The sequence below is a fragment of the Centruroides vittatus genome, unplaced genomic scaffold, assembly GCF_030686945.1.
Source record: "Centruroides vittatus isolate TY-2023 unplaced genomic scaffold, ASM3068694v2 contig_1049, whole genome shotgun sequence".
Taxonomy (NCBI): domain Eukaryota; kingdom Metazoa; phylum Arthropoda; class Arachnida; order Scorpiones; family Buthidae; genus Centruroides; species Centruroides vittatus.
In genome coordinates, this window is record NW_027120677.1 from 397,833 (window position 1) to 519,728 (window position 121,896).

A 121,896-nucleotide genomic window follows, 5' to 3' on the forward strand; every position below is an offset into this window, starting at 1 on the left:
TTGAAACCTTATTAAAAGGTTATTTATTTTAGGCCAATTCAAATTAACACCTTCTAAATCTAGAAGATCTTATACTCTTCGAAACCATCACTAAGAACGTGATTTGTAACTGTGCGGCATCTTTATTAATCGTCGCGCATTTCTAACTCCTGTAATAATGCTTTAAACTTAAATTATCATATAGTATCGAGGGGATGAACTTAGGAGTTGCTCGGGTATATATTCCACAGGATCCTAGAGACTTACTATCCGGATTTGTTCAAGGATTTAGAATGTATAGGAAACAGATACCAGACAGAGAGACATTCTAACATTTAATATACATAAATATTGTATTTATTTATTCATAAAGGCATTTAAAACTTCAACTTTTAAATATGTAAAAGTATTTTATAATATATTAAGTATAGAATTTTAAAATTTTTAAATTAAACAACAATTTTAATTAATAAAAGTATTTTTAATCTTATTTTTAATAAATAAGAATTACTTTTTCATTTAAAAAAAAAAAGAAGTATTTTTGTTATGAAAATATTTAATTTCCTTTTAAATTTATAATCATATAAAATAAATTTTTATTATTAATATCTTAAAAGTGTTATTATTACTTTTTAAATTAATTTTTGCAGTTATAAATCTTATAAAAGATAACTTTCTCTCTTTTCTTTTCCTTCTGAAAAGTAATTTTCTACTGTTAAAAAGAAAGTTTTAATACATTAACCATTGCCTTACTGCTTTAAAAAAAAAATTATCTTAGAATATTTGAAATTTTAATAAGTTAGAATTTAATATCAGATGCTTTTAGTTATTTTTTCCTTTTTACTTTCCTTAAATTTTACAAAATAAGTAGTTTTAGAAAGCAAAATATTTTTGTAAGCACTTTTTTGCCATTAAATATGCATTACTTTTTAAGTTACATGTATTAAAATAATACATATTGTTTTTATTTAATAATATATCAATAAATTTTTTTTATTTTGTAGAATTAAACAAATTTCTGATGTTCATTTCACACTTTCATAACAAAAGGATTTAATAATATAGGGCTTTAAAGACTTAAAATACCTTATATACATATCTATAGACAATACATTATATAAAGGGTATTCTAGAGAAGCTCTAATATCCATGTAGTGTATACAGTATAAGGTATTCTAAAATCTCCTATACTCTGTATATGTAGGTTATACAGTGTATTGAAACAATATAGTAACAATTACATGGCTTTAGTAAGTGTTTAATAAATTATGCATTTAATGTAAAAAAAGTTGAAAGTTTATATAGTGAATAAGAATGTAAAACAGTCCAGAGCAATATAAACTTACCAGATCCATTGTGAATAATTGGTTTTTCATCCTCCTCATCTCTAGCCACAGCAACGGAGGTCGTAGCCCTTTTACCAACGAAGGAAGATTCAATCCATAATATTTTATTTCTATCAAATTTTCCTCGTCCTCTGCACGAACGTTGCGGTATGCAACTATCACTATTAAATATGCTTTCTATATAAGAATATCTGTCTCTTGGTATGTCTAAACGATCACTTTGAGCTCCGGGTGATTTTTCTTCCTCCAATTCACTCTTGTCTATGACTTCTGTGACGTCCTGTAAACTGGCTACAACTGGTACTTCCTGACCAAGAAACCGTAACACCTTCCTCGACGTAGAATCACAGCTAGGATCAGGAGAGGTTGGAGTCGAACCTATAGACTGGTTGCTACTTGTTGGTGATTGTGTAGACGAAGCTCTCCAACCTAAATAAGGTTGTTTGTTAGAACGATACACGTTCCAACTAAAAACTGGTCCACTGGCAGTTGATAATTTTGTACTACTCCAACGTGATAATGACCCTGTAGATGATGTAGGGCTTTGACCCGCCGATATCATCCCACCCTTAGACGAACGGTGGTTGAGATTAGTCATAGATAAAGTGGAAGTGGCTCTAGACCTTAGACCCTGCCAACCTTTATCCCTCTTTTTCTTTAATAAGAAACCGTCTTTGTTTGTGTGACTCCATTTTGATTGTTTGTACCATTCTGGTACCTGTAAATTTTGGAGTGATTTCTCAAATCGGATTTCGTATTCGGATTTAGTTCGTCCTAAAGGATTTTCGGGTGTTTTGCTTCCACTGCTTACTAAATAATCCACGCTGCGAGTACGATTTTCCGATTCTTCCGGTCTTTTCTTATTTGTTAACATAGTCTGCGTGTGAATGTAATGTAAACTTGTTTCCTGAACGGTTCTGCTTTCTAAAGTGTCGATATCCGTCTCGAGATACCCTACACTCTTACTATAACGTTTGACTAAACATTTCTTCGACAGTTGTGGCCATGCGGGTTGCGTAGGAGGTGCCACTTTGCTTTTCGGTGCCACTTCCACAGGAATTGGTCTCGGAAGTGTCAATCGAATCTTTTCTTCTAACAGTTTCAAATCAGGGGTGCTACATGCCAAACGGTAACGCGCTTCTCTGGCAGATTGCTGAAATCTTCTCAATTTCTGAACACAATCGGGACTTTTGTCGTTGGAAGCGTGGCATAAATTTTCAAAAAACTGCTGTCTAGCCTTAAACAATCGCCTACTCGATTCGGATTTGTTTGGTATTAATAGAGACGATGGAGGAATGGGGGGTTTAACAACGTCGGCTCTCTTAACGTCCTTGTCGACTGATGCTTCAGAATTAGCAGACTGACTACCGGGATGTAGCCTATTAGGACTCATGACAATTTGATGTTTCGGTGTCTCCCGTGCGACCACAACAGACGTGCTAACCGAATTTTCGTCAGTAGATTCCGCGACACAATTTTTGTCATCCGTCGTCTTAGAAGAAAAAGTGTCATCGACCGGCTCCTCGAGCAACAAACAACGATCATCGCCGTTGCCTAGCAACGGGACCTGTCTGCCGCTCTCGGTGTCCTGTCTCACCAGAGTAGAAAATTCTCTGTATTTAGGCTGTTTAAAAGAACTGATAACATTGCCCGAAAATCGTTTAATGGGTTCCTGTACGAAAAAATAGCGGTTTGTGCCGGGAATGACAGGTTTCGTAGTTAGCACCACCTCGTGAGAACGAGCCGACGTTGTAGGAGCTGCAGAATGTGCGCCGGGTGAAGTCGCTGCCACTGACACACCGGCACCGGCGACTGACGTACAGACCTCGACAGCTTTCCTCTCCGGTATGGCTGGCATACGGTCTCTTTCGAACCTAGCATCGTTGTCGATGCAAGCTTCGACGTTGAACTGCTCCCAATCCTTTTCGATGTCTTGCAACCATTTCTGTCTGCCACATTTCATCCTCTCCCTGATTCTATCGCTCTCGTCCGTAGTCAGATGGGCTTTTCGGGCTTGTCGTTCCATATCACGCTCTAACAGGCGTTGCAGACGAGCATGGCTTTCCGTTATGCACCTGTCGGAAGTATACGTGACGTCGTTTCCGTCTTTATCCATATTTTCGCACAAATCGGTCAGGTAACTGTTAACTGCGACAGGTAATACTAAGCGACTCTGCTCGTCGAAAATCGATCGGACAGGCGCGTCGTCATGGTTACGGTCCCCAAACCAGACTGAATCCATCTCAAGGGGTGACTCGACTCCCGTCTGTGTAATCTTATCGTTGGAAGCCGCTGACGGACTTGGTCCCGAAACTATTTTCGTCCCCCGTGTTTGGCAAGAGTCCGTTTCCTCGAACGCCAGGGAGCGCTGTTTATCTACGTCATCTCGAATCTCCCAAATTGAACGTAGTGGGGACCTACTACCGAAGTAGGGTCGCCCGCATTGGAAGGCCCTACCAAATATCCCCCAGGTAGGGGGATAATTCACCTGAGCGTGTTTAGTCTTTATTTGAGTCTGTGAAGTATCCCCCTGATCCTCGTTTGTTTTCCTCACATTATCCACTATAATATAAAACCGCCGCGAGTGCAGCTGCTATCACTGTAACCAGCTGACCGAAAGCACCCCAGTTTCCGATCCCTGCAGCATCCATTATGGCCTTGCTCGATAGCCTAACTACAGCTGACACAGGGGGGAGACAGACAAACAGAGAGAAAGAGGGAGTTTAAAGCAGGTGGGATTATAGACCCCCTACCTTTCTTTTAATGAATACCACCTGTCCTCAATTTGTCGGGGGATGGAACCTCAATAAACAGGGGGCCACGCCGTTTAGGCGATCGACGCCTCCGCCCCTTTACATCCTGTCCGCCATGTTTAACTGCCAATGCGCCATTGCAATGACCAATGTCAGTTTCCATAGCAACCCTAGTAAACTCCCTCTACCCTCTACCGGTCTATTGACAATTCTAGGTGGAGTTGTGTCATCTGAAAAGCAAGAGAAACAATTAACTAAAACCACAATAGTCAAATAAAAATCCTTTTTATATAATTCTATTCGTAAAATATATCACATTTTCTATCAAATTTAATCAAAATCACTTTAAAAAAACAACACGTGTTCTCGGTCTTTCAACCTTCAATTCTCATATTTTCTAAGAATCTTCACTAAAAATATTCTCCTAACCATTCATAATGTTATTTATAAGTATTTGAACGAAAGATAAATTTTTCTAAAAGTACTTTCTGTTACTAATCGCTAACGTTACACGATAATTTGATATTTTTTGAACTTTATACTTTGACATTCCCTCACATCTTTCATAATAATTTTAAATATTAATCAATCAAAATTCCTTCCAGCCATTTTATATTTTCTTAAAAATCATTTTAATATCAAATTTTATAACCAAAAAATTCATATTAAATGAAATTTTAACGTCAGTTTTAATACTTTAAATGTATGAAATTTTATTTAATAATTGACTTTCTTAATTATTAAGTTTACAGGATTATAAAACTTCCAGATCTCTAGATTTTTCCTATAAATTCTCCTATTTAAATACTTTACAAACTTCTAGTTTCATTGAACTTCTATAAATCAATAATAAGCTTATTAATTTCAAAAAAAGGTCTGTAAACTTTCAGATATTTATAATTTTTCTATAAGAAAGCATACTTCAAGCATACTTTTTTTTAATTTGTAATTGCAAAAATAATTGCAAGAAAACCTCCTGTAGCAAGGCTATAAATACTTGAATGTCTACAGTTTTAATACATGTATTAATTCGTGTATTTATAACCATCCTATAGGTGCCTGTACGAGAAACATCTGGATTTTCTCTCTCCTATGAGGGTTAAAATCCATTGTTTTTTTCCAAGAGAGAGTCACTCTTTCCTGTTTTTTTAACTACAGTATGTTAACATTGATAAGGAATAATTCAAGTAAATAAGAATGAGGCATGAAAATATGCCTTGTTAAAGTGTTACATTAAAATTTTTAATTGTGTACTGTACATATATATTTTTAAATGGTGTAGTATGAATGGGACGAGACAGTCAATTCAAACGTCATCCCCACCTGACTATGTTGGGGGCCCGTGTTGAATAAATCGATATATAATCAATTTTAGTCGATGACTATGGCCCGATAATTGTCATAACCGGTTAATCGTGTTTATCGATCTTTAAATAAGTTAATTAACTTATCATAGACTCGATCCATTAAAAATACATGAAGATCGTTGATATGAATTAGGATTCCTCGAAAGAATTTAAGTAAAGACAGAACTTACTCATTTATCTGTGTATAAGTTATTCCTTACCGTCCATTTCAATATAAACTTCTAGATTCTAAGTGATAGATCTTAATAACCTTGAAATGGCTACTATGAATTAATCATGTGAAGGGGAAAAAAGTTATTTTAATCGAGGGAGTGTGAGCTTGTTCCGGGCAAAATTATTATATTTTTAGATTGGAAAGAGCGTCATTTTATGGCGTTTTTAATATAGGCCTAGTAAGAAATGAATCTTTATTGAACTAGACCATATACAAGAACTGAGAAAGGCGAGACGGGAGGTAAATGATTCACGAATGTCGGGCCTCATCTCTCTCGAAAGCCATAAAAATGTATGAATAAAATCAATAATACAAACATTTTTCACGAATTAAAATAATCTATAATTTACTTTCCTATTATGACTTTTTTAACATAAAAATACTAGGCTTTTTGGATACGAACTTTACTGGCCTCCTCATATTTGACTTCATTCAGTAACTGAAAATAATCAGCAAAGTTGTAGGCAATGCAACGGTGCATCATCCTACGGGCGAAAGGGGAATTGCCTAGGGCCCACGGCAACAGGGGACCCCAAACCAACCATAATTATAATTACTGGGTGTAATTATCACCACGAAATTCTTCCATCTTCATTTAGGCTTGAATTCAATTCTTCGTTCTCTAAGGACAGCTTGAATCGAGAATTTTTCTCTACATTTCATCCATATTGGCTTAATTATTTGGTATGGGCTCTACTACAATGAGTAATTTGAAGCTGATTATGTAATCAGCAGATCGGTTATGCTTCCTGAGAAAAATCATACAACAACTCTAGAAAAAAATGATCTTAATAAGGGTTTTTCATGAATTTCTCTTCATCCGATAATCCGATGAATTTTAATATAATAATTAATATTCGTTGAGTTAAATTTATTGAAAAATACGATCTATGACGGGCATTCCTTCAATTCAAATCTTAACGCTCTCATTAGTCACGAGAGAACAATATTTACATCATACAAGATAATGTTCATCTCATAAGACTTATTAATAGGAAAATATATTATGAGGATTTTCATTGCATAATTATTTAGCGGATAAAATAATTCTCGATACATTTTGAATATTGTAGTTGATCGGGGGTTCACGCTCGTCCGACGGGTTGGCGTGGATTCTCGTGCTGTGTAGTGTTTTTCGGGTTTTCTTCACTTCTACAACACCTAAATAGAAGCAAGCTTCTCTCGTAGAAAGTATTCGTACGTGGCATCCCAGTCATTTCTTTTTGTTGCATTGTCTTATCCTAACAACTCAATCCATTGTATCAAAAGTTGTTCTTAATAAATAAGTAAATTATAACTAATTTACGAAGTTTCTGATACAATTCGCCAATGATCTATGACACCAAAGAAATAACACACAATATATCCCGTATTTGCAGAAGTTATTGGCTTACTTAACAACTTTTCAAACTTCATAATTAGCCTATCGTGGGGCCGAGAGACTATTCCTAATCAGCAAGAGTGCAGAATTACTGAGAGTGTACAGGCCTAAAGCATACGTAAAGGTGATGTGAGACAAGGATAAAACGTTATTTAGTGATTACAAGACTAGAGCTAGGAGATTATTATTCTTTTCAGGTGACTACTCCAACAATAAGAATTTCTATTTATATATTAGTAAGAAGATATATTTTTATGTATAAGGATAGATTATTTAAAAATGAAAATAATAGAAAAATCTTTTCCTTCATCATTGAGATCATCTGTAAAATACAAACACCTGAATTTTTCCTTCTTGTTTTAAATTACTTGCATTGAAAATAATAACATTCAATCAGTTTTAACTAGAAAGATCGTAATGATGATGATGATCAAAAATGGAAGATTTTTATGCAATTTCAGGCTTTACTAAACATCTTCGATGCTATGCAGTGAAGTAATAATCAAAGGAAAATAATGTCACAGACGTTGTTTACCCGAAACTTACATAATCAATAGTTATTGCCTATTAAAAATATTTATTAATTTTTTTTTCATTACATTAAAATTTCCTTTTTAAATGTAAAAATATAAACATATTTAAGACTTATTTTTCAAGTTAATAATTAAATATTAGAAAGGTTTACTTTTTATGTTGCATGTTTAAATTTCTTTTTAAAATAATAATTAAACACAACACTCGTTAGGAGAAACAATAAATTTTTAGGTATTAAGGAAGATAAGTTATATTTTTATTAATATTTATCAATTTTATATTTTCATTATGGCAAGTAAACAGTTAAAATAGGAGAGAATGGTTTTGGTATCAAAATTTGCTACATTCATCCCTGTGATTAAATGTATCGATTTTCGGAACCGGATCCATCACCGGAAAAGGAAGTAATTTAATTTTTTATCACAATTTCATTGTGTTGCCATTCATTCTCCACTGACATTAATATCGAGATCTGATGGGGTTTCCTCTATTTCCTCCACAATTAAATTCCAATTTCACAAAGACTAGCGATATAGCGGTTAATAGGCTTTTTTTTTTTATTTAATTAAAATATATTTTACAAGCGCCTGAAAAGCCAAGCCATCGTAAATGTGAAGCCTATACCAAGTAGGCCCGCTGTTATGCCTTGTGAGAAGGCCTGCATAAGTGTGTGCGCGTATAAATGAATTTAAAAAATTCAGTAATACAGTGATTTGTAATTCAGCACCGACCGATATCCATTTTGCTTTAAATTTTAATTATACCACAGGATATTCAGCAATAAAACCGTGCTAAAATGTTTATTGCAAATCATTTAACAAAGACACGCTTATAAAATAATCGCTACAGAAGATTATTTTATGTTTCGAACATATAAACAACATTTATACTTTTTTTTAAAATGTATTTTAATAGTTTCACATACAGAAATAAATACAAATTGCAGCGCATAAAAGTTTAAGACCCACAATCGGTTCGGTACTTCAGTTTTTATTGCTGCAAAAGTAGTTTTGGACTCCTCCCAACAATAAATTTTATCATCAGTTTACTTTAGATTACGTACTTTTGTACGGTGAAATTAATTGTAGAGTAAGACAATAAAGTTGCATTAATTATAAATTCATGAACAACATACTACATAATTGCAGTGTAATTCCTTATATGTAGTATTTTTCAACATTAAATAGTAACATATTTAACACTCTTTCATCCCATTAGAATATAAGGGCAGATAGAATCAAATCTCAAGATATAATTGTTATAATAAATAAAATGTCAAGTGACTGTGGTAGGGACATCATCCCTATTGTTTCTATCCAGATCTGGCCCCGATAGAACAATATAGGCCTACTATTAGGAATATCAACTTGAAAAACTGGTATAATACTATGTTACAATGCTATAGAGGTCCAATGAATTTAAAAATTCTTTAAATTGTGTACAGTAGAGGAATAAAGAACTTTTAAAATGTGTTACTGGTCACTCAGCGTGTTAAACCTTTACGTAAGATAACCTTTGTAGTTATATAAATCAAATACTATAATATAACAAAGGTTAAAACGAAAACCATATAAAGAGTTTGGATTTTAGTCTACCATTGTGACGTTTACCACGATACTCGAGGAAAAAAAAAATGTAGAATTGTCTGTCTGTCTGTCTCTTCTTCCTCAATCTCGAGAAAGGAGTTAGATACATGAAAGTCGAGACCAGATGTAGAAAGCTTAGAGGCAAGAGGCCGAGATTAACTATATAGGAACTTCAGGTTTGGAATTGATGTCACGTTACTTCGATTCAAAATTTTCTCAGAACGAAGATAGATGAGCAGCACGACTCTATTGTTAACAGGAAAAGTATGATGTACAGGGGCAAGACCACAACTAAAAAATTGACCAAAAGTTGCAGGCTGCAATATGACGGTGTCACAATAAATAATCACTAGTTAAAATTAGTTTGGTTTATTTGGTTACTGCAACGTGACACGTCAGCGATCTGCCGGGGATATGCATCCCAGGGAAGCTGGACTCTATTTAGGTGAAGAAAACCTGAAAACCCCACGTGGTCAGTCCTATGGCCATGCCCGAACCCACGACTAACTATCAGAGTTCGGTGGTAACTATCAGGAGTCCAAACTGGAGGGCATTTATTAGAATTAAGAAAGTACCGTTCAGAAATGAAAAAAACCCTTAGTTGTGTCAAATTACTTCCGGTTTCTTCCTCATTTGTTAAACACATCAACGTCATTATAAACAGTATTATGGAAGCTTCACGTTCTGGTAATGGAATACGAGGAAGTTCTCTATTCAGTTAATGAATACTATAATATATTAATATAAATCACGGAAAAGTCGTTCTGCCATCTAGTGAGAGAAAATTTTAAAAAAAAATTTACATATTGCCTGACATATTAAGTGAAAAGTGCTGATATCTTTAGGGAATGTGCTGATTGGTTTAACTGAAGCGACATCACGCATGACGTTGCTCGCAAGTTCATTCTTTCCATAGACAGACTATAAAAACTTTAGATTAAAAAATTTATGTGTTATACTTTCTTGCATAGAATTATTAAAACTGCGTTTAAGAATTCCAAGTAGAATGTCCTTCAGAATTCACAGAACAGGATATTCAAAGCAAAGTACAGTACTCTTGTTCTTCTGTGGAGGGTTTTGATAATGCCGTGGTAATTTTAACATCCATTCTCCTCTTCTTAGTGGAAATGAATTCTCGTTTGAGGCTCACTGTTTTTTTTTTTTTTTTTTTCATTAAAATTCTCTTTGTTAACACTTGCTCGAATTGCTCTAAAGTGGGTTCTGTGGGTTTTAACAGTCTGTCCATACCTTCAGCTTCTACAGATTGTAAACTTTCAACTAGCTTTTTAATTTGATCTATGTGAGTTCCCAATTGGCAAACAAGATGAATGTGTTTACACATATTGTATTTGATAGCTGAATCAATGAATGTGCATGTGTACACACTCGTTACATACCATTTGACATTCATAATTTTCTTTTACCATAGATATCTGATCCATTTATTGAAGGAATTTTCTGTGTTATCCTCTTTTATAACAAGATCTTTGCATAAGCTTAAGCTAGTTCCGTGCCTTTTTCTCAGATCAGGAAGCTTGCTTGTTACTTTTCCTTTATGTGTGACAATGATTCTATCATACATCTTATCTCTTAAAAAGTCATTAAAGCATGAATGGCTTTATCTAGACGCATTATTTTCTTTCTTTGCAAATATAAGTGTTCAATGCACTTGTGTATACTCTCTTTGTGCATATTTCTATTTAGCCCGCAATAAGTTCAATATCTTGCAGTTTTCATATATTTTTCTTTAAAATATTGTCCAAAATCGGTTGTTATAGGATCATTAACCAACCAACTTTATTACTACTGCTTCTGAAATGAATTCGGATGTTTCTTTATCTTTCTTGCATCAGCGATCGTATAATTTTATACACTTTAGTCTATTTCTCTTTAGATTTTTCTTGCGCCATGCACGGTCATTATGCAACGAACAATATAATCTTTGAGCAGATACTGAGTCAGCCATATCTGACAAATATGTTTGGTAACAAGGAGCTTACCCGTTCTTTAATCTTAGAAACGATCTGTAATATCTCCTTGTCAGTTCTACTACTGAACAAAAAAGCACAAGGAAATCCTTGTTACGTGTCATCATTATTATCAGTGATATTAATTCAAAATCATGAGCATTAAGTTCTAGGTCCCATCAACACACACGGCATCATTTTAATATTTTTCTAACATAAAAGCCCGACCTCATTCGCAATAGCTAAAACAAAGCCAGATTGTGCTAAATGAAGATATTCTTCACATTTCTTACCTCGTGGTTTATGAAACAACACACAATCATCACTGCAATCTCTCATTTCATTCACCCAGGTATCTACACTTACTGATGTCTCAGAGTTTGATGCCAAATGGAAACCACTCTTAATATTATATAGATCCTTTCTGGTTACTAAATAAAGTCTCTGTAGTTCTTCTGGTGTTGATAGGCTGTCTCTGACTTCCTCTATTATGGAATTGAAATGTTTCCTCGAAGAAATTTTTGCTGCTAACATACTTCTATCGTTTGATGACAAAACTGTTTGACATAATTTGTTTTGACGGCTTACATGTTGCGGAGTGACGGCAACAATACACTTTTTGTCAGCTTTTATGCTCATTTTCAAGACACCTAGCATCTGGAATCAAGTAATAGTCTAACACTTCACGAAAAATAACACCTGTAAACCATAAAATAAATAGCCACTTAATTGGCTATATTTTATTTAATTACTGTATACTTTAATGTGTGCTGTTCCATGTCCAAATAAAATATTTTTAATTATATAATTAAATGTATTGTTAAACGTATTTAAATTATTTTAAATAGGTTTTCTGAAATAGAGCTAGTGGAAGGAACGACGAAACTAGATCGAGGCGCCTCTAGCGGCGACGCCGAGTAACAGCATCGGGGCTACAAAGCCGGCACCAGTGTTGTTCCACTTAATACTTTAGTACTAATCTAATACGTTTTTACTTGTTTCAGTACCAAGATACCCAATACCATTTTCCTAGCTCTATTCATGAAATCTTAATACCTTTCCTTTCAATTTAGTACCTTTCAAAACATTCGTTTTTATTCTATATTTCTATATTTTTTACTTTACTTTGGCAGTAAATAGATGCTTTTATTGCTTCCTCATTCAGCAGTTAAACGTATTTTTTGCAATTAAATTTAATAAAAACTAAATTACAAAATCGAGTTCTTACCGATTCTTGTGAATCACTGTTATTAGCAAAGGAGCTACTTAAAAACACTAACGATAAAACGTTACACTTGGAAACCATCATCTGCTTCAACCATACAAAAACATTCTAGTGAGGAAGATTCTGATGACGATGATCTTACCAGCGATTTTTCAATGTGATAATTTTAAAGTTTAGTACTTCATGTTCATTACTTTTGTTTCAACATTTTGCTCATTTGACTGTTATTGAGGAATAATAGCATTCTTGCAATATATGAATTTTGTTTGTTACATGTAACACTAAATATATTTTAATAAATAGAAATTTGATAAATTATAAATTTATATATTATTTATAAGTATATATTTAAATAATATATAATATATACGTACAGTGCATTTAGCAGTTTACGGTCAAATTAATGCCTGCATTAGTCAATACATTCACTTCCCGACTTACGACGGGGTTCAGTTCTGCAACTTCGGACGTAAGTCGAGAAGTGACTGTACTTACAACAAAACAGTCAGCCATCTTACACAAGCACACGCGAAGGGTACAACAAAGCTAAAGATGACGCAATCAATCGTCAGAAGCGTGCAAGATATATATGTATATGATATATATTTGACGAAAACTATAAAAAATTGATACATTTTTAAAATTTTTTTATGAAAGTTTTTCGTCAGTGACTGTAGATTATTAGAACTGAGCAGTATTAATATTCTGATATTTATTATACTCTTAATTTTGTACAGTTTAAAGGTTGGCGTGGAAGTAAACCATATATCCATAGCATGGTAAATAATGAAATTTATAACTAACCATATATATAGAGGAGCTTCAATAAGAACCATAACAGTAGCTAATAGTATTGTATTAACAGGGAGAACTTTTACTTTCATTTTCTCAAAATACTAATTTTGCTTCTTATTTCTTTTTCCACAGATTTCTTAAATTCAAATATCACATCATATGGCAATTAATATCTGTCAGATTAACAAAATGATATAAAAGAAAAAAGAAAATTACTAAAGTTTACATTAGAGAACTAAATTTAAAATAGAGCCAACTAAGGTTTTATAACAGAAGATTGGTTAGAATGCAACACATCATTATATAATTAACCACAAGAATTAAATTGAAAAGCCAGCCATTTCTCTTTCCTCCCAGGGTATTTTTTATTCGGGAACGAATAAAACTTTGTACCTGGCGGCGCAGTAATATAGGTAAATATAGGTAACACTACAACCGACCACACAACGGTTATTTTTTAAAGTTTTTTGTGGCAGAAAGCTGTAGTTCATTATCACAGGAAAAAAAAAAACAATCACCGTGTTTCAGTACGTATCCAACTCAAAGACGCACGTGTTTTCCCGAAGCAGTTTTCTTTGCCTGCGTACAGGTGGCGCTCAACTCAGTTCCACTAACTCTATAAAGCCCTCTTACTCTCCACAGGGTGGGAAAAATACAAAAGAGAAAATGTTGGGTGATGTCTCCGGATGGCCTAGAGCCTGTGAAGTAAAAGAACTAGTTTGTGGTTTTGAAATCTTGAATTTGAATCCAGATCAGCTGAGAAATGTTGAGGAGTCGCTTCCTTTGTGGGTCTGGTTGAATCCATTATAGATATGGAAAAAAGCTCTTTTAGTATTCAGAAAGATAGAATTAAAAATTGACATTTTAAGAGCTGTCTGATCTTTCTATTTCTTATTTAAGTATATAAATTTCTCATATTGCAGAAAATATAAACAATATTAATAAACTATTAAAAACAGCCTGATTCTCTGTTTGAGGCTTAGGTCGGAATGCAATTGGATTCAGCAAGTTCACGAATAGAGTGACCCGGATATGATGGGCTACATTGTGATGCTTGCAGAATTCATAGTGAGCATGATAAAGATCTATGACAAAAAAAATTTATTTCAAATATAATGGAAACGCGATTATCCGAACTTGATCAGATAAACGAAATTTCGGGTAATCTAAAAACCCGTTCGTTTTTGTTTTGAATATAGGAAGCACTGTGCATTTAAAGCTTTATGAACTATAAATACTGTATAGTAGACCCCTATAACACGGTAGATACGTTCCGTGTTATATGAATCCGTGTTGTACGAGTCACTTAAATACATGAGCCAATCATAACCCGGCACGTGTGCAGTTTAGGGGCTACGGCTGTTTGAAAGGTTTTCTTCCATAAAATTAACCGATTCTATTCTAATTTGACTCAAAATTTCCTAAACACGTATAATTTTTTGGGAATAATCCATATAAACTATGCTATAAACAAAAAATTATATGATTACTTACCGAGTGTGCACCGTTCGACGACGCCATTGCTTAAGCTTGTTTCCGTCGCGGAGTGGCTCGTCGAATGGCGGACGCGTGTTTCCTGATAAGTTATTTTTCTGCGAAAAATTCGCTGAACTTTAGAGACATCATTAATATAAATATAATTTTTTATGGCTGTTAAATAATAAATAGTTTTTAGTAGGTCCGCTGCTCGTTTAAACACAACGGTTTGTGCAATGTCCGCTATTGGTCCAGATTCGACCAATCCTGTCGCGAAAGGAGTCGGCGATGACGTTTTACCGTGTTATACGAACACGGTCGCAATTTTTTCGCCGTGTTATAGGGAGGTCTACGGTATTTGAAAATACTTCATGAAGTTTATAAATACAATACATTCGATTTTGAGTAAATTAATTTACTCAAAATATAATGTATTATTACTTAGATATATGACCTAGTTTTGCGGCGTTGTAATCGGCAGATAACATGGTAATTTCCAGTTACATAGAGAATTTGGTCTCTATTTATTATACTCTGTGGTATGTACACGCATATTCAAAACGATAGACGACATTTGTACTGTACATGAATAGAGAATTATAGACGAATGTATACAAATAGGGACTAGAATTGTATGCCTCGACGTCTTTTTTCTTTTTCCGCCCCGTGGGCACTAAGAGGGCCTGTTTTAGCAAACCCATTATGGGTTCGGCCGAGCCCACAACAGGGCTAACAGGGCGCTCGGGTGGTGAGGGACAGGGGCCGACATATCCGGTCGGATCGCCTCCGAAAAATTCTTGATGATTTTTCGACCCGTCTGGATTCGATCCGGGATCACCCAAAGCGGTGGCTGTTACCTTGACCGCTCGGCCATCCAGCCGTCTATTCCTCTCTGTCTAACATAGGGTAATACACAACTTGTAAGATTTTACAAATCAAAGCAAAAAAGATACATACAGCAGTTGGACATGTGTGGAGAATGGATGGAAAGTGCTTATCAATATCAAGGCAGAGAGACCTGTTGCAATATGCATTTGCCCTCTGTTTCGTTCGTGCATATATGCAAATTGTCACAGATTGACTCGGTGACTTACTAGATATCACTGCTAGCAATTGTGCTCGTTTTTAAGTTTGGGCGTTCACGTTTGTACAATGACACACACCCTAGTTTATTTTGACGGCCGGGTGGCCGAGCGGTCAAGGTGGCAGCCTACCGCTCTGGGAGACCCGTGATCGAATCCGATCGGGTCGGATAATCCCCAGGAATTTTTCGGGGGTGGTCCGTTCGGATATGTCGGGTCCCGTCCCTCACCACCCGGTCGCCCCATTGTGGGCCTGGCCGAACCAATGGGCCTTCTAAAAGAGGCCCTCTTAGTGCCCACAGGGCGGGAAGAGTTTTTTTTAAAAATCCCTAGTTTATTTATTTATTTTTGGAACAGTTTCGGATAATCGAGTTTATACTTTAAAAATTGTATTAAAAAATAGAAAACAAAAAAACTTCTAGGAAAGTATACTTTCTGCAAAAGAATACTTTTTGCAAGGGTTTTATTTTCTATTAATGACTATATTCTCTCTTTAAAGTTAAGCATAATGCCTGAACGTTGAATATTATTCAGCTTTGTCGGAAAACATAAAAATGTAAAACAAACTTTCCAATTTTTATATAAAATTCAAATATTTATATTATAGCCTGGAGGCTCTAGGCGGCTTTCTGTCCTCTTTCTGTACTAATGGGTATAAAAAAGCATATCATGGATTTGGCCAAGGCTACAATGGGATGGTCTACCGCTCTGGGGAACCGGAATCGAATCCGACAGAGCAACTCCCTAGGAATTTTTCATAGGCATTCTGTTCAGGTTATACAGGATCTCGTCCATCGCTACTCGACCGCCCTCATTGTTGGCCTGGCCTATTCCGCGGCGGGTATTGAAAATGACATCTTGGTGTCTACAATTATATATAACGACCTGGTGTCCTCGTGGCAATTAAGGTGTTAATTTTGAAATCTAGCCAGACTTTTTATAATTTCTCAAGGATTGATCGGAGCGTCGATTCGCGTCTCTCATTCATGCTCATCGATGCCATTGTTGGTCAGACGAGCATGAATGATGTCGGCCAAATAGTCCATTTTTTTTTTTTTTTTTTTTTTTTTTTGTAACTCTTTCCGCCCAGTGGGCACTAAGAGAGCCTCTTATAGCAAGCCCATTATGGGTTCGGCCAGGCCCACAATGGGGCGGACGGGTGGTGAGGGACGGGGACCGACATATCCGGACGGACCACCCCCCGAAAAATTCCTGGGATTTCTCGACCCGTCCGGATTCGATCCCGGGTCCCCAGCGCGGTTAGGCTGCTCATTCATGCTCATCGATGCCATTGTTGGTCAGACGAGCATGAATGATGTCGGCCAAATAGTCCATAGTGTATTATGATCAGCGCTTACAAATCGTTCAAAAATTTTATAATATTTTCTTTACAGATTTTGAAATAGTTATAGTTAATAAGTTAATTTAAATATCATTACAGGATTAATCTGTATTTATAAAAATAAATATTTATTTCATCATTCTAATTTATTAGATGGCGCTGTAGCTTCGAAGCTGTGTTTGTCATTTGGATTTCTGAACTATATAATATGGATTTATATTTATCATTATTACTATTATATATTTGTGCTATTATACATATTCAGGTAAGTCAACTAATGAATCATTTTACATAAGATTGGATTTATTATACGGTAAATTTTACATTATTTATTTATATATTTTTTTAAAATTGCGCCATCTGGTGATGCACTTGAAAGTAGGCAGTGACTTTCATGTTGTCCGTTGCACGTGTTCCTAATGATTTGGATGTGATTTTTTAGTAAGTTGGGTATTTTGTTACAATGTCGTGTCTGTTAAAATATCAGAAATATGTTAGAATTCTTCAGAGACACAAAACTCGGACTTTTCTTGGGTTTCCCGCGCAAATTTTGCATTCAAGGACTTCTTCCATGTACAAACCTCCAAATAACATCACGAAATCAAAGAAGCAGTACGAAGAACTAGTTAGACTATTAGAAACACATATTAAAACATTAAAACAGAAAGAGATCTGCGTAAATGATAGAAATTCTAATATTGTGAATGGTTCTTATGTGGAAGAATTTATTGAAAGTAATCATGAAATGAATGCAGAAATCAATCCACTTTGTGATAATGCACAGGATAATTCAGTATTTCCTCATTCAGATGATACTGTAAGTGATATTGATCCAGCAAGTTTTGATTTAGAAGTTCTAATGCCTCCAATTGGTAACTTAGGCGAAGATAATTCGTATCAGACTTTCAGGGAAAATCTTCATGTTGATAATGACTATATAGAAGCGACTAATACCAAAATTCCAATTGATGAGATTGATCCTGATGTAATAAATACGGCATTAAGAGAAGAATTAGAAATTGAAGATGTAAAACTTATAAATGAAGGGAAGAAAAAGAAGAAAAAATTGAAACTCAGCAAAGAAGATGAAGAAAAGCTCACAAAGAGAAAACTTGAGTTGAATATACTCGAGAAAGAAAAAATGTTGTTATCTGATTTGGAATCATTTATAGAAGTTTGTATTTATTCTAAATTAATTGGAAAAGCTCATTATACTTTAAAATACTATTTTTTAAGAGGACTTAGTTCAGATAAATATCCAAAAGTAAGGGATATAAGAGTTTTTGATTTATTATTATCTGGATGGGCATTAAAAGGTAATCTATATAAATTTAAACAATTGCTTGAACTAATGAAAGAAGGAAATATAAAACCTAGTTTGCAAACATATGCCAGTTATTTAGAATGTTTAAGTCGTCAGAAGATAATCAAAATTTCTGATGTTGAGAAGGTTCTCCAGACTATTAATGATAATGGATATAAAGTTGATGATATTTTTGTTCATTGTAAGTTTAAAAAAGATCAGAAGGAAAAGATTACTGAAGTTATTAAAAAAGTAAATTCAAGTTTTGAACCCAAACCTCCTGTTTATGTAAGAGAATATCTTTGTGATCTTCTGAAAAATTTAAATAATAATGAAAAATTAACTAAATATTCTCCATCAGCAGGACATACTGCTAATGAATTAAAAAGTTTTATGTTAAGACAATTTCAGTCTGAAGTCAATGGTAATGTGAAGGTTATATCTGTCAATAAAAATGAATTTATTGATAAAAAAACTCTCAATGCAAGAAATAAACTAAAAGAAATAGAAGAAAAGTGGAAAGAAGAAATTACAAAAACTTTTATTAAAAATAGAAAGATGCTTCAAGTTCATTTGCTGAGATACCGAGGTGTAATTTTATATCCTTATTTAACTGTGTTAGATACAGATGTTTATGTTGGTTTGATTATGGAAGAAATTCGCAATTTAATGGCTCTTTCAGAAAGTTTTAGTCCATCCCTTTCGTACTTGCATAATGACTTGGGTCTAAAGGTAATGAAGAGATATATAGCATGGTACAAACAACATAATGGAATTGCAGACAAATTGATGAAACTATATGAACAATATTTAGAATATTACACTGATCCGGAATTGACAACATTATATTCTCCAAGAGAATATTGGGAAATATTGAAAGCAAAACATTTTATGGGTCCTTGCATTGATGTACAACATGGAGTTTGGCCTTATCATGTATTATTAGGAGTTGGAAAATTCTTATATGATATTTTATTAAATAGTACTAAAATTAATGTAAATATGTTTAAAACCAAATCGCCAAAACAGATGCGTTCAGCATTTCATTGTGTTTTGAGAAATTTTGGACTTCATGCTAGACATAATATAAAACCAGATCCAATTATTACAAAACTTTACAAAGATGCAGCTAATGAAGAATTACATTTTGAAACAAATTTATTGCCTATGTGTTCTCCACCACTACCTTGGACTTCAGTCACAACTGGTGGGTTTTTTACTTTTAGAATCTTCATTAATTCGTTTACCTCTTTCAGCTAGTTATCAGCATGCTAATATAAAGAATACACCTGTACAACAATTATATCCTTCATTTGATTCATTAAATATTTTGTCACTATGTCCATGGATTGTTAATAAACCAATGTTAGAACTTGCTATAGAAATATTTAATAATGGTGGCTCTTCTGAACTTGATATTCCAAGTTATCCATCAGAACTTTCAACTCTTAATTTAGAAGGAATGACTAAATCAAAGAAAATAAAGTTAAAACAGGAAAGAGCAGAGATGTATAGTTTATGGTGTGATGCTCTATATAAGTTATCTATTGCAAATCATTTCAAAGATGAAGTATTTTGGTTTCCTCATAACATGGATTTCCGAGGTCGTGTTTATCCCACACCACCTCATTTCAATCATCTTGGTGGTGATATGACAAGAAGTATTCTTTTATTTGCACAAGGAAAACCTTTGGGAGAGAAAGGATTGGATTGGTTAAAAATACATTTAATAAATTTAACAGGATTTAAAAAGAGAGAGCCAGTTAGTAAACGTCTACAATATGCAAATGAAATCATTGATGAAATATTAGATTCTGCAGATAATCCTCTTACTGGAAATAAATGGTGGATGAAATCTGACAAGCCTTGGCAAACCTTAGCATGTTGTAAAGAAGTTTCTTATGCATTAAGATCTCCAGACTATAAAAAATATATTTCACACATACCTATTCATCAAGATGGTTCTTGCAATGGTCTTCAGCATTATGCAGCTTTGGGTCGGGACCAGCATGGTGCTGAACAAGTTAATTTATATCCATTTGATAAACCACAAGATGTATATACTGGAGTTGCTACTCTAGTAGAAAAAGAAAGAGCTAAAGATGCAGAAAATGATGTTAAAATAGCACAAATATTAGAGGGTTTTATAGAAAGAAAAGTAATTAAACAAACTGTAATGACTGTTGTGTATGGAGTAACTAGATATGGTGCACGATTACAAATATTGAAACAGCTTAAAGATTTAAAAGAATTTCCTCAAGATTATGCAAATCAAGCTGCAACTTATTTGGTCCAGAAAACATTTTTCAGTCTTCGAGAAATGTTTACTGCTACTAGAGAAATTCAGGACTGGTTCACAGATTGTGCCCGAAATATTTCACAACTTCGTGCAGAACCAGTACAGTGGGTGACTCCTCTTGGTTTGCCAATTATACAGCCTTATCATAAGTCAACAACACACACCTGTCTTCCTAATTGCAAAAGCAGTAAATCAACATACACAATGAAAAATAATATTTTTGCTCCTCCAAATGTTCTGAAACAAAAAAATGCCTTTCCACCAAATTTTATTCATTCTTTAGATTCTAGTCATATGATGCTAACTTCATTATTCTGTAGAAAAGAAGGTATTACTTTTGTTTCAGTTCATGACTGTTTTTGGACTCATCCTTGTGATGTAGAGATTATGAATAGAATTTGTCGTGAACAGTTTGTTGCTTTGCATAATGAACCAATATTAGAAAATTTATCAGACTATTTTTACAAACACTATGGATATCATGAAGAAGAAAAGATAAAAAGTAACTCTACCTTAAATTTATCGAAAAAACATATTAATAAATTATTAAGAGATATTCCAAAGAAAGGCAGTTTTAAACTTGAGAATGTTTTAAATTCAGTGTATTTCTTTAGCTAATGAAACATTTCGTTGAATAAAGTTTGTTATTTGATTGATTTGTGTGGTGGTTAAATTTTATTTGATTGGAATACTTAACACATTCACAGCGTTATGAGGCACTTGTGACTCATATGGACATGTCTAGTTAGGGCGACAGACATAATTGCTTGTTTTTCCGTGGGGCGGGGCATATGTTTTGATAAATAATTCTACAAACATCATACTTGATATATTGATATTATTTTATTAGGTGCAATAAAATATATTAATTGAATAGTATGAGGCAGTGCTGGTGACTCGTGCTGCCCGATATTAAAATAGACTACGAGCCACCCCTGACTCGTATATAGTCGTTAGTATCCATAGTCATTTAGGCAGCTGCTGGGCATTACGCCCAGCAGCTGCTTAAACGTTTATCTACTGACGCCATGAACGTGTTAAATCTATGATTTACAAATTTTGATTTGTTCAGATACTTTTTTATTTAAACAGTAATAAAAATTTTTGCTTTGATAAAGAGCAGCATTCCCAACCTGGTTGGGAAATGCTAGTGATCTCTGATAGTTCTCTAGGGATCATTTGGAGGTTAACACTGCATTCTTCACCCAAGACAAATTATGGAAATTATAATGGATTCAAACTTGGATCCATATGGTATTGGTCTTAAACCAAGGGTGTCCAATCATTCTGTTTCTCTGGGCCACATTGGAAGAAGTTGTGGAGTTTTGGGCCACAAGTATATTATATATACTTGTGGCCCTTAAATGTACCAGTATATTTAAGGATTAACATGTGTAGATTATAGTAATAAATATTAAAACTTTATCACGAAATAGGATATTTTAAAAAATTACTTCTACAGACACTTTCAATTTTTACTTTATAATAAATGAATTTATCTATTTCTAAGGAGACAAACAAAAATATTTGTTTTATTTGGGTCTCTAATTAATAAAAAATGACAAAACACCATTTTAAAGTGCATTTTTATTTGACTAATATATTTATAAATAATATGTAGCCCAAAAAGTAGCCAATGCGCCAAATGATATTTTTACGCCAAACTAAAAACAGGTAGCCAAATCTTGCAATGCTGGAAGGAATACCAAATAAAGCTAGAGTTGGGCTCAAAAGATTATAGACCCAAATATGGGGAAAGGAGAGAAAGGACAAAAGATAAAGAAGCGAGGAAGGTTGGAAAATTAAGGATCAATATTTGCATAACAGAAAGTCTATTTAACCTTTCTCACTACTTTTTATCTTTTGGCCTTTCCCTGAATTTGGGTCTATAATTCTGAGTCACAACTCCAGCTTTATTTAGTATTCCTTCCTCACTCACACATTTCCAAGTATTTGAAAATATTTCCTTTTCACTCAAAAATAAAATATGTATAATGGTTTATGTCTTTGTGAAACTTTTTTTGAGTTTATTATGCTGTTGAAATAAATAAAATAACAAATTTTAAAAATTTGTCAGTTTTGTTTACACGTTTATTGGGCTGCAGGTTGGACACCCCTGTCTTAAACAGAGGTCATGCTTAGTAATTTTCAGCAGTGCAGGCAACTGCACAGCTGAAAATTTCTAAGATGCAAATTAATGGTCTCATACTTAATCCTTCATAAGGCTGATCGCAGATACATTCAGAATAATTAAATATTTTTGTTTTGAAACTACATAGAATATGGCAACAGTACCTACTCTTTAGGGACTAACAATGCTGATTAGCTAGTAAACAACATAAAATAAAATGAATTTATAAATAAAATCAATAGGTATAAATTGTACCAGTGAGTAAAAATTGAAATATATTTAGCTCAGTAAACCAAAGATTAATTGGGATTCCAACTTGTTCCTATTTGCCACCATTTTAATAGGATAAGGTAAACATAAAGACATTTGTTCATACCTTCAAAAAGGAGTTTGTTAGTTAACAAGAATAAATGTCATGGTTGCAGTTATCTGTTTGATGGAAAATTGCAAAGTATGACTGCCGCAATACACTTTAGCATAGCAATCATAACCTTTAGAATATGTCAGGTGTAGCAAGGAATGACCTGATAATACCAATACCATATTGTTACTTTTCTTTGATAATCAATTACTTTTTGTATTCAGTGCTTTTGGTCCAATACTGGTATTGGGATGTCCTTAGGTGTAGCATATGAATGGTATCCAGTAGGTTTCAGGCCTACAGTAAAAAAAGAAAAGTTAATGAGAAAAAATAACATTTTGAATACTATAATTAACAGTTCAAAACAAGTTTTCCATCCACTTTATTATCATCATCATCATTTTAACTTCCTCCACACTATTTCAAATTTCCACTTGTAAACAAATTACTAGGCCTATTGAATTTAAAATACACTTTACACACATATGTAGTAGGAAGTTTTAAGCTTGATAAAATTCATATATTCACAATATGTAATGTGGGCTGATAGAATATAACAGAAAGGTAATTTGTAATAGGCTCCCTGCCTATGTGTTTTGTGCTAATGATGGAGATCTCTTGTGGTAAAATAGTAAAAACTTTGTAGTTATAAACGGAGTTATGACTGAGCTAACATGACAAATTTGGTAAATTTTTTCTCTGGAATAAAGAAACAAAATATTTGTATCGTGATAGGATGTGATACTTCTTACAATAATACCACGGGTAGTTTTTAAAAATATTTTCCAAATGAAAAAATAGAAGAAAGGCTGTAGGGGGAGGCGTTACGTTTATTTGTCTATCTTCATTAATTATAAAATTCATTCCTAAATTTTGATAGATATTTTATTTTCAATAAACAATAATGTCTGTCACTCTCTGATAATGCCATCTGGAGAACAGCATAGCCATGGCATTTCTGGGCAATGCATGCTTCATTGAGTAGCTAATATCTGTAGCGTTTTCTATCAGTATATTATATTTGGATCAGCTGGAGATATGTGTTGGTTTGTTTTCCTATATCTTTTTCTTGTTACAAAAAATCTGGCTAAACCTTATTGCCTGTTTGTATTCTTTCTTTTTTTAAACTTGCAGGTTCATTCAAAGCTTGGTAAACTTGTTCTTGATTCTATTTTGTTTTATTAGTAAAGAAGTCCAGCCCTGCATGAGCAAAAAGCATTAACCATTTTCCATTGGTCATTAAGTTGAAAAAGTATATATGGCCATTAAGTTAATATGTTTATGTTGATTCTTTTATCAGTTCCCTTATGTCCTATGTTGATGACAGCAAATCTTGCATGTACTTTTTTCTTTTGCAATAAACATTAAATGATTTTTAAAATGTTTGCATTAATATTGTTATTTTAAGCATGAAACACATTTTTATAAAATTAAATTTTTTAATTATATTTTAAAAAATGATCAAAAGAGATGTAATATAGATGATTAACTTTCTTTTGGGCAACTTGTACTGGAATTATTAGCTAGATTTATATATGGTACATGCATTTGTGGAATATATTTACCAAAAGCTGTATATTTTTAAATAATTTGAATAACATTATGAAAATGGCATGTTTATTTTAATTCTTCCTTGCTCTAATGGATTTTCTACAAAAAAAGTCATCTTCAAAAGTGACAGAAAATAAAGTTATTTCTTAAAACTATGTTCATAGCACCTATGTAAGTACATATGTTTGTAACTACATTTTTCAAATTTCCACTGCAAGAGGGCCCTTTACTGTAGCGCCATCTGATTCAGGCAGGAAGCATATACTACAGGGATGGCCAGCACGTAGACCGCGGTCGACCGCAAAGGTTTTGAAAGTAGCCCGCGAAGCTAAAGTTGAACAATTTGCTTTCACTTAAATTAATGTTTAAAAATCTTAATCGATAATTTATTTTTACAACAATAGACCGTCTGTGCAACGTACCCATACTGTTTGTATTTATCCCGATGAACAATGCAAATGAATGTTAACTTTTAAATTAATTGTAGTCACAATGCATGTGCATATAAATGGCAATCGCATAAAATGGCGCAAAATCATGTGTCAGACAGTAACATGACAGCCCCTGGCTTCAATCCACTTGTTACTCTTTGTTTGTGCACTTGTATTTACTTTAAATTTTAGTTTTTTTTATTTATTCATACAGCGAACAGAAGCAGGCATGTTAGTTTATTAATTATTGTTTTAAATGTTATTAATATTTAACCCTATTATTTTAGAATGAATAAACCAAGTACAGGCCAGAAAAATAAAAACTTATCATTATTTATTTATCATTATTAATTATTTATTAAAATATGTATGAAAAATTTAAAAAATTCTAAAATTGTTCGCCCATATTCATAGTCGCCCGCAGACTATATTTTACTGAAAAAGTAGTCCCTAAAAGATAAAAGTTTGGCTACACCTGATATACTATCTTCAACAATTTGAACTTGATGTTCAAATCATTACTTTTTTGTACTTATTTACTATTATAAATAAGTATTGACTAAAGAACCATATCAGATGAAACAAATATGGAAAACTGTTTCACATTAAGTTTTCTTGTTCAAGATAAATATGACTAAATATGTAAAATAACCAAGAACAATAGCCAAAGCTCAATTAATTTTGCAGAACTGTTAGAACAATACTTAAAATTACAACTGATATCTTTCGAAAGGCATTTGCAGTTTTTATTTGCAGGTAATTTTATATATTACAGTGCACTCTTTCTGATTTAATCCAATTTTTTTCATTTTTCCATTAAATCTAGTCGAAAAATAAATAAATAATAGAATACTACCACTCAAAAATTGGGTATACTTGATCTAAGGTCAATACAAAAAAAACCTAATATTATTAAATAACTTAAAACATTAGGAACAACTCCTTACAATAATAACTTGGATTAGTGAAATTACTCTGTATACTTTAGTATAGTAAGCCATTTTTTATTTTTAAAATTTATTTAAATGAAATGAACAGAAAATATTGACAAATGAAAAATGATTGCATGATTTTATATGTATAAAACGTATTTCTGCAATTATTTGCATTTATAAAAATTACAAATACAAGAAAATTCATAAAGTCATTGCAATATATTTAAAAAATGAATATATTAATTAGGCTATGGCCTTACCTTGATAATTTAAATATTTTAAGGATCTTAAATGTTTGAAGGTAAGGGCCATATGCAATAATTTGCTTCATCTAGGCCAACCCTATGCACAGTTCAAACACAAAGGCAGAAGTTCTGTGACTGGTTTCCCTCTTTCAATCACATACTTATGTTCTCAGATATGAGTTTGCTTCTAAGACATTCAAACCTGTCAAACATCTGAAAAGCTGAAGTTCTACAGTGTTGAGCTAGAGGTCTTTATCCTGCCTCAATTTACAGAATAGAACTCCTACATTTAAAATTAATATTACTTTTACATCCCAATGAAATCACATGATCATTCAAAGCCAACCAGGCATTTTCGCTTAATGTTACCTTAGGTAGCCAAGATGGCGGCTCGTCTCTGATTCCAGCAAGGAAACAGTGGGGACGCACGTTCTAACCTAACCTAACTTATTCTAATAATTTGGTTGCTAATAATTATGGTAATTTATTAGAATAGGTTAGGTTAGGTTAGGTTAGGTTAGGTTAGAACGTGTATCCCACTGTTTCCTTACTGGAATCAGAGACAAGCCACCATCTTGGCTACCTAAGGTAACATTAACCACATTTTCTTCTCATATTTTAAACTGTAGCATTCCCTTTCTCATTCTGTTTCCAAATACAGGAAATCTCATTAGTTTGAAATTCAAGGGATGAAATAATTGAGACTTTGAATTATTGAGTTTCGAATTATCTGAGATTTACATATTTCTGCACAATATGCTAAATGCCACATAATTAATGTAATTTATTAAGGAAGTGGAATACAGCTATGTATATAGAATACTATTTTCATTACTTAATAATTAATAATAATAATAATATAAATAAACTGCAGATAAACAGCATGTATCTGATGAGAACTTTACAGGTTGCCAGATAGGTTTTGTAAAAAGTAAAGCAGAATTCATCGAAATGTAGTCCAAATTATTTTTAAAGTGGTCAAAAAAGTAGTAAGTCACCCAAATGTAGTAATCTAGAGCCCTCAATATGCTACTTGCAGCTCAATCTTGCAGTCGTGAAAACCAGACATATTTTATGATATAAGAGAAAAAAGGATAGTCCATGGGTAAGATGACATTCAAAAATGTGTTGTTATAAAAGCAAAGCCATATTGACCAGATAAGAGTTGTTCTTGGTGTATTGTTCTATTATAGCATGGAGGTACTTTGATCTAAACAAATGAATTAACATGTTTATATTACAGTTTGGACAGAATTTTCACTTTGAATTTTGAAGTAGCTGTATTTTGAACTAACCAAATTCCTTAACATGTAAATTTCTATATTCCCAGCCAGGACAAAAGAACAGTTACAAACTAATAGGATTTTAAACTATCCAAAATCCTGCTCAAATTAACAAGGATTTCCTGTATGTTCTTTTAACCTGAAAATGGTTGCTCAAAGCAATTGAAAATGTTTATTTTTCTCTTATATTTTGCTTTATGTACTGGATTTTTCCATCTGTGAGTGTTGTTTATATATTTGATCCAATATAAACAATATACAGTGGAACCTCGCTTAACGAGCATAATTTGTTCCAGAGTCTTACTCGTAATGCGAAATACTCGTTAAGCGAAACAATTTTTTCCATAGAAATTAATGTAAAATACGATAATGCATTCCATGCCAAAAAAATGCTCGAATGTTTTATGTATAATGTTTATTCAAAAAAGATTGTACAATATTGTACTGTTAAGGAGTGTGAATCATCATCATCTTTTTTTCTAGCGCGGAATGAGCCATCCTGGAATGAGAATTCGATTTGCAGAAACAAAAAAGAAAATCACAGCTAATATGTTTGATAAACATTCCAAACGATATGCCAAATTCTTGGGTTATGTAAATGCTATAATTAAATATTAGAAATTAATTAATTTGACTAGAGGTAGGCAGTTATGTTTCCATCTCGTATTAAATTTAATAATTATAAATAGTTAATTTTTAATTCAGACATTTCTAAAATTTAATTTGGAATCGATCATTAAATTTAATGACCCAAGAATTTGGCATATCGTTTGGTGTGTTTATTATATAATGGGCTATGGTTGTTAATGTTTATAAGTAATATGTGTGAACACAAGTTTGGAAAAATGTGTCTACACAAGCAACACTAAGATGCTAGTGGAACGTGTGCTAAACACAGACTGATGGAAAATGCCAAATGAGCACAATTCGGGACTTCCCCTCTCCTCATCACTCATTATGTGAAATATCTCTCGTTAAGCAAGGCAAATCTTTACAATTTGTTTTGCTCGTTACACGAAATACTCGTTGTGCAAGGTGCTTGTTAAGCGAGGTTCCACTGTACAGTCAACTCCGCATAAGTTGTCACCCAGATAACTCGACACCATCGGTTAAGTAGTTAGTTTTCTGTGGTCCTGCCTGACTTACATAGGCATTAATGTTAAAAAACTCCAGTTTACTTGACACTGTTTAACTCTTCACTACTGGATAAGTTGACATACTTTTGCTGTCCCACACTCCGATAAGTCGTCACCCCCTCCTGAAAAATGAATTCACTCTGCACATGTGGTGCAAACTCATTTTTTTTCAGGAGGGGGAGTCAATTTATTTATTAATATATACCGTATTTTACGGACTATAAGACGCTAGGGACTATAAGACACACCTTAATTTTTAAGCAATTTTTTTAAAAAATACCTATAAGACTCACCTGAATTTTGGAGGCAATTTTTCGAAGAAAAAAGTGCATCTTATAGTCCGTAAAATACGGTAATTAATATATTTAACAATATAATAATACATTAATATTATTAATATATATACATATTAATAAAATGCCTTAACATGTTATGTATTTTTATGTATAAAATAATAACAGATAAACAAAACGAAAATACACAATCTACATCAACGTCGCACCAGAATCCAATTTTGCATTTTCTCACGCTGGAGGCATTAAGAATCCTTAGACATTACTTGCTAACAATTGACTATTGTGAAGATGACGTTTTCAAGGAGTTCATGATCATTGAAAAAGGAAGTCGAGACAATTAAGTGCTCAAAACAAACAACACTAAACGAATTTTTCAGTTTTTCATCTACAGAGTAATTGTAAATGGAGGACACAATGTATTGTAAGCCTATACTACTGTGTAATGCACTACTGTATTTTCCTAATTGTAGTTTTGTGGTTTTTTTTCTAACTTCGCTTTAGTCGTCACATTGGATAACTCAACACATTTCCACTTCCCCTTGGGGTGTCGACTTATGCGGACTCGACTGTATATCCAATATAAAAAAAAACACAAAACAAAAAAAAAACCATTTTGAGTTGAATTTTCAAATTGGCATGTACCAAAAGTCATGAGCTGTACACAATCGGGACATTCCAATTTTCAATGCTGACTCAGTGCTGATCTCAACATTCATTAAAAGTCTTTCCTTTTTCAACGTTGAAGTGGCGCTGTTGTCAACACTGACTCGACACACTCAGCATCCAACAGATATGTTGTCTGCTACTTTCCAATGAATTGTGGGTAATTGGTGAGACATTTGAATGGAATTATGGGAACTAAGCACTTTATACTTGAGTTGGAACGTCGTTGATGACTTCAAATCGTTGACTTCAACACTCAACACTCACATTGAAAATTGGAATGTCCCGAATTATTCATAGGCAATTGGAATGTGATTCAAACCAAGTGGATGATATCTACTACCATTAATTGGTAGTAGATATCATAACTCCGTGAACTATGAGTTGGCAATGTGCTTTTTCATCATTGCACCAGACAACAGAAAAATGGCTTCTGTAGATGTTTTGTTGTGTCAATGTACTGTTGTTAAATTCCTTGTTAATGAGAATGTTGCCAATGCAGAAATTCATCAGTGTTTACAGAACTTTTATGGAGTAGCCAGCATGCATCTCAGTAAAATGAAAAGATGAGTGAAACATTTTAGAAAAGGAATTACAGACATTGCTGATAAACCTTGGAGCAACAATGCAAACATGGTTGATGAGCTTGTTCAAGAGGATAACTGTTAGGGAAGTTGCATATCATTTGAAGGTTGGGCACAATATTGTACAGAAAATGTCTCTTGGTTATCATAGGGTTTGTTCAAAATGGGTGCTACAGCTTCTGACAAATGACCACAGATGAACATGCTTGACCATATGCTCCAAGTTACTGGTACACTATCAAACCAATGGTGAGAATTTTCTGAACAATGTTATGAAAGGAGATACGGCATGGTTCCACCACTTGAACCCAGAAACAAAGCAGCAGAGTATGGAATGGTGGCATACTGGCTTGTCTGGGCCAAAAAGACCAAAAACAATTCCTTCAACTGGAAAAGCTATGGGCACCATTTTCTGGGATGCAGAGGGGATACATATTGGTTAATTTTCAAAGAGGTGAAATCATCAATGGTTCACAGCACCTGCAGACATTGCAAACTATGACAAGTGTCCACACAAATGCAATATCATTTTGCAACAAGATAATGCTCATTCCCATATGGCTGGTCATACACAAAATGCAATTGAAATCATGGGATGAGAGTTGCTGCTACAGCCCTGACCTAATACTATCATTTGTAGACTATCACTTGTTTCCTCCATTAAAGGACAGCATACAGAGTACAAATTTTGACACCAATGACCAGGTTATAATTGAGGTTTGTCAGTGGTTACATTGTGCCAGAACACACTTCTACAAGAATAGGATTTTGAAGCTGCCAATATGGTGGCAAAAATTGTTGATTGTTCTGGCAGATATGTGGAAAAGTAGTAATATATTCCTATGTATGTTTACCACAAGCAATATTAAATAAAGTTATTATTGAATTCATGCAATATTATTGTATAGTCAGTTTGGCTTATGACTTTTGATACATGCCTCACACATTTGAAGAGCTTCCTTAACTAAACGTGTGATTAAATAAAAATAATTGCTCCTGTGTATATTTAATCTACTAAATCATTTGTTAATATATTTTGTCATATTTTTATTGGCATTATTTCAGTTCATCACTAGACACATGTATTAAAAAATCATTACATAATTTTTTAATATCTATTATTTTGGACTTTACAGAAAAAGCTTTCTTTGTAATGATATAAACTTCAAATTGTAGTATCATTTGATTAATTGTCAGACAGTTCTGATAAATCCTTTTATATCAACTGTTTAATTCAAGTTGAATTTAAAGATTTTTGGCTTCTTTCTCAAGTTTTGTTTTAATGAGAAAGGAGTTTTTTTTATATCTAATTAAAGAAAATTCTAGTCACTTTTTTATAAATAAAATATATATAATAATTGATTTATTGTCATATTTTTATTTTTTAAGATATCAAATGCAAATGAAGAAGTTAATGAATTCTTCAAAAGTGGTCACACCAATAATTGGGCAGTGTTAGTCTGTACATCTAGATTCTGGTTTAATTATCGTCATGTAGCAAATGTATTGTCTATATATCGAAGTGTCAAAAGATTGGGAATTCCTGATAGGTGAGAATGGTTTAATATTATGCATTTATATAATAAAGCAAAGTAGTTTTTATTTTTAATTTCATTTTATACAGCATTGACTTATTTCCATGCACTAATATATACTATAGATTTATCTAATGTATATTTTATTTCCAGTCAAATTATACTTATGTTAGCAGATGATATGGCTTGCAATACTAGAAATCCACGTCCAGCTACTATCTATAATAATGCTCATCATCATATAAACGTTTATGGAGATGATGTTGAAGTAGATTATAGAGGATATGAGGTAATTTCGATAAATTTAAAAAAATAAAATTATTCAAAAAATTTTAAAATAATTTTATTCATATTAAGATTATCTTTAAAAAATCAATGATAAATTTTGTATATGCTATGCTAGATTGTATTTATGTTAAGCTAAATGTGTGAATGCTGCAGGGTGGCTGATAGTCTTGAATGGATTTATGTTAATTTTGTTTTTTTCTGGGGATTTCATGCAAGAAAGTATTGTAAGTTGAATGGGAAAAGTAGATGGTGGTCAGAAGGGAATCTCGTATAAGCTAATTTATGGTTTTGAGAATTTCACAAAGACATAAAATCATGTAAGTGAAAGTTTATGTTACAATTTTGATAAGATTTTGTGTTGTACCTTATATCATTTTCATGTAGAAAATTGTATTGACTGTGTCAACTGGATTTCAAACATTTGAAGAAATAAAGTTGAGTTTGAGAATAAGTTTCTCCTGGTTGAGTGCATTTTATTGATTGTTCAGAGCAGGATAGTTCCATCTAGTGTGATCTATGAATAATAATTATTCTTCAGTGACCACAAAATGTATTGTTTATAAATTGAAATCAAAAACTATAAAAATGTCACTTATAAAAGTATGAAAATATAATTTACGTTGAGCATACAATATGAAAAATATGAATGGAAGCTATTTAACTTCTTAACACACTGGGATGAATATAAAATCAACTTTACTTAAACCAAATAACCGGAGCAAAAATGTTCTACTATTGTGAATGTTTTCGACGCCCCTTCTGGGCTCTTCTTCAGGCTTTTACATAAATCCGTTGCAAGCTGTTCATTCAATTTTTGAATTTCAATTTAGAAGGCATTCGATTTCTGATTCAAAACGCGCATGTATTCTAAGATATTCAAATATCTTAGTATGAGATTTGAATTGTGCACTAGATTCAATTTAAACCATTATAAAACCAATATAAAATCAAATGCTATCGTCGATTAGGACTTGCCATGCTGTGGAAAGCGACATTTTTTCTTTAAAATTAATGCATGTGGACTTGCAACCCACCTTAAATATTTTCATTGCCTCCAAACTTTGAAGTGATCATGATGCAGGGCGGTGAGGATGATACGTGCTTCGTTAAAGTCAGCTGTGATGTCTGGATCCGTTGCATAAATCGAAAGGGCCGTTGTGCATTTATTGTGTAGTATGTCTGACTGACTTATGCTCCTTTAATCTTATCGCTAATGAACGTCTGGTGGAGCCAACACATACCATTTCTTTATCACATCTGCCATCTCTTACCGGGCACTCTATAGATCCCCAGTAATCTGTCCAGATTGGGATGGTCTTTTCCATTCCTTAGTATGCTGTAAATGGATGGACATCTCCTGTATGCTATATTGATCTCACACTTTTTGGCAATTGCATTATATATTGATTTTAAATGCGGGTTATAAGTGAGGGGGATCCATCCTCTTCCTATTATTTTCCATTTCATTGTTCGGTATTTTCATCCTCCTAGACATTACTTCTTGCGTATGTTTGTAGCTTTCACATAACCTATGTATAAGATTGCTGTATCCATGCTCAATGGCTATTCCTTCTATATTTCTTATTTCTTGCATTAATGCCTCCTTAGTGGAAGAGTGTGTGAATGCTCTCCTGACCAATGCTCTGAAGGTTGCTATTTTATAAGAAAAGGGATCACAGGATCTTATTGGAATATATGTTGAGACACACACACCTTCAATTATGATGTCCACATCCAAGAAGAGGACTCTGTCTGGGCTGTGTTGTTTAATCTTAATAAATAGTCCATAGGGATTGTCGTTCATTGCGTCTATAAAGTGTTTAAGATCTGGTTTCATCCTCCAAAAGATGATATCATCTATGTAGGATATATTCTCCCCAATATTCTCCTATATAGGAGACTATAGGGGAGGAAGTTAGATAGGGTTCTGCTTTCCAACCTTCTGACCACCATTTCACATAGGTCTCCTGATAATGGACTGCTCATAGGGACGCAATCCCTTTAAACTGAAATACCGAACTATAACATGTCAAGTGCACCAATTCTAATATATTTTGGTGCACTGATCTATCATCTATTTTTGTAGACAATAATTCCCTTATTTCACAAAAACATGGTGGAAGCGCTATCGATGGGTATAACGACCTAAAGTCTAACGCTGTAGCATACAGGGGTGAGGCGATCTCTTTAAGTTGTTCCAAAATCTCTACTGGGCTGGATACTGTGAATTGGTAACCTTCCAGGAGTGTGGCAAGCATGTTGTATATGCATCTCTCTAATTTACGACTGGGCGCTTTAGCCTTGTCCACTACGGGACTCAGTTGTTGCCCTTGCTTATGCGTCTTGGCAAATGCAAATAGTTTAGGGATGTCATGAGCCTCCACAATGATGTCCTTCATACCTAGCCTGTTGGCGTGCTTTTGTATTGGCAAAACATTTAATCCTGGAATGCATCTTATCCACCCAGTTCCCTTCAACCTCCGAGCATTGTGCTATGGTGAGGTATTCACTTAAGTGCTTCCCATACGTTTCACACTTCATCATAACCATGAGTTTGGCCTTGTCAGCTCTGATCAATACAATGTTGTTATATCGTATCCATCCAAAAGTTTGTCTTAACTCTTCCCTTAGGTCTTTAACTTCCAGGGATTATACCCTTTATATTATATTTTTGGTGATTACCTATTTCAGTAATTTTATTATTGCATATATTAGATATACACAGGATGACTAAATGAAAAGTTCACTTGTGAGAAATAGACTTAGAGATACATGTGAGAAGTTTCTGTATTAAATAAAAGTTTAAGGTTTAAGTATTTTTCACATTGCATAATAGGGCAGTAACAAGGCACAACTGGCTCATAGAATTGCATGAAGAGTCAAGAGAGCAACAAAGATCTGTCTGCTCTTTGTTGGTAGACCTTTGATCACCTTGTGTACTACTTTGTTTAATGATTATCTTAAAATGAATTATTGACTATGTTGCATGATTATATATAGCAGAATCTCTATATTCACAAATTACTCAAATTTTCATTTTGGTATTTGCAACTATTTTTATATTTGTGTGTAATTAAATTTAGCTTATTTGAAGAAGGACTAACAAAATGATGACGTTATGAATACAGAGACATTTAATGCTTTGATATTAAATTTATTCTATTGCAATTTGTGTTGTCAACCATTAGATTACACTAATGGATATTATCTCTTAGTTTCTTGTATTTTTTTTAGCTTGTGCACACTTACACAGATGGTAAGCATTGTTTTATATTAACATTTACATTCACAATACATACTATCTTTTACTATTAACTAAAAAATACATTATTATTCAAAATTCATATATTAAAATCTCTTAAATGAAATTTTATTTTTTTTTTTTATAGGTAACAGTTGAAAATTTTATCAGATTACTGACAGGACGTTTATCACCAAGTACACCACGTTCTAAAAGATTACTTTCAGATGAACATAGTAATATTTTGATATATATGACTGGTAAATTATTTATTTTTTAAATCTGATTCATTTGTATAACTTTTTAATAAATTGATTTGATGGAAATGAATCTGTTTGATAAAAATAACTTAAATAATTTATTGTTGCTTTTATTTAATTAATTTAAAAAACTATTTATGGTATTTTTATGAATGTGTACAGTATATATGAATATTCATTGAAATGCATATACAGATTGCTCATTGGTGTTTGTTATTTTAAACAAAAAAATAGCTTATTGTCCTTGTTGTTGTTAGAGCCACCACAAACTACAGCTTTGTTGAGAGCAAAATGCTAGCAAGCATGTACTAGCACACCCGATGATGTCAAAGGGGTGGGACCTTTGATATCGTCGGATGTGCGGGTGCCATTTGCTAGCATTTTGCTCTCACAAAACTGTAGTTTGCGACAGCTCTTAGAATCAGCAGAATTTATTTTGAAAACTGCTAATTATAATTCTGTACACTTTGGTTAATTGGAGAATGTTATGAAGAACTGTTGGAATTTTATAAAGAAGTAAAAGTGAAGCATAACTGTGAAAGAGTCAATATCATAAAATAAACAACCATTCAAACTTCAGCATAAATTCTTTAATATTAAAAACGTTTTCAAACGCATTAAGCGTCCATCATCAGTTACTTCTTTAAATCAAATATGAAATTCGAACAAATATTACACAAATTAACGATACAATTATAGTAAACAAAAAATAAAATAATCCAGGATTATCGTAATTTTACAAATTATGCCAATATTTCATAAAATAAAATAAAAATAAAACAAAAAACCAACACTAGGTTTAAATCAATCCCGGATTATCACAGTATTTTACAATTACTCTCATCCGTCACTAAAGACTTCCAAGGGCTAGAAAGCCCAACAACATTGCTTTAATAGATGTCAATAGTTCACAAAAATAAAATAAATAAACAAAACAAGACCAACAACAGTTCTAGGATTATTGTAATTCTACAATTAGTCCAAACCGTCACACAAAGATTTCCAAGCGGTGGAAAGCCCATCATCGTCCCTATAATTGATGCATTGTGTACTCCTCTGCGCTCTGTGGATTTCCAATTTTTCAATAAACTTTATCGCGTGTTTCGATCTAGTAGACCTGATGATAGAGGCTTGGTCCCAAAAGACCGTGATGCCCTGCTGCTTAGCATAATTGGCAAGGACTGTACTATCAACCGATTTTTTCACCGACCGCTTGTGTTCATTAATCCTCTTTTTTAAATTCCTCAATGTTGCCCCTATATATACTGATTTAGAATCGAACCTATGATCCCTTAATGGTATCGAATATATTCCTGTTAGGGAGTTACGCTCATACTTCATCTTATCATTTCTTAAAAGCTTGTATATAGTGAGATTGCGTCAATAAACGATTTGCAAATTCTTACTTTTGGAAATCCTCTTAATCAATGGCTTAAGAAAAGGAATGTAATCGAGGATCACTTTTTCTCTTGGTTGGTTTCTATTCCTCCCACGTGTCCGGTTATGATCTTTCTTGATGAGAGAGAGCATCATAGTTTTTCTCCTCTGTATACATAGGGGCAACATTGAGGAATTTAAAAAAGAGGATTAATGAACACAAGCGGTCGGTGAAAAAATCGGTTGATAGTACAGTCCTTGCCAATTATGCTAAGCAGCAGGGCATCACGGTCTTTTGGGACCAAGCCTCTATCATCAGGTCTACTAGATCGAAACACGCGATAAAGTTTATTGAAAAATTGGAAATCCACAGAGCGCAGAGGAGTACACAATGCATCAATTATAGGGACGATGATGGGCTTTCCACCGCTTGGAAATCTTTGTGTGACGGTTTGGACTAATTGTAGAATTACAATAATCCTAGAACTGTTGTTGGTCTTGTTTTGTTTATTTATTTTATTTTTGTGAACTATTGACATCTATTAAAGCAATGTTGTTGGGCTTTCTAGCCCTTGGAAGTCTTTAGTGACGGATGAGAGTAATTGTAAAATACTGTGATAATCCGGGATTGATTTAAACCTAGTGTTGGTTTTTTGTTTTATTTTTATTTTATTTTATGAAATATTGGCATAATTTGTAAAATTACGATAATCCTGGATTATTTTATTTTTTGTTTACTATAATTGTATCGTTAATTTGTGTAATATTTGTTCGAATTTCATATTTGATTTAAAGAAGTAACTGATGATGGACGCTTAATGCATTTGAAAACGTTCTTAATATTAAAGAATTTATGCTGAAGTTTGAATGGTTGTTTATTTTATGTGAAAGATTCATTTCACAATTATGTAAAATTGTATTGTTGAAATTATTAGTTAATGTTTCATTTGAAAAATTATCATATAATTATATAGGTATATTTGAAATGAAATATCAGATTGAATTTTCTAATTTTTTTTTGTAATAATATTAAAATATTTGAAAATGAATTCAAAATTAGGTTGTCTGCAATTTTATTGTTTTCTATCCTGTCATAAAAATGCATGCAGCTTGCAAATTTTGTATTACAAGAAAAAGTTAATAAAAAAAACACAACTTGACTTATATTTTTAGAACTAAATTCCTTCTGTTAATGTATAGTTTGTTAATGAATGTTTCTTCATTTAAAGTTTAGAAAAAAATGTATTTCATGCAAAAATACTACCATAATTATTGATTTGTTATACTTATTATACAAAATTTATAGTTTTGTGTAATGACTAAAAGTAATTAATACTTGAAGATAAAACACTAAGAATGTTTTCTTTTTTATAAAATCTCAATAATTTACATCATTAGAACTATTTTAAGTGCTACTAGCAACATTTATAGTAGAACCATTTCAAATATTTTTAAATACTTCTGTTCTGCTGAAGGAATTAGCAAGTCGTCCTTTGTTTTGTCTTTGTCTTTATTATATTTTAATATATAGTCCTGGTATCTACAATTAAGGAATTTTTACAACTTTATATTAATTGTAAAGCTTCTATGTTTGAACCAAATTAATTAGCTGTGTTTATGACGAATAGTAAATTTAATGATAAATCATTCAATTTCTTTATTTCATTTTATTTTCTCTTTACAATGAATTGTTTATTGTTTGGAGGATAAGTATGCTGAGTTAATATTAACATATTATTTTTAACATTACTTATCAAGTTTTTATTTATATATGACATTTCTCAATAATTCTGATATTGCACAATATATTTCTTAATAAGGACATGGTGGTAATGGATTTTTAAAGTTCCAAGACTCAGAAGAAATAACTAACGTTGAATTAGCTGATGCATTTGAACAAATGTGGCAGAAACGAAGGTAAACGTTCATATGTTATACTGTTCGTACAGGTTATTGACACAGCTATTGATCTCATCTAACGTGTTTAAATGTAAACTAATTTATATTACAGAAAAACAAAATTTAAATTCAAATATTTAAATTTGTGTTTAATTTCTTAAACCTTTATATAGTAATTATCAATAACTAATTCAGTAAATCTGTAATATTAAAGAAAACAAATATTTTCAGCCACATTTATTAGCTATCTTAGGATTGAACAAAAAAAAAACAGAATTAATTTAACTAACAAGTAAATAAAAACCTTTACTTTTATCCAGAAAGTGTTATAAATGTATTTGGTGTTAATGTATTCTTTGGATAATCAATTGCAATTCTTTGTAATCAATTGCATTCCAAGCATTGAACATATGAGTTTTATGTTAAGTTATGGACCTGATATGTTGGCTTATGAATTAGGCTGAAAACATTTTTAATTATATTGATATTAATAACTCTTATTGGAAATGAAGCAAAGATTTTTAATTACTTGTTGGTGAAACAGAATTAATTACACAGTAGAATGCTATGTGAATAAATTTGATTTAATATACATCTATATTTAAACATAAAGCTTTTAATTTTAAAGTTTTAAGTTATTAAGAACTGTAAGGTTTTAATTTTACAAATTAAAGTGCCACATGTTGCAAATAAGCAACACACCCAGCAATTCACCCAGGCTGCATGTTGCATTTTTGCAACACACAGCCTGAGTGAACACTATACATTTAAATCTGTGCTATATTACTTTGAAGCAACATGCTGGCTGGATGGTATGAACATAATGGAAATAGAGCATGGCTTGCGGAATCGGAAATTTCATTTTGTCCAATAAATGCTTTTATGATAGAATATTAACAGTAATATAACTTTTTTTTTTTCCTGTACAAAATATGAAATATGAGCAAAATTTGCCTTTTCTAATGTTTTTCTTACACAATCTGTATATACATGGCGGTTATAATTAAAGTTGCCCTACTCAGACCTGTCTAAGCCCACTCTTGTGGACATATCTTGATGAAACTTGGTATATATGTTATATGGACCATGGGGAAAAGGAAAATGCAAAAAAAAAGTATTTAGTTTGAATTTTTACCACTAGGTGAAAAAATGGCACATGAAGAACAAAAAACACAAAATAGAAACACGCAAAAGGTTTTTATTCACAACATTTGTTCAATGTGCAATCCATTTGCATCAATTACATGTTCAAAATGCCTTACAATGCAATCTGTTTGCATCAGTCATGTGTTCAAAATGCCTTACAATACTGTAAGGTGTTTCGAACATGTGACTGATGCAAATTATGTTTATGAGATTTTATTTAAAAAAATAACCTTTATATTATTTGTCATAGTAAATAAAATTGTGTGTAACGCCATCTATTATGAGATTTTACCATGAAAAACTTTTTATATTATTAATTATTATTAAAAAGCAAAAAACTTAATTTTGAAGGTAGATATGAGTTTTAAGAAAAATTATAAATGCTAATAATGAGTAAAATTCTTTATTAAGTTCAACCCCCCCTCAAGATATGACACATGACCCTCTCTATTTTCTCCCTTGACCTTTAACCACCAAAATTTAATAGCATCAGTGCCTCTTAAACGCAACCTATCATGCCAAATTTCATTTCTTAACGGTTACCCCATCCTGAGATATTAAATGAAATAGACTCCAACACACATACACACATTCACAGAATTTTATAATCTTTCATATCCAAATCATTGAATATTTTTTTACCTATTAGGATTCAGGCATCTCAAAATGTGGAGATTTGCAAATAGCTCAAAGGGTAAAATTTGACAGGATTCCAATAGTTTTTCTTGTTATGTATACATAACAGCCAGGAAAATAAAACTGATAAACTGTTATAATTCAGGATTTAATTTTGGATAAAAAAAAAGTTTTTTACCAGAACCTGATGATAGCTTAATACAGTAGAAAACATTTATTTATTTAGTTAAAATTTTTAATATTTCATTAGAAATTTCATCTGTTGACCTTTTTATGAAATTATTTTATTTTCATTATTTCTTAAAGTTTAATTTTAATGAATGAATTGTAATACAAATCTGGATGATAGTAAATTATTTATTAAAAAATATATAATAAGTAAATATTTAAGTAAAGGTAACAGTTAATTAACTTGGTTTAATAATAAAAATCAGAGTAAAAGTTATATGAAGAAAAACCATTTAGCAGTTGATAGGAACTCAAAGGGCAGTAATTGGAATTAAATGTTCTTTAAGATTTAAATACATTGTTCAAATAAAGAAACTTCATTTGAGCAATGTATTCTGTATGTTTTAATCTGAAGATGACATGAAAATTGTTACGTGATATTTTCTCTTTGTATAATTTAAATGGAGTTGAATAAATCTAAGTATTTTTTTTTGTCTACAGTAAAAGTTATTATTTGTTTATTATTACTTCTTTAGTTATATAAAAATTAAAACTCATCACATATTTTCATTAATAATTAGAATTAAATAAACTAGTATTTACTATCACTCCAACTGCACTTAATATAAAACACAAAATACTTCAAAAACCTTTAACATGCAGTTAAAATTATCAAAAATTATGCCATTGCAGATCCGTCGGAGGTTTCAATCAATTGGGACGGTGCAGAAATTATACAAAAAGTGGCAAATAGAAGACAGCTTAAGTATACGGAGGCTTGGCATATTTGTAAATACAGTGAAAAAGAGCAAAGTATTAATTTTCAAGATTCCTACAGGGTCCCATCGGCTTGGAAAGCAGCCGATATGCATGTGTAAAAGAGCGAAACTGAGATTGCGCGACTTTGGTTTTTTTTAAAATGTTCTAAATTTATGTTTGGGAATAGAATTTTTCAAAATAACGGTTCATATTCGATCCTGAGGAAGGTCAATAAAGTTGACCGAAAACGTTACATTTTTTGATAATTTTAACTGCATATTAAAGGTTTTCGAAGTATTTTTGTGTTTTAAACTAGTATTTATATATTACTTATATTTTTGTTTAATTTTACCATTGATTCTATTTGATTTCTTGATATGTATCAATCCTAAGGGAATCATTGGAATCTGATTCAAATATTTAAATTAGGTCAAATAGTCACTTGTGTGTTTTTAAATATAATACTTTTTTGAGGTTAAGTTAATTCACTGATCACATTGTTGTAGATATCATGAAATATTTTTCATGGTTGATACTTGTCAAGCTGAATCAATGTACCAGCGTTTCTATTCACCTAATATCTTAGCAGTAGCCAGCAGTCGTGTTGGTGAGGATTCATTATCTGTAAGTTTTGTTTAAAATAATTTTTAGATAATGTGTTATCTTATTAAAATTACATTACAGTATACAAATATTAATGTTATTTTTCAGCATCATGGTGATCAGACTATAGGAGTGTATGTCATTGATAGGTATACATATTATGCTTTGGATTTCTTAGAAAAGGTTCAGCCTGAAGGAGAAAAGACCATAGAACAATTTGTAAGTCTTTTCAACATGATTATGGACTGCATTAAAAACATAGCTAAGAATAAAAGTTTCTTGCAAAAGTATTTTCATTCTAACAAAATGAAAAATCTTGTTTTCCAAATAACTCTTCATATCAGCTCTTTGCAACTTCTTTATTTGTTCATCTTTCTATTTTCATTGTCTTAAAATATAATTTAATTATTATTAATGCTATTTTAAAACTTTATTCCATTTTGTTTCAAATGTGACCATTAATAGTTTATATAATTCTTAGAACCATAAGATTATAACCTGATTGATAGCAAATCTAATTATTTAGTTAAAAAGATGAACTATTTTCTGACTAGAATTAATCTAATTTTAATTACTATAATTTCTTATGACTAATCTTCATTATAATTTGCACTTCTTCCTTTGTTCATATTTACCAAAAGCATGTTTAAAAAATATAAAATTATTTATGTGCTGTAGACATATTCATTTTCAATCATAGTTTTTCTTGAAATTACCAAAGACATGTATACATATACCTCACCTTTAGTTTTCTCTAGTTCATTTTCTATGTATCAACCTACAATTTCATTGATATTATTACTTCTTTTGATAAATATAATACATCTCAAAGCCTGATGATATATTAATAAACCAAGAAACGCCTAAATAATCGGGCTAATATATGGCTATAATTAAATAATAAATTTATTTATTATTCTGTCTAAATTTGATCTTGGATTCTCAGAGCATTAGGCTGCCACCTTAACTTCTCAACCATCTGACCATCATCATTTTACATTAAGATGAAATAATTTAGTAAATTTAAAAATTTTAAATTTATTTTTAATTATTATAACTACTTATCTTTAGGACAAATTACATAATTGAATTAATTAAAATGAGCTTAATTTTGGCCTGAAATCAATCCAGCTTTTATAAATATGTTAAATTATAACAAAATCTTTTATATTCTTAACTCTACATATTTTGAAATGCCATTTATTGATTAAGAACAAATATAATCTTGACAGTTATAAATGCATATACAGAGTATAGACAAAACATACACCAGGCTATATCTTGCTTCTGCTATATGTCAGTTGAATACAAGTTCACAAGAGTATATACTCTTGTGCATTTGTATGTAACTGGTGTAATTGCCATCAAATAGCCCACTACTGAGTCCCTAAACTCTCATGCATTTGTATTTAGCAATAATATATATTAGAAGCAAAATATAGTCTGGTGCAATGATTTCTATAACAAAGCAAAACAACAACAATTGATTTAATTCATTATGAAATTTTGTAATTCTTGCATAATTTTAATGAAAGTAATCTTTTAAACTTTTATATTTAATTTTTTACAATTAAATCCTTTCAAAATATTTACTAGAATCATTTAATTAATATTACTGATTCAATTAGCATTTTGTTTAAAAAATAATAATGTAGTGGCTTGACACTATCATTTTTTGAAACATTATATTTTAATTGTATTGAAACATAATATTTTTAATGTATTTTTTTATTTCGTAATTAATAATTAAAAATTTTATTTTAATAGTTACAAGTTTGTCCAAAACGTGTTTGCATTTCAACAGTGACATCACGTACAGATCTTTTCAAACGCAATCCCGATAAAGTTCCTCTGACTGATTTTTTTGGTAGTGTACGTAAAGTTGAGTTAACTCGTTCAACTCTTTCGTTACCTCCGCTAATGGCAAAAAACCTAACTATTGAAAAGTAAGTTGTAATTATAACTTATTATTAAACTACCATGCAACTTATGTGGCTTTATTTTGTGAAATTTTGAAATAATGCATCTTTGCAATATATGAAATAATACAAAATAAAATTTTGAAGTACACATACATGGCCAATTCTAAACATATGAGTGTCCTTTGCAAGATGACACAACTTGAGGGTTGAGTCACAAGTTGCAAGCTCCTGGCACAGACAGATTATTTACATAGACATAATCAAGTAGCAAATATAATACAGCAAGAGCTTGCAAACAAACACAAATTATTAGACATCCACAAACCATACTACAAATACATTCCACAGACAGTATTGGAAAATAACACACACAAAATGTACTACGAAAGACCATAATCACAGATAAAACAACCAGACATCACACTCATTGACAAACTTGTTCACACACACTCATCGACAAACTTCACATAAAATCACATACATTATAGACATATCCATTCCAAACACTCACAATGTACAAAACACATGCACTGAAAGAATCAACAAGTACATGGAACTCACCCAGGAAATAAGGCATCTGTGGAAGATGGATAGGGTGCTTATTGTACTTATTGTTCTCTCTCCTACAGGTGTCATAACACACACTACACAAAAGCCTGGGAACATTACAGTTGAATAGAAACACATACATCACTACAGAAGACCACTATATTGAATACATGCCATATTGTTAGGAAATACCTGAATACAGACACATACGCTGCCACACTTATTTAATTTTTGTCTTGTTTTGGTTACTATGTCTTGACTCTGGTCTGGCATAGTACACAGCCACTGGTGTCAACTGAGTATAACTCACTAAACCCAACATAATAATAATAGTAATATATAAAGAAATTACTTAAAAATTGATTTAAAGTAATGTTTTTATATTAGAATAGATGATATGGGATATCCAGCTTTAATAGATATATTATACACAATGATCTAAACTAATTGTAGTTACTAAAAACAATTATTATTCACAGACCACACACTCCTGCCCTGGGCAAGTAATAAAATGTGTTTAATCAGAAGAAATTTATTCTCAAACTGAACATTATTTCTTTAAATGCTCAAAATCCAGTCAACACAGTCAAAATGATTTTCTATATAAAATGATATAAGGTGCAACACAAAATCTTACCTAATAACATTAATTGCTTAATTAAATAGTAACTTATACTTTGACTTACGTGATTTTAGGCTCTTGTACAATTTCTCAGAACTATAAATTAGCTTACATGAGATTCCCTTTCCAACTGTCATCAGCGCCCTCTTTCCACTGAATTCATGATGCCTTCTGTCACAAAATCCCCCAAGAAAAAACAAAATTAACATAAATCCATTCAGGTCTATCAGCCACTCTGAAGCACTCACATTCATATTGAACCAAGCTGCATTAAGGGAAGTTCATTCTCTCATTCAAATTGAAAGCAAAAAGTACTCTTTTTAATTTTTGCAATGTATCACTAACCTCAAACATCTGCATCAGATAAATGTATATTTTAAATAGTATGTTATTGTTTAAAAAAAATAATTATAATCAAAATATGAATAAACTACCATTAATTTAAGAAACAAAAATATTAAAACAATTTAATAATCAGTCTAAATCAACAAGACACATATATAAATCAATTTGTGTTGACTGGTATTTATGATATTTATTAATTTGCCTGTGTTTCACTTTTACTGTAATATATAGTTAATATTCAGTCATGTTTTTTATGAGAACCTTTTTCATCACATAAATTTCTGTTGCAAATTGTTGTTAATTGTAAAAATTTGTTTCTCCTGTAATCTGTCTTCATAAAATAAGCCAAAAAAAAAAAAAAAATGTGTTCTTGCCAGTGGTGCATCCAGAGGGGCCAAGGTACCCTGGCACTCTCCAAAGGAAAAGAAAAAGAAAACACTAGTTAATTTTCAAAAAATTTTTTCCTAATTAAAATTCATCTTTTATATTTATATTGTTTTGTGTCTTTTATTTCTATACTACTAATAAATTTGAAGCCACATAAGATAGGAATTTTACTGAATTCCACATTAAAAATGTTTTTTCCATTCAACTCGGCCACACCAAGATTAAATTCTGAGCGCGCCACTGATTCTTGCAATATATCATTCTATATACAATATTTCTATTAAACAGTGGACTTTGCTTATATGCAACCTTATGTAAAATCATAACTGCACTGTACTTTGTAGACTGCATTTCAAGTTATTTAAACAACATAATTTAGTCTAAAGATAGTCATGCCATAATCTTTCAATAAGATTAATAAATGGTAAATGATCTTTCAGATTTGTTGGGCTACATTAACATTAATTTAATAATTTGATGTAAAGTAATTTGACTTGAGCAATTAGGCTGCCATCCTATCATAAATTTAACAATTAGAAATAAATTAATTTTTAATTTAAATTAGAATATTCTGGAAGAAAAGATCTGCCCAGAGTGGTATTCAAACCCACAACTTCTGCTTATCATGCAGATATGTTGCCAGTTATGTTAAAAGAACTCTGCCCAATCTTCACTTCCAGAACTATTAATTAATATAGATACCATATTTTTTCAGAATGACTAGCATGCCACATAAAAATGGGAGAGACCAGCATGCTAGAAACCCGGGGTTACCAGCATGCCAATTAAACTGTGACTAAAATATAAAATTAATCAGATCTAACAAAACTAGTTGTTAATTAAACATTAAAGAAAACATTCTTCCAAGTACAATAAAATAACAACATTGTAATTTGACTGACTTAAAATCAGAAACAAGAGTTTTCCTTTACAAGATGACAAAACAATTAACGACTTATTGACATTAGTAGTCAGTCAGTGTGGGCTACACTGACCATCTACCCTAACTTTAAAAATAACACTTTCCTCTCAAATTTCACACAAAGAGGATGTTAATTGGTGTAAGTTGAGATAACAGCCAGTTTCTTAAATTTAACATGTTTATTTTTGAGTTTTTGAATCCAATAACCATAAAATGCACATAAAAAAGTACTTTCAGAATTCTATAAGTATTTTATGTTGTTAGAAAGAAGACAAAATGAAGAAATTAAACATGTAATCCCCACTGATGGCCAAGTGGTCTTAGTCCCTGAACACTGGGAGTTCGGTCGTGGGTTCGTGCCTCGCTTGGATGGGCTGGCCAGTGGAGTTTTCCAGGTTTTCTCCACGTCTGTAATGCCTAAATAAGGACCAGTTTCCCATAAAAGACTTCCCGGAAGGCATTCTTTCCCCACACGCATATGGCCATTCCATCTAAGGCCATATGCGTGTGGCCAGCTATCAGATGCATGAATCCATAAGCTCGCTCTCTCAGAGTAATAGCCTATATGAGCTGCACACTCCATATTAACCTTTGTATGAAAGAAAGAAAGAAGAAACATGTAATTGTGACAGTTTTACAGTTTTTGAATAGAAACACTTTTGTTTTTTTTAACAAACCCTCTAGAGAGGGATGTATAACTTCACTTAAACCAGCATACCAGCATTCCCCGGAATAAACCAGCATGTTGGCTTTTACCATATGGAAATATCTGATTTCATGGTCTTCCCTGGATAGACAGGTATGCCAGTCATTCCACAAAAATATGGTATAACCATGCTGCCCATTCACAGTTAACTAGGGATGACTTTACTGCCCATTACCCTCCATACTCTCTGTCTTTGAAGATTTATGAGGGCAAAACATCCCTTCAAACTCTAGTAGCTTCACCCAGTAGTACTAGAGTTTGAAGATTTGCCAATATATGAGGTAGGAAGACAACCACCTTAGGTGCCAAATTGAAAGGGATACCAAAAGGTGGTGAAATATTCATAGAAATATGAGAATATTGGTGTTGTTCTTAGGCTTGCTTCAGGCACCAGAAATATTTGGAATGGTCCTGCATATAATCGTACAGTTAATCTAGAAACTTAGATTTGTAACTGATTGTAGAATTCAGGCTTTGTTGGGCTGCAAAAATTTGAAAAAAAATTGTAGACCTAAAAAACTCCCACTGTCGTCTGCCCATCTGTCTTTTCCTTTCCTGAATCTTGAGAATGGAGTTAGATGAAAGAGGAGACCAGACATGGAAACCTTAGGGACAGGAGGCTCCGATTAATTATGTAAGAGCTTCCAATACAAACCAGAAGTCACGTTATTTCAGTTCAAAACTTTTCCCCTGAAAGCAGTTAATAGATTACCAGCACAACTCTATTGTGCTGAAGGAAAAGTACGATGTACTAGGGGCAACGCCACTAATTGATGTGGAGAGCATGTATTTTAAATTAAATAAATTAAAAATATGATTAAAAATTGCAGCTTGGCATTGTGACGATGTCACAATGTCACTATAAACATCACAAATCAACAAATAAACAACAAATCATCACAATAAAAAATTGCTTGTTCATATTGTTGTATTTTGGCTTAAAGTATTAATTTTTTCATTTTTATTTTCAGGTCTCCAAAGAAGTTATATCAACATAATTATAAATATGTACCTCAGTTTCCTGTTTAAATACATAAATACGGATAATCAATTTTCCTTTTGAATATATTATTATGTATTGTAAAACTTAATTTATTGTCGAGTTTTTTGGTATTATATTTTTAATATTATCTATTAACAGATAATATTAACAGATTATACTGTCATTTATGTTACATTTTTATAAATGTAATATAAATGACAGTGTAATTTGTTAAACCCAACACAAACTGTTTGATACTGTTGCTTTTGATGTGATGTCAGAGATGATAATTATGGTCACAACACTGTTTTCCTTCACTGATCTGGCAATGTTGCCTCTTGTATATCACAAGGGACAGGATATCATCTGTGACACAGTTCTAAGGAGCCAATGAACATTTCATCTACCCCTCTATGAACTATTGCTTGGTAGTTTGCAAAATAGTGACAATCAGCAATGACAATTTTTTAATTTTAGCTTTGGCCACTTCCATTTGTTTCCTATTTGGCAGAAATTTAATAAATAAACAAAAATGGGAAACCAATATAGAATGGATTTACTGTTGTGATATATACATAACATTTATAATTTCCATAAAATCGATGAAATTATTTATACTTTTACATTTAGAAAAATTTGTCAAACAGCTATCTGTTTTGTAATCCCAGCATGGCAAAGCTATTGCTAAAACAAGACAGAGATCACAGCAAAACACGTGCAAGACTTGTTTATGGCTTACAATGTTTGTTTCTTTCTTGCAAACTTTCAAATGCACATAACCATCTTCCAATCATTGCTCACAAAGTCAAACATGTCTGATCCAAAAGTTGTTGAAGAAACCATCTACTTTCTGTCAAAGAATATGACATAAAGCAGTGGTCGGCAACATTTCTGACCTCACGGACCACTAAACTCACAATTTTGAATCCCGCAACCACTATTGCGAATTTTTTAAAATGATACAAAATCTGTAGAATAATAATCATAAAAGTTTAATTTTACTATATTAATATGAAACTCTCGTGTGTAATTATAAAAAATTAATGCAAGCCTACAGTTCATTGCTGCTTGTTTGAAATAAGTTTATAGATTCTTAGCGCTTTCTACGAAGGACGACAATTGCACTCACAATATTGTTTATTGTTCATTATTTATCGATAACAGTCACTTCGTATTTGGTTTTAGATTCGAATAAAAACCCCCAACGAGTGAAAAAAAGCAACTAAGCATTTTGCATTTCTTTTGTAATACTTCACGTAACCTTCAGTTGATCAATGTCCAAATTTCTCCACAGACCACCCAAATTTTTTCGTGGACCACTGGTTGCCGACCGCTGACATACAGTGACATTGAGTCTATGACCTTGTAGCTTATGATCAAACCTATGATGATTGAACAAATTTTGTTTGGCATTGCCTTCAACCAGTTTGCTTCAATATCAACTAGTTTTCACCAGGCTTAATAGTAGTAATAATAAAAATACATAAAACAAGTTTATAGAAAAATTCTTAAGAATATAATAATTTATTTATTCATTATAAATTATTGCTTTTTTAAATATTAAATTGTTAAAAAAATAAATTTGATTATTATTAATTATAGAAATGATGTTGTTAACTATTTGTAATTAATAAATTATGTCAAAAGTTATAATTCAAATTAAATACTTTTGTGGTATTAAAATTGCATGTAATTTTTTACTATTACTTTAAAAGTTACAATTTGAAATTACAATAAAGAAACATAAAAAAAATGTTAGCTTTTTTTAAAATATTTTCATTTAATATGTAATAAATAAATTAAGAAGCAATGAAATTTTAAAAAGAATAAATTCATGAAGATTTCAAGACAGTGACTGAGCATCTATTAATATAAGGAAGACAGCCAATCCTTAAAATTGTAAGACGTCGAGAGAAAGATCTAAGAGAACTTGGCACAATACATTTTATAAAAATATCAAGAGAACTGTTAGAAAACTTGTTGCCATATTGTTCAGTTGCACAGACGACAAAACTAAGGTGAAGAAATCAAATTTTCCAAAGATTTTGAAATTTTTATGTTGCCATGTATGCAGGATTTTACTATTTCTGTAATAATATATAATAGTATAATTATAAAATTTAAAAGAAAATTAATACTTCACTATTAGATATAATACCGAGGTTGAGGCCAAAGTTTTAAATGCAAAAACGTGTACGTCGGACGTTTGGCACCGCTTTCCCGTAAGCCTAGAAGTTTGACAATGGTGGTTGGAATATCGAGCGTGATTCTACTGACTTTCCAAATGCCATTGTCAAACTTTTAGGCTGAACATCTGATGTACACGTTTTTGCATTTAAAACTTTAGCCTCAACCTCGCTAATATTTAGACAATATTAACTGGAGATATACAAGACAGCAATATTGTTGAATATTTTCTTTTTGAATAATTTCATTGTATATGATTAATTATTTAAACAGAGTGAGTGCCAGCAAGACATTTGACTTCAGCCTTAAACACACAAAAATTTACTGTTTTATGTAAAAAATATGACAAAAATGATATAAAGTTTCTTTTGATACATTAATTAAAGTTCTTTTGGTTAATGAACAGTCTTGTTTTATTGATTTTATTCATATATTTTTGTTTTTCATAGAAGGGTGAAGCCCTGTATTTGTGAATGTCCCAGATCTCCTCTAACTTCTCTAGGTCCTGCCACTGGTAATTAATGAAAATTAAATAGGAACAAAATGGTAAATTAAAATCTAGATATCTATATCTAGTTAAATTAAAATCTAGATAACTAGATAGAAAAATGAAACATTTCACTAGATTTCTTTCTCTTTACCACAAGTCCACAACCATGCGTATCGATATCTATCTCTATAGGATTACTTTGTTGCATGCAAGCATTTATATCTTGGAAGCAATATATGGAGATCTTAAGGATAACCAAAAATAACAGAAAACATACCTTCGTTTTTTTTATCCAGCAAAGAAATTTAGTGAATTAAAAAGTTTCAACCTCTATTTTATACGTCTTCCTCAGTTACAAATTAGAATAACTTAAGAAATTGAATGATTTAACAGAATCAAACATATAAATAATAATGGATGTTGAAAAGAACAAAATGCAAATTTTAAGGATATGTTGAAGGATTCTTTTCACGCTATTTGATTTTCGCATCTTATGTTCTTTTTGGGCACATAATAAGTTTAGTAAGAGGATTGGTAGTTACATGGCTGAACAGTTATAACAATAAGAAAGTTTCTCAGGATTTGACACCAGTCAGTTGTACCTCCAACAATGATCTATGGCCACATAGAAACTAAAATTTATACAGGTAAAAGGATGGCAGTAGCAATGTTTTATAATGCAAGGAAAGAGAGAGAGAGAGCACATAATTAGTTTTGTGGTTGATAGATTTTACATATCTATAGACAAAGAAAGGATGCATAATAATAACAGCATTAATGGCATTAAAAATTTTTTACTTAAATTTATATTTCTCCTGACTTTGTACTGCTCTAAAAAGCTTTTCATTTATAAATTGTAAAATTTTTTACAGCTTATTCCAAAATTATAAACAACCTGCAGTTCGGTTTTAACAGTTCATTAGTTAATTCGTTTCTTTCATTCGTCCAAATTTGCCACAGGCAGGACCGACGAGAAGGAGGATGATGGGGTAAAATTCCCCAGGCCCGAGAATCATCTCACAATTTGTTTTACGTTCTAATTAACCATAGGAGGAACCTCCGAATCAGGCAACGACTCGACACTCCTGGCTATAGGTAAACTAAAGGAACTGTCCATAAATTACTTCCGTATTTTTCTTGAAATTTTTACTTCCCCTCCTCTTGTCCCAGTTTGTCCAAGGTTCTGTAGTCCTCTTCGGAGGTCTAACAAATTTAACTCCCCTTAAAACCTTTATCACCATGAATGATAGATTTCATAAGCATTAAATGATATTAACATACAAGAAATTTTGAAATAAATGTAAGAAAATACATGAACTGTATAAAATTTGATGAAATAAACGGACGTCCACTGAAGCTCCCTCCCTCCCCTTGTCCGATATCTCGTAGCACCCCTTCCAGTGTGGACGTCATTTATGGACAGACCCAAATATTCGATCACAAGCTGTGTTTAATGCCGAAAGAGATAATACAAAGAGCACTGGTATTTTTAGTTCTTGGACAATTTACTAAAATTTGTTACAATTTGTTCATATTCTTCTAACTGCTTTGTGGTGCACGACATCACATGACAGAACACTACTGTGTTCCTGTGTCATTTCCTGACAGTCTTCTTCGTTTAAATTAAGTTTTAATTGCTGATATTTTAAAAGTCAGTTCACTGCACTAGTTTAAATAATGATATATAATTCACATTTTTAAAAATAGAGTATTAAAACTCACACAATTTTTCTAAGAAATTTAATTGCTTTAGTTGAAAAGAAATAAAAACTACAAAAAACATTTATGGGTAGGGTTTTCTTCCACAGAATCGGCTATAGTCTAATTTACAAATGATAAAAAATGATAGTGGCATAATGGGGCGCCCGTATATTGAGACACGTATCTGTCTTTTCGTCTGTGTTGCCCTTTTCCTAATTCCAAGGGGCCCCAAATTCATGACTTCTAGTCTATTCTATAAAAGAAACTAATGAACGATATTTTGTCCATTAGCTCATGCAACTTAGTGTTTGTCGACTGAAACTTGGCCTTGAAAACAAAGAACTTTCTTTATTTTTAAGGTCAAGTTAGTCCTGATTGAAACCGATACCACCATTTGGGAACGCTAATCCAGCGTTAAATCATAGTTTGAAGCTTCCTGCATAATGATCTTGTTTTTAATATATTGTGCCCTTTTTTTGTGGTCTGCGGGTGCCGCTGATGGTGTGGATGTTGGCATTTATGGGGCGATACTGGCATTATGATCAAGCGGAGACTTTGTCCACTGAGTAAGTTCCCTACCATGTTTCAAGCAGAGTTGCTAACTTATTTGGTGTGTCTGCATTAAAGACATGGCTAAAATATTTTCGCCATAATATATTTTTTTAAAGATTGTGATTTAAAATATAATTGAAAATTATAATTAATTTTCAATTATATGTTTTAATTCTAGTAAAAAAAAAGCTAAGTTGGATTTGATAATGGTTATATTTGCTTCAAAATGGATGAGGTTAATACCTGAAAACGTCTATGAATGTAGATAAAAATTAGAACATAGCTTTTCTTAATGAATAGGCGTTTTGTCGAGTGGATGCTCGAAGTGATAAAGATGCCAGCTTCCTATTCTCGAATCGGAATCCAGCTCCGAATTCGAGATCGACTGATAATTTTCATGAGCAATTTTATACGAATACGTAATTCCCCGACCTTCAACACTCGGCGCTTAAATTGTGGGTCTGACTGAACCCATAAAGCTGCATAAATGATTCTCTTAATGACAGCAAGATGACCGAGGTGATAAAAGCATTAGCGAGGTTAAGCCCGAAGTTTTAAACGTGAAAACGTGTACGTCGGACGTTCGGCGCCGCTTTCCCGTAAGCCTAGAAGTTTGACAATGGCGTTTGGAATGTCGAGCATGATTCCACTGACTTTCCAAACACCATTGTCAAACTTCTAGGCTTACGGGAAAGCGGCGCCGAACGTCCGACGTACACGTTTTCGCGTTTAAAACTTAAGCCTCAACCTCGCTATTATCTTAGACCCGAACCCGGTTCCCGAGGCTGTGAGTCCCCGGGAATTTTAATAAATGGATTAAGCCAAATATTTCGGGTTCTGTCCTTAACCATGTAGTCGCTCCGTTATAAGTCTGCCCAAATTCAACATAAGCTACTTTAGTGCCTACAGGGCAGAAAGAATCAAAAGCGAGAAGGGTGTTTTTTTCTTTAATCCCTCGGCCGTCGGGGGAGAAGGGTGAAAAGCTTTTTTTTTTTTTTTAAACTCTTTCCGCCCAGTGGGCACTAAGAGGGCCTCTTATAGCAAGCCCATTATGGGTTCAACCAGGCCCACAATGGGGCGGCCGGGTGGTGAGGGACGGGGACCGACATATCCGGACGAACCACCCCCGAAAAATTCCTGGGAATTTTTCGACCCGAGGGTGAAAAGCTTAAAAAAATTCTTAATATTTTTTCAATTGATGATAATTTTTGAAAAATTATAAATTTATGACGGGAGAATTATACAATGAAACTAAATTATATGATTAAAGATATAACATTTTCAATTTAATTATTTATAACAATTTCTAGAACAACGCCCGTCCTCTGGTGGCCGTATATAGAAGTTATAAGCACGGCGTTCTTTCATGCGAAGTTTGAAAGTGTATTTTGGATAAGTGCTAAGAAATAATGTAAGTGCGTTGATATTCTTAACCGTTCGTTTGACATTAATTAACTTATCAAATTGTCAATCGTTCGTTTATGTTATTTCTAGTAATAAGAGATATTTCATTGAAAATCTGTAACGTAGTTGGTAGATTTCGGTGGTTTTGAATTCTGATTTAAAAGCTAATTAATCGCATTCGAATTCATATTATCGTACATACTTCGGATTTATTCGTTAGCATCATCATTTTTCAATAAAATATTGGAGAAAGTGCAGGTTATTCATAGAAGAATGACGTCGAGTACATTTCAATGTATTAATACATTCTTGTCATTTATTTGTTTTCGAAATTACTCCATGTTTTGTTATTCCATGAAGTGAAATTTGATAGGAAAACCTGAATGTAATGCACAGTTAACAATTTAAATCTTAAATATTTATGAAATTTAAGATTTAAATACTTAAAATTTCAACGTGGAATGTGTTTTAGTGTTTTGTCATTCGATCCTACTGATCTTTAGAACTAAGCAGACAAACACGAACAGTAACAAAAAAACTTTATTAAAAAGGTGAGAACTGTCACCGACATCCTCGGCCAACATCCAGGCAAAAACCCGCGAACTTTCGCGCCTCTTTTTCACGTTGCCAGCCCACATCTCGTTGGCAAGTGTTGCCAGACAGTGTTCGGGATCTCTGGCGCTGGCGTGGCGGCCACAGCTACTCTCCCACCAGTGTCGACACGAAACGAGCGGGAAAGGTTACATGTCGGCCAGAGCGTGTGGTAGTTTTGTCGCATTGGGGCTGGATTGTCTGTGGTACGTTTAGTTGGCGCTGGTCTTGGCATTGAAGATGTTGGGGGTAACTGGTCCGACTCACTCGCTGCGAGAATAAAAGCCGGTTTCAGTCGATCAATAGAAACTACAGTTTCTTTTCCCTTTATGCATAGAGTGAATGTCTTGCTACCACATGACACGACTTCGTAGGGTCCATCGTATGGAGGCTGCAAGGGCTTCCGTACAGCATCATTGCGAAGAAGTACGTGGGAACATGACTGCAGTTCTTTGTGGATAAATGGGTTGCGGTAGGAGTGGTGCACCACAGGCACTGGTTTTAAGTTTGCCATCATCGTCCTGAGTTTTTCGACGAAAGAACATGGATTGACGTCCTGAGAACCTGGGACGAAAAACTCTCCAGGCAGTCGGAGGCTGGTGCCATAGAGCATCTCAGCCGCGGTAGTATTGGTGTCTTCACGGAGCGCAGTTCGCAATCCTAACAAGACTGTAGGTAGCACTTCTGTCCATCTTTCAGTAGAGTGACACTTGATGGCAGTTTTAAGTGAACGACGAAAGCGTTCAACAATGCCATTTGCAATTGGATGGTATGCTGTTGTCCTTACTCTTTGGGTACCAAGAAGTTGAGTGAGGGATTTAAATAAGCCAGATTCGAATTGCCGTCCTAGATCAGATGTTATTTGGGCAGGCACTCCAAAGCGAGATATCCAGCCTGAGTACAGGGCTGAAGCTACTGTTTCAGCTGCTATATCTGGCAACGGGATTGCTTCAGGCCAACGAGAAAATCTATCGATGATTGTGAGGCAATATGTTGAGCCGTTGGAAGGTGGCAATGGACCAACAATGTCAATATGAATATTTAAAAATCTAGCGTCTGGAATAGGAAAGGTTCCCAAAGGGCTAGCGACATGTCTCTGGATCTTCGACCGTTGACAAGAAATGCAGGTGCGAGACCATGTCTGGCAGTCTTTACTGATGGATGGCCAAACAAATTTTGCTTTTACCAATCTTGTTGAGCTCCTTACACCTGGATGGGACAGGTTATGGACAGTGTTGAAAGCAGTGCGACGATAACTAGGCGGAATGTATGGACGAATGCGACCTGTCGATACATCACAGTAAATTTTGACATCACTATCAGGAAGTTTAAACTTCTTAAGTACAAGTGATGAGTCACTTGAAGTCAGGAGAGACTGGAGCTCAGTATCTTGCTGTTGGTCTTTTGCAATTTTGCTATAATCTATAGATGGGCTACTAATTGATTCAATACGGGAAAGAGCATCAGCTGGAACGTTATCGATCCCTTTTGTGTGTCTGATGTCTGTTGAGAATTGTCCTATAAAATCAAGATGTCTCAACTGACGGGGTGTACACTTATCGTGTCGTTGCTGGAAGGCAAACGTTAATGGTTTATGGTCTGTGTAAATGGTGAACTGTTGTGCTTCCAGCATGAACCGGAAATGTTTCACAGCCAAATACACAGCCAGAAGTTCTTGGTCGTATGCAGAATACTGACGCTGAGAGTTACTCAGTTTGCGGGAAAAGAACGCTAGTGGCTGGAGACCTTGTGCTGTAACTTGATGAAGGGCAGCGCCCACAGCAGAATCGGATGCATCGACGTGAAGTGCAAGGGTAGCACTTGGTGAAGGATGATGCAGTAAGGTGGCATCTGCTAATTGTGACTTACATGACTCAAATGCCTGAATCGAATTGTCAGTCCATTTAATCTCGCGCTGGTCTGTTTCTCTTTGCTTCTTTAAGTAGGTCGTGTAAAGGAGCTTGGTGATGGGTTGCATGGGGTAGGAACCTACGATAGAAGTTCAAGATGCCTAAGAACCTTCTCAGTTGTTTGAGTGTCTGTGGTCACTTCTGTTGAGTTATGGCAGATACACGTTCTGGAAGTGGCATAACGCCGTGGGAAGACACCATGTATCCTAGGAATGATACATGTGGAGCAGCAAAAGTACACTTGGATGCATTGATTTGCAGACCGTACTTGTCAAGGCGTTGAAACACTTGCCGCATGTGCATCTTATGTTCCTCCCACGAAGTGCTAGCAATGAGGATGTCATCTAGGTATGAAAAACAAAAGTTTAAGCCTTTCAGAACTTCGTGCATGAATCGTTGGAATGATTGGGCTGCGTTGCAGAGACCAAAAGGGAGGAAAACGAATTCAAATAGCCCAAATGGCATTGTAATGGCTGTCTTTGGCACATCATCTGGGTTAACTGGTATATGATGGAAGGCTCTAACCAAATCGATCTTGGAAAATATTCGGGCTCCGTGTAGACTTTGACCAAAATCGTGGATGTGTGGCACTGGATAGTGATCGGGAACAGTTATCCTATTCAGGGCACGATAGTCTCCAGTAGGTCTCCAATCGTTACAGCCCTTCGGCACCATATGGAGGGGAGAAGCCCAGTTGGACTTTGATGGTCTGCATATACCTAACTCCATCATGTGCTGGAATTCTTGCTTTGCTACTTGCAGCTGAGCCGGATGCAATCTACGAGGTTTGGCAAATACGGGTGGACCGTGTGTCTTGATATAATGCATTGTGTTGTGCCTGACTTTATCTGAAAATGGTTGAGGACGAGTGAGATGTGGAAAGTCCTTGAGAATATCCTGCATTGGAGAATTGCTGATTATAGTTTTGACCGAAGTAGGTGGTCCTGTATAATATCTTCCTCGTGTAGTAAGGGAAGTCAGGGGGTCAACCAGTAATCTGTTTCTGATGTCGAGAATGAGTCCAAAGTTGGCCAAAAAGTCTGCACCAATTATAGGCTTCTGCACATCAGCTATGGTAAATTCCCATCTGAAAGAACGTCTTAAGTTCAGGTCAAGTTCTAGCACCTTTGTTCCATACGTCGAGATTTCAGAGTCGTTGGCAGCATACAATTTAACCTTTGTAGGCTGATTCTTAGTGCGATTGGGAATGATCGATAAATCTGCTCCAGAATCAATTAAGAAATTTAGGCCAGTTTTGTTGTCATACACAAACAGACGGCTATATTTAGGAGCCAGGCTGGACCCACAGGCCGTTACTGTGGCTGGCTGCGCTCGTTTCCCTGATCCGCAGTTCGGTCGAAGGAACACGGCGAACGACATTTCCTAGCAGCTGATCCAAACTTATCATGGTAGTAACAATATTCCTGACGATTGAGGCTTCTTCCTCGAGGGCGTGAACTAATACGATACCTCGAATTCGGGTCAAGTCGGTTTCTCTCTCTACTATGATAACGGGGACAAGCAGTACGCGATACATTAAGTTCTGCAACCTTCGTTGTGAGTTCTAATATCTGCATTTCGAGATTTTTGATTATGGGATTTCCGACTTCTAAGTTGATGCTGGCCAGTTGGGTTGGTTCTGTAAGTTCAGCAACCTTGTCAGCAAGGATGGCTGGCTTGTCTAGTTCATCACCGCTAACAGCCAGAACTGTCTGAATATTTTTGGGGAGACGTTGGAGCCACAAGTTCCTAAGAAATTCTTCGGTAATCTTGCCCGCTGAAAGCTCCCTCATTTTACGGAGTAAAACGCTGGGTTTCTGATCCCCTAACGCCAGATCTTCAAGCAGAATTTTAGTCTCTTTGGCAGCGGAGTTCTGAAAAATTTCGAGGAGTCGATCTTTGAGTTTAGTAAACGGAGCCTCGGCTGGACGGTCAAATACTAAGTCACTGACGTTAGATAGAATCTCTGCGTCCAGGGAATTGATTAAATAGTTGTACTTAGTGTTCTCACTTGTAATCCGATTAATGGCAAAAGCTGCGTCTAGCTGCACAAAAAATAATTTGATGTTGGTTTTAGTGAAGATAGGCATTTTTGCCTGTACACGTCCGATTTCCAACTCGTTCTGTTCCGCCATTTCGGGCGCCTAACTATGCAGGTACAAGGAAAGCGGGATAGTCTTTGATTAGGCTTAGCCCGAGTCACGCACTCTTAGTCGTCTTATTGAATTTACGATTCAGAAACTGATCATACCTGCATGTCCTGTTAAAAATGTTCCTTCATAGACACAGAGTTGTTCACTATCCAATTCAGTCGAAAGTCCAGGTAGTTCGTTAATCGTATCACGTTCGGGTCACCACTTTGTCATTCGATCCTACTGATCTTTAGAACTAAGCAGACAAACACGAACAGTAACAAAAAAACTTTATTAAAAAGGTGAGAACTGTCACCGACATCCTCGGCCAACATCCAGGCAAAAACCCGCGAACTTTCGCGCCTCTTTTTCACGTTGCCAGCCCACATCTCGTTGGCAAGTGTTGCCAGGCAGTGTTCGGGATCTCTGGCACTGGCGTGGCAGCCACAGTGTGTTTACAAGTTACTCTTTAGATTTCTAAAAAGTAACTTGCTTTTACTTTTGTAAAGTTTTCGTCGATTTCAGAAACAAAGAACTAAGCCGCGATTTAGACCTGCCTCTATCCTAGTTTAAACTATGATTCTTGACAAGAACGACAATACTTAGCGAATGGCTGTCCGAAATCGCTCGCCGGTGGCCGAGCGATTCCGTTACCCAAACACTGGGAGTTCGGTTGTGGGTTTGCACCACGTTAGAATGGGCTGGCCGCGTGGAGTTTTCCGGGTTTTCTCCGCCTGAATAGGGGCCCTTAAAAAGATCTCCCAAAGGCATCCCCCCTAGGCAGATTGCCCAAGTGTTGCATTGCTGTAATGTAACTAAACAAACTGTACAAATCAAGAATTAGTATGCTTAGAAGGTGATCTAAGTATGGTTAGATTGGACCTTGTTCCTGTACTCAGCTTTCTGCTGAGATGGTAAGGTTCAAAAGTATTTCCATTTTTAGAATTATACACTTTACATTCCAAAAATGCTTAGTCATCTTATATTAAAGGCTTTCTTTACTTACTTAAAATTACTTTATACAATGACGTTATCAGATTTAAATAAAAAATGAAATTAAATGTACAGAATGAAAAAATTTATTTGATTTTATACTAATCAAATAAATTTTATGTTGATTCTAGTTGTGGTTGGAAAATAAAGGCTATTAATAATTGTTTGTGTAGAGTCGCTCGGATAGAGATATAAACTTAAATTGGTTTCTATAACGGTGTGATCAAACTTGATTTTATTGCTAGCAATATGAATTACTATAATACTCTATAACAATGTTAAGAAATTATGTAATTCCAAAATTATCTGTTGCTATATTAAAACAAAACTGTTAGTCATTGAAAATACTGCTTACAAGTCTTTTTAATATCAGATTTTTGTATAAAACATTTCTCTTGTTTAGATTGGCAATTTAGTATATCAATATATTCGGGGCCAGCCAATGGGTGGTGTGAATGGTATGACGCACGAGGCCTCATGACCTGCATGATCCAACTCTTGCAAAATTTAAAAATTGATCATTTCATTATTTGCTAAGTTAACTAAATTTTACTAATCTACTTAATGGATAGTATGTTTACCATTAAAATATTATTTTAATTATGTACTTCAAACCAATTACGGTGTGTAGATAACGAAAGCAAACAAAAGCAAATGTTTTCGAACTCCTTCCGAGTTCTTCATCGGGTTTTGCGCAGGCGCAATGTGCTTTTAATAATTTTTTTTTGAGCTTATATTCGAACTCTTGTTCAAATTTTATTCCATTGGTGGTTATGAAGAACTATTGGGAATCGTTAAAAAACCTGATGAAGAACTCAGAAGGAGTTTGAAAATGTTCGTTTTTGTTTGCTTTCGTTATCTACACACTGTAATTGGTTCGGAGTATGTTATTAACTATGTGAGTGGTTGTTTATTATTTTGTTGTTTGAAACTGCTATTTTGTTTTTATTAAAAGGCCCAGTGTAACAATCTTGCACTGGGCTCTGTACTTCTCGGGCTGGCCCTGAATATATTAAACAATAAGTTATTCTAGATCATTCAGTTTATTACATAATGGATGGTATTATACTGAATTGGACCTTATTATATTTTGATGAATTTAATAATGTCCAATTCAGAGAATGTGTTACATTCTCTTATCATGAAAGGCTATTACAATCAGGGATGGACAAAATAAAGGTTTTGGATGAATACTGAGTAATTATTTGGATGGTACTGTTGCACTACCAAAATAACTAATATTCAGCCAAATATCAACTGATTTATTTGGAAGTACAGTACATGAAACAAAAGGCTTAGAGTAATGTGAAGGAGTATCTTCTATTTATTAATAAAGATTATATAAGTTTTTATTTTTAAAAAATTATTATTAATTATGTGATGAAAAGTAAAAAATTAAATATTGCTATCGAAGCCTGTTGTTTTTTAGCAGTTGTATTAAGTAGTGTATTTAGTGAACTGTACCTAAATTCTTTTAGTATATTCAGCTTAGCTAGAAATGTTTGACAACCAATAAATCATTTCCTATCAATGCAGAAGCATTACTGTTCTTTGTGACAATTAAAACACTTGAATTATGATTATTTTGAATTAATAAATGATATTGATACTTTTTTATAAATGGGACATTAGTCAATATGGTAAAATTCAAGCTCTGAATAAGGGGTTTTGTACCACCCTCAGAATTGTTGGCTCTTTGTGAGATATTTGCCTCCAAAGATCAGTTTTTAACATGTATTAGTAAACTTCCTATTCTACATGCTTTGAATGTAACTGTGCTTTGGTGCTCACTATAGCTTGCACGTTAGTGCCCAGGTAGGGGCAAACCTCCACATCCCCTAAAACTACTACATTGAGTACTCCATGAACAATCAAGTGGGCTAAATAGTTAAATGCGATAGTCTTAGCAGATGACAGTATCGCACATTGGATTAAAGTTACAACTGGCATCCCATTAGCAGAAAAGAACCATAATATTTGCTCAAAATTTTTTTAAAGTTACATTTATTTTGGAAAAGAATAACTAATTATATTTTTAAGTGTTTTTTTTTTTCATTCTGTTTTGTGTTTGTTTTATCCGTGCTTCCCTTTTTGTAATGGCTGTCGATGGTCGTCGTATTAGCTTATATATACTGGAGGAGGCAATCGGACCGAAGGTCCGGGTAGCGTAACTGGTAGCGTGTCTGCACGGATAGCAGAAGTTGTGGGTTCGAGTCCCGCTTCGGGCCGATTTCTTTTCCTCCAGTTCCAAATTATTAAAATTATTTATTTAATTTAATTATAATTATTAAGTTTAGTAAGAGATGGCGCCTAACGCCAAGCTCTAGTGCCAAATTGTCTTATTAATTATTTATTTATTATAGCCAACTCTAGCCCGATATTTCGGCTTTGGTGGATGTATAGCTTCCCTTTTCTCTCCAACTACAATATTATTCACCCAAATAGTTTAGTTTTGAGAAGTATTTGACCCAAATACCAAATACATATGTTTAATATTTAGAAAATACTGAACACTTTGTCCAATACTAATTACATTGTAATCGTTTTGAAGATCTTTTCAAGAGAATTTTTTGCTAGAAAAATAGAAAAATTCCTTTTGCAAATAACTTGGAAATGGTTGAAGAAAACTAAGTTTTGTTTTATTATTGACCTTGTTTATATTATTAGAAAATCTATTAGAATATATTAGAAAAATTGCTAATTGCACAATATTAGAAAATTTGCTAATCAAACATAAAGTGGGTGTGAAAGAAAGTAAAAATGTAATTCCTGTGTGTTAAGTCACTAAGCCATATTTTGTATTAGATGGTGCTATGTTGGTGAGCTTCACATCTTTTTGGTCATAGGTCACCGTCTTGTTTGGTCTGCTGTCTCTGTGTGGTACAATGTTTCTCCTCATCCAGCTTTTATTCATGTTACATATTACTGTATATTTTTGTGCATCGTTAGATTCATTTATTTGCTTCATTTTCTGACAGGTTATGGGCCCAGGATTGCTTACAAGGAAAGAATATCTAGTATAAGAAGTAAGTAAACAAATTTATTAGCTAATACGGTATGGTGGGTCCTAATGGATTCTCAAATATTGAGAAGTTAAATGAGGACAATTACGAACTTTGGAAAATACAGATGAGAAGTGTTCTCATATATAATGACCTGTAGAAATACATTGACGGCACTGAAATTAAACCAGAAAGAAGCCTAGAGGAATGGATCAAGCAAGACGCAAAGGCGTTAGCGCTAATAAATCTAAGCCTTAGTCTTGGGCAGTTGAACCACGTGAAAAATGCCAAAACGTCTAAAGAAGCATGGGACAGACTTAAGGCAATATTCCAGTCACAAGGTCCTGTTAGAAAGGCAACATTGTACAAACAATTACTACGAATGGAAAAAGGGCAGATATGATGAATACGCAGTACGTAAACAAGTTCACGTGTAAAGCTGATCAACTGAAGGAAGTGGGAATAGAAATCCTGGAAGAATTACTATCGATTATGCTTCTCAGATCACTACTGGATGAATATGAAAATTTTAGTGTAGCGATAGTCATGTGATGACATACTGTCACTCGAAAACCTCAAAACGAAATTAAAAGAGGAGGAAGCAAGACAAAGGGAGCGCATTACGAAGTTAACCGAGAAGTGACGCATTATTTTCAAAGGGAAAGTCCAACTGTGTAAAGCAGTCACAAACAAACTTGAGGGAAAATAATACAAAGATTCCAACAAAGATTTGACAAAAGATGCTACCACTGCGGTAAAACTGGACATATTAGTAGAACCTGTAAACCAAAAACGAAATGCACAGAGGTAAAAGTTACTAGCGGTGCCCTTACTACAATCGCATCAACATAGAATTCACAAATGGATCGAAAAAGTGGTATTTAGATAGTGGTGCAACAAGACATATGTGCAACGACAAATATGCAAATTTTTAACTGTGGATCAAATTGAACAAAGTCTAAAGTATATATTGCCATAGAGAATTATGTGCAAGCAGTTGGTATAGGTGATGTGAATCTCAATTTGAAAGTAAATCAACGAGCAATAAGTTCTGTAAAACTACAAAACATATTATATGTACAGTACAGTACTGGAATTGCACCACAACCTTTTATCAGTAGCGAATGTCTCTGACAAAGGATACATTGTTGTATTTAAGGAGAATTATGCTGTCATCAAACATAAAGATGGTACTACGATGCTAACAGCTATGAAACGTGACCACCTACTCATATATGTTGTCAAGGAAGTGGAAGACCAAATGATGTTTTCAGCAGAAACTACTGACAAAAACCTATTAAAGTGACACCAAAGATATGGGCACATAAATATTAATGATTTAAGAAAAATGAAAATGGAACAATTGGTCGAAGGTATGGACCTTTCAATGAATGCAAGAGAATTAAACTGTGAAATATGCCATAGATCCAAAATACATGTTCAACCATTTAAGAAGTCGCATTATCAAGAGAGGGATTTTGGGTTTAATTCATTCCGATATATATGGTCCGATGAAAACTGTCTCATTAGGAGGTGCAAAATACTTTGCAACATTTATTGATGACTGTACAGTACATACTATATGGAAACTATAATGCTAAAAGGTTGCTCAGATATTCTCCAAGCGTTCAAAGCTTATAAACAAAGAGTCAAAAAACAAACAGGTCATTGAATCAAAAAGCTATGTACAGATAACTGTAGAGAATATTCATTGAATGAATTTAACAAATTCCTTGAAGAAGAAGGAATCATACAACAACTGTTGAATACACCCCACAACAAAATGGTGTAACAGAATGTGCAAATCAGACACTTGTCAAAATGGCGAGGTGCATAATGCTGTAAACAGGTCTACCTCAGTCACTATGGGCAGAAGCAATTAATACGGTTCTACAAAATAGAAGTGCGACAAAAGCCCTCAATGGAAAAACACCAAATGAGCTATGGTTTAAGCGTAAACCTTATGTTGGCTTCTTTAAACTTATCAGAAGTAAAGCTATAGTGCTAGACAAGACTTGAAAACGAGGAAAATTTCACCTGAAAGGTGACGAGTACATGTTAGTCGGATACTCGAATGAGTCAAAAGCATATCGACTCCGGAAACCAGGCACTAAGACTGTCATCATAGCACGTGACATGAGGTTTCTTGAAATAATCCACACAAGTAACACTTTTCTGAAGAGTATCTCTGCTGAGCCAGATCTTGCTGCTGAAACACTAAATGACATGTGTATAATGTCACTAAATCAGATGACAGAGATGAACAATGAAGACAATACAAAATTAGATGAAGAGTCTGATAATGAATCTTACGTGGATGAATATCTTGAAGAACAACAAGAAATTCAAGAGGAGACTCGCATGGGCCAACGAAAATGAGGTGGTCCAAAAATTCAAAGAACAGGAGAATGCGGAAGACGAGAAAAGTTTATCAAGTTGTTAAAGGCAAAATTCCAGACCCCGAACATGTATCTGAAGTGTTAGATCGGGATGATAGAGGGGCATGACTAACCACCAGGAAAAAGGAATATGGGAGCCTACGTGAGAACAACGCATGGATCTTAGTACCAGGGCCAAACAATAAGAAAGTGTTAACAAATTATTGGGTGTTTAAAACAAAAACCAACCAACAAGATGACATAGAAAAGTATAAAGCGTGACTTGTAACTCGAGGTCATATCCAAGAAAGAGGTATAAACTATGATAAAGTTTTTGCTCCAGTTGCTAGATACAAAATAATAAGATGATTATTAGCTGCTTCCGTAAATGAAGAAATGCACATACATCAAATGGTTGTAACTTCTGCTTACGTGCAAGGTGATTTATCCAATGAAATATACATAGAGCAACCCAAGATGTTTGTCGTGGGTGAACAAGAGATAAAGTTTGCAAAGTATTGAAACCTTTATACAGATTAAAACAGTCTGGAAGATAATGGTACAAGAAGTTAAATGGCTTTATCGCAAGTATTGGAGGCGGGCACACAGCAGCTAATCCATGCATTTATGTATTCGGGAAGGAAGAAGATTTAGTGATACTCATCGTTTATGTAGATGATTTAATATTGGCATTGAAGAAGATTGAAAATCTTGAAACCATTAAATCGAAACTAAAGTCAGCAATCAAAATAGTAGACCTAGGCCTTATAAGTAACATTCTAGGCATTGAAATAAAGAGAGAAGGACCAACAGGCAGCATCTGACTGATGCAAACAAAATATATTAACCCTTTCCCTGCCGTTTGCCACGCCCCTTATTTTGTAAAACGGCCAAGGTCAAAATAGGTAAATCAGGCATATTATTTTAAAAATTCACCAAAAATTAAATTATTATTTGATTCATATGAAAAAATCACATATATTTATCAATATAGTTAGTTTTAAATACGACATTTTTCAATAAAGTTTGTTTGAAAAATTTATGAGAAAAAAAAAAATAATATATGATAATTGACATTCAAACTTGAAAATTTGTTACTTTTTGTCAAAATTAACATTGTCTGGTTACTTTATTCTTATTGTCACTGAGCCAGAATGACGTAGAATATTGTTCTGTACAATTTGATATTACATTTATGCACGTACGTTTATTCGTTGTAAAATTATCGCACATTATATCAAACATTTGTTTGAAATCTGAACTTTATTCTGCTTTCATCTAACATAATTAACTAATATACTTTATTCATTTCATATCAAACAAGACTATATATTTTTGTAATAAACATATGATTACCAATAGCAATAGATGTAACATTTGCTAATATTTTAGATTTAAAAAAAAAATTAAAAATTAAAAAAAATATATAAAATATCAGAACTGAAGGTCATAACTTAAATATTTACGATATATTAACATATTATAGCTGAATAAACTTATTATAGCATAAATCAACTTATTATAGTAATATTATTGCATGAATATGCTAAAAATAAAATAAAAAATTATCAGAAAATGAAAAATTAAGAAAAAAAACCGATAATTAAAAATTTTTTAAGTCGACAAAACACCACCTGGACAAAAATATGTAGAATGAACGATAAACAAGACGATGCAGTCAAGTGCTGACATCTGTTGTCAATAAATTTTATAAAAATCGATTGTTAACAGGGTAACGATCAATCGGTACCCTGGCCGTTTTGCTAAACGAATAGGGTAACGATAGATCGGTACCCTGGCCGGGAAAGGGTTAATGAACTGGTGAAGAGATTCAACTTAGTGGATGCGAAAACTGTTGCTACACCAATAGAATCAAATATGAAAATTTCAAAGAAAATGGGTCCAATCTCAGAAAATGAGAGACAAGACATGAGAAATCAGCCTTATAGACAGCTTATCGGAAGTCTTATCTACCTGGCAAATGCGACACGTCCAGACATCACTTTTACTGGAAGCACATTAAGTCATTTTTGTGCTAATCCTGGTAAAACACATTGGATGATTGCGAAGCCATGTTTTGAGATATCTCAAAGGTACTTCTATGTATAGAATAACATATGTCAAGAACAACAAAGAGCTTGAAAGCCTATACAGATTCGGATTGGGTTGGAGACGTAGACAACAGAAAGTCGTGTACGGGTAGGGTAACATTTTGATGTTAGCTGCGGTTCGATTAGTTGGAAGTCAAAGAAGCAGACATCTGTTGCAATGTTGACCATGGAAGCAGAGTGTTCAGCTCTAGCTGAAGCTTTGCGAGAAATAACTTACATAAAAAGACTGTTAGTACATGTGGGTTTTAAAAGATGTGTAAAAAACCCCACTTGTGTTTACTGTGATAACCAAAGTGCAATACAGTTATCGAAAAATGCAGTTTTTCGCAAGTGTAGTAAACATATCGACGTAAGCTATCATGTGACTCGAGAATTAGTCGAAAAGGGGAAAATTGTGATTTATTACTTGAGGTGGACCTAATGATTGCAGATGTCCTAATGAAACTGCTAATGGGAACTAAGTTTGATAGATTCATGAAAATGTTAAAATTAAATTGAAATAATTGATAATTGTTACTTATGTAGCATACAGCAATACAGGGAGTGTGAAAGAAAGTAAAAATGTAATCCCTGTGTGCTAAGTCACTAAGACACATTTTGTATTGGATGACGCTATGTTGGCAAGCTTCACATTTTTGGTCATAGGTCACCGTCTTGTTTGGTCTGCTATGTCTCTGTGTGGCACGGTGTCTCCCCTCGTCCAGCTTTTATTCGTCTTACATATTACTGTATATTTCTGTGCATTGTTAGATTCGCTTATTTGCTTTATTTTCTGACAGTGGGCTTTCTAATTTTAAGTTTTATACAAGTTTTCTATAACTTTATGACTTTTCAGTTTATAAACTGAAAATTCATAATTCTATAATTGAGATTATAGAATAGTCATGTACACTAAGTGGACAAAAGTATTTGGACATTCATGTTGAGAAGGGAAAGTGCTATTTGTTTGCTGAATTTAGTACATGGTCTGCTTGTCTTTGGGCCTTAATGACAGCTACAACCCTAAGGCATGTCTTTCATTCAGGTAAATATCACTAGGAATGTTTTCTTTTCATCTTGCAAACTGACTGCAAATGCAGCTATTTAAGAAAGTTGGGTTTAGATTGGGACTCTGAGCAGACCAATCCAAAAGTTAACTCCTGCTCTTGAAACCATACCTGGGAACCTATTCTGAGCTCTTCCGATAACTGAACGAGAACGATACACGGGACATTCGATAAGTCCCCTTAGCGAAAGGCAGTTAACGAACCTTAGACAAATCGCTATTCTGTGCTCCACGTTAAGTGGGTTTCGCTACGGGTAGTCGGTCGAAATGCGTCTGGGTTCCACGCTATCGATAGCTATTACGCTTTAACCAATTACAGTTTAGTTAACATTGTATTTTGTCACGTGACTGCAACCCGCCATTTTCTAAGCGAAGCACGTGCTTTTAGCATTGTCGTGTACTAGCACTAGTGATATAGTTTTGTTTTAAAATGTCTGGGTCTATTACCGGGTCTATTTTGTCAGCCCATCTGTTAAGCAAATATTTGTTTTTAAAAATTATAATTTATGTGATAGTAATTTATGTATAGTGTACAGTTTACTGTTAAGTTACGTATATGGAATGTATTTGTTTTTTACTAAAACTAATGAATTAAAGCCGACATTAAACTTAGATAAAATCTACAAAATAAAGATTTCTATTATTACATAATGCTAACATTTTACAATTATACAAAGTATGTCTAAGTTTCTTTGTATATTTCTATATAACTTCGTGTAATTAATATATTTTTAATTCATTCATTAAGAATAAAATGACAAACTTAATTTTGCCACAAGTTCTACTTCTATAAACCTTATAACCAAATTAGAATTAGTATTATGATTAAATGTCAAATGCAATACATCTTATTAAATGTAAATATTATTTGCATAGACGTGGAGTGACTGGAAAGCAAACATTAAAAGTAAAGCCTCACAAAGAAAAAAAATCAACGTTTCAAACAGGAGGTGGGCCTTCAGTTAATCAAAAATTAACTGAAGTTGAAGAAAGAGTATTAAATTTAATCGGTGTTACTATTTGACCTTTTGTACGTTTATTACTGTATTAATGCACCCATTACGCCTTACTTAGTTTTTTCCTTGTCATCTTTTTTTTCAACTTGTAACTTATGTATTCATTGTATATATTTTGTATATTATCTTTTGTTTGGTTAATAAATGCGATACAGGCGCTGATGAGTCTTCCTACTTCACCATCTATCCTATCTTACTTTTTCTTCACCTCCCGCCTTCCTCAACTCTTCTCATCTTTCCTATCCCCCTTTCACACCCAGGCAATACCTATGAGTAGTCCTGGGTCTTCATCCCCTTTGTGCTACTGCTACTACTGTCCCCTCTCTCCAATTGCTCGTGAAGTAAAATCATTCTTACACGAAAAGGCACCATGTTTTCACTTTCGTTACGTTCCTAACGGCAGCTCGAGAGTGACCGATAACAAAAGCTTAGTTATTGCACGTGGCTATCGGCACCGAAAACGAAACGTACGGCTCGGAATAGCATTTTCACAGTTGATTAAACGCGAATCACGTGGTTCCGATAGAAACTGGTTTTTATCGTATTCGTTAGCTTAACGATACTACTGAGAATAGGTCCCCTGGATAGAACATGCAGTGTGGCATTGTGCTCAGTTATGCCGAACACACAAGGATCTGTACTGAAGTACTGCCACATCACAGACAGTGTCAAATTGTCCAGAATGCAACATTGACATTAATAGTGGTTGGTGCCAGAATCAAAGAACCCAGTCTGTGCCAGCAGAAACAGTCCCAAACCATATCAGATCCTCTGTCACATTGTACTGTGGGAACAACATAGTCATGACTGAACTGTTCTCCAGGCAAACTCAAACTCACTGGTCTGACTGATAATTTGTAAAGTATGATTAATCACTTCATGTAACTTTTTTCCAGTCAGTAGGATCATTGTTTACACCAGGGATGGGCAACCTTTTTCTACATAAGGGCCTTTCTTGTTCGGAAACTGATTTGTCCTCAAACCAAAATAAATTTTTCCATAAAAAAAAATGTAAAATGGATTAATCTGTTCCCGATCCCCAAAACAAAGCCTGTTTTTTACCTTTGTTAGCTATATTTCATGCATAAAATTCCTGTAAAGACAATCTATATCTATACCTATATTTATTCTATATATGTGGTATTAAAAGCAAAATGTTCCCTCATTGCCAAACAAAACCAAAACCAACACTTTACAAAGTACTACTATAAATTGAGACTTAACTCTGACTGCCAAGATGAAATATAACCAAATCTATCAAGACTGAAAGTACTTTATCCACATTCTCCAAAATATTGTGTTGATTTGATTTATTACCGTATTTTACGGACTATAAGACGCACTTTTTTCTTCAAAAAATTGCCTCCAAAATTCAGGTGCATCTTATAGTCTGTAGCGTCTTATAGTCCGTAAAATACAGTAATTAATTTTATTTTTAGTTTAGGTATAAAGGCCAATTTTAATTATTATTTTTAAATTTAACTATCAGTTTTAATTTAATTAACTGGCTACCTAGTACTAATAAATATGAAATATTAATATTATAATATATTTTATTGGGTTGTTCGGAAAGTAATTTGGTTTTTTTATTACTAGAGAAATTAGATGTATTTTTATCAGCCAATTTGATTTTAAACCACATTTTCATTATATAATTTGACAGTTGACATTTTAAGGCTTATTTGTAAGAAATTTTGTTTGATTCTGTACAATTGTTTTTTTTTTTTTTTTTCGGTGACCCATCGAATATGGAAAATCGAAAGCATCATTTTCGGTACATTTTGCTTTTTTATAACTAAAAAATCAAAATGCTGTTCAAACAAGAAAAAAATTGTGTTACATGTTTGGAAAAGATGTGTTGAGAGAAAGACAGTGCCAAAACTGGTTTACAAAATTGCGTTCTGGCAATTTTAATATCAAAGATACACCGCATTCTGGATGGCCATTTGAAGCCAATGAAAACAAAATAAAGGTACTGATTGAAGCAACCTGCCGTATAACAACACGAGATTATATCTGTTAAATTGAACCGTTTATTATTAGTTAAAATGAATTGGTTTTGTTTCAAAGCTCGATATATGGGTTCCACATGTTATTAAAGGGAGATGCTCTCTATGGTGGAAATTTAAAGAAATTTTTTTTTGAGCTTTTACCAGACAATTTAACAATTGATTCGAAAGTGTACTGCCATCCAGTAAACAAATTGAGTAATATCATCAAACAGAAAAGGCCAGAATTGATCAACAAAGTGTTTTACCATGATAATGCCAAATTTCACACAAGTTTGGTAACTGGTCAGAAACTGTTACAGCTTAGATGGGATGTGCTATCACACCAACCATATTTGCCAGATCCGGAACACTCTATTACTTGTTCCAGTCTATACAAATTTTTTTTTAACTGTAAGACATTTACTTGAAATGACAAAATCAAAAATCACTTGGATCAGTTTTTTGTAAACAATGATCAAAACTTTTATGAATGTGAAATCATGCTACTACCAGAAACAATGACAACAGGTATTTGACCAAAATGGTCAATATATAATTCAATAAAATATTTATTTATTATAAGAATATTGCATTTATTTTTCTATGGAAAAAACGAAATTACTTTCCGAACAACCCAATATATTATATTAATAAAGTTTTGTCATTTAATTTAACTTAAGCATATTTAAATATGAATTCTTGAATGTCATTTGTATTACGTGAGTGTCAATTAGGGTGATTTTTATTAATTAATTTGATTTAAATTCAACTGTGGTGTGTGAGAAAAATGGAAATAGTATCGAAAAGTGAACAGAATAGTATCTTTCTCACATGTGTATTGAATGTAATTTAAATAGCATCATCATCAATGATTCGTTATGGCAGGGATGGGCAATTCGCGGCCCTCGGGCCGCATGCAGCTCGCAGTAATATTTTTTGCGGCCCGCATGGCATAAAATATGAATAAATATATCAATTTCCCAGCTTAATGAGATATTCGATAAAAATTCAAACGTTATTTTCTACAACTTATATTTGTGAAAAGCTTTTTCGCAATGAATTTAGTAAAAATTAAAACAAGAAACCGGCTAACAGACACATCGAAACTAATTTAAAACTAGCACTGACTGATATTTAACCAAATATTTTTGATATATTACGTTTAGATCGGTGCCAGAAGCTATATTAAGTATACCTATGCTAATTTATAATTATATATGAATAAAGAATTGTGATTTACCGACGGTTCCTCCCTCTTTTCTTTTGTGTGTGGCCCACATCAGTTCAAAAGTTTTGAAATGCAACCGTTACGTAGAAAAAGGTTGCCCATCCCTGCGTTATGTGATGCAAGGCAAGCTCGGTGCCACTAACTTCTGAATCGGTAGTCTTGTCGTCAATTGATCGGGCTGTTGACCTTTTTTAACACAAAGTATAGGGAGTTCACCATCTATGGATGGTTCTTGCCAAGTAGCTTGATTGGAAACAGAGTTATCGTACAGCAACTAGGGCAAATATGGCATTCAAAATTTTGTTCATAAAAAAGGGTGTTTGTAACCCTAGGTTTGACTGTACTCTGATATGAGGATTCAATAGACATGAAACTGAAAAGACCATTGATTTAAGCAATCTATTGTACACATCTAAAGTGATGATTTTCGTGTTTCCATCAACAATCAGTTTATTTGAACAATGTCAGAATATGACTAAGTTCTGATCATTACTAAAGTATTTTTGTTACTATTCTATTTTGTTATTCTTACTAAAGCATTTTTTTCTGATTTTAAATGCTTAGTCAATAATGTTTTTCCAATGAGTATTAGCCCTTCACCTATATAAATCTAAAAATAAGAAATAGCCTTATAACTGTTAATTTTTTGTGGATTATCATGTGTTAACAATACAAAAATACAACAAATGATTATATATTACTTTCATGTTGACTGAAAGAATACTTTTTCTGTAAATCAGATAACATAGCATATAGCCTCATAGATATTTTATCATTTCATATGCATTGCAAATTGAAAGAACTAATTTATTATACATTAGCAGCAATTAGAAGTTTCATTAAAACAGCATTTGTGCAAATTTTCATAATTATAGTAGTTATAGAAATTTAGAATTCTCAAGCATCTAGAGGTAGCTATTACAATAATCATTTTCTCTCTCTTGAATCAAATATCTATTGAAACAAAAATTCAATATTTATTTTTATCCTTTTAATAATCTTACATACAAGACACATTCTATGTGTAGATTATTTTCCATATTAGCATTTCAAACTTATTATTGCAAAAGTACCAAATTAATCTATAAATATTGTCATCCAGACTTACAATTAGGAAAATTAAGAGACTGGAAATGACTTTTGGTTTAAAAAATCTGAATGAAAAACACGCCACTTTCGTGGTTTATTTAGCATTCAAAAAATGATATTAAAGATGACATTGCCATTGTTAATAGAAGGTTGATATCATCAAACACATTTTCTTAAAAATTTTTTGTTTACCTAAATTGTCTAGAGGTGAGAGTCTATCTCACCTCTAGACAACACTATCTCTTGTTAATTTTAATAATTATAATATATTTTAAATTTAGAAGCAGCAGCAAGTGTTGTCAGCTTGAGAGATTAATCCCTGTGCATAGTGTGTTTTCCTCTACAAGGGAATTTTAGAGATTTTCTTAGAAAACAGCCAAAAATGAAGGAATGCTTAAAATACTTTTTTTTTTAATCTGTGTAGATAGAAATGCAACTCTGAAGAACTAGAGTTTGGCTAATAATGACAATATGGCATGAGTACATAACTTTACTCAATGTTGGCTTCTGAATTTGTAATGAGAGGGATTTTTTAAGTGCATGAGACTTTTTACATACGTGAAAAGAATTTTTGTTTCTGAAAACCTAACAACAGTAAGCGGAAGTTGCGGTTTTTGAATCCTGCTCAGGGTCGAGTATTTTCTTCCAGAAAATTCTAGTCCGTTAGTCCGATAATTCTGCAGATCATTTGGCTTTAAAATTATTTTTGATTGTAGACTTTTTTGAACTATCCTCACTTCCTAGTTCAAAAAAGTGAGTACAAGTGAGAAAAGTGAGTGACTCCGAAGCCTGTTACAATAAAATACGTTTAGTCCAACACAAGCAGCCATCTGGCAAATTGTATGATGAGACAAAAACAGTGACATAGTTAGCATAGATAAAAGAAGCTGACTGAACTAGCTGGAATTCTAGCAGTGGGAGGAGTCTAGAGTACTTAGAAACAAGTTCAACATTACAGTATAACTAGACTTAGCAAGAACTCTGTGTTACTGAGCACGGCTCTGGCCAATCCATGATCCTCAGCTTGTTGACAATGCTTGCACTATGTTCAATTAAATATCCAGAAGTGTAATGTTTGTTTCACACAATTAAAATAGGTATGTCACTATTATCATTGATAATTTCAGTAAACTGTCGACATATGAAAACACGATAACCCTGTGCATAAACTTTTAAATATAATTTGCTACCAGATGAATGTTACTTGTAGTGATCCACTTTGCGAAGTATCCTCTTAGCCAGAGCAAAGTGTTTCTGGCAGGGAATAGTATATAAAGAGCATGTGAGGAATGGAAGAGGAATGGCATTTGACATGTTGCCAAGTTAGTAATTTTTTACTAAATCCAGTAGATTGAGATGTTTATTCCCCTTCTCTGTAACTGATGCCCACAAATGAGTAGTGAATTGTCAAAGCAGCCCACGAAACAACTTGGGTTGATCAAACCTTGTTAGGCCTATTTATGAAATCATTAATAAAACATTATTTTACTTATACTATTTGAAGTATGTTTATTTCAGATTTATTAATTTATTTTGAAATCAGTATTTACATGTCTCGAAGCATTAAAAAAATAAACTGTTTGTGATCATGATAGATGTCCCAGTATAGCCAAATTAGTGAAATCAGCATTGACTCTCTTTCATGGCAATGCTGGGAATGGAGATTTTCAGTTTCGTGCCGGACACTTCCTCCTGATAGAGTGTCAATGTGGGAAAGAGTGCTTAAACCAGAAGAAAGTGAAATACATGCAACAGGCCAAGTTTTGTTAAAAGCAGCAAATAAAAAAACACTGGAGAAGGCCGTTAACAGCAAGAACATTAAAGAAGTATGGGCATCATAATACTTGTTAGTGTTAAGTGTTCAAAATCAAGAGGAACCAAAAAAGAAGGAAGCTGAAAACATCCAGAATAATCAGAATGAAAGAACATCATTTTTCATTACTGATTATTTACAGATGTCAAAGACTTTTTAAGTATTCATGGTTTACTGGAAATACAGTAGCTTCTTGTTATATCGCGTTTGTCGGGAAACAAAGAAAGATGGCGGCATAACCGAGTACTGAAAATTCTGGGCCTATACTAAAGAAATTATAAATGCTATGCAATCTCTATCCTCTAATCTTTTATCAGAACAATAATTTTAAAAAATAAACATGGAACATATAATAGAACCATCAAAACTTATAAATTACAGAGAATAAAAATTCTCTAAAAAGCAAAATAAAGTTACTACTGTATAAAAACTTTCAGTTCAGAATTAAAGAAATCTTTTCCTCACAAATTACTCAGTGAATTCAAAATTTCACACCTTTATGTGAAATTTTGAATTCACAGAAACTTGTAAATGAGGAGATGGTTACTTAAAACTAACAAATAAACAATATTTAATATCAAAAGGAAACAAATGACTATTCATATGTCCACCTGTTTTGCATATTTAGATATTGACCAATTTATTGTTTCACCTTCAGTGGTAGTTTCAAAGACAGTGATAGAAATAAAATACTGTATTTCGTTGCAAATAGAAATTCAATGGCAATTGGTAATTTAAAATTTATTGACGCGAGTGCTTTTAAAATTTGGAGGATCAAAAAAGTGTGATATATCCAAATCCGCGATATAACAAAGTGGCTACTGTATTACAGTATATATAGAAATTTTTAAAATGTATTTAACCATAACAAAATAAAAAGAATAACTTTTACTGCTATTTTGCTGAGTTTTCCTTCCATGTTTTCACTTTGTTTTGTCACTATTGCACTCACTTCTTCTGTATTTCAACTTGCTTTTATCACTTTTTCAGAGGGAAAATGGCACTTTGAGGCCTCTTATAACAATCACAAAGTTATTCTCTCATTCTAAATCATTAATTCATTCTAAAATGACTTTAAAATGTAAAATTATCATACGTTGGTATAACAGATTCCGAATGCACTTTAACGGAAGATAATGGTCCATTACAGTTAATAATTGCTTCATTAATTTCAGCACGATCTGATGCAGCTTCCATTTGTTTTGGGAGTTCTTATTTCCTTAAATCATGCCCAAATTCTTTTAGATGCTTCTGTTCTATTCTTTACAAATTATTTTTGTTTTATGTCTATTATACTGCTTTATCAAATATCTATTGAAACAAAAATTCAATATTTATTTTTATCCTTTTAATAATCTTACATACAAGACACATTCTATGTGTAGATTATTTTCCATATTAGCATTTCAAACTTATTATTGCAAAAGTACCAAATTAATCTATAAATATTGTCATCCAGACTTACAATTAGGAAAATTAAGAGACTGGAAATGACGTTTGGTTTAAAAAATCAGCAATTTTATTTGAAAACGTCAAAGTTCTTTATCCTTATTTACAATAAAGTTTTCTATTTAGTATTTTCATCTTGTTTAAGTAACAAGAAGTTAGAAAAACAATAATAATGCCGTGTAATGTGTGACAGCTTTATTTCCAAGCTTTTTGTATATACAATAACTTTTCTTTTAATGCTGCATTACATTATTATCTTTAAAGCATTATAAATAAAATACTATTTCAAAGTTTAACATTTGAAGTTTATTTACATATTTTACTGTAATATTTACAAAGAAAACAATTATTTTCATTTGTTAGATATTTCATCATGCATAATACAATTATGAAAGTAAAATAAGGTCTAGGCTTATTTAGAACTATAATAAGCAAAGTAAAATCTAAATAAATTGAGGAACATGGGCTTATATTAAGTAAGTGGAGAAAGACTTGCTACCCAAAATTGGAATAACTTTTGCATATAGAAAATTTTGATTCAAAATAATTAACATGCCATAAAATAAAATAATCAACCATTCCAACTTCAGCAAAAATTCTTTAATCCTAAGAACGTTTTCAAACGCATTAAGCGTCCATCTTCAGTTACATCTTTAAATTAAATATGAAATTCGAACTAATATTAAATTCGAACAAATATTACATAAATTAACGGTACGATTACAATAAATAAATAAATACATAAAAATAAAAAATAAAAATAAAATAAAATAAAATAAACAGGATTATCGTAATTTACAAAATTATGTCAATATTTCATCAACAAATAAAAATAAAACAAAAAATAAAAACGAAACTAAAAAACAACGTGCGGTTTAAACCAATCACGGATTATCGCTATATTTCTTTACAAATGCCTTCATCCGTCATTAAAGATTTAAAACAATATCAGCTCTAGGATTTATCGTACTTCTATGTTTAGCCCAAATCATCGCACAAAGATTTCCAAGCTGTGGAAAGCCCATCAGCGTCCCTATAATTAATGCATTGCGTACTTCTCTGCGCTCTGTGGATCTCCAATTTTATGCTGCAATCTTTGGCTTCGAGACAAAACTTATATACAGGGGCGAGGAGTACCGATGGGTAGCCCTATGTCTTATATACTCTGCGAATTGGTACTCCGCAAGCTAGAAAGCAGTATTTTCCCGATAGTAGGAGATGATATCTTATTATACGTGAGATACGTGGACGACATCTTTATCGTGTGGAAGGACAATCGCAACATCAAAAAGTTTATAGATTTAATGAATCAAAACCCCTATGGTTTAACTCTAGAGTTAGATCAGCAAAGTTATAATAGTGTTAATTTCTTGGATCTCACTATAACATGTGTAGGAGGGGAAATCTGCACGAATGTCTATCGGAAACCGATATCAGTCCCAATCGTTATCCCTAGGAACTCTGCAGACCCGGGGCATATCAAGATGGCAGTATTTCGCTCGTGGATACAGAGAGCGCACACACACTGCACCAATGTTTTAGATACAATTAAAGAGCTACAATACATCCGAACAACGGCTTTGCAACATGGCTACAGAACAGAAAAAATAGATGCTCTCATCAAGAAACACCATAACCGAACGAGTGGGAGGAGTAGAAACCAACCAAGAGAGAAAGTGATCCTCGATTACATTCCTTTTCTTAAGCCGTTAGTTAAAAGGATTTCCAAGAGTAGGAATTTGCAGGTTATTTATCGACGTAATCCGACCATATACAAGCTTTTAAGGAATGATAAGATGAAGTATGAGCGTAACTCACTAACAGGAATTTATTCGATACCATTAAGGGATCATAGGTTCGATTCTAAATTAGTATATATAGGGGCAACTTTGAGAAATTTAAAAAAGAGGATTAATGAACACAAGCGATCGGTGGAAAAATCAGTTGATAGTACCGTCCTGGCCAGTTATGCTAAGCAGCAAGGCATCACGGTCTTTTGGGACCAAGCCTCTATCATCAGGGCTACTAGATCGAGACACGCAATAAAATTTTTCGAAAAATTGGAGATCCACAGAGCGCAGAGAAGTACGCAATGCATTAATTATAGGGACGCTGATGGGCTTTCCACAGCTTGGAAATTTTTGTGCGATGATTTGGGCTAAACATAGAAGTACGATAAATCCTAGAGCTGATATTGTTTTAAATCTTTAATGACGGATGAAGGCATTTGTAAAGAAATATAGCGATAATCCGTGATTGGTTTAAACCGCACGTTGTTTTTTAGTTTCGTTTTTATTTTTTGTTTTATTTTTATTTTATTTTTATTTGTTGATGAAATATTGACATAATTTTGTAAATTACGATAATCCTGTTTATTTTATTTTATTTTATTTTTTATTTTTTATGTATTTATTTATTTATTGTAATCGTACCGTTAATTTATGTAATATTTGTTCGAATTTAATATTAGTTCGAATTTCATATTTAATTTAAAGATGTAACTGAAGATGGACGCTTAATGCGTTTGAAAACGTTCTTAGGATTAAAGAATTTTTGCTGAAGTTGGAATGGTTGATTATTTTATTTTATATTGTCTCTTCAGTAAGGAAATATAGTTTTATTTAATTAACATGCCTGTTTTATATTTTCTAAATCACCAAGAAGTACTATCATATAATGTCTATTTGCATGACATTACAGAATGATATTGGAAAATAACCATAAAATATTGAAAGTAGGAAAAATTTATTAGTGGTGGTGATAAAATTATAAATAATATAATAAGTGTTTACTGGAAATATTTAAAACCTCTGCTTTCTAGTAATAATTTCTTATAATAGGTAGATAGAAGACAGCACCACATGATTAACATTGGCATAAAATTACACAGTGAATGACACTTGGAAACATAAATATATATATGATTATAAAACATATATATTATTATATAATACATACAAAATCTTATTTGTTTGCTCACAGTATTTCTGATTGTTGTTTAGATCAGGGATCTTCGAAGGTTTTTGACTGTTGATTCCTTCAGAGATTCATCGACCTTCTATTGATCTTCCTCTTTTATTTTTGCTAATACTATTAATAAAAGTTAAAATGGCCAGCCAGTATAAATTTTTTACATTTTTTATAGAAATGATCTACTTAGTGTGCAAATTTACAAATTTCCTACATTGTCATATACATAACCTATTGAACAAATAATTTTTAATGAACCATTTACCTCCAAAAATATCATATTGATCACTTTGGAGACTCTTATTTTAGAATATTGCTGATTCTAAGATGGATCTTTATTTTGTACAAGTAAAATTGAGTAAATTAGATTAAGGAAATATGATATCTGACTAAGTCAAACAGTCTGGTTGCTGTACATACATAAGATATACTATCAGATAAATTGTAAAAGGGCCTTTGTAAATAGTATGAGTGTACAGTACATAGTATGGTTTTAGATGCCATTAGCTAGTTTTAGCTTTCTTAGTTCCTATAAGCTGGAGAAAGTTAAAAATAACAACTGGTTTTAATTTTATGGTTGTCAAATTTTTTAGAAAGATTGAAAAGAATAGAAAAAAAACTTGAACCCTATAGTTTTGTAAACTATAACTTTTTTAGGCTGTATTTTATTCTAATAATATCAAGGCTTTCTTACAGATTTTGATATCATACATAACTACTTTTCAAACAAAAGTAATATACAGAGATTCCTAACAGAGATACTGCTAAATGAAATAAAAACTTGACAATTATAATGACTGTCAAAATTTTATATTAATTATAGTTATTACATCATCAAATGATAATTTACAATACAATAATTTTAATTGTACTTGATCGCATATAGAGTATATATGAGAGTTGTACTTGAAAATAAACAATAATAATAATTTTTTGGTGCCTCTGTAGTAGGGTCTTGGATCTTCCAAAATTTGAGAATCATTGCTTTAACTGAAAATTATCCTTAGAGTTGACTTTTTCAGTTAAAGCATTTAATGTTTTTACTTTAGGATATCAATATATAGATTTGCATTAATAGTATGTCATAAATGAGTCATACATAAGCTAAATTTATTTAATGATTATTGAAATTGGTCTTTCATTTTTGTTGAATTTAATATAAATAAGTGTGAAGTTTGTTTTATTTAAATAATAATGAAACACTGTCTAAAGTTTAAAGTTGTCATATAATTTTATCACGTAAGAAATTGAAAATTGCAAAATGTAATTATTAATAAAAAGTATGAAAATATCAATAATCTTAAAAAGTTATTAATTTTTATTTTAATTATATATTAATAATTTATTATAGAACAAATATGGAAATTAATGAAAACAATCTAAAGACCTTGGCAAATTATCTTCAAGAGACTTTGTCTCCAAATGTTGAAGTTCGAAGGCCAGGTAAGTGTTTAAGAATAGTTTTGACTATTATAATTTTCTGGTTCTAATAATTTAATTTAGAATAAAATAAACATTCAAACTATATTTTTAAAATATTCAAATAAACTTAATGCATTTCTGTTTTAATTTAACAGTACAGTGGAACCCTGTTTATCTTTCTTTCTTTTTTCTTTATTTGTTGTGTTCATCTGGAGATTCCAGCCACTGAGGCTATTTTCTCCAAAGTGCTGCCGCCTGGTGGTTAGAGAAAGCGGCCCATTTGCCTTATGTATTCTTCCAAGGCTGAAATATGTTGTTTTGCCGGTATGTCGGCTGATGGCCAGTAGATCGAGGTTAACGTCCGAGTGAGAGCCGGATTCATGGATATAGTCTTACAGAGGGTTTGTCTGGGTTTGTCATAGCTTGGGCAGTGCAGCCAATAGTGGTGGGATGTTTCATCTGCTCCGCACTTAGGACATGCCGGCGAGTTGCTAAGGCGGCGTGAGTAAAGGAAGGTCTTTAGTGGGGCCGTGTCTGTGCAGAAACGGGCTAATAGCTTTCCATATAGCGAGAGGAGGCATGGTGGTATGGCCACTTAGAGAATGGGCGGAGGTGGTCTCGCCCTTTCCTTCGCAGGGTTGGTGTCCACGCGTCTGTGAGGTTCCGAATCGTGGCTTGTCGAATGGTCCGGGTAATGTCATCCGGTTGTAATGGGTGCCGTATTGTTTCTATTGGGGGCCAGAGCATGCAGCCTTGTCTGCCTCTTCGTTTGCTGGAATTCTCGCGTGGCCCGGGTCCATACAATCGGGAAGGATGCGATCGTTCCTGCCATTTCTATGATTAGTGGTTGGGACGAATAGGTTGCCGTCGCCATTGCTTGAAGAACAGAGCGGCTGTCCGAGAGGAGAACGGTCAATCGTTGTGAGACTTGACAAATGTGGAGAGCCCTCTGGATGGCTAGAGCCTCTGCACTGAAAACACTACAGCCGTTGTCAATTTGCCATGTCTCCTTGATTCCCCGGGTCGGGATGACCACCCCGGCCGTTGTTTTAACCTCTTGGCGTATGAATTAATTCGAACTCTATATAAAAATCAATAAAAAATACTTAAAACTGAAAAAAACGAAAGAAATGTGTTAATTTTAAAGTAAAAGCTTCAAAGTACAATTTCCTTTTTCTCGCCTTAGCGCGAAACTTGACACCGATGAGTCATTGTTTACACAGCTGGATGACCTTGAGAACAGCTGGTGTTGTCTTTCGCGGGACATTCCTCATGAAACTCTCGGGAGGAGAAGGGTAAAAAGTAGGGTGAATACTAGATGGCGGTATATTTCTAAATATTTTTTTAAAATTACGATTTTAATTGAAATTTCCGACCCCCCCCCCGACTTAATTAAACGTATATATAATAAAATCTATTAATTAAAAAAATTAAAAAACTATTGGATGTTGTTTTTGACATCAGAAAATAGCTTTAAATAACTTTACAGAAGTAAAATCGGCGCACTAGAACTTTAGAAGGATGAATGAAGTTTTATAAAAAAAATCCCATAAAAAAACAATTAAGCGTTAATCGCGCGTCATGAAAGGTTAATTAAAATCGCAATAAAATTTTTTCAGCGCGGGTAAAAATTTTTCAAAAAATTTGGAGACAGAAAACATTCCAAAGATGCAAAAAAAAAAAAAAAAAAAATTTCCGGGCCAAAAGTACCGTTTTGTTTGTAACGCTATGAAACTTGCCCGAGTTAACTCAGGTCCGGACGCCAAGTGGTTAACAGGTGTTTTAGACGCGTCCACTCCGATGAGCTCCCAGTCTTCCCAGCGGGTGGTGACCTCCTCTTGAAAGCAGGCATTGATGATTACTGGTAGGCTGGGCGTCGCTGTCGAGAAAGTGTTTAGATGAATAAGCGAGTGCAGCCCTGTTGCATCTGGAGGGGAGTGATTTTGACGATAGACCTTTGATAAAGGTAGGCCAGTCTGTTGAGCTAAGGAGAGGGCTCTCGTTATGTATGGCTCCTGATATGTCCACCAGTGGTAGTAAGCCAAACTGTCTGCTGTCTTGTAAAGCTTGTACAGCGGGCTATACGGGCCGCACGCGAGGTGAGTGGCAACGTGTGACATGGCCTGTATGCGTAACCTTGTCTTATAGGGAATATACCCTGTTTCAGCGTACAAAGACAGTTTGGGGGTTGTCAGTGGGACCCCCAAGGCAGTACAGAGGGCTGCATGGAGTGTCTGGCGCACCAAACTTGGCCATTGGGCTCAGGGTCGTGTAGCATAACCTGAGGAGGTCTCCTGTCTGGGCTCCATTCTGTCGAGTTGCAAAGTATTTGAGATACGCGCCTGCTCGTGCTAACTTTGTCTTCAAGTAGATCTTGTGGGTCATCCAAGTCAAGGAGGGTGTGAAGTGGAGACCTAAGATGCGGAGGGAGCTCTTCTGTGGAATTTGCCCCGTCTGAAGGGACAGCGAGACTGGCGGGCGACGGTGTTTCGGCAAGCAGTCCAGTATTGCACTTTTTGAGGCTGATAACATTAGGCTCCAGGCGGAGGCCCACTGCTCCAGATGGACTAAAGCCCTTTGGGTGCAAGCAATGGCCTGTGTGTGTTGTGTGCTTGAGGCGATGATGAAGAGGTTGTCAGCGTATACTATTGCCATGATGTTGTCTGGGAGCACTTCCCATAAGTCACTCATGTAGCAAGTGAATGGAAAGGGTGCCAAAATGCTGCCTTGTGGGACCCTGTGGAAGAAGGGGTGAGGTGCTGATGTGACGCCACGCCAGCAGACCTGGAAGGTTTGCTGTAGGAGAAAGGAATGTAGCCATTTGAGCGAGCGGCCCCTGACGCCGATGTTCGATAGCTTCGCCAGTAGGCCATTCTGATTCACCGAGTCATATGCGCCTTCCAGGTCCAAGGCGACTAAGATTGTCCAATGTCATCTTGCTCTGGTGATAGTGATGTGGTGATGAATTGCTCAGTATCTCCTCGACTCCTCTGTATGGGAGGAAGCCGAAGTGGTTGGGGTGGATGATGTTTTTGTTGGTGAGCTGCATGAGGAGCCTTTGTAGTAAGAGTCACTCAAAGGTTTTAGCAACCTGCGACGTTAACAAAATGGGGCGGTATGACGAGCAGCTTGTTGCTGGATGGTTGGGTTCGGCAATCGGAATCATGGTGGCTGTCTTCCAATCTCTGGGGCACGTCCCGGTTTGCCATATCTCGTTAAAGTGTTGTAAGAGGAGGTGTAAGAGGAGGGAGGTATTTCAGGGCCTGGGCCTGTCCAGTCCCGGCGTGTTTGTTCTGAGATGTCTCAGTGCCCATTGTAATTCAGCTGTACTGAAGGGTGGTCTGTTGTCCTGCAGTTCATTTGGCTCGGCTTTGGGAGTGGTGCATAGGCCCCGGTGGGTCGCAGCTTGCCAAAAAATTTTGCGAGGGCCTCTGCCTGGTGGATCGGGTTTGTCAAGACGTGAAGATTGTGGAGAATAAAGTGGGAGTTAGTTGGGCTGAGCGGGGTGCGCAGACGCCGGAAAATCTTGTAGAGGGTGTTCTGAGTGAAGGGGGCGGCACAGATTCTTCCCCACCACTCTCGGCGAGCCTGGCGAACCGTGCGACAAAGGATGGCGCCGAGCTTCTTATATGTTGCCCACCACAGGAGGGACGCCTGCTGCTAGGCTTTCCGAAAAGCTCTTCGTTTCTTCGCCTGTAGCTGGAGACAGTATTGAGTCCACCATGGAGAAAACGTAGGCGGGCTTACTTGCTGGGTAATCGTATGGGTTTTCTCCACCGCTCGGATCTGATGGATGAAATCCTGGTAGTTCAGAGGGGTTTGACCAGTTTTATTGAAGATAATCAGTGTACTGACGCCAGTCCGTGCTGTGGAGTAGTCTAGTCGGGCTGGGTGGACCTGGGGCGCCTGGAGGGAGCACCATTAGAAGGACCGGTGCGTGATCGCTCGTGAGGGTATCGGTCTCATGGGACCAAGTGGCCGATCCCATCAGGTCCGGGGTGCAAAACGTGATGTCAATCGCGGATGCCCCATCTGGTCTGAAGTGCATTGGGGCTCCTGTGTTCCAGCAGCTTAGATCTGCTGTTAGTTACCACGAAAACAAGATGCGTCCTGTCATGTTCAGGAAGCGGCATTCATTGTCCCAATATCTGTTTATCTGGTTCAGATAATCTGTAAAATTTGTTAACAACATAAATAACAGTTTAGATCTACCATACATTACATTTTGTTTATTGTACTGTACATTATATATACTTTTACAACAATATTAACAGTATAAATCAAAAGACATATCTACATACAGTATCAGTTTGTTGTTTTCTATCAGCTGATATAGTACACACACATAAGTTTCCTGATCATTTGTGTGGGGTAGAACTTCTCTTTGACCTTTTTCAAAGCCAACTGGTAATTAGGTTTAGCACTCCATAGGGAAATCAAAGGATTAGTTTTAACCAAAGTAATTGTGATATACTGTATTGTATTTATTTTTGTTATTAGATCCTTGGTTATAAAGTCATGTGTTCAAAATTGGTATTGAGCCAAGAGAAAACAGTATTCTTACAGCTGCAACATTATACTCAGGCAAAAATGTACTACTTACAAGTTAGTTTTTTGATTTTTTCATGTATATATGTTTTCTATATGTCTATCTTTCTTCTTCTGGATAAACCAGAGATAGTCCACAATATTGTATTCTGCTTGCATCTATTGACAATGTCCCATATTATTACATTACATTGGTGCCTTGTACTTCAAATTTAATTTATTTCAGGAGGCTGTTTGAGCTATGAATCATTCAAAGTCCAAAGCAATTTTTCCCATTAGAAATAATGGAAAGCAAATTAATCTATTTCCAGACCTTAAGCAATACCCATTTTGATTTACTTAAAACAGCAAATACACATAATTTAAGATAAAAATAACACAGTTAAATGCACTAATAAAAATTAAAACATGAAAACATTCTCTTGCTAGAAAATGGCTGTTGCAATCAGACCATAAAAGGCAACACATGAGGATGCAAGATTTCCTGAATGTATTACTGTGCCATCAATGTCTCTTGCGCCACTACTAGAGATAATTGACTGTCATATGAGATGGTTTCCCAGACTAACACTCTAGTATCTTGCTCAACAGTAAAGACAGGATTGAAGTGTACTTGCCAGAGGTTCTCCACATGCTAACACAGTGATGGTTTGTTCCCAAACAAACTGGGATTTGTTTCTAAAGACACTGCCAATTTATATCATTCTTCTCTATGACAAAACCACTGCAATCAAAGCCAATGATATTAGGGTGGTAATGGTAGGATGTGTAGTAGTCATCATGCATGCAAATTTGCATCTGTTATGTGCCAGTGTTAAGGGAAGAGACTGGATTCTATAGGAAGGCTTCCACCTTCTTTGGATAGTGGACAAGAACACTATTGCAGTTGTTTGTGCTTGTCTCATGATCAGGTGATGATCTCTCTTGGTGATTAGTCTGAGTCATCCAAAGTCTGGCCACTATTTGTGTGCCACATTTGTCTGACATGTCCACTGCCCAACACTATCTTACAGTCAAGTCAGAATGACCTACGGCCCGCCAGTGGCCAAACTGTCTTTGTACTCTGAACACTGGGAGTTTGGTCGTGGGTTTGCGCCTCACTCGAACGGGCTGGCCACGTGGAGTTTTCCGGGTTTTTTCCAAGATTGTAATGCTTAAATAGGAGCCAGTTTTCCTTAAAAGACCTCCTGGAAGGCATCCCCCTAGGCAGATCGACCAAGTGTTGCATTGCCATTACTTAACAAACAAACAGAATGACCTACATATTGGGCAATTTGATGAATTGCCCATTCTTCATCCCTCAGTTCTGATGATGTGGCATTTGTCATACTCCATCAGCTGTGTAATGTCTTTGGCTGTGTTATATAGGTATGTCTGGCAATCTAAGACTCAAACAACAAGTAGACTGAAAATTCTTATGGCATTACCTGGGGACACTGTCAACTGGGCTACTGCTAACTGGGTGCCAGACATCTGGGTAACAAAATAAGAGATCAATAATAGACGAAAACAAAATTTTTTTTACTGTTTTATTTATTAAAATAACCATTCTTTTCTATTGATCTATTTTTTAGTAAATTTAAATTTCATCTTTTTAAGAAACAAGTTAAATGAGTTAAAAGAACATTTTTTAAATTAACATATTTATACATGTTACATACATTATTTATTTATTTTTTCAAGTAAACAGAAAAAGTCTCAAAAGACAATTGCTATCTACTCCCAAAATTAACAAAAAACGAGACAAAGTACATAGAAAGAAAGAAAACAATTACATAAAATTAAAAATACATTACATTAAATACAATATACATTAAAACAAAAAAGTATTGAAACTGTGTCTTCTTTTATCTGTTTTTACTGTCACGACTAGGTGCATAGACAGACACTGAGCATTACTGACATTAATCTTTATTTGGGAATATCCTGTTGGCCGAGATGCATTTCAGGCATAAGCCTCTCTTCTGTTGGCATTACTTCTGGGATAGCTTATAAGGTAGTGTTAACTTTTATACATCTTGTTTAAAATTACTTATTTTCAGTTAAAAATGTTTTACTCTTTAACTGTAAATAAGTAATTTTAAACAAGATATATACAAGTTAACACCACCTTACAAGCTATCCCAGAAGTAATGCCAACAGAAGAGAGGCTTATGCCTGAAACGCATCTCGGCCAACAGGATATTCCCAAATAAAGATTGATGTCAGTAATGCCCAGTATCTGTCTATGCACCTAGTCGTGACAGTAAAAACAAAATGAAATTTATTAGCAAAAACAAACATTCTAAATGGTCTTCCAAATCAAACAAAATGAGGAGGAGACGATATTTGCCATTTAAGTGTGGAGTAATATATCAGAGTGGTTAAACAAAGCAAAGCTAAAAGAAATTCATAATTTCTTTCTGTTGAAGATTATTTGAAAAAGTAGAAAATATTTTTGGTGCCAAAAGAGTAAAAAACAAGCCAAATTTGGTCAAAGTAACCAAACCTGGCATCACCGTATGCACTCCTCAATATGCAAACTAGCGTTTGTATGGGACTGCATCCATTTAAAGAGATGGACTTCCTTAAACTTTAACCCTATTTACAGTAGAATTGTTTGAATTACTTTACAATCAGAGATCAAACCTGTCTTTGTTTACTACAATGAAAAAAATCTATTCTACTCAAAATAGAACATTTATTATGGTACTAATTTTTATTGTTTACGTAAAAACTGTAAAAAGCAACCGTAACTGGAAGTGGGGTTATTTTTTGAGGATTGTGGAGTCAATTTACAGTTGTTTAGCAAATTCTGGTAAAACTTTTGTTTGCTTTATTGCATGAAAATTAACATTATGACAATGGCATTTTGCTGGGGCAATGGCAAAATTTGCTTTAATATGAGAGTTCACTTTATCGGTATTTGCAAATCCACTGTATTTTGTAGAGGTATCCATGAATGATTTAAAATCTTTCAGAAATTCAAAATTTAATAAAATAAGTCATCATATGTTATTGTTTACTTTATAATTATTATCAATTTGTGATTTCACTATTACAAAAATACATTTTGCTGTCTCAACTGTTATAAAGAATTTAAATTATCAATTTATGTTTGCTGTCTTAATTTTAATAGTTCTGTGTAGTTCTAAAGTAATCTAGAGTATCTAGAGTAAGAAATTTGTAAGATAATAGATTTTTTAATAGATTAAGTTATAATTATATTTTTATATAATAAAAATTTAACAGAAAATTGTTTCTTGTATGAATTGTTTTGAAACATTTTATAAAATTATTTTTATTTTAATTAATAGCCGAAAAATTCCTTGAATCAGTGGAAATAAATCAAAATTATCCAGTATTATTATTGCATTTAGTTGATAAGAGTGACTGTGATATGACAATTAGAATTGCTGGTTCAATTGTTTTCAAGAATTATGTAAAGAGAAATTGGAGAATAGTAAGTTTATTATCAAATGTTTTAAATTATGATTTTAAATGTAATTAATACATTGAGTATATATTTTTTTCAGATTGAAGATTGCTCTAATAAAATTCACGAAAGTGATAGAAATGCTATTAAAAATCTTATTGTGGGTTTAATGCTACGTAGTCCAGAACAAATTCAACGACAGGTTAGAAAATTCTTTAACTTATATAATAAAAGTAACAAATGAACTATTTTTAATCAACTCTCTTAAAAAATGATAAAGTTGAAAATAATATTTCATTTAAAAGTTCATTCAATATTAAATTTCTGTTAAGGATTATTTTTTATTGAAAAACACTTAATGTAAAAACATATTGTTGATGTAAGTATATGTAAACTTTTATATATACAACCCCAACAAAAAAAACCTTACACTGTATGTTATTTTAATAGATTTCTAGATTATCCTTCAATAATATTAAACAGAAAAATTTTGTACACTTATAGTTATTTTATATTAGTAAACTTTTGTTATAACTGAAGATTTTACATCACGTTGATACATAATGTGAGATCGAGGGAGGTAGGAGGAAGTCGTGCTTCCCTTTCCGGCGGCTCACTTGTCAAGGATGGCTGTTACGTTGACGGCACGTTACAGGTTACGCAAGTGGATGAGGAGGAAGGATGGGGTCGACGATAAGGCAAAAGCGATATTCGAGACAGAGAAGACACCATTTAACAATTAAAACAAGATTTATTAATATTAACAAGGACACAAATATAAAATCTGACTAAATTCTCTAATTTTGCGTAGGGTTCGAGAGAGAGCTCACAGTTTCAGTTCATACCTCATTATTAGTTCCTTATAGAGTTAGCACTCGGTTATCCACGAAGGTGGAGAGTAGTATCCGAAATAGGCACAGTTATATAAAGTCGCGACTGAGCGCGGGGACGTTAGGACAGTAGGTCCGAGCGATGACGACTTGCGATGGCGTTTGTCCGGCAGATGATAAGAGACTCCCCTGAGGTGGGGAAAGGAGTGGCTTTTATAGCTTTTGGCTGGGAAAATCAGTCACACGATCGGGGTCATAGGTGTTCCCGGGACCAAAAATATATGACGAGTTCGGACGTTAACTGTAAACTTAGGTTGCAAGACGATCTGGATACAGTTTAACTCCTTATTCACCGAATTTTCCCCGTAAAATTTAAATTAATGATTAAGAATAATTAAAAATAATTAAAAAATAATAAAACGAAAAAAAAACGAAAGAAATGTGTTAATTTTGAAGAAAAAGCTTCAAAGTACAATTTCCTTTTTCTCGCCTATCCGCGAAATCTGACACTGATGAGTCATTGTTTACACAGCTGGATGACCTTGAGAACAGCTGGTGTCGTCTTTCGCGGGACATTCTCATGAAACTCTCGGGAGGAGAAGGGTAAAAAGTAGGGTGAATACTAGATGGTGGTATATTTCTAAATATTTTTTTTTAATTACGATTTTAATTGATATTTCCGACCCCCCCGACTTAATTAAACGTAATTATAAAAAAATCTATTAATTAAAAAAATTAAAAAACTATTGGATGTTGTTTTTGACATCAGAAAATAGCTTTAAATAACTTTACCGAAGTAAAATCGACGCACTAGAAGTTTAGAAGGATGAATGAAGTTCCAGAAAAAAATCCCATAAAAAAACAATTAAGCGTTAATTACGGTCATTAAAGGTTAATTAAAATCGCAATAAAATTTTTTCGCGCGGGTAAAAATTTTTCAAAAAATTTGGAGACTTAGAAAACATTCCAAAGATCAAAAAATTTTTTTCCGGGTCCCAAAGTACCGTTTTTTTGTAAAGCTATAAAATTTTGCCCGAGTTATCTCGGGTTTGGACGTCTATGCACGCATGTCGTTAAGGTAAGACAAAGATTGTTGACAGTTATATGGCCGGGGACGCATATTTTCTCGTCCAGGCCGTTTTTAGGCAGGATGTTTATATCCAGGACCGTTTTTAGCAGGATGTTTTTAGTAAGAAAATTCTCAAGTTAATAAAGGGAATGATTATTAAAAATTGTTACGTTTTTATGAATTTAGGGAATTTCCGGATCTCACAATAATAAAGTTATGAGCAGTAGAAAAAAAGCATGGGCAGAAAATGCAATTCAACAAAAAAAGCTTGGATAGAGCCATTTCTGACAAATAATAACTCGGACAATACATTAAATGACCTGTTTCGAACTATGTAAATGAGTTGATGTGATATTTACATATTTTTCCTTATTAACATTATTGAGGTGTATTTGTTTAATGAAAATGGCACCTGATAAGGCTGTATATGTTGATGTACATGAAGTAATTATCAAACTCTCTAGACAGGACAAATCCTTAAGAAAAATTGGAAAGGAATCAAAAGTTGCTATTTCACATTATTGGGTGTTGTTTCAAAATATTGAGAAGCTGGTAAAATTCATCCAGAAAAATCAACGAAATAAGAGATACACAATAGTTCTAAAATATGTCTTTCCTGAATTATTGCAGAAAATTTACAAGATAAAAGAGAATATGCAATAGGAAAAATATTAATATATAAAATAAAATATGGCTGGAATAGAATTAGAAATATTTGACAATTGTAAACATTTCAAAACATTTTGGCAAACATTAGCAAATATAAAAGAAATGTCTTTAGAGAAGTAAAGTTTAGTAATAATTTACTAAAAAGCAAAGAAGTAAAATGAACAAGTGGTAAATTGTTAAAATTATTTTTAAAATCATTATAAACATTTATCAGGGAAAACATGACAGTGTCTTTTAGATGATTTGAACAATTTGGGATAAATTCCCAGAATATCCTGGGATCCAATTCAAATCAATTTACAATGGAAATAAAATAATTTTTATAAGAAATTTCACATTTTGTAAATTATTGATATTTATTGGAATAAAATATTTTGTAAATTACATTGACATAGGTTAAAATATTGGGGGTTGCCAGTGGATTTTACAGTTGCCATTGTTTTGCATCAAGATTCTGAGTTTCTTTAGAGTTTGATGAAATCATATTTTGGAGATAACATCTATCTTTTTAATGCCCAACTGTCATATTCCAAAAATGATCAATGCGAGGAAACAAGTAGTTGGAATCTAGTTTCTAATTAACTTTAGACCACATGGGGAGGAGATTTTACTGACTATTTCTTGGAAAGTGAACAGTAATTAAATTGATATAACTGAATGAGATACCAAACTGTACTGAGTAAGTCAAAATGAAAGTCTTTTGGAAAAAAAGCTAGGTTGAAAAAATAATTATTTCTGATAGAGAAAGAAACATGTTGCTTTAAATTGAAAAAATAATACATGCCACAAATAATGAGGGATGATAAACTAATATATTACAATAATAATAATATATTATCATTATAATAATGATGATAATATATTGTTATTTGTGCACAGACCCTAATAGGAAATGGATAAAAAGATGCTAAAATTGATTTTACCACCTTGTTAGTAATTAGTAAAAGAACAAGATCAATGAATTATTATCTCTAAGGAAGAAATATGAATTTTTTGATTAAAAAAAATATATTAAATGTTTTACTGAACTTCAGTTATGAAGTAAATTAATATTTTCAGAATTGTATTTACTATTGTAATCTTCAATTACAAGATAAATGTTAAGAATTAGAATATAATTTGTAACACAATAATAATTAATTAACAAGAATTTGTTATTGGCATGTTTTTTTTCTAATTGAAAATTATTATTGGATTTTTTATAAGAAATATCTGAATTGAATTGTTAAATGGATTCATTTAGAATAATAATATGCACGCATTTGATATATTTTTAATTTGAGTGAATTTGACAATAAAAATAATTTTTATACTGAAAATTATTGTAGTTGAGTGATGCAGTCAGTATAATTGGCAGAGAGGATTTTCCTCAGAAGTGGCCTAACTTACTTCCAGAAATGATTAATCATTTTCAAACAGGTGATTTTCACATCATAAATGGAGTTCTTCAAACAGCTCATTCACTTTTTAAAAGGTAATTATTTGTTTATAATGTAAGAATCAGTAAGAAAAAATCTTTATTTTTATTATAAATTTTGAAGAAGCCAAACAAGATTAATGTGTGTACATAAAAATGTATGTGTGCATGTATGTAGGAATATATATATATATATTCCTACATACTTTTAAACTCTCTTGTAATTTTTTTAAACTCTGTTCTGTGGGCATTAAAAGGGCCTTTTTGGCAAGCCTATTATGGTTCTGCCAGAACCATAATGGGGCAGTTGCTTAGTGAAAGACAGGATCCAACATAACTGGATGAACTAACCCTGAAAAATTCCTGGGGTTCTTTGGTGTGTGGATTCAATTCAAGTTACACAGAGCAGTAGGTTGTCATTCTAATCCCTTTAGCAACTCTGCCATCCAGTTGTCTGTTCTTGGGTGTGTGTGTGTTGTTAATGAAAATAATATAAACTATGATGACAGTTATCAAATATAAAAATAAAACAAAAATTATAAATTTTTAAATTGGAAGTCTTATTTTTATTTATAAATGTTTTCTTTGCTGTCAGAAGAAACATTTTTAATTCAGGTGTTTGAATATTTGTGTTGTCAGGGTGACAAAATTTGTATGGATGTGACATTTTAATTATCATAATAATATGCAGATGTTCCAATCTAAAACTTTTGAAAATCTTTTCACCTGACAATGAAAAAGAGCAACACTGAAAATATTTGTGGATAAAAAATAAGAATTTTGATTTAATAAGGTACAGATTTTTTTTCATTATTTTAGTTAAATAAGAAGTTGACTATTTGATAAGTGATTTAACCAATAACAATTATTATTGGTAATTATGTCGTTGAATAAAACATCTTTCTAAAAACAATAATTGGTAACTTTCACTAAGGTCTCAATAATAAGTGGTTAAAAATGATGTTTTGTGAGGTTAATGATAATTCTTGCATCTATCCATCCTAGTCTTTCTCAGAAAGTCTATCTTGTTTATATCTTCCTTTGGAAAAGTAAGTTTGGAAAAATAATACCTTCACCATCCATCTAACTAGTTTTTTGTAGTTAAATGGATGGTGATGTAATGACCAATATATAGTCAGTTTGATTTAAAAATTTTATAGATGAAAATGAATTATGGAAAATATTGAATAAAATTCCTTTACTTCTTTTTATTATTGAATTTTGGATTGACTGGATATTAATTTGTGTGTTTTGAATGAGAAAAACTAAAAACTAATTTGATATTCTTAATCAATTTTGTTACAATTCTTAAAAATGAAATTAAAAAAGCAAATATATAACAATGCTGTTTAACTTTTTAGTTTATAAAAATAAGAATGAACACTTGTTTATTTTTATTTTAGATATCGTTATGAATTTAAATCAGAAATTTTATGGTTAGAAATTAAACACGTTTTGGATAATTTTGCTCATCCTTTAACAACGTTATTTGAGGTAAGATAAATTTAAGTATAAAGTTTTACTATAAACTTTAAGTTATTTGTAAGGTTCAAACTTTATAGAAATATTTTTATTTTAAAGTTTGTGTGTTTTTATAATTTCATTATAACATCTATTTATTAAAGTTTAAATTTTCTTATATGGCATTGCAATGAGTAATGAGTTTTAACTGTTTTATTGTCCAAATGTGAACAGAAGTATATGTAATATGCTTTACATCAAGAAACAAAATTCTGTACATTTCTTACGGCTGCTTTTTCTTTAAATAAATTTTCTTTCTTTATTTGAATTTAGGAATCTGAATTATTAAGTATGATAATTAGCTCGTGTTACATGTACTGGTACAGTAAACTAAATAATTTTGTATGTGGAAATGAAGTTTAGGTTAGAGATGAATAGTCTAAATGTTAATTTGTCTCTCCAGTATTTAGAGATTGTGGGTTCAAATTCTTGCCTAAATTGTTAAATTCTTACAAAATTATTTAATCAAAATTCATAATTAATTTTTAATTATTACTATTTAGATAAGTTAGTTTCATCAATGTCTACTTTCAGACCAAATTTTGGGACTAGTTAAAAATTAAGTATATTTTATTGTGAAATGATCTTTCTCTTTTTTGTTAGTTGTTATATATAAATGAGTTTATGTTTGCTATATAATTGATTAGTATATCGTAATATGATTATTACTGTTTAATGATAAACATTTAAGTCAATTGAGTGAATAAAATTCATAAACTTTAAAAAATTTACAAAAACATTTGAGATAAGCTGGGGGCTATAGGAGGGTGCCCTATTAACCATTTAATCGGCATGGATTGTTGGAACCTGACCTTGGTTTTGTCGGATGGCTAAAACTTGATAGGAGGGCAAATATTGAGTGGGGAGCACATTGATAAGTCGACAGGTGTCCAGGTTCCTGAATAGACAAGAGACAGGATTTTAACAGATAACAAAAATAAAGGTTTAATAAACTTCTGTCTCTAAGATACATGGGATACATATGGCTAGATACATTCGGGTTACAGAAAGCTAGATGTGACTAAATGTGGTTAAAATGCAATTACAAAGTATGTTATTTACAACAGGGCTAATCTATAACAGGTATACCAATTTCCATAGAGAGAGTTTGCAGACTGCTAACAGTTACCGCTATGCATTGATGGAGAGCTATGTGCGATGATCAATTCTGTATGGAAGTTCCAGAGCCATTAAATGTCTTCCAACGGGGGTCTTCTCCTATCACTAAGTCGGTAGAGGTCCAGGAGACTCAGATGGTGCATACACAAAGTATAACTTCCTATCGATCGTGCTGAGCTTCGGCGGCTTGGGATTTTACGTCATTATTGTGGGAAAGGGGTCACGTGATCGTTTGTTGTTGACAATGACTTGCATTCTTGGACAAGTCGCTGCATAATGGACCGTTCTCTTTCGCAACTGTGTGTCAACTTTCTCACTCGATTGTTGACATTGGGGTGATATCCGATCCAATTCTCCATGATGAGAGTTTTTCTATTGGCGGATGTTTACATTAAACTTTTGAAGAAACTATTTTAACAGTCTTTTAAGCAAGTTTGCACCCTAAAATCTGCATATTTATAATTTTAAATAATAAAAGTAATTAATAATTTACAATTAAATACTAATTAAAAATATTTGAATAGTATATATTTATTAAAATTTATAAATTGTTTAGGCTACAATGGGATTAGCAGAATCACACAAAAATAATCCAACAGCTCTGAAAGTTATATTTAGTTCATTAACATTAATTGCCAAGTTGTTCTACAGTTTGAATTATCAGGTAAATATATTTGTTAAAGTATTATTACAATGAATTTTTTATATATAAGTTTTCTGCTTATTAAAACAGGATTTACCAGAATATTTTGAAGATAATATGAACATATGGATGAAACATTTTTTGACATTGCTTACTACAGATCAAAAATTACTACAAACAAATGTAAGTTTTGATTAAATGGCATGTTAATGCATAGTTTTATAAAGTTTAGATTTAATGTGGTGAATATAAAAATGATTTTTTAATAGAGTATAAATTTAGAGAATATTGAAATTATAACTAGGGATTAAAGCGAAAAATTTTTCATATTTAAAGGAGGATGAAGAAGCTGGCTTGCTTGAACAGTTGAAATCTCAAATTTGTGATAACATTGCCCTTTATGCACAGAAATATAATGAGGAATTTCAAAAATATTTACCAGAATTTGTGACAGCTGTATGGCATTTACTTACAAACACTGGAAAACAAGTGAAATATGATTTGGTAAGATTGTTTTTTTTGTAATTTTAATCATTGCTTAACAGTGTAATATTAAGCTAATAAAGATTTGTAATTTAAGGTAAAGGAAATGAAAGTATAAAAAATAGTATGTAATAACAAAGTGATATATTCTTAGTAAATACAGTTTTACAGTAAGTAGTGCACTGGATTTAAAATTTTATAAAAGACGAAACTAAATTGTGTAAAGATTATGAAGCTAAAAGATTGATTATAATACTGCAAGCGATTAACTTTTCATGTTTTTTACTTTTGTATACATTCTTAAAACAAGACAGTAGAATAACACTTTAAAGCATCTTTAAGCATTAAACCTTAGTGATGTGTGTTTAAACTGATCTATCATTATCACTTTTCAAGCTTTAATTTTGTCATTTAAGTTTTAATATACATTTAAGGAAATGCAATATTGTATTGATTATTAGAAATTAATAGAGTATAATAAATTATTAGAAACTGTGTATTACTATTTTTTATAGTATGATTCAAAGTTATGTAATAATAGCTGTTTAAAATTTTTAGTTTTTGCTTACTTGTAATAATGTCTCATGTTTGCTTGCAACTGAATGAAAAATATATTTAAAGTACTTAATATCAAGTTGTCTATAAAACTTGATAATGAAACTTTTTATGAAGTAAACTTGCTTTGGAACTTTGATTTACTAAATTGTCTAGTTTTTAAAACTCAGAATTATCAATTGTCATATTAGCAAATTGTTCCCGTCATAATTATTTGCTAATCCATGAAATCACTTAAATCATATTTATCCTGAGTCACTGATAGCCACCTCTGTTATTTGGAAACCAATTTTTTTCCTAATTGATCTAAATGGCTTTTTTTTAAAACAGAAATTCATGTTATAAAAGAATATAAGAAACAAAAGTGAATAACCTTTAACATAATTTTTGTAATTATATGTGTGACATTATTTTTTTCTCTAAAATATTAATTGCTTCAAACTTCTAAATTCTTTAAATCAAAAAAATTTATTTTTCAAGATGTATTTTGAGTTTTCATATATGATCAAATTTATGCCATATCTTGTAATATTCTGTCCTCTATATATATAATTGAGGTGAGTTGATGATGATGATAATAATAATAATAATAATCAGCACAGAGCCCAAACGGTTAGGAGTTGAACGTTCAAATTTGGTACACGAGAACGCACACTAAGAAGGGATTTTTTGAAATTCCTCCCCACGGGGGAAGGACGGGATTAAGTCTTAACACTTCCATCAACAATGGAAATGTTAAGAGAAAGCGACGTGCAAGACGCAGATGCAGTTTTTTTTTTCGTTTTTGCGGGAAATCAAACATTTTTTTAGACCTATCTAAAAATTTTGTAATTAGTCTGGAAACAGGGGGGACCCAATTCTTGCATTTTGTGAAAATGGGTAAGGTTGACTATAACGTAATAATCTTAATATTCGCTAAAACGGTTAGGAGTTGAAAGTTGAAATTTGGTACACAGTTAGGGTACCAGATTTAAGTATCAAAGTGTTAAGTAACAATGATAGTGTTAAGTAACAATGAAGAACGAGAGAAAGCGACGTGCAAGATTTACAGGCGGTTGAAAAAAAAGAAAAAGAGTAATATGTTGGAACATATTCGATTTTCAAATTTAAACAGATTAGTTCAGTTTCTCTCAACCTTTCTTCTTTATGATATTCAATGAAAATTGAAGGATATAATCAGAACACATTGTGAAAATCGAACAATATTAGAACATTTGATTTTCAAATCTGACCTTTCTTTAGAAAAACTTGGTTTGTTGATGAAATTATTCTTTTTTGTGACTATAATGTAATAATCTTAATCTTCGCTATCGTTACTTTTGCCCGAGCAATGCCGGGCCTGCCTGCTAGTTACAGAATAAAATATTGCAAATTATGCAAGAAAGTCTCAAGAAGTATGCTTTTTTCATCACAAAGTAATTCCAGAATGGCAATGGAGGTATAAACAGTCTTTAATGAATTTCTGGGCTAATATTTTAGGATTATTCTAGGGTGAAATAGGAGCTTGAAATTCTTGACAAACATTTTTCAAATTCTGTTTCATTTTTGTGATCTGGCCTTCCAAAAAAATATCAGAAATAAATTTTAAACCTCCCGTCAAAAGGATACAACAGTTTTCTGTTTCTGCTTTACCAATACATATTAACCAATGCTTTATTTGAACATGTACGTACTTCTCATTTATTACATAAAGATTGAACCTGTTTTAATACGAGTGTAGAACTTCAATTGTTTTTATAAGAAGTAAATTTTCACATCCATGGAGATATGGAGATTTATTGAGCAAGTTTTGTAATTTGTTTAATTTTATATAAAAAAAAAAGTTGTTCAAAGAAAATTTACATTGAAAAACTCTTGCTTTCCAATTATGCTTTTTACTATAAAGTGGATGGATACTGAAAAATCTTAAAGTAGATAAAAAAAGAGGTTATGTTTACATCATTACAGTAGGACCTACTTTGGCAAGATTTTTTCTGTTTGTTGAGAGAAGCATAAAAAATAAATTACTTTAAAAAGTTGACAACTCAAGTTTTAATACCTTGGCAGGAAATTTAAAAACTACCTTTTTTGGCAGGACAGATTGTGAAAAACAATGCAGAATTTGAAAAAGGTTATAGAGGATTTTAAGTTCATTTTTCATCCTAGAATGTATCCCTAAAATATTGGCACGGAGTTCATTACACCCTGTATATTATTTCAAGATTTCTTGCTGTTCGTATGTATTTTAACAGTTGACTTCGTCAATGAAAGAAAATTCTGTCTTATGCTGTCTGAATGCCAAGAAATTTACTTTGAAAATTATTTAAAATTTTCCTATAATAATCAATTGTAAAAAAATATTTTAAGATTTAAATATTTTAAAAATTTTAAATTATTTAATCAAAATAACAAAGATCATATTATTTGTATATAAATATATAAATGTTATAACTTTTGCAGCTGGTAAGCAATGCTATCCATTTTCTGTCATCCGTTGCTGACAGACCTCATTATAAACATCTGTTTGAAGATCCAAATATATTAAGTTCTATCTGTGAAAAAGTTATCATTCCGAATATGGAATTTAGAGGTATGATAAGTTAAATAATGTATATAGATAAAGCTTAATTTGTTTTCATTATTAGTTTATTATTTATTTTAGCTGCCATTTATTCTCAATAAAGTTATTAAAATTTATTAAATGAAACGAATTTAATTTATAATTTTTGGTTTTAAATTTAAATCAACAAAAATTGATTTTCTTTATTTTAAAAATTGTGAAGTTGTCTGACATTTTATTTGAAAATGTTTGATAACTTTAATTTATCATGTTACTAATATAAATACTTAAATTACATTTGGCAATTTCAATAAATTTAACATTTGAAAATAAAAGCTATATTCAAACGATTCAGTGTTATAAACAGTAAAAAGCCTTTCTTGGATTTTATTGTAATTTTTGTTAAATCTGATTTGGTAAAATTACATATTTATTTACGATTTAATTTAAAAATAAAAATTTATTTTTCTGTAGAATCTGATGAAGCATTATTTGAAGATAATCCTGAAGAGTATATTCGACGAGATATTGAAGGATCGGGTAATTTATTTTTCTTTTAATAGCTAAAACAATTACAGATAGGTACACAACTGTAAATACAAATGTGTACAGATGGCTAAATGGCTGTGATGATAAACGTTTCAGCTTGCCATTGTAGGAACTCTAGTTTAAATTTACATTGGGAACCTTGGGATCTTTCATGGATAGTCTCTCCTGGACCTCATTATGAGTTCAGCTACTCTATTATGGGCCATGCTGAACTTAATACAGGAATAAATATGTGGAGAATGTAAATATTATTAGCAGAACAATATGCAAACGATAAAGAAAGCAATTCTTTTCATACAGTTTTATTGGTTATATTCACATAACTCAAATTTTGAAGAAAGTTCTATATAAATTATAGTTTTGTATTATGATATAAAGTAATTAAATTTAAGTAGGAGTAATAAATGTTTTAAAATTTTTATTGTCTACTGAAATTACTTGTGCTTATTAGAGAATGTATTTAAACTTTTGAGATGTCATTTTATATCCAATAGTGTGAGATTGATGTAGTATTACTTAATGAAATGTTATGATTATTTTAATATTTCAGTAAAAGGAATGGAGTGAGTTAGTTATATTTTAAATTTTTGACAGTGTAATATTGTTTTGTGTATTATTCAATATGAAAGTTCAACTAAAATGTTAAACTTTCTTTTAATTTTTAAATATATCAGATGTAGATACTAGAAGACGAGCAGCATGTGATTTAGTAAAATCCCTATCAAAGTTTTTTGAAGCAAAAATATCTGAAGTTTTTTCTCAGTATGTGCAAGCTATGTTACAGGTAACACAATTTCAAGTAAAATAGACATAATTCATATTTTTAAGTTAAATTTTTCAAGAAAATGTAATATATTTTTTCGAGTGTATGTAAGAAAATTTTCAAAAGTCTTCTTTTCTGTAATAGTCAACTTAAAATAGAGATAAATTTGATATATTGTATTATTTAGAAACTTAAGTATACAAAATTACATATAATTGGTAATCAATTTTAGATCAATAGAATACAAGTTGTACTATGTTTATTGATCTTAGGTAAATAATGTCACAGAATGATTAGTGAAAAAAGGCTTTCATACTATATAAAAGTTGTTTACAGATAAATTGTTTTAGTGAAAAATAAAGTAAACTTACCTAATTTACGCATTTATTTACTTACTTGTAAAATTTTTCTTTGCCTATTTCAGTGCTATTCTTCAGATCCTTGTAATCAATGGAAAAACAAAGATGCTGCTATTTATTTGGTGACTTCAATGGCTGTAAAAGGACAGACATCAAAAGTATATTTAATTCATCATTATTAAAAATTCTGTTTCTATATTAATTTAAAAATTTAATTTTGAAATATAACAATTATTATTCTAGCATGGTATTACTCAAACAAATGAATTGGTGAATGTTGTCAATTTCTTTAGAGAATTCATTCTTCCAGATTTACATAAAGCTAATGGTAGGTTTTTCACTATATATATATAATTTTTAATTCTCCTGATAATTAGTAATTGTATTGTTTTTTACGTATAAATATTGTAGTATATTTAATAATGATTACATCGACAAAATGGCCACTCAGAAAGACATTAATATATTGTGGAGAAGATCTAGATTTTCTGAGTATGCCAGTGCTCTAGATTCTTAGTTTATCGTGGGCCTGCTGGTTGAGGCATAGTTCTTCATTCATACTGTTCAGCCTCTTGCTTCTGTAATAGGTGTCAATGTGGACAACCCTATTGTATAGCCTATGATGGTCTTAATCAATTCAGTATTTTATGTATGCGTGATTTGAGGAAAATTATAAAAATGTTTTTTGTAGCCATAATACACAATAGATTATGATTAAAATTTAAAATATTACAATATTTTGATAAATTGTTTTTGTTTTTTAGTAAATGAATTTCCAGTTTTAAAAGCTGATGCAATCAAATATGTTATGATATTTAGAAATCAAGTAAGTAATTATTATATAAATACATTATTCTGTTTATAATAATAGAGTAAAAGATTTTTATAAATAAAATCTGTAAATATATTTAGTTGGTTATATTATGTTTTTATACTAAAATTACTTTTGTTACATAAGTAAAAAACATTTTTTGCTATGTTCAATCCAGATCAATTCAAAGTAATTCTCATTAAAGAGAGGATATTGAATGCAAGAATTGAGAACTGTTCAATTTAAAAAGTTCTCATTGTTTGCAAAAACCTGTGCTAGGTATTCAAATATTTGCAATTCTGGGATATAATCTTTATGCTCTGACAGGGAAAATGCCATTCTGAGAACTAAAACTAGTGCCTTACCCAAAACTAGAAATTTTAATTGCATTACACTAATACAGAGCCAAGGTTATTGTGATCTGACTTCTCAAAAGAATCTTAATACATTACTTAATTATTAACTTCAATTACTGTAATTACCAACAATGTTAATCAATATTTTCTTGTATATTTAGTACTAGTTGGATACTAACTATTCCATACAAGGAAACTTGGCAGCCTTCTACTTTATTCTTATTATTCTCAGTGACTTACATTTGTTACTGGTTCTCAATTTTATTCAAATCTTGAAAGCTATCTGTTCTTAAAAGTTTTTGATTCTACCTATGATTAATTCCAGCAAAGACTAATGTTAAAAAAATATCTTATGTCATATGTGTTTTGTTACATGACCTTTGTTTCTCTAAAAAGTTGAATTATTGAAATTTTTGTATAAATTTATCCTTATAATATTTAAGGATGAATAACAAATATTGTCTAATTGTTTCAGCTAGATTTTATTCAGAAAAATAGATTATTATTTTACTTTATTTTATAACTCAGCACTTTGATAACAGTAAACATAACAAATTTATTTAAATTTATATTTTATTAGCTTCCAAAGCAACTTGTGATATCAAGCATTCCACATTTAATCAACTTATTGGCGTCATCTAATGTGGTTGTTCATACTTATGCTGCTCATGCTTTGGAGCGTATATTTACTGTCAAAGATACAAATGGTGCAACAATGTAAGTATACTGAAATTTTAAATGTTTTAATCAATTAAATTTAGATGTTGTCATATTTGATTATGATTAGAGTCTTATTTGAAACTTGTATAATGGAATCATTAACAATAGTGAAATAAATTATATACACTTAATTAGACTCAGGTTTTATTTATTCCCCAGACTCAAATGCAAATCCCAGTTGCGTGTAAAAAATAAAATCTGTGTGGTTTATTCAAATCACATTTCCTAAGCTATGGATTACCGTAAACATCCTATTGAAATTCTTTGAATTGTTCTGTTACATTTTTTATTTGTTACTTTTCAGAATTAGTTGTTGATTTTCATTTAACTCTTGCAGCCACTCATACCAACACATGCAAAATCTAATTTTGAAAAAATAAACCTGCAGGCTTGAATATATTTACACTTCAAACAGATTTTAAAAAATAGACTGACAATGGGTCTATTTGAATGCTTGTTGTATAATTTTATAAAAACATGTAAGAGTAAATTTGATTTTTCCTATTTTAATGTGTCTTTTATGTTAAAAGACAATGTTTTCTAAGAAAAAAACCATTCCATAAATCAAATACTTTTAGAAATCAAAGAATTCTTATTTGATGTCTTTCAGAATGTGAATGATAAATAATAATCAGATTCAACTTTCATAAGTTTTAATGTAATTTACTGGGAGTTACAAATTTACTGGTTTAACAAATTTTTTCAGTCTTAGGCAAACTGGAACAAAAAAATGTTCATTGCTTTAAAATGCGAATGTTTTTTACCAAGTTTTAAGTAAGACATACTATATTTATTGAAATGGACTCAAAATAAAAAGTCTGTTAAGCACATGTATTATAAGATGCTTAATATTTTCATAATAAAAATGTACACTTTCATATGCTATCTTGGGTAGTTTACTTGCGTGAATTTGAGTCTGATATTTTCAAGTTTTCTCATTAATATGTTCATTTAAAATTATCTCAATGCATTGGGAAAGCAGCACAGAAAGCAGTTGTTTTAAAACTGAATTGGACTTAGGCCAAGAACGTTTACACACAAAATACAGCATAAATATAGATGGAAACAAAACAATTTATTTTCTGAAGTTTTTGCCAAAACTGAACAGCAAATTTCATTTTTACCTGCTGAAAACAGTACTTTATAGGACTAGTCTCTCTCAAAGGGATTCATTCTAGTTGCTAGATTCTATTTTGATTCAAAAATGGTAGATAGCCTTCACTGGTCTGTATAGGATCCAAAATATGTTTAAATCCTACAATAAATTTAGATTTAATGTGTATGCTTGAGATTATTTATCAAAGTGTTACTAATTTTTAATATATTTTATTTCATTGTTCAACATTAGGTTTGTGTGGATAGTATTGTAATTTAAGCATTGGCATATCATTACATCTAAATTGTGTATTATGTATTCCTAACAATTTATAAACTTAGCTAAATAATATCATAATTGAATTAATAACTATTTCAAAAATCCATCATCATATAAACAAAACTTATTTAATTGTATTCGTGATGCTTTTGTGTTGTTTTTTCAATTGAATACTTGAGTTTCTGTCTTCAATAGGTTCTAATTAATACAAAATAATAATAGAAGTATAACACATTGCTTTCTGTTAATTTCTCACAGAGTCTGTCTAAGATGGGATATTTAATCAGAAAAACTTGATAGTAATGTCAAAATAACTTCACTTTTTTTTCAGATTTTGCAGGTTTTCATCTTAGAAAGGTTTTATCTTTTTCAGGCTAGAATATTACATAATGTGGACTGTGGCCTAATTTACAAGTTTCTGATATGTGAGAGTTTGATTTTTAAAATGTTCATATATTGAATATTTTGTCTCATTAATTGGAAAGAGAAACAAGAGAATAGCTTGTATTTTGTCTTTCTGATTTATGAAATAATGTTTGGTGCTTATTTTATTTACAAGAACAAAATATGTGTTTTAATCATGAGTATGACAATATTGAAATTCTCACACACTATGATTGATAGATTACAGTTTCTCTCTCCATTTTCTTTGTTTTATTTACTTTGTCTATAAGGGTAAAGCTAGTTTTTCTAACATGCCTGTGCAGTCTAATGAACTGTCTGTCAACGATTACAATTTTATTTTTCTTTTCCTGCTTATTTATTGTGTTAACTAACTGTTGTTTTCTACCATTAAGTAAAGTCTGATAAGTAGAATATTTACATTTTTTATATCAGTGAATAAACTAATTAATACTATCATTTATTTACTTTTATTCAGAATCAATGGCTGATAGGTAAATGAGTGTTTTGTAGCATTTTGATGTTTGGAAAACTTGGATTAGATATTTCAAAACAAGGTTCAAACTTTAGCCATAAGAAATAATAGGAAAGCTTGTCTCTATTTGAGAGGTTTGCAGAATGAGTTGCACTTACAAATTACACTGTACTACTAATGTTGATTTTGTTTAATGAAATAAAATATTTGCTATGTATATATAGATAAGCAGTTAGTCTTACAGCAATTTATCTCCTTTATAAATAATAACAATTTTAATGTGTACTTTTTGTTTTTGTTTAGTGTTTCTGTAAATGATATTCAACCAGTATTGGACAGACTACTGAATAATCTCTTTGCAGTTATTGAATGTGAAGGATCTGCAGAAAATGAATATATTATGAAAGGTAATAAAAAGTTTACTTTATTAATATTGTTCAGAAAAACATTTTTTGTGAAAAATATGAAATTCTTCTTTAAGTTGTGATTCCACACATCATATTTATTTTATTTTTCTGGTTTTTAATTGTAACGTAGAAAACAACTTACTTTATAAGACATTGTCCTAATTATCCTACTTTTTGTTTAAGTGATAATACAAGATAAATTTTTCCTAAATGAAGCATATATAATGCATAATCTTAGTCCTGATATTCCTTTCTATATATGAATACTTAATTTACAGTCACCATTAAGTAATTACAAGATTTTGCATTAAGACTTTAAAGAAGTTTAATTTTTATTAATCTAAATCTCAATAATAGTTTTTTTAAATAAAGCCCCAGTAAAGATCATGAGAAAAATTGTTGCTCTGTATTTTTCTAAGCTGTTCTAGTAATTTTCCATTACATTAAGAAAATATTTGCTGATATTTAATTAACAATATTAACTCTAGGACCAATATATTCAGTAAATTTTTTGATTTTATTTGCACTAAAACACTTTGACTTTGTACATTACATATTTTTAGCTCTAATAAAAGCAGAAACTGTGTCAAACTTATTAATATTAGTAAGGTTGTGGCTGAAATTTTCATCTGTAAAATGCGAACGTCGAGCGCCGCTATCTTGTAAGGAATGTTCACATTTTAGAGATGAAAACTTTGGCCACAACCTCGCTATTAAATGGCCAAAGTATTAACTTCTAATGATTAAAGTTAATCTGTGCTGATTTAAAAGTTTTTTATGAGTTTATTATTGTCATTTCAATATACAGTGAAATCCCATTTTTGCATTTCTTGTATTTTTTATTTTGTTTTCATCTATTTGTAAGTCCTTTCATTGAATGAAAAGGAAACTAACTGTTGATTTATTGTTTACTTTAATTAAACATTCATTTTTAGTAGTCCCAACGCTCTATAAAAGCTATTAAATTTAAGCTTCAATTTAGCATTTCTTGATTTACATTAAATTCTGATTTTTAATTAAGGAGCAAATTTTTGGATCTGCATATCCAAAGACGATTTCGATTAATGTTTACAAAACAGAAGAGACAATGGATGATTTTTTGGGACTCAAGTTTTGCAGGAATGGATAATTGCTCATGTTTTAAGGATCTAATCTGCAAACCAATTCCCTTTTTTATAATTTCAATTCGATATTCAATGCATTAAAAATAAGAAAATGCACAGAACAGAAACAATTAGAAAAAAAAGAACAGTATAGACTATATAATTAAAGGAGCTGATGCTAAAAAAAATTCAAAAAATTGCTTGCTTGCTGTAATATATTATAAAGTTTATGATTTGATATTATAATGAACATAACTGAGGATACTAAATTAACTATCTTTCCTTTTCTTGTTAATGAGAAGATATTTCTCAAATACTGTAGACTGCTTTTGACGTGATCAGCCTCCTCTCAGTGATTGTTTTGATTGTTTTAGCTCTTTGTAAATTGGTCTTACTTACCCCAATTTTTCTTATGGAAAGTTCTAATTTTTGAGCCTTAAAACTCAATAGGAGCACTATGATTCAAACATATCTTGTGTTACATTGGCATTTGAAAACATATTAGTAAAGAGGATAAATGTCAACTCCATATGAATCTTTATACATATGTAAGAAATTATTTTTGAGTTGGAATTATTATTGATAAATGTTAAAGTTTGTTATTCTGTATGCAAAAGTTAATGAGAATATTACAGATTATCAAATTCTTTGAGGTTACTTGTATTCAGTTAAAATTATGATAATTATTACAATTTGTTGTTTCCTAAATGTTTTGATCTGTTCTCTGTTTTTAAATTGATAAAATAGGCCTTATAATTATGGGGGTTTTAAGGTGTTAACCTACCACTTTGGGAACCTGATATCAAATCTGGTTTGTTAAAAGTCTTCAGGAAATTTTGGAGGTGGTTTGCCCTTATCCCTTTCTACTTGCTACCTTCATCTTTGGGCTTGGAATAACTCAAGATGTGCATGAAAAAAGATCCTTCTCATGCTCACAATGTGGAAAGAATCAGAGATAAAATTAAAAAAATCAATGAAATGTCTGTGTTTTGGCAACAGGTCATATGGTTCAAAGTTAGTTACCATATAAACTGCAATAGGTTATACATAATTATATTGCTGCTAATGCTGGAAAGTCATAGAAATTTTTTTGTAGATCATTCTACAAATATATATATATCTTATCAAAGCAGTTAAAACAAAAATAAAAAATAATAATAATATTGTGAGTAGATAAATTCTTCATCCTCTTATAAACTTCAGAAATTTAATGTTTTCATACTTTTGTAGAAACATATACAATAAATGGAATTAGCAGTAGAATTACATATTTATAGTATGTCAAAAAATTATTTAATGCTATATTAAATTTAAAATTACTTTTTTAGATTAGATTAATGTTGACTTAAGAATTTTATGATGAAATTATTGTTTCAGCTATTATGCGAACATTTTCATTACTTCAAGACGCAATTATTCCTTTCCTACCTATTGTTTTACCCAAATTGACTACAAAATTAACTCTTGTTAGCAAAGTAAGTATTTTAATAATTAAAATCTTATTTAATATTGTAGCGTAATTTACATAAAAATCTTAAATTTTAACTAATTATATCACATTTATTTAGTCTTTTGTTTCATTCTGAGTAGGTGATTATTTTAATTTTCATAAGATTTATGAACTTCAACATTTTATTAAATTGTGGGAAGTAATTTCACTTTTTAAATGGGTAATATATAAAAAAGAATTTTTCAAGGATTTCCGCCTCTAATTTCCATCTATATTATTAATAGAATTATCTTTTTATAATGGTTTTTACTGCCATACTGTATAAAAAGATATGATTAATATTTTCTTCCAATTGAAGCTGATATTTTTTAATTTTGTCGAATATATTTACCTTTTTACTAAAGAAACAGCTTTGCAAATATAAAATAAGATATATTAAAAGTGAATGCAAATTTCCTACCAAGCTTCAGTTATACTAAGTACTCATTATTAAACAAAACTTGGTATTATTCTTGTGAAAGATTCCACACAACAAAATTTATGGCTAATCAATATTGATCTAATTGTTAACCAATGTTTTTCTTGGAAACTTTTTAATGTATACTGCCTAGGTAATGTGGCAAGGTAACAAAATTATAAGTCTAATGCAAATTAATAATAATTTATACTATTAAATAATTGTGTTCATAATATGCAAACTGAAAGTGTCAAAAAGAAAGAAAATGGCAATAAGAAATAATTTTTTAAAGGAATGATTTATAGTTTCAGGAATGATTAGAAATGTTTTACATATATAAGAGATCAACTTGGAATAATGATTGAAACATATTGTCTTTAAAAGGTTTAGCAATAGGATAATAAAAAAAAGCCATATGTCATTTTAATTAATATTCAGCTTGGTTATTTGTGATGATAAGTATCTTTTCTATAAATATTTGTGTAAAATATTTTTTTCAAGTTGTTAATCTTTAGAGTAATTTTTACTACAAAATGATGTTTTTGTTTTTTTACTTACTGTAATTCTCAAGAATTACCTTTAAGTTTTTTATTAAGGTGTGTGTAAATATATATACACCAAACTTCCAAACTTTAAATATAATGTTTTATATTTTTACAGAATCCAAGTAAACCACATTTTAATCACTTTTTATTTGAAACATTAAGTTTATCAATCAGAATTGCCTGTAGAACCAATCGTAATTCTATTACAACATTTGAAGATGCTCTTTTTCCTGTATTTCAAGATATCTTACAGCAAGATGTCCAAGGTATATACAATTTTCTTATAAATAGTTAATCTGAAACTCTAGTCGTCGTCATATTGATTGTAACTTTTTCAAACTTAAATCATTTTCACAATTTATTATTCATTTAATTACTTGTTTTATTAAATAGGAATAGACTTCCTATTTAATAGAATCATTTCTCATTTGTAATTGTGATTGCCATACATTCCAAAACAAATTTCAATAAAATAAATATTTAATGAATTTAGAAACCAAATTTCTAACAATTCGGTAAGATGATTGTACAATAATAGCCATCTAACCGAGCTATTATATCATTACTTTTTCTGAGATACAGTATTATGAGAGAATCTAATCTGATTAAATTTTTGAATAGTTCAAATAAATTTTGTTTTCATACAGCAGTGGCTGAATGGATGAAATTATTGAACAGTGAGTTATTTCACATATCTTGACTGGGCAATGCATAGTACTGTTTGCAGGGTCTGGAAGTTTTGAAAAGTTCAACAAAGCCATTTTAGTAATAATGTATGATGACCTTGTCAAAGATTCATTAACTTGCAATCATTTGCAATAATAGCAATTTTCTGTGTGTAATAATTTTTTTATGGATATTTTCATTAAATTGACTTACTTGGCTGTGCTTCCATGATATCTTTATACTACATGCTATCCATCTGTGTAAAAATTTTGATCAAAAGAATTGTTTTCCTTTATTGCAGGCCTTCAGAAAACCACAGGAAATTTGCTACCTTGTGGGTTCAATTTTGTACAAGTTTTTTTTCTTCACAATTACTTGTGTAGGCAATGATTTTCTGCTATGATGTCATTTTTTATGATGTCTCACACGATTCCTCAAGAGGTGGTCGTGATGTTGTGGACATCGGCTATGCATGATGTAATGACATCTGAAAGTCCCTCAGACTACGAATACTTTTCTCTAAGATAGCCTGGGGTGATATGACCTTCCAACATTTTAAATGCTGCTATTCATTTATTTCATGCCTAAAAGAATACTGAAAAATCATTTTTCTGAGAAACAACTCAACTGCCATCCAGTCATTTATTTCCAGCTGAACTCAGTTCACATTAGTTCCTGCTATCACAAAGTTTTGATATATTGTTTTATAAATAAATAAAATAGCATATGCAAAGGAGAAGTCACATTGCAGGATTTTTTTTTTCTGTTAGAATTGTCAAATTCAAGGAACAGCAATTAATGTAAAATTAGCAAAAAAAAAAAAAAAAACTGCATGTTATTGCAGGTTTACTTAACCTACTGTGCATAGACTGGTCCCTACTACTGTGCATTTTTACATACCAGTCAAGATTTGTGAGATGAGCTGTATTTGATTATGGATTTGCACTTACCAACAGGCTGGTCACGTGGATTTTTTCAAGTTTATTTCATGTATCTAATACCTAAATAAGGACCCATTGCTCATGAGTTGTATTATTGTATTCTATCAAATCAACCAAACCAAAAGTTTGTTTTTTGTATTCCTTATTAGTTGATCTTATTGTTAATCAAGATGTATTGTTAGTGTCAAACTTGTTGCTAATGATAAAACTTAATTGAAAATTATATTTTTGAAGAGATTCAATATTAATTTCAATTAATTTTTACATTGAAAGATCATTTTAATATGTAAATAAGTTATTTCAAATTAGTCTCAGAAAATATCATGTATTAAAATAATTTATTAAAACTATATTAATGTGTAATTTGTTATAAATATTTTATTTCAGAATTTATTCCTTATGTTTTTCAAATTATATCCTTGTTATTGGAGTTCAATGCTAGTCCAGTTCCTGATTCATACATGGCAGTTTTTCCTTGTCTTTTGGCTCCAGTTCTATGGGAAAGACCTGGAAATATTCATCCTTTAGTAAGACTTTTACAGGCTTACATAGAAAAAGGGGCTCACCAGATTATTGCAACAGATAAACTGGTAAATATCTTAACCTATTTTAAATAATTATTTGGGAAAATAGTTAAAGGTTACATTTATTATAGGGTGCTGTTTTAGGAATATTTCAGAAACTAATAGCCTCTAAAACTAATGACCATGAAGGGTTTTATATTCTTCAAAGTATTGTAGAACATGTAAATTCGTAAGTTTTATTTCAAAAATTATCTTTTTAAATTAGCATTTTTATCTCTTGTATTAAAACTAATCTTATTACAGTGATCAGTTAGCTCGATTTTTGAAACAGATCTTTCTTCTGTTGTTCCAAAGGTTACAGAGTTCTAAAACTACTAAATATATCAAAAGTAAGTATATAAATTTACAGAATTAAGCCAAAGAATATTTTTTTGTCATTTTTTTTTTTTAAAAAAAAAGACAAAATAACAGCTTTTCAATAATTATAATCAGAAATTGTAACTGAAAATTTATGAACAGGTCAATAATTGATCTGATTATAATTATTTCAGTTACATTTATATTCAAAGATATATTCTGTAGCAGAAATTAATTAAAACATACCTAAAAAAGAAATTATGGATATAATTGAGAAATTCCAACTCGCATCAATCAAACGTACTGGATGAATGTACTTCTTCTAATATAGCCTTAATCCTTCCAGTTAATTTCTTTCACGTTTGTTCTAACGTTTTCGGCCCACCCTGGGCCATCTTCAGGAATATAATGAATGAACGTGTAGAATTAGAACGTATACATCGAATGCCTTCCGATTCAAATTACTGTGAAATTTTCTAATTCTACACGTTCATTCATTATATTCCTGAAGATGGCCCAGGGTGGGCCGAAAACGTTAGAACAAACGTGAAAGAAATTAACTGGAAGGATTAAGGCTATATTAGAAGAAATAATTGAGAAATATTATTAAGTTTTTTAAAAATGTACAGTTACAGTAGAGCGTCGATAAGTGGAACCAATTGGGGACTGGGGTCCTTCCAGTTAATGATTTGTTCCAGTTTCCGACTTTGTACGAAAAAATACATTAACCTGTCCGATGTTCAAATTTTTCTCCATTGCGTATAGCTTCCTGTTGAATTTTTCTCCGCTGCGTGTCACTTCGTGTTGAATTTTCATCGATTTTAAGCCTAACGAAAATTTTTATAATAATCATCGAGGCTATCGTATCGTTAAAAATTATTTCTGCATTTTGTACAAACAAAATAAATATATTAAAGAATATAAAAAACATGAAAATTATACTTTAGAAGTAAATTTAGTATCAAAAACATTCGATTCAGCACGACACAGTCCGACTGAAAATCGTTCCACTTTCCGGCCATTCCACTTACCAACGTTCCACTTATCAACGCTCTACTGTATACTAAATTCTAGTCCAGATTCTAAATTCAAATTAATCAATGAAACTTTTATTATATAATTCATAGTTTTGTTATAAATTATAGTTCTGTGTATCTGTTAGTTTAAGGACAAAAATAAACCAAACAATGAAACTGGAATTGTATTAAAATGTGTTCTAAACTTTTCTGTCTCTTTTACCTTAAAAGTTTAAAATTAAAGCAATAGTTTAAGAAAATTTGTAATTTATTAACATTAGAAATAAAGGAATTTAACTGTAGTGAAATCAATTTCATTATTATGAATGATATGAAGTAAGATCTAAAAAAATTCTAGGTTTTTAATGTAATTTTAGTTATAATATATTTTGTATGATAGAATTTTAATTTTTTTAGGTCTTCTGGTGTTTTTCTTTTTCTTTATTTATAAATATGGTCCAAGTACTTTCATAAGCATGGTCGACGAGTTTCAACCCAAGTACGTACACATTTAAAAAAAGTTTATTATAATTAATATCATTCTAAATTAAACTGTCATTTGTTATTTTAGAATGTTTGCAATGGTGTTGGACAGGGTTGTTGTTCCAGAGGTACAGAAAGTCTCTGGTTCTTTGGAGAGAAAGATTTGTGCTATTGGAATCACAAAACTATTAACAGAAACTCCAGCAATGATAGTGGGAGAATATGCTAATTACTGGTAAGATGAAGGATTTCAAACATAAGTTACTTTTGTCTAATACTAATAATTTTTAAATGATACCTGTTTTTATATACACTTTTACATATATATGTTTCTTTTAATGTGATCATTATCAAAATCGTCGTTTTGCTTTTGGCAGAAAATTACAGGTTTTTTTTTTGTGATTCCATAAAATGCAACTGCATTATTTAATTAATACTTTTTGTGTAACTGTTTCATCTTAAATAACTATCTCTACAAGTACATTGTAATATTTTAATGAATTCTGATCTAGCCATTATCTTAGATCAAGATAACTGCTACTTAGAAATAGACACTCAAAATAATGTTTTGATTCTGAATTCTGTTAAAACATTTTATCATTTCTCTTTAAAATATCTTAATATACTGAATAAACAAAATATTAGCAACAGATCTGGAAAGTTGAAATGATACCTGTTGTTATTTTGTCTTGCGCTCAAGGTTAGACTTAGGAGACACTACATGTAGTAGAGGCATGCCATTGAAGATCAGTGTAATTCCTGGCAGCAGAAGGACAACATGATTTGAGAGTTTGTGTGTAGAATGATAATAGGTGCCAGTAGAACAAGAACCACTTTCTCAGAAGAGTAGCCTTACCTGCTCTTCAAGTGCAATGTCTAGCGCAGAGGTGCCCAACACGTGGCCCAAGGCAAGTTCCACTGCGGCCCAATAAATGTGTAAACAAAACCGACAAATTTTTTATTTTATTTATTTCAATGGCATAAACTTAAAAAAGAAGTTTCACAAAGCCATAAACCATTATACATATTTTATTTTTGAGTGGAAAGGAAATATTTTCAAATACTTGGAAATGTGTGAGTGAGGAAGGAATACTAAATAAAGCTGGAGTTGTGACTCAAAGGATTATAGACCCAAATTCGAGGAGAGAAAGGCCAAAAGATAAAAAGTAGTGAGAAAGGTTAAATAGACTTTCTGTTATGCAAATATTGATCCTTAATTTTCCAACCTTCCTCGCTTCTTTATCTTTTGTCCTTTCTCTCCTTTCCCCATATTTGGGTCTATAATCCTTTGAGCCCAACTCTAGCTTTATTTAGTATTTTTTCCAGCATTGCAAGATTTGGCTACCCGTTTTTAGTTTGGCGTAAAAATATCATTTGGCGCATTGGCTACTTTTGGGCTACATATTATTTATAAATATATTAGTCAAATAAAAATGCACTTTAAAATGGTGTTTTGTCATTTTTTATTAATTAGAGACCCAAATAAAACAAATATTTTTGTTTGTCTCCTTAGAAATAGATAAATTCATTTATTATAAAGTAAAAATTGAAAGTGTCTGTAGAAGTAATTTTTTAAAATATCCTATTTCATGATAAAGTTTTAATATTTATTACTATAATCTAGACATGTTAATCCTTAAATATACTTGTACGTTTAAGGACCACAAGTATATATAATATACTTGTGGCCCAAAACTCCATGACTTCTTCCAATGTGGCCCAGAGAAACAAAATGGTTGGACATCCCTGGTCTAGAGTATTTAATAACAGGGTAAACACAAGAAAAACTATCTGCCAGAAGGAAGGACAAAGACAGTCATGGATAGTTGACTCATTAGTTGAATGACAGCTGTTTCAGCATGTACCCAACCTGCATTGCTCAATGATCCGACTGACCTCTCAATACAACATAGCAATCTCACAATTCATATTGCAGTGGACTATGCAATGGATACAAAATTAGCTGGGTTTCAATAGCAGGCACTTCTGAAAAATGCCCACACTAATATTCTGCCATGATGGACTGGGACTTAAAGAAAAAATGATCTGGATCAATGAATTCAGATTTTGGCTTCATTATGCAGACAGGCAGAGTTCGTTTGGAATATATCCTATCATGGGCCCTAGAAATGGTATAATGAAAGCACCAACTTGTAATCCAGTTAAAATTAACAAATTTTTTATGCATATTAGCAGGTGGATGCTATATATTATATATTTAAATTTAGTATTTATATATAGTTATAGGTTTAACACACAAGTTGTAAGATTCCAATTACTAGTTTAAGTGGGGATACCATTTTTCAGTAGGACAGTGCACATGGACATGTTATCAGTTCAGGTGATGTCAGACTGTTTTGAGGAATACAACAGTCCTTTCTCCATCCTCTTACAACAGTGTAACTTACCTGATACCAATTCTATAGATCACATCTGAGACATGTTGGAATGTGAGATTTGCTGTGTGGACTCTATCAAGGAATATTTAGCAGCTGGCAGATGCAAATATTTAAACTTAGCTTGTCATTTCGCTGAGAAGTTCTTCAGCTGCTGGTCTGGAAAAGGAAAGCCCTGACTGCTTTTAGATGTTACTAATGTTTCATTTCAGTGCATAATTAATATAATAATTTTGTTTTAACGTGTGTTTTAAAAATTTTAATTTTAGAAAAATATTACAAATGATCTGTTTTGTTTTGTCGTTGTAGGACACCCTTGTTACAATCTCTGATTGAATTATTTGAATTACCCGAAGACGACACAATACCCGAAGATGAACATTTTATTGAAATTGAAGACACACCCAGCTATCAGATATCCTATTCTCAGTTGGTATTTGCAGGAAAGAAGGAATGTGATCCTTTCAATGGTGCCATTCCGGATGCGCGGATAAATTTGGCACAGAGTCTGTACAAACTCTCGGTCAATCATCCAGGAAAAGTGTGTATTAATTTGCTTTTTTCTTGATATCAAACAAGTTTTTATTTTTATTTTAAAAAAAACTGCTTGTTTTTCAGTTGATGCCATTAATATCCTCTGGAATTGGTGAGGAAGCCATTGCTCATCTCCAGCGATATTTGCAAGCAGCTCAAGTACAGTTAGTGTGAAAATTGTATAGTTTCTGTTGCGTCGTGACAAATTGATTTATCACAATGGTAATGTTTCTTGAGATACTGTAAAATGAAAAACCAAAGATTCACATGGTATTTCTTCAGAAATCTCTTTGGTTGAATTTTAGACTGTATATAAATTGTTTGTTTTGCCTAAATAAATTTCATATGAAGAAAAATATCAAAAAGTTATAATTTCAAGAAATTTTCTGATATTTTTCTTGGCTCATTTGATACATCTGTAGATTAATTATTCAGGTTTGTATGAAAATAATCATAAGAATAACTTTTTACATAATTTCTGCATTTTAAGAGATGGCTGAAATTCATTATTTAATATTGTTTTAAAAAATGCTCTTAAGTTTTATATAATTTTTAGGGTGTTAGTTCTATTTATTTAATGTAATTATTTTCAATTTCTGATAAGTTTTCATCTTTTGTCATAATTTCTACATTTCTCTGGAATAAGTGCTTAGTTTGAATTATTACTAATCTATAAAAATCAGTTTTAAGAATAGCATGCATCAATATTTTTAAAATTTAATTCTAGCAACAAGAAATTTAAAAATTTAGTCATTAATAAAGTTTAATGTTAGATCATCAAATTTTCTTTAAATTTTTGTCAAGATGAAACAGTCATTAATGATACTTACAATTATAATTAGAAATTTATACCTCAAAGAGGTATAAATTTCTAATTATGATTGTATGAAATGCCATATTTAGTTTTATCTATTCATGTACTTTTCTTCTACTGTGGTATTATATAGTTTGGAGTTTTCTTTTCAATAATAGAGCATGTTTGAGTCTATAGAGAAATTAGATTTTGATTTATGATGGCTTGCTTAATGAGTTTGCATGAATATTTAAATATTCCTAGTATTTTTTGATATATTTATCTGAAAAATCAAAGTAGTTTCAATATTCTTGATGAGAAATAATTAACAATTAATTAATTAATTTTATTTGAAAAGAGACGACATATTAATATCTTTTATACTCGCATCGACAACTGTATAATGAACAATCTGTTTCTTTTTTAATTGTACTGTTAAAAGTACAAGTTACAATAAACATGTACAGGACATACGAAGCTCTGGGTGCATCTAGGAAACACGAGTTTTTGGCTAAACACAATACATCTTAGCCATAATGTTTTATTACAGTGACGATTGATGATAGAATGATTTTTCATTCTTTAAAACGTTTGCTCCGTCGGACGAACCAGAATGTCGTTAACATCGACGTGTTCGGGCATTTTTAATACGTTAATAACTGCATTTGTTACGTCGTCGGCTCCGAGAGTCGCCACGCACCCCCTTATAGTTTCGGCCATTTCTTTATTCCGAAACATCCTTTCCATAAATTCTGTATCTACCAAACCCGGACCGACTGACTGAAACAAATCAAATATTCCGAGCAGAGATGTATCTCCGTACAAAAATCAAACGAATAAGTAATCCAACTTACACAAATTCTGATTCCACTTTTCTCCCGTCTTAATTCCTGTCGTAATCCTTCTACGAGAGCTCTTACCATGTACTTTGTTCCGCTATAAAAACTCGATCCACCCGACGAGTATACTTTATGTCCCAAGACGCTAATTTGGAAAAATTTTTGTCATATATAATTCATTACTTAGTCATACTGTATCTTCAAAAACAAAAAAACTATACTGTATTCACAATTTTGAATTACTTTTCCCGGACTACATAAAGGAAACCTGCAAGGCCGTTTGCCTCGAGGCCTAAACATAGAGGAGCCTTAAAAATTAGCCTGTTATATGAAGAAATTGACCCAAAAGTGATATAAAATGCTGTTTCTTTTGATACATGATACATGATACATGGTAGGAAATCTTTATCATGTTGATTTCATTGATATATTTCAGTCAGACAACCGGGTCTGCATGTATAGTACTTGTGTTAGGCCCTATATTGTTCATTTTTATAATAAAGGAACATCATTTTATGATACGGCAAACTATATTAACCGATTAAGATGTAACAATAAATATAACAAGTTTGTAACATTTACTTGTCAAATAATGATGCAAATATGTACTCATCAAATTGTTCTAGAATGATTTCAATCTAAATCATTTATCCTTATTAATATTTAGTTACATCTCTGGAGACTTGTTTCATTTTAAACCGATTTAAACAAACCGGCAAACCTTATAATTTCATTCACTTGCCGATTATGATTTATTTATGTTATCATGAAACACATGCTCGTGTAAAGTATATCTTTTCTGATTCAGATTGAAATATTAAATTTTTTGACAAGATTATTAAAAGGTTTCCTTTATTTTAATTTAGTATTTTTCATTTTTTAAATGGATTTATTCTTACCCGAATCCATTTTTCTGTTATATTACATCCTATATTTCTAATAATTCTTACTTTAAATTTATTTTATATAATTACCTGCCAATATGTATAATCTGTCCATCTCTTATGTTCTTTTCTTGCATCAGTTTTATCGCTTCACGCGTACAGATGCATAATGCCAATACATTAACCTAAACACACAGATTTAGAATGCATTAATCTTTTCTACTATAAGAAGCGTGTTTTTCTATTCTAAAATTATTATAATCAGGAAATAATTCTACATTTGGCATTATGTACATTGTGGGTAGCTTTCTGAAATGCTAGAATATAACTTAAATTTCTCTCCGGGTAGGGAATGATCTCCCGTGTATCATTCGACGATTGTAATGTTAATTCATCCGATGGACGACGCTGATTACATCCGTGTAAAGTGCTAAATATGAATCTTAGACTTAATATAATCCCCAATTCTAGATTACTTACTCGAAGCATATTTCTCCAACTCTCTGTGTCACCATTAATCAAAGGGCTGATTTTACACAAGCCAGCATTGTTTATGCAAACGTCGATACGATCGTATCTATCGCGAATCTCTTCAAACATCTCCAAAATTTCCGATTCGTTGTTCAGATCGCATCTACGACGACAATTTCATTAGAGTCGATTCTTAAATCTCAAAAAATCCCTTGCAAATTTACCTGATGGAGTACAGATGGCCTAGATCTTTCAACTCTTCGGCTAGTTTCTCGATAGCATCCACATTTCTGGCACATCCGACGACTCTCATCCCATTTTTTACCAATTCTTTACATAGAGACGCTTCTATTCCCGACGAAGCACCCGTTACTAGAGCGATTCTACCCCTCCAGCGATCCATGTTGCTTATTACACAAGTATCAGATTATCTGGTTAACAGGATACGAAGGTTAATTTGATAAGGAAGTTCTGTAGCCATATACTATGTACAAAATAGTTTGCTTTAGGACAATCAGCCGTTCGGACGTCCCGGGCGTCGATTGGTTCTTCGATGGTCGATCGAAGGTAGCCCAGGGACAGTGGCGTTGACAAGTCTGTAGGGCACGGGGAGACTTCCTCTGTTGGCGTCGGGGACACGGTCTAAGTCCGAAGTGGCACGGGTTACAGGTTGGCACAATAGACGAGAAATTGTATATTTTTTCATTTTTGCGCGTTGACACACGGCGTTTTGGTTATTCGGAACGTTAACCGAGTGCCAGGTGTCCTGGATTGTCGGAGATTATATCAATCTCCGTTCTTTCTTTCATCCATTTTGATTGGTCGTTCTCCTTCAGTCACGCTTCCCGAGTGGTCGGTCCCTGGTTACTAAACGTAACGAGACTCTTACCCGGAGCGGGAGAAAAGTCAAAATCGAAGACCAATTCGATCTTCCACCGATCGTAGGACGACTTCCTTCCGCGATATATGGTTTCTGCCTGGCAGTTTGATATAAACAATGGGTGTCCGACTACAAACGACTTTTACCTAATGTTTTTTTAAACTAATAAATTTTTCTCTAAATTAACCGTTTTTTCGCGTCTTTAGTAACCGGTCAGACCCGTCCGGTACATGACATTTCCATAAAAGTTTAAAACAATTACTGGAAATGACAAACATAATGTATTTTAGTTCTAAAATACAAATAATACATACATAATACAAATTGATACGATACAAACTATGATAGAAAAACTTTTTTTTGATTTTTTATAAACCAACTCTATTTGGCCATTTTTTCCGCAAAGTCAAATTACTTTATCACAAAAGTCGCTGGTCGTCGACTCC

General features: G+C 32.3%; 5 protein-coding genes across 5 annotated transcripts in view; 3 read left to right on the plus strand and 2 right to left on the minus strand.

The window, feature by feature from the left end:
* The window catches only part of LOC136970641 (uncharacterized), an 11,361-nt gene extending 7,064 nt beyond the window's left edge, over positions 1-4,297 (minus strand). The window contains exon 1 of the mRNA XM_067265104.1: positions 1,326-4,297. Within this exon, the coding sequence (XP_067121205.1) occupies positions 1,326-3,567 (2,242 nt within the window). The 5' untranslated portion in view covers positions 3,568-4,297. The remainder of the gene's footprint in view (positions 1-1,325) is intronic.
* A 12,908-nt stretch (positions 4,298-17,205) lies between these two features.
* LOC136970677 (GPI-anchor transamidase-like) lies at positions 17,206-48,721 on the plus strand. The gene is made up of 9 exons (XM_067265142.1): positions 17,206-17,312; positions 31,655-31,815; positions 31,954-32,089; positions 35,478-35,589; positions 38,787-38,883; positions 42,081-42,198; positions 42,286-42,396; positions 43,945-44,123; positions 48,602-48,721. Exons 1-9 carry the CDS (start codon positions 17,256-17,258, stop codon positions 48,657-48,659), a joined length of 1,029 nt encoding a protein of 342 aa, XP_067121243.1. The 5' UTR covers positions 17,206-17,255; the 3' UTR covers positions 48,660-48,721.
* Positions 17,417-21,305, plus strand: PolrMT (mitochondrial RNA polymerase). The gene is given in 2 exon segments (XM_067265026.1): positions 17,417-19,547; positions 19,549-21,305. Coding segments are annotated over 2 exon segments (3,756 nt in total). The 5' UTR covers positions 17,417-17,510; the 3' UTR covers positions 21,268-21,305.
* A 6,124-nt stretch (positions 48,722-54,845) lies between the features above and the next one.
* Positions 54,846-117,996, plus strand: Cse1 (chromosome segregation 1). The gene is made up of 26 exons (XM_067265054.1): positions 54,846-54,953; positions 82,016-82,107; positions 89,931-90,076; positions 90,150-90,251; positions 93,946-94,091; positions 95,438-95,528; positions 97,231-97,338; positions 97,408-97,500; positions 97,654-97,821; positions 100,795-100,924; positions 101,369-101,434; positions 102,118-102,227; positions 102,631-102,723; positions 102,809-102,893; positions 103,330-103,391; positions 104,313-104,449; positions 107,008-107,111; positions 109,592-109,689; positions 110,782-110,932; positions 112,661-112,863; positions 112,929-113,026; positions 113,101-113,186; positions 114,588-114,669; positions 114,742-114,888; positions 117,359-117,590; positions 117,668-117,996. The coding sequence occupies exons 2-26, from the start codon at positions 82,023-82,025 to the stop codon at positions 117,755-117,757; spliced, it is 2,913 nt and encodes a 970-aa protein (XP_067121155.1). The 5' UTR covers positions 54,846-54,953; positions 82,016-82,022; the 3' UTR covers positions 117,758-117,996.
* A 705-nt stretch (positions 117,997-118,701) lies between these two features.
* Positions 118,702-120,994, minus strand: LOC136970694 (dehydrogenase/reductase SDR family member 11-like). The gene is made up of 5 exons (XM_067265164.1): positions 120,795-120,994; positions 120,580-120,733; positions 120,190-120,284; positions 119,231-119,360; positions 118,702-119,156 (listed from the first exon to the last, which is right to left on the minus strand). The coding sequence occupies exons 1-5, from the start codon at positions 120,971-120,973 to the stop codon at positions 118,959-118,961; spliced, it is 756 nt and encodes a 251-aa protein (XP_067121265.1). The 5' UTR covers positions 120,974-120,994; the 3' UTR covers positions 118,702-118,958.
* Positions 120,995-121,896: the final 902 nt, after the last annotated feature.

Coding starts and splice junctions, on each gene's coding strand:
- LOC136970677 (XM_067265142.1), top strand. CDS start 17,256: ATGGATTTATATTTATCATTATTACTATTATATATTTGTGCTATTATA. Junction 32,090..35,477: donor TAGATTATAGAGGATATGAG/GTAATTTCGATA, acceptor TTTTTTTTATAG/GTAACAGTTGAAAATTTTAT. Junction 35,590..38,786: donor TATTTTGATATATATGACTG/GTAAATTATTTA, acceptor TTTCTTAATAAG/GACATGGTGGTAATGGATTT.
- Cse1 (XM_067265054.1), top strand. CDS start 82,023: ATGGAAATTAATGAAAACAATCTAAAGACCTTGGCAAATTATCTTCAA. Junction 103,392..104,312: donor TTATGATATTTAGAAATCAA/GTAAGTAATTAT, acceptor ATATTTTATTAG/CTTCCAAAGCAACTTGTGAT. Junction 114,889..117,358: donor GGAGAATATGCTAATTACTG/GTAAGATGAAGG, acceptor TTGTCGTTGTAG/GACACCCTTGTTACAATCTC.
- LOC136970694 (XM_067265164.1), bottom strand. CDS start 120,973: ATGGATCGCTGGAGGGGTAGAATCGCTCTAGTAACGGGTGCTTCGTCG. Junction 120,734..120,794: donor GGCCATCTGTACTCCATCAG/GTAAATTTGCAA, acceptor TTGTCGTCGTAG/ATGCGATCTGAACAACGAAT. Junction 119,157..119,230: donor AAAGTGGAATCAGAATTTGT/GTAAGTTGGATT, acceptor GATTTGTTTCAG/TCAGTCGGTCCGGGTTTGGT.